Genomic DNA, 144,179 nt, shown 5'->3' on the forward strand with positions numbered 1-144,179 from the left:
AAAATTGAACACCTGAAGGTAGGCTCTAGTACCCTGTTGTACCGCCTCTAGCTTGGATACAAGATGTGATACAGGCAGGCATGGAGGCTCTAGTAGCTTGTTGTACTGCCTCTAGCTTGGATACTAGATGTGATACAGGCAGGCATGGAGACTCTAGTACCCTGTTGTACTGCCACTAGCTTGGATACAAGATGTGATATGGGTGGGCATGGAGACTCTAGTACCCTGTTGGGCTGCCTCTAGCTTGGAAACAAGATGTAATACAGGTGGGCATGGAGTCATACAGGTTCCATATGGTATCCTGCAGCAGATCGGTCCATATTTGCTGTAACTGAGTCTGTAGATCATGCAAACTTGTAGGCTGTTGAAGTTGGCATATCAGATGGTCCAATACATGTTCCATTAGTGATAAATCAAGTGACCGGGCAGGCTATGGAAGTGGGGTAATGTTGTGAAGTCATTCCTATGACACTCTTGCTGTGTGCGGCTGTCATTATCCTGATGGAAAATGCCTCTTGGAAATCTGTACTTTGGTATGATGAGTCAAAATTTGAGATTTTTGGTTCCAATCAGCATGTCTTTGTGAGGCACAGAAAAGGTGAGCAGATGGTTTATACATTTGTAGTTCCCACCATGAAGAATGGAGGTGGAGGTGTGATGGTGGGGGAGTGCTTTGCTGATGATGCTGTTATTGATTTAACCAAAATTCAAGGCTCACTTAAAGGGTTTGTCTGGTGGTAAACTACTGATAGCCTATTCACAAGATAGGTCATCTATAGTAGATCTGCAGTGGTCTGCCCCATGGGACAACGACCAATCAGCTGTTCACCAGGCCGATGGACAGACATACTGAGCTGATTTCTGCAAGAAGCAGACAGCTCTGTTCCTACTGCAATGCCCAGGCTTGGTATTGCAGGCTGTGTCCCCATGCACTCCAGTAAGCATTTTGCCCGTAATATCAAGGCTGGCCATTGCAGTAGGAATGAAGCTGTCTGCTTCCTGCAGAAATCAGCTCAGTGCATGAGCACAATGGCCTGGCAAACAGCTGAATGGTTGGATCCTGGTCAGAAAACCCTTGCTAATCTACTATTGATGATCTATCATGCACATAGACCATCAATAGTTTACAACTGGCCAACCCCTTTAACCAGCATGGCTATAAGAAGCATTCTGCAGCAACATGCCAGCCCTTCTGGTTTGCACTTAGCAATACCATCATTTGTTTTTCAAAAGGGAATGCCAAGAGTATGAAAAGCTGACATCAAAGCAAAAGAATCTAGATATAGAACAATCTAAATTATAAGATATTATTCTGTCTCAACACTTTTCTGCTTACTACTTATGTGTTTCTTGATAGTTTTCATGTCTTAAGTATAAGTCTACAATGTAAAAAAAAAACAAATCAAAAAACCACAAGAAAAAGTATGGAATGAAAAGATTTGTCCAAACTTTTGACTAGTACTGTAAATGGTTATAAAAAGGGATAAAATGATCTTCTTGCTTTATTTGCATATCTCAATAACAGATAACTAATAAATGATTGGATTTACTGTTATATCCATGCAGGCCGTGGGAACAATAATCTACACAAACGTAATGAATTTTATGACTGGAGAGAAGAAAGGGGAGTTGAGACATGCATACACAATTGGACACCAACATCATTAAAGCACAAACTAGATGTGCATGCAGACACCCACAGGGAAAACAGGGACATTGGACGGCCTCATGCTTACAAATGCACTAAAAAAACAGACAGTTTGGCCAAAATACAAACCAATCCTTGCACTTATAGATATTTCAAACACGTAAGCTTACAGGTCCACGTCAAGGGTCCTTGTTGTCTTATAAGTCCCTAAACTAACAAGACAACTATAACAAAGGAAAGGGAGACAGTTCCCACAAGCAGGTCAATTATCCTAATAGGGTTGGTCCCACGCTGGAACCTAGGGGCCAATTGTCTCACTCTAGATGGTAATAAGCAGGAGTACCAGATAAAAGAAATACAACATAGTACACATGGAGCAGGACAGTTCACACCTAGTGTTATCAACACCTACAGACATACACAGAACACAACCCTTTTCACACCAAGTGTAGTTAACATCTTCAGACATACACTGAATAGGACTTTGTTTATGACAAGTGTAGTCTACACCTTCAGACATACACTGAACAGGACCTTGTTCACACCCAAAGCCTGCTCATCTCACAGGCAGAAGGAAACCCCACTCACTCAGAACCTCATCCATGTATAGATAAACAGGAGCTAGTTGAAGTAAGTGTCCACATACCGAGAAAGGGACAAGAGCGTCAGACATCGTCCATCTGATGGCAGCAGGGAACATGCTGTCAAACACCCACCCACTGACAACAGCCGAGAACATGTTGGAAGACATAGCAAACTTTCTTGTGACAGCATGTATGGATGTGCCATCCTATTGAAGCAGGACTACCTGTGCAACCTGATTGGGCTGCAGGTACCACCTCATGCTTCCAGCAGTGACAAGAACAATAGCAAAATGCAAAAGTAGAGAAGAATCAGGAAGGATAAAAAGAGAATAATGGTCAGTGGCTACCACCTGCAAAACAATTCTCTTTTTGGGAATTGTTTTGCTGTGGCCTCTCCAGTGCACCTGTTGTCACTTTAATTTGCTCCAAAGCAAATTCTTTTCAGCCATCCGTCAGTTTACCGGACGAAAAATTATTCCTGAATGACATTTTTGTCCGGCCTTTTATGTCAGATCTGTGATGGAATCTCTGAATCGAGGCTCCTAACGCAGATGTGAATATAGCCTTCGAGAAATTATTAGAAATTATGTAAATATTTTAAATATACTAATTTATAGACTAAATTGTGTCCTTTCATAGGTTCTGATTAGAGATGAGCGAGTATACTCACTAAGGACAATTGCTCGATCAAGCATTGTCCTTAGCGAGTATCTCCCCGCTTGGCAGAGAAGGTTCGGCTGCCGGCGCGGGTGACAGGTGAGTTGCGGCAGTCAGCAGGGGGGAGCAGGGGGGGGAGAGAGGGAGAGAGAGATCTCCCCTTTGTTCCTCCCCGCTCTCTCCCACAGCTCCCCGCCCGCCGCCGGCAGCCGAATCTTGCTCCCAAGCGGGCAGGTACTCACTAAGGGCAATGCTCATTCGAGCAATTGCCCTTACCAAGTATACTCGCTCATCTCTATTTCTGATGCTTTCTAATGCTTACTGGTCAGACTGGCAGATGAGACAACTTAATAACTGGTAACATTAACAGGTTTGTCAGCGATTTAAAGGTTGCTAGTCCTTTTAAGCGCTTAGCAGTGAGAACATTTCCATTCTTGGTTTTCTAAAATTACCGCCTGAAACTTTCTATTAAGAAAATCTCGTCAGGGTACATAATTATAAATAGCTCCATAGTTCTGTGGTACAGTAAGTATAGTCTTTTAGATTTGCAGATTTTATCACCGTTACACTATCTAATGATCCATGCAATAGTATTTTCTTTATTATGTTTTGATGTGTTTCTAGACATATATACTCTTTCTAATTTTATGTTTACTTGTTTTCTATAATGTTGTTGTGTCATTCTGGTCAAATACAGTATCCTTAAAAAAAAACTATTGTATTGTGTAGAATTATAGCGACCTTCAAATTCTTGATTCTTGGCAGAGCTCCTAGACATTGAGAACATCTTTGAATGTTTTTATTTTTTAGCCACAAATTCACTATATATTTTGTTTAATTAAAGTATAATGTTGGCCAAATTTCCAGACATGGGCACTTACTCATTATTTGCAAAAGCTGTCAAAAGAATTTGACATGTCTATAAGCATAATTTTCAGAAACCCCTATGTATTATTTCTAATTTATAAGACAGGTGTTTCTATAATTATTCATATACTCCCTATTTCTAAATCTTGTATACATTATTTTCGTTAACCCTTTGCCTGACTCCGTCGTCAGGCATGCGTTCAGGAGAAAAAATGTAAATTTGTCTCTGACGCATGCCATGCGAGGCACGAGAGCGGCTCGGGCCCTATTGAAATCAATGGGCGATGATTGTTATCCGCTGCCACTGCTGTAACAGGAGTGACAGAGGAATACTTCACCCCCGCAGGGAGTCCCCTCAACACTGAACACTGTGACCGATTTCACTGCCTACTTTTAGTATAACCTTACAAACTGCAAATCCACACTACACAAACAGCAGGAACATTTATTCATTCACACTCAGACTAGTAAATGTATCTTGTGAAGTAGAGACTGGGATTGTACTTACACAGGACTGCTGACAGTGAATGAAACACATAGCTAAAAACTCTTACTGCGGTTTGACATGGTTTCATTCAATATCAGTCATCCAAGGACGATCCTCAGAGGACAACGCATGCGTCTTATAGCCATCACGTCACTTCATCTGAAACTCTCTTCAACTATTCGCCATTTCACCTCTTAAGATTCAAAAAGCTCTCTGCACACATAGCTCGCTTCAATCTTCCCTGACACCATTTTACTGCTCCTTTGCTCTCTCTGTCTCTTTCTTTCACTATTTGTCTAGTTATTTTTTGGCATTACCCCTCCCCACCCAACACTTACCTGTGAGTTCCCCATACAATCCACCTCAGGTTTATCCTGCAACTCATGATACAAGTACTTTTTCTTGTTGTAATCGGGAAAGACTTCAAGTGCCTTTTCCTGCAACTCATGACACAAATAACTTATAAAGGGAGAATCTACAAATGCCTTCCCCAGCAACTCATGACACGCCACAGTTCTATTTCACCCTGTTTATCTGTTGTAATCAGGAAAGACTCCAAGTGCTGACACACTTCTACACTGCACCCTTAGCAGTGCTTATATATGTATATATGTGTCTATGGAAAGTGGGTTGTAGGGTGTCCCTTTCACTAGTCAGTAACAATCTTTCACATAACCCCTATCACAAGGATAACAAACAAACTTCCAAGTGCAATCAACAAAATTATCTCTAGTTCAGATCACAGGATCCTCAGTCAGAACAATAACTATCATCATCCAAACCAAGCATACCCAGGCAGTAAGGGTTAGCAGATGGAAATTATGGCTTCCTCTCAAAGACAAGGTAACACTACACACAAAGTAATTCACTTAATTACTCTGTCATCACCAATCTCCACAACTAGCAGTCAGCTCTTACATTTACTGGTCAGTGAGAGCCGTTCAAACAACATCACCTTATTTCCCCTTTCTGTCACTATCACACTGCAAACACAACAGTAACACTACTAAACTTACATTTACACAAATAATAGCAAGATTATACCTATGTCTGGTTCTTTGGACAAGGCACAAACATGACAGTAATGTTCTTTCCTGCCCACCAGGCTACCGTCACTGACTTATCATAGGGAGGGACAGATATAAGAGTAGGAATAAACATCTTACCTGTGGATCCAATTGATCTGTCAGTCCCAATGCAGGAGCACGGTTTAAGTGTCTGGTGGATAAAAAGGTTATTCTTCCTGGTGCCAGATTTCTGCACTGAGTTTTGTTAGCGCAATGGAGCGCTACAGGTATATTTCTGTGTCCTAAATCAGGGTTAGGGTACTGGTTAGAGATGAGCGAACGTACTCGGATAAGCACTACTCGTCCGAGTAATGTGCTTTATCCGAGTACCTCCCCGCTCGTCCTGAAAGATTCGGGACGCGCTGCGGAGCGGGGAGCTGCAGGGGAGAGCGGGGAGGAACAGAGGGGAGATCTTTCTCTCCTTCTCTCCCGCCCGCTCTGCCCCGCTCCCCGCCGCAACTCACCTGTCAGCAGCGGCGCTCCCCGAATCTTTCAGGACGAGCGGCGAGATACTCGGATAAAGCACATTACTCAGACGAGTAGTGCTTATCCGAGTACGTTCGCTCATCTCTAGTACTGGTGTATCTTGTCTCCACCACAAGTATGGTGGAAACCTACTGATGGCCTGTATCCACCCATGTTATGCCCAAGCAAGTGATTGGCTGACTGAAGCAAAGTCCTAGCAACGTGGGGACTGGGCTTTGCCTTGGATGGAGGGTTAGAGTTAGTTTAAGTGTTAGGCTTACATTATTAGCTGTTTACAGCGCTTAATGTAACCCTAAAACTTAAACTACCCCTAACCCTCCATCCAAGGCAAAGTTTAGTCACTATGCTGTTAGGACCTTACTCAAGGGGACAGTGACCAGGTAGTGTCCCATCTGCAGAGAAAGCACAGGAGCTATGAAGGGACAATGGAGAGTGGTAGGTGACTTAGAGGAGGTGCCCCTGTGAAGCTCTGCTAAAAACTGAGCTGGGGAAAGTGGCAGCGCAGGAGTGGCCACGACAGAAGCCAGAGCAGCGGGGTGAGTGAGAGGAGGCGCCCTTGTAAAGCGGTGCTGAAGAAGGGCAGGAGCAAGGAAAGTGCCAGCACAGGAGCGTCGACAGCATGGTGGGGATAGTATGGTGGGGATGGGGGGGATTTTACAGCAGTCGGGAAGTGTCAGTGCTCCCCTGTTCCCCGCCACACTATAATGGATGTGGCAGCCGTCCATCTCCCGCCACCGTGTTGGCCACTGCCATGTTAATTAATTCCACAGCCGGACAATGTAGCCAATCGGAAGCTAGGGGTGTGACAGGGTAGTTCACAACACCTAAGAGCTGTCAACACCCCTACCTTCCAGAGTCGATAAGCTAAAACTGTACCCAGGGTTAGTATGAGCTGCTCAGAGAATTGCAGGTCACACACTGCATTTGTGTAAATTGCAAATGATTCCATTTATTTGTTAACCAACCCAAAAATTTATAGTCCTTTTAAGACAAACACATTTAAAGATCAACTGACTTAGCATATGCATAACTTGTTATGCCTCTTTATTTGTAATTTGTAAACTTAGCATGTTGCAGTGATGCCGGTCTCTTGGTCACGCGTTGTTTGCCCACTCTCTGAGGTAATTAATTGGTAATCTATAAGCATTTCTGAGCTTAGTTAAGATTTACATAGGTTAATATATGTGTAGAATATCAAATAAAATAAAATAGATGATAAAGAGTTCTTGTCTGCTAAGTAGAATACATTTCTAAATCAAAGTCCACATTTAGCCAGCTGTCTAGCCACACATTTGTGTGAGCGAAGGTCAATCGCAGCTTTCTTCTTTTAGACCTTGTAAACTTCTGATTGTCCTGTTCATATACATAAATGTCAAGTAATTTATAGAAAATGGGACGGTCCATAGCCATAGTCAAACAGTGAGCTTATGGGAATAGTTTAGGCTGCTACTAATATCTGATACCAACCTATGTCTTCCTGAACATACATGGAGAGATTGCATAACATATATGGGGCAACCAGGACAGATTTAGATAATGTAGCTATTGCAGCTGCAGGAATTACTAGTGCTTATGCTGTACAACATGTTGCTCACCTGAATAATATTGATGCTCCAGCTGAAGGAGCACTGCACAAAACACTGGGCTCTGTAGCCCAGTGGTTATTACATTGTATGGTATACTGTGAAGATGGTTGAATCTTCAGCCAATGTGGAGAAATGACACAAACATAATGAGAGTACTCGGGCATATTATTTTGTGCTGGTGGAAGAAATGGAGAAACAGATTATGAAAACAGCCTTCCTGAATAGTCTACAGGAAGATTTCAGGACCAAATTGTATAAAAGTAGGCCAGAAGCAGGGACTTTGTTTATGCAGGCACTCCTTTCAATTTTGCATGCATTAGAACACCAAGAGAAGAGGAGAAGAAAAAGGGACAGAGACAAAGACCACTCACTATTGACCTTGCCCAGAGTGATATCCAATCCCAGACACCCACACGTAATAGGGAAAGTCAGAATAATTGTATAAGTGGGGAGGAAGCCAGGAAGAAAGGTCTATGTGTTTCATATGGTATGAAGGACCATATCAAGAAAAATTGTTGCAACATAAGTCAGCCAGTGGTCACATCTGTGAAAGTGGCCCAGATTGGCGACCAATAGGGCTCAGGCAATCTAGCATCCACCCCATCACCACTGATCAATAAGGCTGGTACTCAAACATTTGTAAATTTAAAAAAGAAGGAAGCCAGAAGGGCCCTCAGAAGCCTATCTGTGAGCTCCACAAAATGTTTAGACTTAATACTTGAGACCCTTAGGGTTAAAACTTTCTACGTGCTTTCAAAGCTACACAAAGCTGGCAACCCAGGGAGGCCAATTATCTCAGGATGGGTAGAAGGTGCCCTCAAACCACTGGTGAGAAACTCAACCAGCTACTTGCAAGACACCACGGACCTACTGAACAAACTATCAACCATAGGTCACCTCCCCGATGGCACCATCCTGGCCACCATGGATGTGGAATCCTTATATTACAACATTCCACATGAAGATGGACTGCCCACCTGCTAGGCACGCCCTGAGGCCAATGAGGTCGCCACTGAATCTGTGTTACAACTCACACATAATTATTTCTCCTTTGGCAAAGAGATATTCCTGCAACTCACCGGGACCGCCATGGGCAGTAAAATGGCACTGCAATATGCCAACCTTTTCATGGGAAATCTGGAAAGTGACTTTCTGGCCTCCTGCTCCAGCAAACCACTGGCCTACTTCTGCAACAATGACATCATAATCATTTGGACGAACACCGAACAAGAACTAATAAAATACTGTGAGAGATTCAATGCTTTCCACTCCATCATAAACCTGACATTAAGCTACTCATATACCAAAATCAACTTTTTGGACATCACCATAAAAATTTCAAACAGCTCAATATAGACATCCCTATACCGGAAACCAATTGATTGGCCCACATACCTCAGATGGGACTGCTTTCACCCTAAACACATCAAAAGGATGTGCTTTCACCCTAAACACATCAAAAAGTCGATCATTTATAGCCAGGATATCAGATACAAACAGATCTGCTCCAACCCAACACAAAAAGGGAACATTTATACTATCTTAAAAGGACATTTTTAAATCAGGGTAACATCCCACCTCAATTGATGACCAAATCACTAGAGCCACCAGGATATCCAGAAATCAACTACTCCGATACACATAGAAGGAAGAAAACAATCGTGTACCTCTAGTAGTGACCTACAATCCGCAGCTAGAGGTGCTGAGGAAAACCGCAAAGAAACTCCATCATACCCTACACAAGGAAGACCATCTGAAAATCATATTCCCGGACCCTTCCCTTCTATGTTACAGGCAACCTCCAAGTCTGAGGAACTTTATAGTCAGGAGTGCACTGCCCTCTGACACACAAAAAAGAACTTATCTCTGTAATGTAAGAAGCTGCAAGACCTGCTCAGATGTACGGATCGTGGACAGAATAGAAATCCCCAACACACAACAGGACTACAGTATAAGATCCCAGGGACATTCACATGTTCCACTTCTAATGTTGTGTACCTGATCCTGTGTAGTAAATGTCCTGTTGGGGCCCTTTATGTTGGAGAAACAGGACAAAAACTTAAAGTGAGGATGAGGTCTCATCGTCACACAATTAAATAGAGAAAGACAGAATTACCTGCAGCAGAGCACTTTTTTTAGTTGTGGACACAACATAGAAGATATGAAAGTTATGATACTGAAGAGTGGTTTCAAGTCACCAAGCCATAGAAGACTTTGGGAGTATAAATTTATAACCATTTTTGACACTTTCAATAGAGGGCTAAATTCTTCGTGAGGATTCATGCGTGAGTTGGAAGTATGAGAAATCTATAGCACAGATAACACTGCTGGCCTAGTGACCCCCCGCACCCAACAGTAATTTAGGGACCATAACCTTCACTCCCTTATCAGCTTCTATTAAAAAATGTTTGCGTTTTCTGTTGCATTATTCTTTTAAGTGCAAATCAATCACACCATGTCTATGCCTTCTCATAAGTATGTGTGTAAAAATATGCATGCCTCTTCAGATCTATTTAATTGAAGCTTGAAGAAGAGCCCTACGGACTCTCGCTGTTAGGTTGTGCTGCTGGGACCTGTAGTACTATGGTTTCTAGCAGCACAAGCCAACAGGTGTGGAATAATTTTAAGCTGGCTGTGTGTGGTGATCTCCTGCTAGCCAATCCCCTGGGTCTTTTCTCACATATAAACCCAGCTCCTGTCAGTGTCTGTTTGGTGTCCAGAGTGAGCAGTCATGTATCCTTGTCTGTTGCAGCTTGCTGTGAGTTTGTTGGTTCATGTCCGTTTGTACATTTATTTTATGTCAGTTTTGTGTCAGTTTGCTCTACTGAGTTTGTTTGTTATTTCTGTGCTAGAGTGGCCTTTAGAGTCCTCTAGTAGATGTGTCTTGCTAGTGTATGGACTGCAAGACACGAGGAGCCTTGTCGTGGCTTTGCGGCTTAAGTTCATTGGCCAATGTATGAACCAATACTTCGTACTTTTATAACTATATCATCTGCTTATGTGTACTGGTATGCATGGTGAGTGTCTGCCATCAGTTGGTTCCTGTTTGTGCCTTTTGCCAGTACGTCCAGTCTGAGTCCGTTTCCTGACACTGTTCTGGATTCCATGTCAGTTCCTCGTATTGGCTATATCCTCGTCTTTGGGCACGTTCATGTGGGCCTGGTGCTTATTTTCTCACATGAATGTAACACTCGCATTAACATCATTTTTGTTAGCCATTAAAAGGTATCATATCTACAAGATTACTTGGTTTCTCTTGCTGGGAACAATTACATTTTGCTCTACTGGCTAACAAGGTACCAAACCTTTTTTTTTTCAATTTACAGATGAATGACTGACCAGTTCAATGTCTAGTAGACACTGGGGCAGTTTTGAGGAAAAAGGACATCCCGGGGATGGAGATGACAGCGAAACCAGTTCCCCTACAAGAAACAAAACCAGTTTCCATAATTGTGGACAAATATCCACCAGTAATAGCATAAGTACTAATATCATAATACTAATGTACTATGATATTAGTACTAATAAAAATAGACTTGTCCAACTAACCTACTAGAAGCAGATTTGCTGTCAGCACTAAAGGCCAAAATCAACTTTGACAATGGGACTGTGGTGCTGTAACAAAACCCTTCACTGACTCAACATATAGCATATGATACCTTTATGTGGGTTAGCAGTACAGAGTGTGTCAAACCTCATCTTAATGCACAGCCCGATTTTGAGGAAGATGACCCAACATATGACAGAGAAATTCTTCTCAAGCAGGCAAAAGATAAAATGGATGTGGGAAAATGACACGTTCCTACTGTAGAGATAAAATGCAAGCCAGGGGTCACTCCAATAAAAATTAAACAATATCCACTCAGTGCAGAGCAAAGTCAAGCCATCACACAGCAAATACGACAGTACACAGCAATAGGGGTCCTACGGGAGCGTAGATAACCCTGGAACATCGCCTGTTCCTAGTTACCAAAAAAAATGTAATAGGTAAGCTACAGACTTACTGGATGTTTTATGATCTATGGGAGGTAAACATAAGGATAAGAATTGACACATCAATTGCTCTTAATCCGCTAAATCAGATACCATAAACTGCAGAATGGTTTACAGTGGTGGATTTTGCAAATGCTTTCTTTTCCATGCCCATTCATGAGAATAGTCAAGACATTTTGGCTTTTTCACACCAAGGAAAGCAGCATTTCAGGACAGCTCTACTGCAGGGAAGAGCCACATCCCAATCTGAACTTTCTGAAGCATTGCGCCTGGTGCTTCAGGGGTGGTGTTTGTACCAACACCAAGCAGGATTGCCTTGAGGAGACTATCTCCTTATTGATTTTGCTTGCACAAGCTGGATGCAAGGTTTCAAAGGACAAGCTTCAGTTAGCCTGAACATGAGTCACATTATTAGGGCATTGCTTCAGCAAAAAAGCTAAGCACCTTACTGCAGAAATGAGCGAAGCTATAAAACAGGTTCCAATGCATACTACCCCTGAACAGCTCAGGGCCTTTTTACATCTTATGTTGTTTCTGCTGGGTCCAGAAGAGGGGAGTGATTAATTGGAAAAATAAATGGATGAGAAAAGAGAGGTATATGACAAAGCTTTAGAACAAGCAGAAAGAGAGAACGAGGGAGTCTAGCTGTGGAAAAGGGAGTGATGGGTAGCAGAAGCCCATAAATGACAATCATTTTTTTTCCTTTTTCAGAAAATACTGAAGATTATCATGACTGTATGTAATTAACAAAACTTAAAATGAAAGAATTGGAGAATGTGGCCAAAATCCCACTTAATAACCCAGACTTCGAAATGTTTGTAGATGGTTCAGGCTATGCATTAATGATAGGAACCACTGTCTATTCCACTCTCATGCTCAGCACAGGAAATGGAGTTAAAGGCACTTTCTGGGGCTTGTACTATTGCTGAGGGCAAAACAGCAAATATTTACACAGATTTCAGGTATGCATACGGAGTGGAGCATGATTTTGCACCAATTTGGAGAAATAGAGATTTTGTGGAACCCATAAAGAATGCTGCAACCATAAGAGAGTTGTTCAGAGCCCTACAGCTCCCCCAGCCATAGGAAAAATCCTAGCACTAAGGAAGCACAAAAAAATTCTATACTGTTGCAGTGAAGGCACTCAAACCCCTCCCTGTCATGATCATGTTCTCCTCAAGAACAGATGTACCCATAGATTTTGACATGTTCTTGAAATTGCAAGACCAGACTACTCAGGATGAGAGGGAGAAGTGGATAAAGAAGGGAGCAATATGTATGTGTGTGAAGTGTAGAAAGTGGATAAGGGGTGTTGGCTCACTCGTGCCTTGTTTCTAAGAATAATGCAGGTAATTCATGGGCCCACTTATAACTGAAAAGTGACAATGGTAGAGAAACATTGGCTAGCTCAAGGGTTGCCACTTCATTTATAGCTGGCTGCACTATGTGCATAGCATAATCCAGGAAAGCCAATTAAAACCCTGCAGGAGACATTCCCATGGCCATTTTACCCGTTACAGCAATTGTAGATCGATTTTATTCAAATGTATCCCTTGTGGTAGTTATCATTATGCATTGGTGTGTGTGTACTTGTTCTTCAGTTGGCCAGAAGCTTGGCCTAGTGCGAAAGCGACAGCAAAAACTGTAGCCAAGAAGCTACTTTCAGAGGTTGTGTGCAGACATGAAGTTCCAAAGGTTATACATAGAAAGTGATAGGGGAATTCATTTCACAGCAGCAGTATTAGATTATATGCTGGAAGACGCAGGGATACTGCAGGCTCTACACAAACCTTACCATCCTAAGAGCAGTGGGAAGGTAGAGAGACTTAATGGGACTCTTGAACTGAAAATGCAAAAGATGATGGAAATAGACAAAACCTGGCTAGGTGTTGTTTGGTGGGCCAGCAAAGACAAGGTGCTACTTTCCCCAGCACTTACAGGACAATCGTGGGGATCTTACAAGTTAAATGATCCAATTACAGCAAAAACTAACTCTTGTTCACCACATGTATTCTCTTCCACATCCAAATGACTTTCCCAGCACACATGAACTAGAGCCAGGAGAGTGTATGGTAAGAAACACCTGAGGAGAGGACTGGAGCCTCAATTTGAGGTACCTTGTCAGATCTATCTTACCATGCCTACCTCTGCACAGAAAGAACCACTGGATCCGCACATCACATTGCAAGTGGATCAAGGTAAGGAGTATTGTGATAACTCTAGAAACTGATACTAATATTAAAATTGGGTCAGAGTTAAGGTATTGACAGAATTCTCAAAGAGGAATGGCATAAAAATAGTATCCAACAATTGTATGGGAGCTCAATTTAGCTGATTGTTGGATATGTGCTCAGTTCTCATTCCATGCCTTAGCTAGCACTCGCAGTCACTGAAGATGGGTTAACTGATAGATATAACCCGACAGCAGTCCCACTTCTTGTAGCTGGGTGGATTAGGATGCCATGGTGGCAGGCTTATCTTGCTAGGGGTGCAGGAAGGACATGGTTATGGGTTAAGGTTAATGGAGTATGGAAAAAAAAGTGATAAAGGTATGAATGTAGGGACCATACCCAATAGAAAGTTACAAATCAGTTTACCACACTAAAGCAGAAAATGGAATATTTTGTAGGTATCACATGTATCCTTCATGTACACACAGAACCATACACATCTTGGGATAAGGCTTCTATATTCCCTTCTAGAGATGTGGAGAATGCAGAAAAAAGGGTATATATATGTGGGAAGACATTACATATTTCCGCCTTATGGTTATTATAAGTTCACTGAAAAGTGACAATGGTAGGGATGGTAGAAAACTTGTCCATGCTGCATATACTATGATGAGAAAGGCAGGGGTCTATTCTCTTCCACCAGGAGTTTTTATAGTATGTGGGACAAATGCATATAGGTGAATACCTGCAGGATCTAGATGCACTTGTACTCTGGCTAGGTTGGTATCCGCTACATTTGTTGCACAACACAACCTTATTTACAGATCCCTAAACCTACCTTGTTCGAAAGTGCAGAAGATGGTAGACCTCGACCAAATGGTAAACCTCATCTTTTTCAAGCAGAAACCTAGGAAAAGATGTAGAAAACATTTTTCCTTTACCCAATGATAATAACAACCTGGGATAAACTAATTGAATTAGGAGATTGTTTGATGACAATGCTGATGATATATTTGGACTGATTAATTGCAGGATGGTTTTCTGGAATTGTACAGATATTAGTTCAAATATTGATTATTAAATTGCTTATCAGATATATAGTGAAAATATTTACACACTGTTTTACTCTCGATAGAATGAGACCAGTAAATTAGGTCAACCTGATGCTCGTAAGTTCTACTCTCACTTGCCAGAGAGTATAAGTAGCTCGAAGAATGTCTGTCTAAGGATTAACCCTTTCCAAACCAAATTGTATTCTGGTTTTCCTAGGGGGCTTACTCTTTTTCTGCCGTTATACAATGGCGCTATCTGCTGGCTAAAGCCGATACTGCATGAGGTGACACGTTGGATAGGCTCCGACAGCAGAGAGGCTGGAAATATACAATAAGAGAACCCTGATGGATGTCTTTCAACATCGGAGCTGTACAGCCTTAAATCATAATGTCTTCAGAGGTCAGACAGTGGATTGGAAAGGATTAAAGCATTTATAGAATTATAAAAAGAGGAACTGTTAAAATAATGTGTTTCTAGACATACTCTTTCTAATTTTATCAATGCTTGTATTCTGTAACTATATGCCATTCTGATCAAAATTCTGTAACTTTAAAAAAAGCTATTGTATTATGTAGAATTCAAGTTACTTTCAAATTCTTGACTCTTGGCAGAGCTCCTAGATGTTAAGAGCATCTGTTGAATGTTTATTTTTTAGACACATATTCAATATATATTTTGTCTTTTTTTATTAAAATATAATGTTGGCCAAAATCCTACTTACAAAAGCTGTCAAATGAATTCAATATATGTCTATAAGAGTGTTTTTCAGAAATTCTTGTACATTATTTATCATTTATAAAACAAGTGTTTTTGTAACTTTGCATATAATCCCTATTTTTTGTATATTATTTATTTTGTTAATTAATTCTCCTGGCTTTGAGCCATATCTGCTATTTTCACAGAATTATGTAAATTATTACGTAGGCCCACACAGATATTTTAGAAAACATAGATGTTATGTCTTTAAAAGTTCTAATTAACTACTTATTGTTTATTTCTGACCTTTTAACCACAACGCTAACTATAACTTGCAGATGTGAATCATGTAGTATGGGAAATTTCAATATTATGCTAAATCTTACTTTGTGCGAAAAATCTATAAGTCATTTAGTGATAAGGAAGAGGACTATAAATATACTATGATAACTGTCAATATACCAGAGCATACTTCAATCCACCCAGTGTTTGTGTGAGGTTATTCTGTATGCTCTCCAGCTAGCTGATAAAAGTGAAGTTCCAGTGGGAGTCTGAGTAGATTGTCCTCTAACTGCTTTGACTTTAGGACTTGAACCCCAATAATATGTTAAAATTTGCCTATTAGAGATATGCCTAATAGATATTTTTTCTTAGTTTTCTTCCTTCACAGCTCTGTGATACAAAATGTGCTACTTTTCAGATATTTCTTGAAGAGATTGCCCACTATGTAACTTTAAGGTCTAACAAATCTCCTGAATAATTAAACATGGACAACTGACAGCAGAGAAAGACCACATGCTCCATCTGGTCTGCCCTTTTGTTGTTTCCTTTTTTCTGTATTCTATTATGATAGATACATATTTATCTCAGGCATCTATAAATTCACTCACTGTTGATTTTCCTTCCATATCTGCTGGGAATTTGTTCCAAACATCTACTATTCTTTCTGTAAGGCTCCCTGTCCACAGGCGATGCAAAGTCCCGCGGGAGCCGCCGCCGATTCTCCACCGGTCAGCCCTATCTGATAGATAGGCTCGCCGTGCAGAATCGGGGCAATTCGCAGCATACTGCGAATTGCCCGCCGCGAGGGCAGAATCGCAATGATTCTCCGCTCGTTGACAGGTGCCGGCTCAATTCGCTGGTGGTTTACCGCCGGCGAAATCATGCCCGTGGACAGGCACCCTAAAATAGTATTCTTTTACATCACTTCTGATCTTTCTCCCAACTAATTTCAGATTGTGCCTCTTCGATCTTATGACTTATGACTCATGGCTTCCTATGATCCTTCTGATTTATTGTAATTTACACCATGACTAAACTATAACAAGGGAGCATCCTTGACATCTCAAGGACAGAAGGCTTCTACAAGAATATGGTAGGGGATTCTTTACTGTAAGTTAGACTATGAAAGCGAATTCACTAAAAGTGTTCAACAAGGTGCTAAATTTCGTACTTCGTACTACGGATTTCGTACTTCGACAGATGCTGTACTGAGGTGAATTTCTGATGAAGGCTAATGATAGGTAATTGCCATGTGGAATATGCTTGGAAAATGGATGTAGGGTTAATGATCGCTGCAGTCAGGACACTTATAGTTCTTGTATTTTTTATTTAAAGTTTAAACAAAAGAAATTTTTTAAGTCTCTTAGAAATCAACACACACACACATTTGTTTCACAGGGATATTTTTAAAAATCCTGTTTGCCCTTTGTTTGCTTTGAAAGCAATATACATATCACATATATTTACTTGCTTTAGATAAGAATCGGTACCTTTAATAAAATGTTGTAAAGTGAACCTCCTTTTTAGAACAACTTTTTGCTCAAAATCAAGGACACAAATGGAATTTATTGTGTAATGTGTAGTTATACTTTTCGGACAGTCTCTTTTGGATCAAGAACAACCGACAGCAAACATGCTGGTATATAGGTGTATACGGTTAACAATAACTTGCTATGGGTTCATCATCAGCGGGAGTCATTTTGACTTTTCCTGTAACTGCAGTTGACTAAACATAGGGGATACTTAAAGAAGAATCTTATGAAGCTACTATGAAGATTGTGTTCACTTTTAAACATCATTTTATACACAATTTTAATTAACTTTGGAAATGCGTTGTCTAATTTATGTTGTGCTGGTCCTAAGGGCCCTTTCACACAAACTGATCATGGTACAGATTTTTGCTGTATTGTGAGAATCTTAACTATAATCCCTCAGTGTAAACGCTGCCAGCAACTGAGCGACGAATGATAGTTTGTTTGATTATCGTTTGTTGTTCAGTTTGTGCAGGCATTAAAATCAAACAGCGATTGTCCCATGTAAACAGGCAGATGTTTATCTATGAGTGATTGCCTATTTACTGTGAATAGAAGTGGGCAGGCAGAAGCAATCTCCGGGCCGCTCCACCGCCATTCACTGAGCAATAATCACTGGAACGACTGTTGGGGGCTTAAGTGTTCCCGTGTAAAAGGACCCTAAGTAACAGTCTGTGTTTGTTCACACAAGGTGGATATGCTGTATATTTTCTGATGTGGGTGTGGAACAAACACAGCATATCACAATAGCATCAAAGTGGATGGAATCTCTAGAATTCTCATCCATACACTGCGTAAAAAGTCTGCAACATAAATTGACCCGCATTGCAGATTTCAAATCCACAGGATGTCAATTTATGCTGCAGACTGCTCATGGATTTGTTGGGGATTTTGACTTCTCTATTAAACTCTATGGGATAAGTCCACAAAAACTTCAATTGGCTGCAGATTTTGCTATGGATTGCATGCATATCCACAGCAATATTTGCAGAAAGGGATACATAAAATAAAATAAATAAACATGTAAAATAAAAAAAAAATTACTCAATCTCCCTCTGCTTCTCCGTAGAGTCTTGTCTGCTCCCTGCCAGTCTCTGGATCCTGGCTGCGATTGATGATGTGTAATGCAGACACATGGCCATTGCAGACAACCATAGACTGCTGTGGTCACATGGGTTTAGACATAATTACTGAAGCCTGGAGACCGGTAAGGGAGCTGGTAGGACTCTAAAAAAGGAGCAGAGAGAAGTTGGGAACATTGTCATTTATTTAAACTGTTCCACAGTGGCAAATCTGAAAGCAAAGTGGTACAGACTTGGCACTGTGAAATCCCTGCAGATGTGTTGTGGAAAGTCTGGACGGAGTTTCCGCAGCGAGTCCACCCGGGGTGAACATACCCTTAGGCCTCATGCACACAGCTATGTTACAGCTCAATTCAATATGTTGAACTGAGAAGTAATACAGCACTGGTAGACTTCTATGGGTTTTAGTATGGATTCAACTTCAATACATTCCAACCCAAGGGAGAATAAACCTGTAATACAACACCGCATGGAGAACCATATACAGATTGACTACAATATTTGTAGTGTGGCGTATGGGACTCTGTGTGCAACTGCACAGTTTACTGCATGTGGCTCTGACGTGAAGCCTTACACCGGACCTGCATTCAAGTATTTGCTAGTTGTTTTTGGAAACAGTTGACAAGTTTGTTGACAGGTACATCCCTAATAGCTTGGATCATATAATGCACAGCTCTGCATTCTGGAAGCTCTGTACGGATGCTTAAAGGGAACCTGCCACCAGGTTCATGCTGCCCATACCACTAGCAGTATGAACCCAGTAAGGATATGCACCGTGCCCCGTGTATGTGTTATTCTGTACTGTGTCCATATTAGTACATACTCAGAAAAAAACATCCCATTAATGAACGTTTTACACCTGACTGACACTGACTCTGACAAGGACTCTGACTACACTGACACTGACTCTGACAAGGACTCTGACTACACTGACAATGACTCTGACAATGACTCTGACCACACTGACAATGACTCTGAAAATGACTCTGACTACACTGACAATGACTCTGACAATGGTGTGTAAAATGCTGTTCTAAGCAAATAAGACCCGATGCATGTGCTTACTAGCTACCTAACAAACTCAATTCATGTATGACTGTCATTTCTGAATTTCTTCAGTGGGTTAGCTTCAGATCTGTTGCATGTACTTGCTGGCTAGGTTTGATATTATAAGCTCAAATCTGTGTGACTTTCATTTCGGACTTTCTTCACTAATCAAAGTCATTGGAGGTAATCACACTGTTCAGATGCTTACAGAGGCAGGTGACTATGACTTTGATTAGTGAAGTCAGAAATGAAAGTTAGACAGATTTGAGCTTGTATTATGAAATCTAGTGAGCAAGCACATCCAATGAGGCTTATTTACTAATACTGTCTAAAAGTGAGACCGTGCATTTTTAGTCTAGACAGTCCTATAATGTGCCAGATTTATCATTGAATAATAATTATGTAGAATCTTAAGACTGTTTCATCTAAGTTTAGACTATCTATTAGTTGGCTTAGTTTACACCAAAAATTGCACACAATTTGGCCCAATTTTTAGCGCAATTTAAGCCACACATCTTTTTTGGACAAGACGGAAAAACTTTCCGAAAGTGCCTAAAATCACATGATAAATATGGTGCAAGACAATTTTTTGGGAGTAATTTGCACCAGAAAACTGTTGTATTTTGAATAGTAAATAAGCCGAAATGTATCTGATGCTAATCCACTGAAGAAAGTCAGAACTAACAGTCACACATGAGTTACATTTGTGAGGCAGCTAGGAGGCACATGCATTGGGGCTTATTTAATTACAACAGCATTTGACATGCCATTGTGAAGTTGTCAGTGTTGTCAGTGTCATCAGTGTCAGAGTCTTTGCTGGTGTCAGAGTCAGGAGTAAAACGTTATTGTGGTGTTTGACCCCTGCGGCTTTTCAGAATGAACACACTTTGTAGTCTGCCAGTTTGACTCAGAGCATTCAGGTCAAAGTAGCAGGTCGTGCCAAGCTTTCCCCACCTGCAGCATGTTGACCAATAGATCTCTCCCTACATCTAAGCAGGGAGAGGAGCAAGCTGTCAGTCAACATGCTGCGGGTGGGGAAAAGCCAGCGCGGCCCGCCTCTCTGACTCAAGGGCTCAGTTCCCAAGTCAAGTAGACAGACTTCAAAGTATGTTTACCATTAAAAACTGCAGTGTTTCAGAATAAAACTTGGGAGTACTTAGGTTCATCCTCCCTGTGGTTTGGGCAGCATTAACTCAGTGACTGGTTCCCTTTAATGTTTTTATGTAGGCGTCATCTGTATGGTTACAAATAGAGATGAGCGAACACGCTCGTTTAAGGCTGATGCTCGATCGAGCATCGGTCTTGCCGAGTAACTGATCACTCGATCGAGCACCATGCGGGAGGGGGGAGGAGTGAGAGAGATCTCTCTCTCTCTACCCCCACCGCCCCCCCGCATGGTACTCGGTTGAGTAATCAGTTACTCGGCAAGACCGATGCTCGATCGAGCATCAGCCTTAAACAAGCGTGTTCACTCATCTCTATGTACAAAAAAAAAAAAACATTATTCAAAGGAGAATCTAAGCTTCACATGTGGATCACTTCATAGGAAAACATATTAGCAATTCAGTCAATACTATGTTTAATATATAATGGCATCTTCGGTTCAACTGCTGAATTTTTAAGACTGAAACATCTGATTTGAGCATCCAAATTTTAATTTCTCGTTGTATTGGTTAGGCAGCATAGATTGCTCTATTACATTAATTGTCCCATTCTTAATTTCTTAATAAATTCCCTGGAACTGCATTCAAACAAAGTGATTCTTTAGAAATGCAAACAGCACCGCATACATAGGCTTAACTGATAGCAAAGTCATTAACTGAGCATCTGTTTTTACTTCTGTTTGGCCACAGGCACTATGAAACAGTGATGGCAAATGCCTTTTGAGTTCATTCAAATAAATAAATTGTAGAAAATGTTTATACACATTCAAAAATGTGCATAATAAATAATCACTGCAAGAATTGTTTTAGCTTTGTCGTCCCCATGCATTATCCTCGAAGCTAAAAAGTAGCTTTAAAATCCCTTGTTTTCCTCTTCTCATTCTTGATTGTCCATTCAGTCCTACTTAGGAGGAATAACTATTACCGGTTGTCCTCTTTTCGGCCTCCACATTAGCACCTGTGCATCGTTAGCATTAGGCTTTACCAGTGCGTTCGGTGGGATTGGCTCCATGCGGCTTAAAATTCTTGGCTGCTCCTGCTGAGTCCTACCCACCAATCTGGCCCGTTTACCCAGCATTTGAGTGGGATCCACTTCAATATCTACCCTCATCCTCCATTTTATGGTTTGTAGAATGATTTTCTCCTTGGTGTTTGCATTCATAGCTACCAGCCAAGTCGTGAAACTTTGGTCTCTCTTAATTCTGGTGAGCATGGGCACATTGCTTTCACTCACAGGCACTGCCCAAGTCACACTGGGGTAGAAGTTGTCATTCATGCTGACAGAGAACCTGGAAATTTTGTTCGTGGGACCCATCAAGGTCACAGTTTCAGTGGTGTTTCCATACCAAGGGTAGCTTACTCCGTCTGAGTCACTAATGGCTTTTACCCGTCCTTCTCTTAAGTCAGGGAGCTCCCAGCTTGACCTAAGTGGAAATAGAAAACACATATTGTCAGGTAAGGAAAATAGCATTCATTCTTGATAGAATATATTAACCATGCTGCCATGATATTCAATTTTAAATCAGTATTTGGCTGTTAGTCCTATATCTTGGCTTATATATATGCATGACAAGAGCGGTGAAGAAGTTCATAATAACATCCCTGGTGGTCTAGGATTGTGTAAAGGTTCACAGTAACAACTTATTAACATGGCTGGTGAAGGGGTTAATGGTAATATATTGGATGTTCAGATTTGTCCCTGCAGCCTACAACAGGCAACTAAATGTGATATGTTCAGCTTACTTTTCCTTTTTTGCACTCGTAGAGATCATTACAAGATAGAAAATAGAGGTACAGCGTTCCTGTTACGTTCGCTAGGCGTGCCCTGCTTCAGCACGAATGCACCAGTTCCAAAACTGGAAATAGTGCGCAAATGCACACACAAAACACAAAGGGGAGAACTGCGTACTGGGGGGACTGGACTCACGGACAGCCATAACATAGACTGAACTGGTGACCAAAACACTCACCAAGCATACCTGCGCACATAACTAGATGGAATAGTTATAAATGTACGAGGTATTAGTTAGTGGATTGGCCAAGAAACTTAAGCCCGTGAGCCTACTTCAAGGGTCCTCATTGTCTCGTGGGTCCCAAATCTAATGAGGCAAGCCCTGATGCTAGAACCTATGGACCTAACTGCCACGGTGGAAAATGAACCAAAGCAGGGCAGGACGCAGTTCACATCAACACACTAGGGATAGCATGCAGCAAAAAACAGGACTGCTCATACATAATGTCTAGCCACCTGCGCAGACCCACTGAACACATCACTGTTCCCACACCTATACACTGAAAATGCCTGTTCACACCTGATGTCCGGCCACCTGCACAGACACTGAACATGACACTGTTCACACCTATACACAAAAGAAATAACAGGCATGCAAGAAAACCCAACCCTACAGTGAAAACCTACCAGATTCCTCTTGCAGGGGGCTGGTATATATGAGAAGCAGACCAGCGGGGATTGGCTGGCTGGAGAAATCCACACCCACCAGCACAACTACAGGTCCCAGGAGCACAACATAACAGTTCCATGATGGAGAGCTTATCCCTTTCATGACCAATAGTCATTGATGCTCCTGTGTCCAGGTTACATTCTGTGGTTTCAGTAATCCCATTTTCAAAAAATCCTTACTTTTTTTTATATATCTACAATATGTATTATTTTTTGCGTAACGAGTTCTATAGTTCAATGGTATCATTTACCTTCCCATATAATGTGTAAGAAGACTTTTAAAAATTTCTAAGTGGGGTGAAGCAGGTCAAAAAACAACAATTGCACCATTTTGGAGGGGATTTATTTTTACGGCATTCAAAAAGTTTTTTTTAACTTTTAATATCTCTTCATTTTTTTATAATAATTAAAAAACTTTAACTTATTTTTAATTTCCTTTTAAGTCCCCATAGGGTACTTGAACTCACGATTATATGACTGCTTATACAACATGCTTATGCAGTATATTGTATCTCTGCAGGCATTCTATTAAGCCTTGCCACAGGCACGTCTTATCTTTCAAAGATATTTATTGAATTATAAAACATAAACACTTTATCACACATTTGCCGCGGACGCACCACGCAGGGGGATATGGAACTATAAATTAGAACCAAAATTCTTATAACCGTATAAGAACGGTTAGGAACGATAAAGACAACATCATGAATAGATATAAATAATCTATTTTTCCACACTATGAGGTAGAGGTCAAAGGGTTTGGCTCACATGAGTGGGTCGGATTCCGCATGCGGGAGGCCCACATTGGATTCCAGCTGTGAGCCCGATGACCCTGCGCTCAGCGAGGACTCGGCCCCTGCAGCCCATATGCAATATTAATAGCGTACGGGCTGCGGGTCAGATGCCTCCCTTCACAACAATGGAGGCCGTCTGCATGGATTACGCAGTAAAATAATGTGTGCTGCGACTTTTCTTCCTCTCGCGGAGTATGCAATTCGTACCCAACTCTTTCAGGCCATCTTAATGCCGCTCTCAGATTTGATAGCGGAATCTAAATGCTTAACAGTAGTGATTGGACTTATCTCGGATTGTGGCTGTTGTGGGAAGGTGTTGGCTGTCTTTGACCACCCACTGTGTACGGAGCAGGCTCAGCTCCCAAGACCACTCCATATAAACCTTGCAGTCGCAGGACATACATGTATGCCCTTTAGGGTTAGGGGTTAATAGCCTGTCCTCAGGATAGGTTATAATATCAGACTGGTATGAGTCCAACTCCCAGCACCCCTACTAAGCAGCCTCTTCACTGATCACCATGCACAGCTCTGCCACGTTTGAAGTGGCTGTGTATGGTGGACAATGAAAAGGCTGCAGCGATTGCACAAGCACAGCGGTGATCAGTGGCGGAGCCGGGAGTCCGACCCCAACCAATCGGATAATGATGGCTTATGCTAGGTTATTAATAGAGATGAGCGAGTATACTCACTAAGGCACATTACTCGAGCGAGTAGTGCCTTAGCCAAGTATCTCCCCGCTCGTCTCTAAAGATTTGGGGAGCGGCGGGGGGGGGGGGGGGGGGGGAGCAACGGAGGGGAGATCTCTCTCCCCCTGCTCCCCGCCGCAACTCACCTGTCACCGGCGCCGGCCCCCGAATCTTTAGAGACGAGCGGGGAGATACGTGGCTAAGGCACTACTTGCTCGAGTAATGTGCCTTAGCGAGTATACTAGCCCATCTCTATTTATAAATATTAGAGTCTCAAAAAAAACTTAAATTAAGCCAAAAACAGCCAGACAAGAACAATATTACAGAGGAAAAAATACACCATAGAGAAAATCGTGATAAAGTTTTCCATGAAGACATTTTGTAGAATCACTCTTTAGAGATGTGGAAAGCAATAATCATACGTACTAATAACATGCATTCCCTCACCAATGCGGCACCAGTTCTACCAGTGGAGTCAATAATTTACTAACACGGCTGATGGTGAATCATATATATTATATTTAGTCAATTCCCTCGTACTAAAAAGTACGGCCCAACAGATATGGAATGTGACAGGCTGCAGCTATATTGTGTCGTGGCTATGCATATAAAATAATGAAATACTAGTTTTCATATTGGCCACTAGGTGTCAGAGCGGAAGGATGAACTTAGCTGGGTAAAGCAAGGCATCTCGCGCTATACCTTCCAAACACATTAAATAATATAAGTGCAATATAATAATATGTCTATCACTAGTAGGGAGAGGGTGAAGGGGGTTATTGGGTGGCATTAAAAAAAATGTAATTTATGAGATCCAATGAATATTCCATGTGAAAAAGTTGTATATTTTACTACTTCCATTCCCCGTTCTTACAGCCGTTGCTTGGTATTGAAAGACTACAAATCCCAGAATGCTCCATTTTCCCGCTACACCCTTTACCACCACCCTTCCGGCCCCATGGCTCTCACTTATGATGGTGTTGGGGTGTCAGCTGGAGGCTGGAAATCTAGATTTGCTCAAGCTCCTTGAGGTCAAGTGATCAGTGTGGAGTCAACATGAAAGGGAGGGGAGAATTCCCCCTCCCCCAGTCACATGGTACTGCGTTGATACATAATATCTCAGCAAGACGCTACAGAATTTCCTGTACCTTGTGGCCGGGGGTCAGTACTGGGTATCAGCGCATCTTTAACGGCTGGCATGAGTTATTATCTGCCTTCACTATGTGTAATAAAACCAATGTTGAATCATTTTTGCTTCCCAGATAACCCCTTAATGAGAGCAAAATAACTATTGTTCTGAATCAGCAAAGATCAGGAGGTTTTATATTGACAATTGTAAATGGGGGAGTACCAAGAGACGTACCAAAATGATCTGTAATGAAGGAAATGTACTCCATCTCAAGTATTGGAATTGTCTCACACAACCAGATTTAAATTGCGGATTCCACAAACGTGTGATTCTCAGTAATACGCGAATCAATCAAATGCACTGAATTACGGAGTTCTAATCGCATTAGCTGGTCGCAATTGCGTAATTTGCTCATGTGAAATAAAACACAGCATGTTCTATTTTACCGCAGAAAAAAAGGTGCATGACCATCCGCATGAGTGCACGGTCCGGCGCAGGACAATTTACGCAGTACGCAGGGTCACGGCCGGGTTCACAGCTGGAATCCACTTACAGCCATGTGAGCCCGGCTTTATAATGTTAGTGATTACATGACCATGGCTATGATCTGCTTGGAAATATAGGTGCTGCGAGAATGCATACATTATTTGTAGCTATGGGAAGGATTCCTAACATACTGTATGTTGTCATTTGCTTCACTTAAAGGAAGCTGGTCAGAACAATGTCCCCCATATACAATACCTACGCTAACCAGATATGGGGGACCACAAGTGTAATGAGACTATTCTTTTACATTCATACTGCTCTCTGGACCCTGAAATTGGCGCTTCCGTGGTATGCCAATGAGGTGTGAATGGTTCAATGCTCGGTTCACATGCCAATAGTAATCCGGGCTCATTCCTCCTCATTCAGCATAAACCTGGCCCTTTAACTAGTGACTGATATCTTCAGCTCCCCTCGAACATACATGTCCAGAGATGTCAACCGCTAGCGGGGGTTCAGGCTGGATGATGGTAGAGAGCCCGGACTAAAAGTAACAATTCTTTTCCCAATATGAAGGACACTGATGATCAAAGATAATAATGACCTATCCTCGGTTGGGGTCTGCCGCTCAGGACCATAGCGGATCGGCAGGGATCTGTTGTTCAGGACCCCAGTCGATCAGCTGATCAGGTAATCCTGAGGATAGATCATTAATAAGTATTTTCCTGGAAAACCCCCTTAAGCTTCATGTGTAAGATCAGATATGCCCCAACCACCCTGTTCTCTTATGTGGATCCAAATAAAGAACTTTTCACCTCTAGGTGAGTACTGGACACAAACGTTAAGGCCTCATGTCCACGGGCGCATCGGATCCCGCATTTGCGGGAGCTTGAGTCATAATCCGAGCCTGCCCGTGGCCGAGGACACTGCGGGTCTTCTGCTTACCCGTCCAGATCTTCATTTTCTCCACTGCAGATGTGTGCGGTCCAAAAGGTTCGCAAAACAAATCCGCATGCTTTAATTTAGCTGCTGACACACGTTTCTCTATTGGCGCCTTGAACTGCGGATCGTCCGCGTGGGGCACCAGCAATTCAAGTCTGCCAGCGGACATTGACAAAGACCCCAGAAGGGGTTGAAACATTGTATGTCTTTTCTCTGGAGCAAATAAAGGAGCATCAAGGCGGATGCAATTACTGTGAATTCCTGCGTGGCTATGCTGCTCATTTTCTGCTACTAGTGGACATTGGGCCTAACCTCATGTCCACGGCACACGCAAATTTCCGCAGCGGAAGTTCTGCATGTCAGTGAGGAAATTATTTTTAAATGCTTGCCGGCGATCGCGATGCGATTATTTTTTTTTTTTCACAGTGGAAAAAAACGCAAGCCCAAAGTGCCTGCCTTCCTCCGCCTCCCTGCTTGGTCTACAAATCTGCAATGCATCCGCAATTGAATTGCAGATGCATTGCAGATCGCTCGCTTCCATAAATATCTGTGCAGCCCGTCTGCGCGGAATCTACAGTAAAAGGGAACATTCTGCGTTTTTATTTTCATGTGTGGCATCAGCAAATCTAATCCGCAAGTGTTAATTGAATACGGACGCCCCATGCTTCCCTACGAGCGCCTTCAACAGTGGATTCCGCAATTCAAATCCGCCTGTGGACATTGGGCCTAAAGGCGTTTAAAACAAAAACAAAAAGTAGCAGCAAATACTATAAATTGTTTATAAAGTTATTCAGGCTCGCGCCTCGCCGCTGATGAAGCACTTGGTGACGTCTCTTTAGACGCGGTGGCGTGCGCCTTCTCCCCCTGCCAGGCTCCTTGACTACTGGAATGCAAGCTTGCGTTCCACAATAAGCGCATTAAGGATCGCGTTGCACCGTCTTCCTGCACTTGGGTCTAATAAACATCTCATCTGTACCTGGCATTTCATGGACCCTCTAACGCACCTTTAGGAGGGGGCATATGTTAATACCATACCCCCTCCTCCCAAGTAAGTGAAATTACGCTATTCCTGTTGTCCCTCTTATGAGTGCAAAAGGGTTTTCTTCATACATATTGTCTTTCCCGGAATGTAAATGTTTGTCTGGTTAGGAGCATTCATTTTCAAATACCCCATTCAGGACTGAGTTAATAGCGGGGTGTCCTCCATAGCAGAGAATAGCTGCAGAGAACAGAGAGCATTGTCTGCTGAAGGAACAATTCATTGCTCCCAGTAGGAACTGTGTAATGCTTCATTTCTCCTGTGGTGGCGCTGCTGGGAAATTCAGTTGCAGCCTCCCTTCTGACCTCCTAAGTCTTCTCTCCGCAGTGAGGACCGGCACTTCCGCCCAATGCACATCTTTCTAGGAAACAGTCTCTAAGCAACAACCCCACTGCATGGTTGTGGCGAGTCTTTTTTTTCCCATCAGCGACCACAGCTTACGGCCCTTTTAACTGTCTCCGCTAACAGCGCCAATGTGTAAAGGAATAATAGAGGATGACACATCATTCACCCGCAGTACAAGAGGGGGGAGTAAAACTGAACTGAAGGGGTAGAGAAAAAGCCATCTTCTCAATGTAACAACGTGGAGCTCTTATTTCCCCGTGACACAACTATGATACAATGTATGGCGGCAGATATTGAGGAAACCCCCGAGCAGCTAAAAAGATCACGCTGTAAATGGCATCTAGTGATTACTGTAAGGCGGTTTAACCTTCTCACCTACACAAGCGCTGATATGTTAATGGTTCCCCTGTCTCCAGATTAATGTCTGTGCTGTCATATCTGTTCCTCTGTGTAGCCAGTAAACAGGACCCCCCTCCTTGCTGTCTAATCAAGTGTTGGATCAACTCCGTGTTCTCCACCGCTATTTATACACGCCAGCATATCCACCTGCACATAATCTTACTCAATTAGCACAGCAAGGATTTCATATCACAGCATGGAAACGCATAGCATATTTTAGCAATTCAGTCTTCAAGTCTGGAACTATGCAACAATTTGTTACAGTTTGCAGTGGTAAGTGCATGTAGGCACAGAGGCTCTATGGTTCCTTTAATATGAAGCCATATAAGATCTGTGCACTGCCATACAACGCTGCCATACTCCGAGTAATTTTCCTCTAGCAATACGGGATTAAACCATTTTACATATAGTGTTTGTGGAATGTGTCATGATTTACTGTCTGTTAAATTCGTAAGGAATATGACCTGACAAGCCCGTGTGCTCGGTATGAAGGCAGAAGCATATATCATAGAATGTAGAGTTGGAAGGGACCTCCAGGGTCATCGGGTCCAACCCCCTGATCAATGTAGGATTCACTAAATCATGCCAGACAAATATTTGTCCAGCTTTTGTTTGAACACTTCCATTGAAGGAGAACTCACCACCTCTTGTGGTAACCTGTTCCACTCACTGATCACCCTCACTGTCTAATATCTAATCTGTGTCTCCTACTTTCAGTTTCATCCCATTGCTTCTAGTCTTTCCTTGTACAAATGAGAATAGGTCTGATCCCTCTGCACTGTGACAACCCTTCAGATATTTGTAGACCGCTATTAAGTCTCCTCTCAGCCTTCTTATTTGCAAGCTAAACACTCCCAGATCCTTTAACCGTTCCTCATAGGACATGATTTGCAGACCGCTCACCATCTTGGTTGCTCTGCTCTGAACTTGCTCCAGTTTGCCTATGTCTTTTTTGAGAGGTACAGTAGAGGACTCATGCACCTTTACGGAAGTCCTATAAGGGATCCACGCAAAACAGCCGCAGTCAGAAGGGATAATTGCTGTCCGAACACTCACTGAAGGTGCGTGCACTATTTTGCACTTTGCTACTCTGAAAGGATAGAGATGTAGAGGATGTAAATGCTGAACTGGCAGCAGCCAGGAGCGATATGCTCTCAAATCTATGTCAGAAGTATTTGGTCCTCTTGATCAGCTGGGCAATAAAAATCGCCCTGATTTTTGCAAAATTGAGTAGGGAAACTCCATATCAATTTTTGTCAATAATGGTCAAAATGTAGCCAATCACCAGCCAGGGCACCTTGCTGATGTCACCAAATGTGTCCTCCATCTTCCATATGGGCAGCAGTTTCATTGGATTCCTGCATCACATGACGTAGTTATATATAACATAGGCACAGTGTAACCAGTGGCCATTTTACAGATGAGCTAGGACAGAGAAGCTGCAGCATGTTTATAGGCCTATATAATATGCAGTCTGTTGTTAGGGCCAGATATTCTACAGGGGATATATTTTTGCTGGAATGAAAGCTTGTATACCGGGGTTATATTGGAGGGGACAGAGAAAAAAGCTGCATAACGTTCAGAGTCCCCAGTCCGGCCACTATGGATTAAAGGGGTTGTCCCGCGGCAGCAAGTGGGTCTATACACTTCTGTATGGCCATATTAATGCACTTTGTAATGTACATTGTGCATTAATTATGAGCCATACAGAAGTTATAAAAAGTTTTTCACTTACCTGCTCCGTTGCTGGCGTCCTCGTCTCCATGGTTGCCGTCTAATTTTCGCCGTCTAATGGCCAAATTAGACGCGCTTGCGCAGTCCGGGTCTTCTTATCTTCTCAATGGGGCTCCGTGTAGCTCCGCTCCGTCACGTGCCGATTCCAGCCAATCAGGAGGCTGGAATCGGCAATGGACCGCACAGAAGCCCTGCGGTCCACGGAGGGAGAAGATGCCGGCGGCCATCTTCACCGGGTAAGTAAGAAGTCACCGGAGCGCGGGGATTCAGGCAAGCGCTGTCCGGTGATCTTTTTTAACCCCTGCATCGGGGTTGTCTCGCGCCGAACGGGGGGGGGGGGGGGGGGTTGGAAAAAAAAAAAACCCGTTTCGGCGCGGGACAACCCCTTTAATTGCAGGCCTTATGCAGCTAGCCATGGGGTTTGGGGAATTCAACTATGCTACGTCGAACAGGGACAGTTCACAAAGATAGAAGCTGTACTGTATGGCCTTCTGTTCTCACATCTTGTGATTCCCAGGGATTATGGGTTATTTAGTTGGCATGCTATTTTTGTTAATATAACACAGAGAAACCCCAACAGTACAACAGCAAATAGACATAGTGCATATCGGCGGCCCCAGATTGTTCAATGTCACCAGTCCGTCTACTTCAAAGTATCTGAAGGCCTTACGAAGCAGCGTGCCATAGCCAGAATGGGGGGCATTGCTGATGGCAGTTTTTACAGAGGGCAATGCAAAAGGTAGTCTCAGGGCCAGACGCTACCATCCTCGCTATATCCCTAAAAACAGGTAAAACAATATAACTCCCTTTTAGGGCGCCCACCCACTGGCGTTTGCGTTTTCCGCGGGGAAAAAACGCAGCGTTTTCGCCGCGTTTCCCGCGATTTTTCCGCGCGTTTTTCGCGGCTTTTCCGTGAATTTCCATTGACATTCATGGGTGCATTAGGAGAAAAATAAGGACACATATGCAACTGACAGTTCCTATGTTAAAAACGCAAACGCAACGCAAAAAAAACGCCAGTGGACAGGAACACATGTTATCTCTATGCCTGTGCAGGAAAAACGCAAAACGCAGGTAAAAAAACGCCAGTGGGTGGGCGCCCTTAGTCTCAATTTTTCATGTAGGCAGTTGGCATGCAGTATATCCTTTCTGGGAGTTTGATGATTGGAGAAGTTCGTCTTTCTTTCTTCAATAAATAGTTTTTAAAATTATTTTATTTATCTATCTTCCCTTTTCTTATGTCTTCCCTTTCTTAATAAAATCTTGCCACATCTTCCATCTTTAAACTGCTTTCTATATCTTTCTTGCTATTTTAATATCTATGTTATTAAGCTACACCTTTTCCTTTTCATAGCACCATCTTCTTCTCTCTCTCCTGCTCTTACTCGATCCTCTCTCTTTGACTGCTAACTCCCAACTGACTGACCAACTGCCGACCTGTGCGGAACTTTTCCTTTTTTTTCCACCCAATCACCGGCCTCCTCTCACTGTCACCCTTCTGACTGCCAACCAATGGGGAAAGGGAGCTGCTGTCAGGGAGATTATGATTAACCTCTACTTCTCCAATCACCAAAATCCTTATTATTATAAATCCGCATTTAAAGACACTTACACACATAAAACCACATCAAATTCTACAACCAAAACCACAACCCATTCTAACAGGCTGGACTAGATGGACATTGTCTGCATTCGGCCTTACATACTATGTTACTATGTAAATACGTAGTGCCCTCTCCGGGCCACTATACATATACAGCTAGCAGTGGTGTGCTGCAAACTATAAAGTTAGCTGATAAGGTACATAAAATTGCACTAAAAAGTAAACAAAAGTAATAAAAAGGAATCATGAACAAAGCAAAGGGTAGAGGACAGGTTGGTGTTAGAGGATGAGCCAAGTTGGCACTTCTATGGACTGGCAACTTCAGTAGGAGCTGCTTGAAGTGGTTCTGCCCATGTGTTACATCCGCAGCACAGGGTATAGAGTAGATGATACAGTATGTCTCAAGTACCACCACCTCCTTTTTCTCCCAGTCATAGACACACTGCAGTCTGCACCAGTCGGCCATGAGCAACCCCCTCTATTTCTCTTTGTGCCAAATCCCCCACACCCTCCGATGCAGTCCACATGGATCAAGCTGATCTTTTTGATGATTAGTGTTACAGATGTCAACCAGGCAATCCCAAGAACCAGAGGGAGAAGACCAAGACATTGAATGCACCGATGCCTAACGATGTTTTTTCCTGCGAAAAGAAAGATGAGGGTGGGTCAGCCCTCCACAGGCAACAAGGAGTTGTGGAAACAGAGATGTCAGGTCCCGATGCTCATGTGACAGAGATCTCTCCGGACGAGTAGGACGATGAAGAGGAAATGGAAGGGGATCAAATACTGAATCTAACATGGAGAGACAAAGAGAGTCATCAAAAGGAGCTCGCTGGGAGGAGGTAGAAGAGGTGGACGTGCAGGGCAGCACCCTACCAAGGCAGCGAGTAGGGTGTTGCAGAAAAACCCTCAGGTACTACTAGTCACAGTAGCAGCAACATCAGGCCCACAACTAGGTCTACTCAGGACTTGTACATCTTGATAATTCTTTGAAACCACAGGTGATGATAGAACGGTCATCTGTAAGACCTGTGGTGTTTCAAACAAGGCAAGAATGTAAATAATCTTAATACAACGTTTATGAACAGTCACATGAACTCCTACAGCTTGCTGGCTTGGAAAGTCCACTTGGGCCACAGTACCAGATGCTCAGCCGCTATTTCTTTGCCCAGAAAGAAGTTCTTGCCCTGCACCGCCATGTGAGTAATAATGTGTCCCCAGCATTAAAGAGCGATGTCAGTGGCAGGGTGCATCTGACCATGGACAGGTGTTCCAGCAAACACAGCCATAACATTACATATCCTTAACAGCACACTGGCTCAATGCCCTGCCAGTGGGGCATGAAGCCAAAAGTGGTGATCCACATTTCATGGTACCCCCAAGAGTTGTGGGACACTCATTCTTGTCTGTCCTCTCCTTATCCCCCTCCTCCTCTACATTTTCATACCACCTTTAAACACTCTCAACATCAGCACAGATATCTGTATGTGACAAAGTCCAATCTCAAATCCAACCCCCGTACAACGGTGCACATGGTAAATGCCAAAATGATTTCCTAAAACTCATATGTCTAGGGGAGTGCAGCCACATGGCCAAAGAGCTATTGATGGCTTTTCAGGTCCAGGCTGACACCACACAATCTAAAGCCAGGCAAGGTCGTGAGTGACAATGGGGCCAACCTGATAGCAGAAAATATGGAGCTCCAGCTCTCATGCTTCCACAAACAGCACACTCTGCCCTCAGATTGCTGTTGCTGCTGGTGATGGTGGAACTGTTGCTGCTTTCTGTGTCCTGCTTTTGCCAGGTTTCCTCTGACTTCTTCCAAATACAACATTTTCTAAAGCATAAGAAACATCTACTGCCTTAAAGCTGTTCCTTGAAGAAGGCCCGTGCTTGGCTGTTCTGTTGGTTAGTTGTTGAAGCGAGGTGTGTTGGGGCGTGCTACACCATGCAGGGTGTCATTTGGGGTTCCATCTTGCATGGGTGCAGGATCTGGGGAGCCAGAACTAAGTCAACACTGCAGGTCTGCCCCTTGGTGTTGACGTCACAGGTTGGTGACTGTCGAACCTGTAAACTGCCGTCCAATTTGTGACAATTGGTGGCAGTGGTGGGATGGGCTTAGTATGTGATCTGGGGGAACAACCTACTAGACCCATTCTAAAAGGGAAGGTGTGATCTAATGTCAACATGCCACCATTCGGGCTTTGAGAAAGCTGGGTTGAACCTCTCAATATTCATTCCTCCTACCTCATATCTGCAGAGGTCTTTAACCCCCTTTTTTTCCATTTTCGTTTCTTTTCTCCCCCCTTTTAAAAAAATCGTAACTCCTTTATTTATCCATCGACGTGGCTGTATGAGGGCTTGTTTTTTGCAGGAAAAGTTGTATTTTCCAATGGTGCTATTTAATGTACCATATATTGTACTGAAAAACTTTTAAACCTGGAGTAAAATGAAAAAATAAACGTCATTCCGCCATCTATCGTTGCGTCTTGTTTCTACAGCACACAAATTGCAACAAAAATGACATGATAAACTTTATTCTATGGGTCAGTACGATTACTACGATACCAAACTTGTGTCGTTTTTATTTTTTGCTGTACTACTTCTATTTTTTTTCAAAGACATTTCATTTTTTCTTTATTATTTTCTGCCGCCATCTTCTGCACGTAATAACTTTTTTATTTTTATGTCGACGTAGTTGTGCGAGGGCTCATTTTCTGTGGTACATCCTGTAGTTTACGTTGGTACCATTTCAGAATACATATGACTTTTTGATCACTTCTTATTGCATTTTTTTCTGGGAGACAGGGTGACCGAAAAAGTGTATTTCTGGCGTTCTTTATTTTTTTTCCAGAAGACGTTCACCGCGTGGGGTAAATAATGCGCTACTTTGATATATCGGACTTTTACGGACGCGGCGATACCAAATATGCATTTTTGTTTTAGAATTTTGATTTTTTTATTATAGCTATGGCAAAAGCTATGATAATAAACAGCTGACAACCGCGCCGTATGAAGAGAGGTCGCCCTCCGATCTCTCTTCATGCATAGACCGCCGATACAGGTTGTCAAAAGGCGTATTGGCTGTCATTAAGGGGTTAATGTACATTTGTTTCTGCGACTAACAAGGAAACTCTTTCCTCTGATGTTAACGAAGCATGCTCAGCTTAGCCAGCAGCAATTAGCAAGGCTACCTGCAATGACTACAGGAATCATGGAGTCAAATGCTATCCACAGATCTTTACAGTATTTGCTCAGTGTGAAGCACAGACTCTGGAATACCACGCTGTAATGTGTTACAGAAAAACCAATCCAAAGAAAATTACAAAAGCCACGCAAATTCTAACTATATATCTAAAACTGTGAGGGATCCTCCAGCTGGTGGTAAGGTGCAGTTGAGGCAGTAGTGAATATATGCTGCACAGGCCTTGCTCTTTGGTTATGGGCTCCTGCCCACGGACGGATATATGCCGCGGAAGCCGCGCCGCACTGCAGATCTGCAGCAAATAGCACCCATAGGCCGTGTGAGGGCGGTCTATATGAATCTTAGTTAGCAACATAATTGACTATTTTTTTAATGTCATATACTAGTTCAGGAGAAAGAAAAACAGATTATTTTTGATTTCCGGTGGCACAAACTTCGAGCACCGGTGACATCCTGGATGTTCCCACTGCTGGGACCCCAGTAGAACCACCTGGAGGAGCCTTGATCCAAAATTTGTGTCCCATGTACAGACTATCCAGTATTATGAATTGTGGTCTTGCATGGCACATGATGTTTGAAACCAACCATTTCCCCTACATCCTGGCATTAGTCTTTGATTATTTTCCCTCCAATGGCTGTACTGTTAATGACAAGATATTTGATACTAGTATATATACAGCATACGCTGTTGCTTTCATTCAGACATGGAAATAAGAGTCCAGTATATACACTAAATGATCGCTGCATTAGGAACAGCTGGCATGTGACATCTTGTGATCAGTAACGTGATCTGACGTGATGGCCACACCACAATCTGCTCTCAGATAATGTGCTGACCTCTCCTCTGTGCATTAGAAGGCAACATATGGCAGTCATGAGTAAACATGGTGACTTGAGTGACTTTGACTGCGGGCAGATGGTTGGTGCCAGGAAGTCTGGTGCCAGTATTTTTGATATAGCCGCACTTGTTGGCTGTTCCTGAAGCATGGTATCAAGAGTGTACCAAGACTGGTTGAACCATGGGTAGACGTCTGACAGAAGATCACAAAGTGACAGGTTACGTGCGGTTGATCCTAGAGGCGAGTACCAAGTGGCATATCTGGTATCATAGCCAAAGTGTGCCACAGGAGTTGAACTAATATCGGCAGTACAACAATGGGAAAGTGTAGATAAATTTATGCAGTCAGCATGCAGCGTACCTTGTGTCAACCTGGTTTAACAGCCAAAGGCCAACAAGGGTACTCCTAATAACTTCATGTCATCGCCAACAACATCTCACATGGGTGCAGGAAAGATGTCAATGGACCTTGGAACCTGGTAGAAGGTCCTCTGAAGTGACAAGTCAAGTTTCCTGCTGAACCACATAGATGGCTGGGTTTACATCTAGCATAAAAGGCATGAAGCCATATCCTGTGGGTGCACCGTTGGGTTTTAACAGGCCAGTGATAGCAGCGTCATGGTCTAGGAAGCATTTTCCTAGCTAGGCTTAGGATCATTGGTCATTGTACCACAATCCTTGAATGATTTTCTACAGGGACCTATTAGTTGACTATATGGACCCATATCTTCAGGAAGTCTTGCCTGACTACAGTACCATCTTTCAACAAGACAACGCTCCGTGTCATTGAGGGCGGATCACTAGGAAATGGTTAGAGGAATGCAACAATGAACTATCAACACCGCCTTGGCCCCCAAACTCACCGGACTGTAAATTCATTGAACATGTTTGGAAAAGCTGGAAAGAGATGTGCTATCTGCTTCCACTTATTTGCAACATATACACCAACTAACGGAGCTGCTGCAGCGCACATGGGTGGAGTTTAGAATGGAGAATGTTCTCCGCCTTGAGGAATCTGTTCCGACATCTGAAAGCTGTGATCGTCCAAAAAGATGGACCAACCCATTATAGAGTAGGTGTTCCTAGTGTAGCGATCGTTAAGTGTAATAAGTGGACAAAATAACCATTTATTTTAGAACTTTTAACCCTTTTCAATCCACTGTCTGATGTCTGAAGACATTATGATTTAAGGCTGTACAGCTCTAATGTTGGAAGACGTCCGTCCGGGTTCTCTTACTGTATATTGCCAGTCTCTCTGCTGTCGGAGCCTATCCAACGTGTCACCTCATGCAGTACTGGCTTTAGCCAGCATATAGCGCTATTGTATAATGGCAGAAAAAGAGTAAGCCCCCTAGGAAAACCAGGATACAAATTGGATTGGAAAGGGTTAAAGACCTTCCTTGATGCCCATATAGAAGATGTTACGCTTTAGGAGAACCTATATTGTCTTTGTGCAAAATAGATTGATTATAGGTTAGCAATATGTTTAATACTCTTTATAAAGTACGCAGTTGAGATAAATCATCTAATGTAACCTTAAAAATCCCGATCCTTCTACAGTCTCTCTAAATGTACTTTGAAATGTTGAGGATCATTTTTTTTTAATAAAGCAGCAATTGACCCATTTTAAAAGGCATGGATTCAGGTCTCCAGTAAATCTTGGCTCCATAGTAAAGAATTGGATTCCAGCTGACCCTTTTCTCAATAATCGGATGTTAGAGTATAGAACATTGGAACAGAAAAAGCACACAAGAATTAGTTTAGATTTGAAACGTAATCATCCATTATATGGAGCGATCTATAAATCTGATAATAAAGGGATAAAAGATGAAGGCTATTACTATGTAACCCAAGTAAGTAGACTGCAGTACTGCATAGTGCTTTAGTTATGCAACTGTATCAGCTGTGTGTCAGTGTCATCAGGGGTTCTATGAGGTTAGAAGAACATGGATGCTTTCTTCCAGAAACACTCTTCTCCACGGTTGTGTCTGGTATCCTATTCACTTTCATTGTGCGGCAATATCAGACACAACCTTTAAATAGAAGTGGGATGAGCGAGTATACTCGCTAAAGCACTACTCGTCCGAGTAATGTGCTTTAGACGAGTATCTTCCTGCTCGTCCCTGAAGATTCAGGAGCCGCTGCAGCTGACAGGTGAGTTGCGGCGGGGAGCAGGGAAGAGCGGGCGGGAGAGAGGGAGAGAGAGATCTCCCCTCTGTTCCTCCCCACTCTCCCCGCCGGCCCCCGAATCTTCAGGGACGAGCAGGGAGATACTCGTCTAAAGCACATTAATTGGACGAGTAGTGCCTTAGCGAGTATACTCGCTCATCCCTAAGAAGTACCATTTTTTCTGGAAGAAAGCAACACATTTTTAACCTTGTACAACAATTTTAAAATAAAGCTTCGGTTTTAAAGAGTATTCTTTGCTGGCCATTTTTTTTTTCACGTAACTGCATGTATTCAGGGCTGAGAATCATTTTTGCAGCAGGCTTTCTGTAAAAATGTTGCACCGTTTGACTTCTGCAGCTTCTAGTTATCCCAGTATATAGACACTGCAGTTTAGGTCTCCATAGGAGATCTGTCAGTGAAGCTGGCAGTTTGGTTTCCCTCTGCTCTCTCCTCTCCTGAACATTCCTATCAGATAATGTATGACCAAAACAAAAGTTTATCTATGTTGTGGTCATAAATTAGCAGATAAAAAGTGCAGAAGACATATTCAGCTGATCATTGGATCGTGCAAAACCAAAGGATAATAATTCAGTGTAAACACGGCCAACGATCGAATGGTGAATGATAATTTATACAATTATCGTTTGTTTTATACACACAGAAAAATTGAACAATAATCGTCCCGTGTGCACAGGCAGACATTCACCCACGAACGACTGCCTGTTTACGGTCAATGGGGACGGGTGGCTTGAAGAGATCTCTGGCATGCTCTGCCTCCCTTTGAATGAGCGATTATACTTGTGTGTGTTAGCACTAGAGATGAGCGAATATACTCGTTTCGAGTAATTACTCGATCGAGCACCGCGATTTTCGAGTACTCCCGTACTCGGGTGAAAAGATTCGGGGGGCGCCAGGGGGCGGGGGGAGGCGTGGCGGAGCGGGGGGTTGCAGTGGGGAACGCATATTTGTAGTTTACGCTTAGGTTAAGCAGCGCTGCTGATTAGAGCCACCTGATTGGCTCTTCGGCACCACGTGACTACACAGCGTGCACGCGCATTGCCTTCAGCAGCCGTGCACTACACACTACAGTTAAGCAGACGTGCGCTACACACTACACTTAAGCAGCACAGGGTTAGGTTTAGGGTTCTGTTTACGGTTAGGTTTAGGGTTAGGATTACCTAAACCTAACCCCAACCCTAACCCTAAACACTAACCGTAAACACTAAAAGTAACCCTACACCTAACCCTAAACCCTAAACCTAACCCTAAACCTAACCCTAAACCCTAACCCCGTGCTGCTTAAGTGTAGTGTGTAGCGCACGTCTGCTTAACTGTAGTGTGTAGTGCACGGCTGCTGAAGGCAATCCGCGTGCACGCTGTGTAGTCACGTGGTGCCGAAGAGCCAATCAGGTGGCTCTAATCAGCAGCGCTGCTTAACCTAAGCGTAAACTACAAATATGCGGGTAACAGGGGGGAGCCCTCTCTCTCTCCCCCCCACTCCCCGCTGCAACCCGCCACTCACCCACGGCGCCCCCCGAATCTTTTCGCCCGAGTACGGAAGTACTCGAAAATCGCGGCACTCGGGCGAAAAAGGGGCATGGCCGAGTAGGTTCGCTCATCTCTAGTTAGCACACAAGTAACAATCACTGGAATGAAGTGCCCGACAGTAAGGGGACCCTAAGCAGTCAGTCTAGCTGCAATGACAGATCTCTTACCAAAACATTAAAGGCAATGTTTCTGTCCAGGTTTCCATTTCAACGGTTTTCATCATGCGAAATGAAGACTCAAGAAGGAATGGAAAACGCATAATAATAGCCTTAATGTTCCTAAGCCAAGTAGCCCCTACTCAAATAGATGACATGAAAGTATCCCAAAAAATAAACAGTGTGCTACTATGTTTCCCCCAAAATAAGACCCTGTCTTATATTAGTTTTTGCCACAAAAAAGGCACTAGGTCTTATTACACTTACCTATCAGGCTCGGTTCGGGTCCCTCCCGCTGATTTCCGGCGCACTTGCTGCAGTCCTCGGCCGCCCACAGAAGATCGCTTCCTGGTTATAGGATTCATAAATCCCGCCTCCAGGTAGTGATGGGTGTGATTGGTTCATCAAGTGCTGCATTGATTGGCTGAGCAGTGCTCAAGAAACAATCACAGCCATCGCATTGGTTCAAGCGGGAACAGATGTTGAGAGCAACTGTACTGCATAATCCCTACTACTGCATACTGTATACATGGGTTTTTATAGAAAGCTACAGTTTGACCTCTTATCCCGTACTACTCCGTTAGAACGGCTCTTCTTCTGCCACTAGTATATGTGAGCTATGCTAAACCTCGTTTTCCACTAACGTTATATGAATCTAGTCTCCATTCTCTATTCTTGCTTCCATCTTTGTTTAAGAAGCCTAGCCTAGAAAGAAGGAAGATGAAATACCTTTAAAGAGGCCACTAGCCAAAGAGTGGCACCCCGACGGCCGTCCGTGTGCCGTGTAACAACCAAAGCAGATGGGACTGGATGGCTTACATCATTCATTTCTTTAATGAACTTGCGCTCCAACTTCTATTCTGCGCTCTATTTCATAAATAAAGCTCCTATTTACATATTCTCCTCTGACAGCATTATGCTTTAATTCATCTAAATTAAAAGCCACTGATAATCTGGTATGTAGTAACTATTTTCTAAGGTTACACTGCTGACCTTGTAATAAACGAATCGAACGTTCAGTCAGCAATCCGTTTTTGATAGTAATATGAGCTGACTAGGCAGTGATGGATGAGTTTATTAAATATGTGCTATATAAAGCTTGTGGTTCACTGACTATTATCCTTTAGAGTAGCAATTTCCATTTTTTTCCCCCACTATTTACCTTGATGAAGCATGAAATTTCTGGTTGCAAGCTATTTTGCACGGCGCATTTTTTGCCTGTTTATTTCAGAACCAGCAATAAAATATCTGACACGGTAATTACTACAGTTCAACACGATTGTCACCTATCACCTCATTTTGCCAGTCTATCTAGAGAGATTCCTTTCTCCAGCAGTCATAGAGAACAATAAGAAGACACGATTACAAAGAGCTGCGTTTCCGTACAGAAAAGGTAAGTGCTTCTAGTGAGAATACTTGTTTTGATACTTTGCATTTTACATGATAGCTGTATTATGTGTATTAATGTTCTTTACACAGAATGTATGCCAACAAGGACCCTAATGGATAGGAGCTATTTGTTGTAGCGCACTAACCACAACCAGCAAGTGGGGGATGTCTGCGCTCTGTCGTTGGGGTGTACAAGTCGGCACCTGGCACATCTCCTTGTAGTGTTTGGAATGAAGGGAAGTTAAAAGGCACGGACTAAAGGCATAACACTTATAATACAGAGAAAATGTTGCAATGAGTTATTAACCCGGTTCTTCTTTATTAGAGGATTATAAAATAGCCACTATTACCGTTTTTCGGGGATGCAGCCTCTTCTTCAGAAACGGCTGTGAGAAAGTACGGAGTCTGTAACAAGAGAGGTTTCCTGCTGCACTACAGAGAAGAACAGCTGATGGGCTGATTAGTCAGCAGGAAGGCGTTTCCTCTAGCTGACCAATCAGCCATAGTGAAAATGTATATATTCTGGCCCTGCCTCTTCTTGGGCGCCGGTTATTGTCCTGCCTGAGATCTCTGGTGGGGCAGCGGTCGCCTACCAATTAGGTACTATTGGTTTATTATGATTTAGTGCGGGGATTATTCTCCACTGCCTAATTCTGCTACACTGGATACAAAACAAATCTACACACCCTTGTTAAAATGTCAGGTTTTGGTCATGTTAAAAAAAAAATCAAACAAAGATGAATCATTTCAGCTTTATTTTCCCAGAGGACAATAGTAATGACTTCCTCTGTAATTTTTGTTGTCAATAGCAACCAAACACAGCGCAGCTTTCATTTCTTATACTGCTGAGGTAAAATAAAAGCTGCGCTGTGATTGGTTGCTATGGCCGACATAGAATTTCCTTTAAACAGCTTTCATAAGAATGCGGTGCTGGGCTCAATTTCGTGGCCCACTTTGTATATTCCAGGACTGCTGTTCATAAACTCGCCACAGAACGCATGGTTATATCACCTAGTAGATAATAAAACGCAATCTTCCATCTGAAAGTGTTTTAAGCAAAAAAGACAGCGCTGTATATTTTTAATTCCATTAAAGAACAGGAACATTCCTTTTTTTCGTGCTTTGATCATTTTGTTCCAGACTTTACTTGTCATTCGTGTTTTACATAAGAGACTTGCATGCCGTAGTTTTTAAGTATGTTTTCCAGAGTCTGCAGACCCTCCCACTTATGTTACATTTTGTCATGTTGAAGCCTTGTGCAAATGTAAAAATGTCACATTTTCCCCCTCATTCTGCACTCAATACCTCAGAATGACGAAGTGAAGACAGAATGTTAGAAACCTCTGTACATTTTTTATAAATGAAAAGCTAACATTTCGGGTTGATGTAAGTAATCCAATCTTGTGCTCAGTACTTTGTTGCAGCCCCTTTGGCAAGATCCAGTTGTCTTAGAAATTTTCTGCCATTTTTCTCTGCAGATCCTCTCAAGCTCTGTCCAGTTGGATGAGGGCCGTCTGTGGACAACCATTATCAGGTCTCTCTCGATGTTCGATTGGGTTCAAGTCAGCGCTCTGGCCGGGCCACTCAAGGACATTCACAGGGGTGTCCCTAAGCCCCTCCTGTGCGGTCTTGGCTGTGTGCTTAGGGTCATTGTGTTGTTGGAAGGTCAATCTTCTGCTTAGTCTGAGGTCCCTCACGCTCTGGATCAAGTTTTTAGTAGGAATATCTCTCTACTTTGCTCAGTTCAGCTTTCCGTCAACCCTGACCGGTCTCCCTGTCCCAGCCTCTGGAAACCATCCCCACAGCACAATGCTGCCACCAGCAGGCTTCACTGTAGGGATGGTAATGGGCGGGTGATGAGCGGCACCTGGTTTCTTCCAGACAGAACACTTAGAATTAAGGCCAAAAAGTTCCATCAGTGTTTCATTAGACCAGAGTATCTTGTTTCTCAGTTTGAGCGTCGTTTAGGTGCTTTTTTTGGCAAACTTCAGGTGGCTTTCATGTGTCTTGTGCCTCCTTCACACGAGCATATACGTTTTTACAGCATCGCCGAAAAAAAAAAAAAAAAAATCGCATGAAAAGAAAAAAGCAGCGATCAAGTCCCAATCTAAATAAGCGTTTTCTCTTCCATTCACGTGGCGTATGAGTGAAAAAATACACTGCAGCACGGAAATTCCTCGGCCGGCATAAATCCTCGGAATGACTTCTAATTGATAAATAGAGGCAGCTATAATCTTTTCCAGCACTGGACGCAGCTAAACTCCCTCCCCCTCCCTTTCTTTCAGCTCCTATAGAAGCCTGTGGGAGCCTCCAGCACAGTTCATCAAAAGATGTGCGATGCAATGCAACACAAAGGAAGGCTCCAGAGGGAAACATGGGCTACAAGAGATAGCAAATCGCAGCACTGTTGCGTCGCGAGAAAATTGCACGATTTTGTCACCCATGTGAAACCAGCCTACAGCTCAGGTTAGTGGAGTGCTGCAGTAATGGTTGACCTAGATGTTTCCCGAAGGTACGCAAATGATCTTTGAGGCTCAGTCAGAGTGTAATTGGGTTCTTCGTCTACTACCGAATAAATGCATAAAATTGCAGCACTTCCTTAAACATATAGCTTTTGTTTCCATGGTGTGTATACCATCACTCCTACGCATCTCTAGTGTTACCGCTCTTTGTCAATCTCAACCAATCAGAATCCAGAAAAACAATTATATGACATTACTACCATATTAGCACCCGGCAGTTCTCATTCCCCATTATATATATATATATATATATATATATATATATATATATATATATATATATTCATCCCCTCAAAGGTTTAATAACCCTTTCAGTGCCATAGTCTCCAAACAAGGTCATATTACGATTCTGTGCATTCAAAAAGTATTTTGCTGCATGAAGGGCCATATGAAAGACCATTAGTCCTTACCACCCTCATAAAAATACAGGATTGTTTTCGACGGTCCCATTACAAAAAAAATAAAATAAAAAAAACGAAGCAAATAAAACATAGCCCCTGTTGTCCATTGGCTGTGGCATTGCAGCTTTGCCTCAAATGACTAGAATGGATATGAATTCTCATACAGCCCATAGATAAGAGTGGAGCTGTAATCCCAAACAGCCCCTTTAAGGTACAGGAGGTGCCAATAGTCCATTTACATGGATGACAGTCGAAATCCTGCAGGTTTTACCCATTCGTGGGAGACCCGACGGAACGTTTCTCTAGACATCCCCATCTGATGGGAGAACCGTGATATTATAAAATTCTAAGTCGCAGAACACAATATCAGTCATGAGGACTAGAAGAGTCATTTTTAATCAGTGTTTCATTTGCTTCCAGATGCATGTGGGCTCTGACAGTGAAGGGATCCAAAATATGACTCGAATAAGCTGTAAAATGTAGCCTCCACTAATCCTGGCAAGAGCTTCTGAGTGCATTTCAGTAGGACTCCCCTTCACCGCGGGCAGCTTCATATCTTCATGATGATGAACACGGGATTGTGCCGGCCAGTCAACGTAGACTTCCCTTTTAATATGACCTGGCTGCCCAGAGGGAACACGGCAATGACTGGGGAAGCACAGGCCGTCAGCATGATAATTAAACGGAGGGCAGCTGAGGACATGATGAGGATGCTTAAAGTTTGAACGGATTTAAACAATGTATCACAATGAGCACTTCCACAGTCTTCTAATTTTATGGTTTCCTGTTGCTTTTCCGCTTTCTCTCCTTGTTTGTTCTCTGACAGACCATGATTTATTAGCATTGCTAAGAGGAAACTGTAGCAATTTGCTAGATTATCTTTCTTCTATTTGTCAGCTAAAATCTCCTCTGATGTCTTCTGAAATGGATCAGTGTGTCACTATCATGCAAGTCTTCAGTCTCACTATGGGACAATTACTGGAATTGGACATGAGGACATATCTCAAGTCACCCATACATATTCATGCCTATTTGACTACTACGTTCATATTATTATTTGTGCCTTGTAGTCTGCAGTGGTATCTGTAGTTTTATATTGCCACCCCAGGATACTATTGTATATCATTTCATCCTCCATAATCTACCTTGCCTTAAGGGGTTAAAGACAAACCTATTAAAGCTGTGAAAAATCCATGTGTAATGCCCACCTAATCATTTACAGTTCAGATCAAACTAGGTGTTGCTCCAGCCGAAACCGACAGTTCACGGTTTCCTAGTATATGCTATGCTTATTGAGTAGAGCCCAGAGCTTAAAGAGGATAGGTCATCAATAGTTGATCAGCTGGGGTCCGTCACTGGGGACCCCCACCGATCAGCTGAGTGGGTGCATACCTGCCTGGTAACTGAAGGCTAGTTACCTGAGAGACACCTGAGTGTAATATGCATCCATGGTGACACAAGGGTGTATCTGGTAGCTCTTGCTACCATAGAGACCATGGCTGAAACTGTATCCTATGGAGTAGTTGTAGTTAAGAATTTCTATGCATTGTATGATAGGGGTGTGTGATTTTCCTCTGTTCTGGGACTTGTGGCATAGAGCAATGTCTCTGGCTAAAGAGACTGGGGAAACCTCTAGTGACAATCTGCCCCCGCCTGACAGCAGTGTAGATGTAAACATTGAAGCAAGATGTACTAATTTTCCTTCGTAGGTCTTGACAAGGGAAGAGGAGGAGGATACTTCTCCATGGCAGGGGGTGACAGATTTGGAGGCCTCACATGAAAACTTTGGTACCGCACAGTTGAGGGATCCCACTGTCACAAATGCGCAAGAGAATGTGGTAGTCATAAATGGCATCCTGCAGGTCTTGATGCTGACCAAAACTTCCCCCATTTTCCACGAGTAAATCTGTTATATAGAATAACTAGAAGTAATGGGGAAACTGTTGAACAGCTGGTCGTCCCTGAACCATAAGGTTCGGGACATGGCACATAATCATACTCTTGGGGGCCATTTGGGGACTGACAGGATACAAGACCGAGGCCTGCAGAAGTTCTTCTGGCTGGGCATTTAAAGTGAAATACAAAAATACTGTGAATCTTGTCCTACATGTCAGATGTCCGCTCCTGTATCATACTAGTGCCTCTCCCTATTATTGAGAAACCCTTTGAAAGGACTGGGACGGATCTAGTGGGTTACATAGTCAAGTCCGCAGCAGACCATCAGTATATCCTAGTTGTACTAGATTATGTTACGCGTTATCTGGAAGCTGTTCCTTTAAAAACTATAGCCACCTAAAGTAAGTTTGTCTCTTATGTTTTCCAGGACTGGGATTCTTAAAGAAATCCTAACTGACCAGGGGACAACGTTTATGTCCGAGATAATGAAAAACCTGTGCCACCTCTTACAAATAAAGTACATACGCACCTGTGTGTACTACCCTCAGACAGATGAATTAGTGGAGAGGTTTATTAAAACCCTAAAACAAATGTTAAAAAAGGTGGTAGAAAAAGATGGGCGTAACTGGGACCGTCTAATGGAAAACATCAGATATGGTAATAGAGAGATGCCACACGAATTGGTCTATGGTCGTCACCCAAGTCGGCTGCTGGACATATCCAAGAAAACATGGGAAACCGAGTCGACTCCCTAAAAGATTATTATTGAGAACGTGGAACAATTGCAGAATCGCATTGCTTTAGTAATGCCTATTGTTAGAGAAACCCTGCAGGTGGCACAAGAGGCCCAGAGTCGGGTGTTTAATTGGTATGCCAAGGTTAGAGAATTTTACCCTTGGAACCGTGTCCTGATCTTGGTGCTCACAGTCGAAAGTAAATTTCTTGCTAACTGGCAAGGCCCTTAAGAAGTCATAGAGAATGTCGGGGTGGTAAATTGTAAAGTATACAAGGCGGGAAAAAGAAAGCCATACCAGAATTACCATGTCAATTGAATTAAAACCCTGGAAAGATCTTTCAAATCTTAAGGGGCCTTGAGGGCTAGGAAGGTAAAGCCACAGTCACTTGGTCCTGTGGTCAGAATAGGCGATACGCTCTTGGTACACCAACAGCAAGAGGCTAAGGAATTTCTACAAAGACACCAAAGCAAGTTTTCTGACCTGCCAGATTGCACCCATATCATAAAGAATGACATTATAACCGAACCTGGGGTAAAAGTAAATCTCAAACCATACAGGATACCGGAAGCATGGACAGACGCACTTACTACCAAGGTTAAACGCATAAGGGAGCTCAGGGTGTCAAAAAGTGAGTGGTCAAGGCCAATTGTATTGATTCCTAAACGAAATGGGAGTTGGAGATTCTGTAACGACTTCAGAAGGTTAAACGAAATCTCCAAGTTCGATGCTTACCCCATGCCAACGGTCGATAAGCTGATTGCGAGACAGGGTAGTGCCAGATGCATTACCACTCTCGATCTCACAAAAGGATATTGGTAAATATCTTTAACTGACAGAGCAAAAGAGAATACCGCTTTCTCTACCCCCAGAGGGATTGCTTCAATACAAAAAGATTTGCTTTACACGGGGCTTCGGATTACATTTAAAGGATGATGGGCCAAATTCTGAGGCCCCATTGTGGCTACTCCGCAGCATACCTGGATGCTGCGGTTATTTACAGCTTAGATTGGGAAAGTCACTTTGTAAAGGTACAGGCTGTCGTGGATACCATAAGGGATGTGGGCCTAACTATAAACTCAGAGAAGTGTGCAGTAGGCTTGGAGGAAGCTAAGTACCTTGGCTATGTTATTGGCAGAGGGGTAATCAAGCCTTAAGTTAATTAGGTGGAGGCCATAAACAGTTGGCCTAAACCTTTAACCAAGAAGTAAATCAGGACGTTCCTGGGCATCACAGGGTACTACCATATATTTGAGCCAGCTGCCGCCATGTCGGCATTTATGATATGCATTTCTGTGTCCAACATCCTATCCTGCCACTCACTAGGCCAAAATTATGTTGTGGTAGGAACAGAAGGCACATATACTAGGGCACGATGCAGACACCAGGCTTACAAAAAAATAAACATACACACACTACTGGTCAAAAGTTTTGAATACCTACATTTTTCTTGTAATTTTTGACATTACCACAGTTCAAGTCCAGCAATTAATGTGAAATGGCTCAAAGGTTCAAAAGTAAGTTAAAAACATTTCACCTAAAAACCAACAATAGTCTGAATTTATGAAAAGGGGTTTTATTCAGGGAACACATTTAGGAAGCATATTACGGCTAGAAACTGGGTGCAAACTATTTCTACAGGTGTCTCAACCTGTGTTAATTCTCTTATTCTACATCACCAGTGTTGGAACGGACTTCATCACAACACCTTGTAGGGCTGGATTTGAACAGCCTTGCTCTTCAGGCAAATTAAGACACACAGACAATGATAACCATTAGAAATGTAGGTCTGTCCTTCAGAGAAATTGTCAAAAAGCCTAGGTGGCAATCAGTACAGTTTCCTATACCATTAAAAGGCACTTAGAAACTGGGGGAAACTGGCAGGAAAAGGCCACTACAGAAAGGAGATGACAAGTTTTTGAGAGTCAACCGTTTGGTGATCGGCGCCTCACAGCACAAAATCTTCAAGCACAGCTCAATGCAGCAAAAAGCACACAAAATTCCATTTCAACTGTAAAGAGAAGTCTTCTATCTGCAGGTCTTACAAGTAGAGTATCAGTAAGAAAGCCAATGCTCAGATTGCAAAATTAAAAAGAAAGACTTGCCTGGGCCAAGCAGAACCTACAGTAGACTACTGAAGAGTGGAAGAAGGTCTGATGGACTAATGAATCAACATTTGACATCTTTAGTACATCACACAGGGTTTTTGTACAGCATTAATCAGTTCAAGGGATAGTTGCTAAGTGTGTGACACCAACTATCAAACTTGGAGGTGGAAGCCTGATGGTCTGGGTCTCTTTGGCTGGATCCAAAGTTGGCAACTTGTACAGGGTGACTGGCACACTGGACAAAAAGGGCTACCACAGCATTTTGATATACCATCCAATCCCCTCTGATCTACATCTAGTTGGTCAGGGGTTCATATTACAGTAAGACAATGATTGAAAACATACTTTTAGGTTATGTCAAAACTACATAAGAAGACAAGAAGCTGTAGTAGGCTTCAAATAATAGATTGCCCTGCAAAGAGTGCATATTGTCAGACCGGGTGGATCAAGTGTACATTTCTCAAAGGTTTATCTAAGACAGCCCTGGTTTTGGCATGTTGAATAAGGGTCAGGTGTGTTGGCTCTTTAAAAAAAGCCTTTTTCAAAGAGGATTAAATATTTTAATCCATGGTTTCTTGATTTCTATCACACAATATTCTATCCCATGCCATGCTCTTTGCCCTACTTTCTTGTATGCATTATACACTGGCTATAGGAGATGCAGAAGGGAATTTGGGGCACTGTTTCGCAGATGCAGTAACACAGTTATGGTTAAGGTATTTTATAGTATCTATATCTAAAAAGGGTTCTATCATCATGAGCTTCCCTTTAATTGGGTAATTTATGTATGCATCCAGTCTGTCTCCGATCACTTGTATTTCAAGAGCTCAAGGAGGAATGTGCACTGAGCCCAGGGCAGAGAATATGCAAAGGTCCTTATTCATCACGACTTTTTTAAAGCCATTTTAATTATGTTTTCGTAAAATTAAGCAGGTTGTCCCATTAGGCTACTCCTGTTTAACAGGTTCCTCAGTTGATAGCCAGAGATTTGGCTTTAGTAGACTCCAGTGATCAACTGCTGACATACTGGATCGGACAGAACAAACGTGGCTCCTTGAAGCAGCTCTCTACTCTTGCTAGTAGAAAGGGGATTCCAAGAAGACAATCCACCATAGGCCAGCCCCTTTAAGTTATTCATGCATTAACAAGAACATGCTTATAGTTTAAAAGGGACCGAAGAATGAGGGTTCCTGTGCTTGACTGGGGGGCCACAAAAGAGATGAATATACTTTAATTTTCTAATTTCAACATTTCCCTGCCCAAACATTTTTTCCCTTCCAAACACCCCTTCAATATACAGTGATTAAACTTATATAGTCTGCAATGTTTGATATTGCAGCATCATGGCACAATTTTTTTTAGCTGCATCTCTCATTCTCTGTCCACAGAAATTGTCCTGCAGCAACTTTAAAAACTGGTTCCCTTGGCAGCACTACCCGTCCCATTATACCAATCAATACTGAAGTCATTAATGTCTCCTAACATTAGAACACTGCCCTTTTGTGCAACTTGTCCTATTTTTGATAGCTGAGCCTCAACTTCATCATATATGCAAAAGTGGTGCTAAAATTACTGAACTACTAGTTTTAGTATGAAATCCCAACAATCTAAAACCTTTTCCATCAACATCATCATCTTTCACTCCGACTTTTAAATTCTTTGGAACATGAAACGTTACCATTGTACACACCCAGCTTTCTCTCAAGCTGGCCATAAACAAAAGAGGAAAATAATCTGAATCTGCCGAATTTGGTGGGATCAGTCAATTATATTACTTGTACAGGGTCCATCCAACTCTTTCCTTACAGCAGATACTGGGAAGACAAAGGAATCAGATAGGATGGGATGCCACATGCCAAACCCCTTGTTCTTGCAGGAGACCATTTACCAGCTTGTTCTCCTTCCCGCATTGAAATAAACATGCACAGCCAGCCACGTATTAGAGATCCACTGAAATGTGTACTGTATTATTAGTTAGAATTAGGATTTCAATAGTAAACAAATTGCACCCTACAATGCCCTAAATTCTAATATCTAGATGAGCAAGTGGAGTAACTGCCCTGAAAAGGGTAACCCCGATATGCCTCTCCCTATATACCCCTAACTAAAAAAAATAGGGAGAATATAATAGGGGGAAGTAGTAGATACCAAGCTCAGGAAAAAAAGGAAACCTGATCCAAAAAATGGAAATAATTCCAAAAAATAACAGCAAAAACACCACCACCAAAATGTTAAAATACAGACAGAAAAATACAAACAAAATATGTATTTAACATAAAATACTCAAAATTATACAGATTACTTTTCTACTCCAACGCGTTTCATCCCTATATTCAAAACGCTCATCGGGGATCATCCCTCAGTAACTAATGTCACAAACAGATGTCATTTATAGTGTATAGCCAGATATTATATATCTTCAAATACAACAATATCAGAAAACAACAAATAATAATGGATCAAATCTCAATTTGCACATAATTTCTACCTCACCACTTCAAATACCAATAAACGATGAAGAGAACCAAATGGACTCATATAAGCTATGTATGTAATACTGCAAACATTCCTATCATGTGAGCCACATAGCAGCCTTGAAAGAGAAAGATGGCATATTTCCTGGAAATAACATTTTTTACATGGCATTTGTAATGTTCTAATATTAGTATCACACCGCCATATCATATCCCATGTTATAATAATAAACAAAGAGGGTATTATTTACAAACATTATACCATGCAGTATTCCAATAGCAAGCTTGTAGCAAACGTGAATTTCACCGTGCCACTTCACATTCCTGACGTTCTGACGGTCAGCCAAGTATGCATGCTCATGGTAGAGTCGAGGCTAATAATAATCTGTCCAATGGAGTATCTGATAGAACGCTGCAGTATTCCAGCTTTAGTTGTATGCACGGCTATAACTGCATTGTGCTCCTAATGTGCCAACAACCTGAATTTCCTAATCTATTAGCCCCATTTCTAGTATGATTGAACATAAATCTCAATTTACTACAAGAATCCCGTTTTATGTGTTGCCTAAAGTTGCTATTTTCTAGCTACAACTGTAACAGAAGAATCCCCTCTCAGCTGCTATCATGTCCTCTCCACTTCTCATACTCCTAACCTATGTTCTCCGGCTGACTTGTTTAGCTCAGTACTTTCTATATTAACTCTTTCCAATCCACTGTCTGATGTCTGAAGACATTATGATTTAAGGCTGTACAGCTCTGATGTTGGAAGACGTCCGTCGGAGTTCTCTTACTGTATATGACAGCCTCTCTACTGTCGGAGCCTATCCAACGTGTCACCTCATGCAGTACTGGCTTGAGCCAGCAGATAGCGCCAGGGGCGCAACTATAGGGAATGCAGGGGATGCGCTTGCACCCGGGCCGACAAGCCTTAGGGGGCCCATAAGGCTTCTCTTTTCCATACAGGAAGCCCAGTACTATGACTAAAGCATTATAGTTGGGGGCTCCGTTACAGATTTTGCATCGGGGCCCAGGAGCTTCAAGTTACGCCTCTGGATAGCACTATTGTATAACAGCAGAAAAAGAGTAAGCCCCTTAGAAAAACCAGGATACAAATTGGATTGGAAAGGGTTAAACCTTTGACTAATCATCCAAATGTGCAGATATTGACTCAATATCTCAACTCAGTATTGACCAAGCAGAATGCCATCACCAATTCTCTCTTTTTAAACCAGCAGTATCTCAGCAATGTTATGCCAATAGACACCTAGAGGAATCTAATCCTATCCCCAGGCTTTTAAACGCAAGCAGCATTCTATATAACACTGCAGTCGTGACTGCCACCCCTACAAGTATGGCATTACAACCTGGTCAGCTGAGGGCACAAAAGCAGGAAATAACATGAGCCAGTTGACTTTGCCATATCAGTATATTGCTATAAGTGTAATGAAAGCGCTTCCGCTAAAATCTTAATTATTTCTATGGCTCTTACAGTCTCTTCATAACTACAAAAACAAATCTAGAATTGCCATCAAAGGTGCCAAGGAGGTTTACCATCAAAACTGTGTTGCTAATATGGAGTTTCTAAATACAGAGAATGAGAGGAAAGGAAGAAATATACCAATCTGCCTAATGATTTCATTCATCTAATTATGCTTAAGGAACCAAGTTATATTGTCATTGTTACATCAGCAAGACTAGCCCGTCTGGTCTTTGTGTCATGCACCCTCTACTGTAAGGCCGGCTGCGCACAGACAAATTTAGACTGCGAAATCCAGAGTGGGCGTCCGCCTCTAGATTCCGCAGCAAATACCGCCCATAGCATGCTACGGAAAAGCAGTTTTCCCTGTCCACAAGCGGAAATCAATTGCAATTTCCGCTTGCGAAGGAAAAATCGCAGCACGCTCTAGTTCAGTGCGGATTCCGCACAGACGGCTTCCATTGAAGTCAATGGAAGCTGTCTGACCCATGGCCCTTCTGCAATGACACTGTGGAAAGGTCGAAGGTACCCGTGTCCTCGCCTAGCGACAATGCGGGAAAAGCAGGGATTTAAAAACCACATGCACATGTCTGCCAGCTCGCCGTACCGAAAAGAAGAAGAATGTCAGGCGTGCGTGGATGTCGGCTGGACGCAGGGTCGGATTCCGCTGCAGGTTCCCGCATGCGGAATCCGACCCGGTCATGTGCAGCCGGCCTAATGAATAGAATTTGTTTTAATGATAGTCAACACAGGAGTTGGAAATTCAAGGAAATGGAGAAAAAACGCAAGGTGAATATTCCCAAGACTGCTTCTCCACATATTAAGATGCATTTTTTATTTTGTATTTTACTCATTTATATAGTGTTTCCATATTCTGTAGCGCTATACATCCCTTGATATGGGGTTTTTGTCCCCATTGGGGATCACAATCTAAATTCACCTATCAGTATGTATATATTTTTTCAAATAGTAAACATTCCCCTTTATATGGTAAGAAAGTAACCGAAACCCAAAAAAGGACCTCAAAGTATAACGGTCTTGACAAATGATGTTTACAGCCAACCTTCTCCGCCTGGATATACAATATTGGTCTGAAGTCCAGAGGAAAAGAAATACGAACTCTCCCCAGCAACAGACACCTTCCTACTAACAGGCGCTCCATAAGTGGCAATGATGTGCACTAAGGAAGAGCTCAAATGCCCTGTTACAAATCTCTACACAAACGAAATGTTGCTTCAAGGAGACTTTAATCTCAGTTACTCTTTTGCAGGTTAAAAGAAATTCATAATGAAAGTAAAGCTAAAAATTCATTTAATAAAAGGATCCAAAGCACAAGTGTAAAACAATTGCTGCGAATATCAGCAATTCATCTTTATGAAAGTATTTTACTTTAGTTCTTCTTTTATAGCGTCAACATTTCTGACTTCTTAAACATCATTGTTTGAGAATATATTAAACTCTACCTCAAAATAAGCCCTAACTACACAACATAAAAAAACATTACCTAGCAGGCGCGGTCCAGGTCCCTCACGCTGCACTCTGGAGATACTCTGTTCCCGCAGTCCTAGCTGCTCGTACATCATCATGATGGCTGTTGATTTGATCTTCAAATGCCACGGCTGGGCCAATCAATACAGCGCTGAATGAACTAATGCGATGGCTGTGATTGGTTCATCAAGCGCTGCATTGATTGGCTGAACACGATGTTGAAGAACCAATTACAGCCATCGCTACCTGGAGGTGGGATTTATGAATCCATTAGCCAGGAAGTGATGATGTATGAGTGGCTAGGACTGAACAACACTGCGGACCTCCGGAGAGCGGCGTGATGGACCTGTACTGAGCTTGCTGGGTAAGTAAAATAAGACCTGCTTGAAAATAAGACCTAGTGCCTCTTTTGGGGCAAAAATTAATATAAGACAGGGTCTTAGTTTTGGGAAAACACGGTAGTAATGTAAAAAACCCAATATATTTACAATAGTACTAAACAAATGTTCAGCGAATCTATCACCCCTCCCAACATGATTGCTTAAGGAAATACTTGCAATCCCTATGATACAACAATTTTGGAGCCTTCTTACTCCTCTGTTATTCCTTCTAGAAAAGTAGGCTTAAGTTGACAGGCGGGTGTTAGAAGTTGGGGGTTTGTCAGCACAATCAATGCTAACGATGTAAGGACGCACCTGTCAGAGCGGTAGCACGGTTGTCAATTTTCATCCTAAATTTCTAGGAGGAGTAAAGCAGAAAAGATGTCATAGAGTTGTCATTTTAGGGGAAATTAAAGTATTTAGTCAAACAGACATGTGGGGAGGGCAGACAGGGGCTCTTTAAGAATCCACTGCAGGAATGAGCAGTCGCTGATAACGCTGTCCTGTCAGCTTTAATTTACTTGTAGAATTTGCTTTTATTAGAAAAAAAAAAGTTTGAAAATAATAAAGCCGTAATGCAGAAAGTGACAGGCAGCCCAGCTAATGAGCAAAAATAACAGATTTCCTGCCTGCTGTATGCCGAGGAAGGAAAGAGTTACAATGTATCTGTGCTTGTTCTCCCTCCTCCCCCCTGGCAGAGTCAGCTGGTGGCTCAGGCACAGGAGCTGGCCAAATGCTGAAAATGCTTTGAATTCTTGCTGCTGTCCAATATCCCCGCTGTAAGCTCCTTAATATCTGAGAGAGAAGATGAGTCCTTGGATGTCACTGATGGAGGTGGGAAGCAGCAGAGGGAGGGCTGCAGAAAGACGCAGGACATGTGCTAGATCTGCTGCTGCTGCCAAGTGCATTTGGAGATTGGGAGCTGTCAAAATCATCTGCTTGCTTTGCTTTTCACATCATCACTATTCTGGGGCACATCTATAAGTGCTTCTGTGCTATAATGGGTCAATAGATGGTTGGATGATTCTAGAAATCATTGGATGGCCTTTTGTCGGGGGCTCAGCAGGACATTTCTGAACTGTCCCTTAGAATAAAACGCTTCTATTTCTTTTAATGGTCCGCTTTACTCCTATATGCTGAAGCTTCTGCTGTTTGCAAGCTTTAACTTGAAATTAGCCCTAGTGTATCTGACATATGGAAATAAGTCTTAACCCCCCTCCTTTCCATAATAGATCCTTTTGCCATAAAGTAAAAGCCTTCAAGTGCTACAAATAAGTTTCTGGTTCATAGTTGATATCTAGGTATGTGACGCACTGCATTAACCCGGCAATCATTATTATTCAACAACACATTGTATGTTCAAAATATTTGTACAGAAATTGTATTCGAACGCAACAAATATGTCAACTTTCTGTTATTCTTTGTTTATTATAAAACCCAATACAAATTACTGGAAAGGGAATGATATTGTCAGCCCCATAAAGGATGGGGGAGGATGTGATAGATTATAGTGTGTGTGCAGTGCTTCAGCATAGGTCATCGCTACATAAGACTAAATAGATATACTTTGTAATGTGAAATCAAAAATGTACTTTGTTTGTTAGGGTCATAGATAGAGATGAGCGAGCCTACTCGGCCACTCCCCTTTTTCGCCCAGGCGCCGCGATTTTCGAGTACTTTCACGAAAAAATTCGGGGGGCGCCGTGGGTGAGTGGGGGGTTGCAGCAGGGAGTGGGGGGGAGAGGGAGAGAGAGAGGGCTGCCCCCTGTTCCCCGCTGCTACCCCCCACTCCGCCATGCCTCCCCCCGCCCCTCGGCGCCCCCTGAATCTTTTCACCCGAGTACGGAAGTACTCGAAAATCGCGGTGCTCGATCAAGTAATTACTCGAAACGAGTAGGTTCGCTCATCTCTAGTCATAGACAAAATAAGTCCGGCTAAAGTAAACTTCAGTGAATTCTATGAATGACAGACAAGAATGGATTTCTTCTGCCCAGGGTGCCTATAGACATTCCTACTGCAGCGTAGGAGTTTGTCCCTTTTGTCTTAGCCCGAGCAGGCACGATATGAGAGTAAGGGCGGATTTGAATGATGTCATTGCGTATTACGCATGCAATGTATGCATGAATAATATGCAGAGAATGGAGTCAGTGGAAGTACATTGATTTTCATTGATCCATTTGCACTTGTGTATAATACGTGCGAAAAAAAAAAGAATGCAGCGTGTTCAATTTCACCTTGCATTACCCGCGAAAAAGCCTGATTGTGGGTGCGCAATAAACGCCACACATATACAATTACATTGCATTAGTGCGGCATTTATAGGCAACTTCGCTAAGTGGTAGAGCGGGAAATAAAGAAAAAAATGGAACCAGGAAGCAACACTGTCATGTTCAGTCCAAAATCACTGCCATACATGGCGATACGCTGCTCACACAGCGGTAGGAAGCTCCGTTATGTATGCAGCGTTTTACCACATACTCATGTGAGCCTGGGCTAAGGCTACGGGCGCACGGCCGAATATCGCCTTGCCAACGTGCATTTCACGCGCAGGCATTTTTCATTCAAAAACCCCTAGCATCACTTCTGTGAAATCGCTACCTTCAGGCACGTGTTTCCCGTACGCCAGAGGATCGCACGTGTTGTTCATTGTTTTCAATGTGAAACATCACATCGCGCAGCAGAAGAAGTGCCCTGCAATGTCTTTAAAGGTCCCATTGAAAACAATGGATGATGCATTTCAAGAGAACGCAAAAAATAGGACGCAGCGGTTCTTAACTTCGCAACATCGCTGTGAGGGGAAGAGACGTTCATGTGAATAACTCCATTCAAAAGAATGGCGTTCATATTCTCGGTACACACAAGATTCGCGCTTGAGTGCATGTAGCACATTTCTTCCATCTCTGTTTACTGCATTTTTCACGTGTGCAAGAAAAAAAAAAACCTGCAAGAAGGCCCAATTGTTATCCCTTTTCTCCGCACTAATTCCTGGCAACATGCATGAAAAAACGTGAATACGCATGCAACTGCATATTTGCTGTGTTCTTACGCAATCCCATTGATTTAAGTCCACAAATACAGACAATTATAGGACGCGCTGCGTTTTTTGTAACGTGTATAAAGTTCACACATGACAAGCCAACGTCTGAATACATCAATGCAAATCAAAGGTGCCGCATGCTGCCCGCATTACATCCGTAAAAGCCACAGACATAATGCGCACAGATCGTAAGCCCCTGTGAAGTGGCCCTTACGGACATAGTACTGACGGCATACGACGCCATTGCTGTATTCAGATGTACAGTTTTTGCGAATGTATTTTACAGATGTGAAAAAAATGTGCAGCATGTCCTATTTTGTTGAAGTTCAGCCACTAATGGGATTACATAGAACCACAGCAAATATGCAGTTGCATGTGTATTCACTGGGCTTGCAAACATCAGACAGGAGACAGTGGGGAAAAAATTGACATCAACTCGGCATTCTTGCATTTTTTAATGTATGCATGAAAATCTGCGAATCCGGATGAAATGCAGATGTAAAAAAGGGCACATACATCACAAACACATGCGATACGCAGTGATAACGGTGTGTTTTTCACAGACCAAAATTACACATGCCCATGTGGATGAGCACTAAAGGCCCATTTACACGTAACGATTATCGCTCGAAATTCGTGCAAACGACAGAAATGAGCGATTATCGTTACATGAAATCTGCCATTGTGTACTTTATATCTGGTGAACTTAAAATCCATTGATCAGCTGCGGAGAGATCTCTCAAGTATCTCTCAACAGACGGCATGCCATGTTCTCCGCAGGTGTCGTGAGATTACTTTGTATTCTGCTGACAGCTCCTAAGAGAACAATGCAGCTGTGTGCACAGCTGGGCTTGTGATTAGTCACATGCTGTGCTCTGCAAACTGCTCCTGGAGGTCCATTTACATGCAAATGAAGATGATAAAGTGTTAATGGCAATAAGTGGCCATTAACACTTGATTCAAAAAGATCACTAAAACTTTCAATCTTCTTTGTGTGTAAATTGGCCTAGCATTCTCACAGCAGTTTTTACTGCACTGTGGGATTCCATCAGGGGGTTCATCACAGCTGCCGTAAGTAGCATTGTAATGGAACCCTCAAATGGGAAGCAACAGAGCCATTCACTGTCATTAGTGTACCGCTTTGGGGTCTGCTTTACAAGTGTTCCATAGTATAGTCATCTAATTCACACTAATGCTATGGGTCCCGTTTCTCTACTCTGTTATGGCAGCAGGAAAACAGCGCCAGCTGGCCAAACAGAACCATTGTAAGATGGAAAAAAACAGAACATACCCTATTGACTCTAGATGGGTCTGCCTGGTGTCCATCTGACATTCTACAGTGCCTATAGAGCTACTTCGTCATGTACTTTAGCAGAATTCATCAACGGAAGTTCCAAATGGAACCTCGAACACTGATGTGAGCAAGTCCTAACAAATGCAGGGACAAATTAGGCTCCTTTCACACTCCGTTGTCTTCTATAGGCCCAAGGTCTCCATCTGATAGAAACCTCAGTCATATATGCTTAGTGGATGCCACTTACTGGCATTGTCCCTATGTGCTGCCAGTGTAAAACATACCACATGGTCTACTTTCTGTACTGGATGCCTCTGTATGGATTAGTACTGTTTCCTGAGCAGTAAAACATGGAAACCATTATAGAAAAGGCCCAAATGGAGGCAGAACCGGGCACCTTTGGGTGACTGGGGTCTATGGATCCGCTGGGAGCTTTCTCAGTGCAATAGTAAGCATACCAGGGCAGGTTTACTATTGAAAATTCAATTACAATTGCTTTTGGTACAAACTGTGCCAGAGAATATGTTTCGGGTATGCTGGAAGGGGCTGTGGGATCTGCTCCCACTTATCCTCAAAAGATGCGCCAACTGACGGAGATGCTTCAGCGGGCATGGGTCGAGTTGAGTATGGGGGGATTTCCGCCACCTTGTCGAATCTGTTCCCCAACATCTCAAAGCTGTGATCACCCAAAAAGGTGTACGAACACCCCATTGTCTATTGCAGTAGCAGGGGATTGGATATGGGCAGCTTCATTGCTCTCCCAAGCCAAGAGAGACGTATGCTGTCCTGAAGGCGGTTCTAAGCTCTCACCATGACAAAAAGCACAAGAGAATGTCGTCTGGGTATTAACCCTTTGTATAGAAGGCTTTTTCCAGGGGGTTGGGCAACTTTCTGATGTAATCACCTGCTTGCCATAAATCACGTGCATGGAAAAACCATTGCATCTGCAATCGTCCGCAAACACTCGCAATTCGTTTCCGCGCTGAATCGCAGGGCTTCCACTGCGGAATCCAACCTGTTCGTGTGCAGGCGGCCTTATTGAATAGATTCTCCCAGTGTGGTTCAGTGTAAGCTCCAAACATGACATGAACAGATTCCTACAGAAGCAAGACGTTAAACGTTTCGTGCCGTTCCCCGGAGTCATACGAGTGCTGAATGTCGTACCCAGAATAATGAGCCTGGTATGGTTTGAAAACGAAGGTTCTGAGCCTTAAAATGACACAAAGTCCTTATATTCTGCCCATGGCAAGTGTTTAACGTTGGGACATATTACCTACATCCTTAAAAGGGTTAAAAGGCATGCAGATATACTGTACAGGACGGGGAAATAATTGCTTGCAACGCATATGGGGCGTTTACAAGATCTCACTGATAAAGATAATGAAAAGTGGAAGCAATGTCTATAGTAAACGCCCAGCTTCCATAATTCTAGTGCACGCAGGAAAATGCGAATTGTACATTGGCGGTGGCTCGGCGCCCAGTCCCCCTAACTCTAATGTCACTGCAGAATAGAGCGCAGCATCTCTTCGCTACTAAAAATGTATATGCTGTGCTAGGAGAAAATCTACGGCATTACATCTGTCACTACACAAAGAGTACCGTATCATACACGGACATCAAAAACACTACGCAAACGCCGCACTGCGCTGCGAGCCTCCATTGTTGCTTCCCTAATACAGAATATAGCGCTGCTCTCACCATCAAAAATTGTGGAAACCTTCAAAGGAACTCATCAGACCCCATTAAAACACAGTGAGGCCCAACTGTCACTTTTTAGAGCAGTGATACAATGTATCCATTCCATTGTAAACTGTAGCCATAACACCAGTGTGCTGAGACATAAGATCACTTACTCGGGACACGTTACAAGCCTTCATCTCCACTACAAAACCCTTGAAGTGGAATCTAAATGCTGAATGATTAAGCAGTAGGAAAATAAGGGTATAAGGACAGGAAACCTCCCTCTTCCTAATCTGCAGCTATAATGATAGTGTAGACAGGCAGCTGCTCAGGGGTGGCCATGGAAGCCAGCTAAATGTCATGCAGCCATTGTGGTGTGCTGCAAGCTGAGGGCTTCTAACCCTATATTCTTCTGTCCTCAGCATACTACAGGTTATTGTGGAGACATTCCATATATTCCGGAGCTAACGGCTCTGGAATCAATAGCAGCAGAAAGTGATCTAGGTTACATCATCTTCTGAAGGCAGGACACACATGAAATATACATGCTCTGCGCCTACATGGCAGTCTGCCAGCACGCAATCTGTCCAAGGAGATTCTGCAAACGGCAGTAATTCCTATGTGGAGAGAGGAGCGATAATTAACTCTGCAGCGGATATGTAATGTATTGTCACATTCAGGGCATCCAGCACATCTTTCATGTGGCTTAAGTTTAAAGGCAAGTAAAACCTTTGATATGTTACATAGGATTAGGTCTGAGTAATCAAAGGGGAACTAGAAACACCATCGATTTGATCAAATCTGTTCCAAATAACAATAAAATACATTAAGTAGCATTTGTATGTTACATATGTTTATGCAATAAGGTAGTTCTTATGGGAGCAGAGTTTTTTTTCTCCTTTGCCGCTCTTAAGAGGCAATAAATGAATTATATGGCATATATGCCAGATAAGATGAAAATCATTTAAAAGTATAGGTGATATATAGGGGCTCTGCAGATCTCGGACCCTGAGAGTCACATTCCATACTGTTGGTAATCTAAAGAAATGCAATGTATTTCCGTCAGCAGTATTTGCAAATGAAAATGTGATTTGTAAAATAAACCATTATTGTCTCATGTCATGTCTGCTAGTGTACCACCACCCAAACCAGCATTATATATATATATGTAGAAGTGTATATATATATATATATATATATATATATATATATATATATATATATATATATATATATATATATATATTTAGATTTATAAATCTTGTTATTTGTATAGCGCCAACTTATTCCACAGCGCTTTCAGGTAATTTATTTATGATGAAGGCCCAGAGGGGGACCAAAACGTAAACTTATTTTGCCTAGTGTGAACTAAAAAAGAATGAAATACTTTGTATGCCCACCATTCCAATGTGTGCAGATGTATCGCACAGTCAGCCAGCATGTAATACTACATTGCTGCTGTAAAGAAAATATCTGGCCTGCTGCTTCCTCATGACAGCTCCCTTTAAAAAGGGGTTGGTTTAATGATGCAACCACTGAAAAGGAAAAGCAATCTATGATAGCGGAGTATTGCCCTTACAGGATAAGATGTAGTGATAGAGATAGATAGATAGATATGAGATAGATAGATAGATAGATAGATAGATAGATAGATAGATATGAGATAGATAGATAGATAGATAGATAGATAGATAGATAGATAGATAGATAGATATGAGATAGATAGATAGATAGATAGATAGATAGATATGAGATAGATAGATAGATAGATAGATAGATAGATAGATAGATAGATATGAGATAGATAGATAGATAGATAGATAGATATGGGATAGATAGATAGATATGAGATAGATAGATATGAGATAGATAGATAGATATAAGATAGATAGATAAATAGATAGATAGATAGATAGATATTAGATAGATAGATATGAGATAGATAGATAGATAGATATGAGATAGATAGATATGAGATAGATAGATAGATAGATAGATAGATATGAGATAGATAGATAGATAGATATGAGATAGATAGATAGATATGAGATAGATATGAGATAGATAGATAGATATTAGATAGATAGATATGAGATAGATAGATAGATATGAGATAGATAGATAGATATGAGATAGATAGATAGATAGATAGATATGAGATAGATAGATAGATAGATAGATATAAGATAGATAGATAGATATGAGATAGATAGATAGATAGATAGATATGAGATAGATAGATAGATATGAGAGAGATGGATAGATATGAGTGAGATAGATAGATATGAGTGAGATAGATAGATATGAGAGAGATACGGTAGATAGATATGAGAGAGATAGATATGAGATAGATAAATATGAGGATAGATAAATATGAGGATAGATAAATATGAAAACCCCGTTGAAAACATACAGAGATCGCACTGTCACAGTATTCAGCGATGAGGGGACTCCTTGCGGGGATGAAGGAATCCCCTGCCACAACTGTGGCAGAGGAGCGCAATCTTCTCCTTATGGTTTCTATGGGGCAGGCGCTGCTGCCACCGGCCCCATTGACAACAAGATGAAACCCCTGGATTTGACAGCATCCAGAGGTTTCACATCCAAGGAATTCCCTGCTGCAGCTGTCACAGCCGCAGCAGTGGATAGCGATGGGACCGCCTTTTTTTATATGCGAATTTTCCATTGCGTGACCGTACAGGTGTGAATTTAAAAACACATCTACCGCTTCAGTCACACAATTTTTTTTACATGCGTTTTTTTTCACGCACCTAAATGCTTGAAAAAAAAAACGCTCGTCTGACTGAGCCCTTAGGGATAACAATAACTACTGTCCAAGTAGTAAATAAAATACCTTCTAATGGCAAAACCTGTTTCCTCCAATGATGGCTGGTATAACAAAATGCTTGGACAGACCTTGGATATATTTATACACTGTAATGAGATCAATCCTAAAGTGGCTTTTATGTAATCCAATAACCCCAAGTTCTCTGGCCACTCTTGATAACGCAGACCACTCACGGAATTGATTAATAAGGCTCCTGCCTCCTAACTCTCTCCAGATCTTCACAACTGACTCCAAAACTTTTACAAACATTCTGTGCGTTCAGCTTGATCAGAATACAAGAAGTCAATTTGCTAGAGATCACAACTTATAGAAGAGGCTTAATCCCCATTTAGACGGGACGAATGTTGGGCAAACTATGCCTGACACTCATCCCCGCACATACACTGGCTCACAGCGGGGTGGTAGCAGCAGATTTCCGTTCTCGCTCCACTCCACCCCTCTCCATTCAGTTAACATAGTGGCCGTTCAGTACTGAACAGCTGCTATTTACACTGCACTGTCATAGTTAAACTCATCCTCCATCGTTTATATTTACTGACTTGATTATGGATATTTACTGTTTGATTGTTGTGACTGCATTACTTATCAGGTTGTCAACTGAAAGAGAAGAGTCCTTATGACTGTGTCACCCACTCTGGTCTCTTACTATTACTAGCACCGGTTTTCAAGGAAATCTAATCTATTCTTAATGAGAAGGTAAACAGAAACTTTACCAGAAGCGGGGCCGTGGATATAGTATATCTAGACAAGCAAGTACTGAGGGCTAAAAAGCTACTAAAATGATATAGCCGATGGGAGTTAACACTAGGATAACAGATAATGTGGCTGTATTACTAAATCATAGACTAACTAGCAGTAAGAAATGCCAATCTCCTGCTTTTACAAAACTGGATATTTGTATTACAAGAAGAAGAAACTCCAGTGGCATGGGCATAATCTTACCCATGCAAGCATAAAGCTAGGGCCACTTGGTAACTTTGTTGCATGTCAAAGCTTGGAAGATCACCCTGCCTGCATTGCAAGCAGTGTTCAGTCAGTGTGACCCTATTGTGACTTGCATATATCTGCTGAACTGGATGTCTTTTTTCGACCTAACATACTATGTCACTATGATGCAAGCAGAGCAAGACTATGATCTTTGACTAGGCCACATGTATCACACCCAAAGTCACCATGTAGTCATGGCCTTCATGAGGACTCACCTCAAATATACAATTCAGTTATGGGTACTAGTTCATAGATACCAAACCAGAATCAAGCATACTGCATGAATACAATAGCGGAACTAAGCTTACTACATAGATACAGTGCCAGAACTGAGCTTACTACATACATATATGGCACCAAAACCAACCTTACTACAAATATACGGTATCACAACCAACCTTACTACATATACAGCACAAGAACGAACCTTAGTAGATAGATATGGTACCAGAATCTATCTACCTTACTACATAGATATGGTACCAGAGCCAAGCTTTATTCATAAATGCAGAAATGCAGTACTAGAAATAAGCTTACACGTGACTCTGTGAATTCATGAATGGGTGTGAGTGAGAGCTTCCTCTGATTGGTCAGGCTGTGACCAATCAGAGGCAGCTCATTCAGCAGGCGGGGATTTTAATTCCCCGGCTGCTGAATACTACGGAGAGCAGTTCAGAGAACTGCCGGCCGGCCGTGCTGAACTCCGTCTGCCGGGACAAGGTGGGTATATATATATTTTTTTTTTTTACACATTTCTGGATAAATTGCATGGAAGGGCTTATATTTTTAAGCCCTTCCCGACAATTCATCGTGAGATCGCCGGCAGCCCATTGCTTTCAATGGAGCCGCTGTATTGCCGGCTCCACTGAATTCAATGCGCTGGACAGCTCCGGCCTGTTTCTATTGAAACGCGGCTAGGAGCAGTTTTTTTGGGTGATTTTTCGGCCCCGGTCACGCGATTTGCGGATGCGCATCCATAAAAACGCCCGTGTGACTAAGGCCTCAGTCACAATGTGTGTGTGTATAGGACTTTCTGGCACAATATCATCTCTGTTCTGTTTCTTTTTTTTCCCCATTGTTCTCTATGGGTTTCAGTAAAACTGATTGCTGTCCATCTGCGCTGTAGGTGGGGTCGATTTCTGCTGCAGAGATTTTCCACAGTGTGTGAATGAGTTTTATTGAAATCTCATTCACATTGTTAAAGGGGTTGTCTCGCGGCAGCAAGTGGGGTTATACACTTCTGTATGGCCATATTAATGCACTTTGTAATGTACATCGTGCATTAAATATGGGCCATACAGAAGTTATTCACTGCTCCGTTGCTAGCGTCCCCGTCGCCATGGATCCGTCTAATTCTGATGTCTTCTTGCTTTTTTAGACGCGCTTGCGCTGTGCGGTCTTCTTCCTGGTGAATGGGGCCGCTCGTGCCGGAGAGCTGGTCCTCGTAGCTCCGCCCCGTCACGTGTGCCGATTCCAGCCAATCAGGAGGCTGGAATCGGCAATGGACCGCACAGAGCCCACGGTGCACCATGGGAGAAGACCCGCGGTGCATCGTGGGTGAAGATCCCGGCGGCCATCTTGGTGAAGGAAGAAGAAGGAAGACGTCGCAGAGCGGGGATTCGGGTAAGTAATAAAATTTTTTTTTTTTAACACATCCTTTGGGGTTGTCCTGCGCCGAACGCGGGGGGCCTATGGAAAAAAAAACCCCGTTTCGGCGCGAGACAACCCCTTTAAGCTGTAATAATGCTGCAGATTTTCATGCTCAAATCCATAAGAGAAAATACACTGCATATACTGTAGACACCGTAAGTGGCTGAAAAATCTGTGGAGTTTGATAGCACCAGTAACGTGGGTGAGATTTCAAGAAATATCATCCACTGTCTGCAGCAAATGACCTGAACTGTAGATTCGAAATCCACAGCATGTCAAGTTGTTCTGTCGGTCGCAGATTTATTTTAGATTTGGTTTGATGCAAATTTGTTTCGCATTTTCCCCATTGACATCAATGGGGGTATCAAAATCCACAAATCCAAATTGTTAATCCACAGAGTGAGTGAGAGCTGCCCCTGATTGGTCCCTGCGCTGAGCCAATCAGAGGCAGCTCTCACTCACACCCATTAATGAATTCATGAATGGGTGTGATTGAGAGCTGCCTCTGATTGGTCAGGCTGTGACCAATCAGAGGCAGCTCATTCAGCAGGCGGGGATTTTAATTCCCCGACAGCTGAATACTATAGAGAGCAGTTCAGAGAACTGCCGGCCGGCCGCGCTGAACTCCGTCTGCCAGGACAAGGTGAGTATATATATATATTTTTTTTTTACACATTTCTGGATGAATTGCAGGGAAGGGCTGTATTGCCGGCTCCATTGAATTCAATGGGCAAACATCGTTCTTCTCTGCCACAGCTGTTACAGCTGTGGCAGAGAAGAATGATTTGTCTAGTATATGCTCTCAATGGGGTCGGCGCTGCTGCCGCCGGCCCCATTGAGCACATATAGAGAAGAGAACAGGAATCGCAGATCGCAGATAGGTGCGATCTGCGATTTCTGTTCTATAATTTATCGGACGAGCGCATAAAAAGCGTTCATGTGTCCGATACCATTGCAAAGCAATGATTTTATAAAATCACCGGACGCATGCGCAAATCGTGCGAAAAAACGCCCGTCTGACTGAGGCCTGAAGGAGCATTCAGGCTTGGAGAAATGCCTCGAGAAGAGAGGAGCCAATGTTACAAGAAACATCCGTCCCTCCCTGAAGTTTCAATTACCGGAAGCTTCTGAGCAGTTTTGGGGGTCCAAACAGTCAATTTCGGCATTGCAGTCTGTCAGCAGTTCCTAGGTGGCGCACCCCCATGCCATACAGGCTGGAGCAGAGAAAAGGGGGAGGATCAATGTAAAGTACGCAGCAATAAGCTGCAGCACTCCCGCTTCCTTGTCCACTGCCGCAAGTGCCTCCCACTATGATTTTCAGAAACCACAATCCTCAAACTCTATCTTCTGAGAATTAGCAGCCGCAGCTGAATAGTATTGGGATTTTTTTTCCCCTTGTATATACTTGAGTATAGCTCGGCTTATACTCCAATCAAAAAGTTTTAACCAGTTTTTTGTGGTAAAACTTATTGACTCGGCTTATACTCGGGTCGGCTAATACTCGAGTGTATACGGTAAACAATGATTGCCGATCACAAAAAAATAGAGCCAATTTTACATTTTGACTGTCATATTTGTGTTGAGCACATACAAATTGATAAGAAATGACTAATTTTATTTCAGTAACATGACTTTTAGTCAGTAGTAAAGGTAGAGACCGGAAAGACTCCTTAACAAAAAGAGTAAAATTAAACTATATAGAATAGTCAAAAGATTAAAACGCAAAGCATTGGCCTTTTAAAAAAATAATTAGGGAAGAATTATGGAAGGTGAGAAGAAGAAAGCAAAGCTGTTAAATACTTTTTTCGCCAAAAAGTGAAATATCAGGTGAAATGCAGAGTGATAAAGTAAACTCTGCATTAAATCTCACTAGTCTAAGGAAGAAGTGCAAGCCACCATAAAAAGAATAAGGGCTCCTGCACACTGGCGATTGCGATATCGCTGTTTTTTTTTAACGCAAATGTCAATAGGAGTTTCTAATGTTAAAAACGCATCACACAAAAATCGCACAGTACAAACTTGTGATTTTTGTGCAATGCATTTTTAACATTAGAAAATCCTATTAACATTTGCGTTAAAAAATGCAGCGATATCGCAATCGCCAGTGTGCAGGAGCCCTAAGAGAGACAACATCTCCATTGCACATGAGCATTCAGAAGCATTAGGAAGTTTTAATTTTTGGCTTTATGTACACCCTTTGCTAAAAACAAAAATCAAACATCTAGAAGGAAATGTTGTTTTGCTGCAAAACTCGGCATGCAGTTACATCTCAGGCAGATATGCAAATGAATTCTGCATGGCAATTTCACCCGCGATTCTTAATCCCGGGATTAGCCAGCAAAGTGGACGAGATTTTGCAAAAATCTCATCCACACTCTGCGGCCAAGCTGCGCGGAAACGGACATGCGGCACAGAATTCAAAACTGTGGCATGTCAATTCTTTTCCTTTTTCCGCAGCGGCCTTTCTCCCTTCTATGGGGAGAGACAGCAGCAGGGGAATGCCAACGGCGAAGCCGCTCCAAGACCCGCGGCAAAAAGCCGTGGGTTTTGAAGCTACGCTTATCCAGTGGAAATCTCACGGTTTTTTTCAGTGCGATCATTCTGCGAGATTTCCGCAGGATTTTGGTCTTGTGTGCCCCCAGCCTAAGAGAAACCAAGTAATCTTGTAGATTTGATACCTTTTAATGGCTTACAAAAATACATTATGTTAATGCGAGGTTTTGGACCTCACAGGGTCCTTCATCAAGGCATAATGAAGTGGATCCAAAGAGGCATGCATATATATATATATATATATACACACACACACACACACATACTTATGACAAGGCACAGACATGGTGGGATTAATTTGCACTTAAAATAATACTACAACAGAAATACAAACATAGATGTGAAGGTTTTATGGTCCCTGAATTAGTGTTAAGAGATCACCAGGTCAGCAGTGTTATCTGTGCTATAGATGTCTCATACTTGCCACTCTTGCACGAATCCTTTTGAAGAATTGAACCCTCTGTTAAAAGTGTCGGAATTTGTTATAAATTTGTATCCCCAAATTCTTTTGTGCCATTGTGATTTGAAATTGCCTTTCAATATAATAACTTTCAAGTCTTCCAAGTTATACCCAAGAGGACACTTACTGCACAGGATCAGGTGCAGGTACACAACCTGTGCAGTAAATGTCCAGTTGGGGCCCTCTACGTTGGAGAAATAGGAGAAAAACTTAAAGCGAGGATAAGGTCTCACCACCACACAATTGAACAGAGAAAGACAGAATTCCCTGTGGCCGAGCACTTTTCTAGTTACGGACACTATTTTTTAATCTCTCTAGTATTTGTTGGCTAAACGTCCACCCAGTCGGGTATGACATTACTTGGGGTTGGCTGCATCTACCATATGTAAGAAATCTCTCCCCTTCATTCAAAAACTTAAATCCATTATTCTCTAATCGCAGCATGTGCTGTTATCCCCAGACATTGGAAGACTCCACAAATACCACTACCCGTGAGTGGATACAGACATTGAATGAGATCATGTCAATGGAGGAGATGCTGTCTGAGGATTCAGACCTCCCAAATTTACTCTGTTGGTATGTATCTGAGAAACTCCCCCCATTCCCCACCCCTTCCTTCCTTCCTCCCACCTCCCTCCCACCTCCCTCCCTTCCTTCCTTCCTTCCTTCCTTCCTCCCTTCCGCAACATTTTCTCTTCTCTCTTAAATTCCTTTCTACTAAGCTATCTATATTAAATCTATAGAGAGTTCAGTTTGGCTGTAACTAATATATTGCCTCCTTTTAGTTTGACAACAGGGACATATAGTTATCTATTTAGTTGTAATAACCTTAGTAACCCGGAGCCATAGATTAGGCAATGTATAAGCTTGAGTTGTTGATCTCATAAGCCCTAGGGGATTTATCCCCTTCCTATAGCAATACCATGTGAAAGGAGACTAATCAGAAAATCAAAAGGAGAAACGCAGAAACTAAACTGGGTTTGGAAACTACAGAAGAAAATCTTCTGGTTAAGTGGTTCATACAATTGATACGGTCCTACGATACTTACTTGCTACTGTTTATTTTTTTTTAATATATGCACAAACTTTAATAAAAGTGATTAAACATAAATCCGTTATTCTCCAAAAAAAAAGGGGACACGGTCCTCAATTCCCTTTACTACATTTTTCGTTGAGGTTGCTCCCCCATTCTTTTTCTAAACTGTTCACCTCAATATACACTGAATGGCAACTTTACTAGAGAGACCTGCCTTTTCCTGATTGGAGCCTCCTAATATGGAATTTACAGGCATGACCCCAGAGTGCAGCGTAAAAGCAACCAAGCCATTTTCTGGGGGTTTGTTTCAGTGTGAATCCATATTAGAATGGGAAAATTGAGCGATCTGAATGACTTTAAAAGTGGCCTGGTCATTGATGCTAGATCAGTCAGACCCAGTATTTAAAAAAACTGCCAAACTTGTGGGGTATTCTTGTGCAACAGTGTAGGAGGTATACCAAGAATGGTGTGATCAAAAGGAAAACCATCCAGAGAAAGGGAATCCGGGGTACGTAAACAACAAGTTAACAAAAAGGGGCAGAGGAGGATGTCGAGAATTGATCAAATGAACACCATGCTGGTGCTTTAAAATGTCCGAATGCCCAACTCATCGTTCCTTAGCACAGATAGGCCACAACAGCAGATGACCAGTTTGAGTATCAAACGGAAAGATAAGACTCTAGTGTGCGAAAAAGCACAAGAATCGGATCACTGAGCAGAGGTAACTCATGCCTGGTCAAATGAATCCAAATTTCTGTTCCACCACGCTTGATGGGAAGGTCAGAATTTTTTGCAAAAGCAGCATGAATTGTTGTCAGTACCTTCATCCAATTTGTGGCAACAGCAAGAAGCTATCCTGGCCTCATAAGCCCATTATCTTGGTAATCAATTTCAACACCTAATGGAATCTATATACCCTGAATCCCAAAGGAGGTCCAACGTTCCACTAGATTGTGACTCTAATTCAGGGGCCATTCAGTGTAACTGGATTCATTGGATGCATCAAAAGGGGTCTAGATGCACGTGATACTAAACTAACTTGCCTTTATATAAATCACTAGTCAGACCACATACAAAATATTATGTTAAGTTTTGGAAACCTGTCAATAAGCCAAGCATTGTTATGTATTCAACCAGATACTCTAGAAATCACATTTTCCGCGGACGTCACGCGGGCATAAGAGCAGATCCCAGTAATTACAAACTACTACTGTCAGAAAAGGAGGCATACACCGCAGTAAGGGGATTATTGACTTATTACTTCTACTCATCTGGTATTTCCCCAGGTAACCTAGTAATTGCAGAATGCAGGTAAGTACATGCTACACCTCCTACAAAGCTCTGTGACTTGTTAAATTTTCATTGAGAGAAAGCCTGTGTAACACAACTCTGGGCCGGGGTGGAAGCGAAACCTTTATCTCTGACAGTACACGAGATCAACACAAGTGATTAGGATGAGATACAATGTATACAATCCTAGTACATTTGGTGAGATGAAACTCTGTCCCCATCAAATGTACGGACTCCATTTACTGTATGTGCCCAGTAGTGTGCATTACATAGATGCCTGTGACGGATGAAATACAGAGGCATCTATAGGCCTTATTTACATAACCGTATTAAAGCAGCTATTTAGCTGCGTCCAAAAAGCAGGCAAAAATGGCGACCATCTGAAGCATTGGATTTCAGTGTATCCATTCGGATGAGCGTTTTTTAGCTGCGTTAAAAAAAATCACGCCGGCAAAAATAGAACATTGGCAGCTGTTTTCGGGTCGCCAATTTTATACGCTGCGTCCAAAGATAGGTCTTGCCCTATCTTTGGCCAAGATATGGTGGAAGCTCCTATAGACTCCTATGGAAAGTGAAAAAAAAGTGAGCTGGAGGGAGCTTAACAGATTGCCCAAAAATAGGACATCCTGCTTTTTTTTCCCCTCGCAGCACTACAAAAGCAAAGAAAAAAAACACATATAAAAGGACCAATTAAAAACAATGGGTTCTTTTCCCGTGCGTCTCGCAACGCACAGAAATAGTGCAGGAAAAAAACTAAAGAAAAACGCCTGCGTAAATGCACACTAAGGCCAATTCCACATGGCCGAGCGTGGTATCGGGTTGTGAAACTTGGCCCGCTATAGTGCTCATGCGATGTCCCACCAAATGTGAAGCGTTTGTGTAAAAAACGCATGCCATCACTCCAGTCCAGTTGCGATCCTCCAGAGCGGCTGACCGTCAAGTGTTATCTGTTGTTTTCAATGGGAAACCTTGCATCGCCATGCAATGTGTTTTCCAGTCCCATTAAAAACAACAGCAGGGGCATTCCAAGGGAACGCCCAAAGATAGGACATGCCACGATTCTTTCCCATGCCGCAATTTTTTCTCGCCGTGGGGTAAAAAAAAAAAAAATCACATAAATCTCGCATAATTTTCTTGGGCATGTGGCAGCAGCCTAAGCCATATGCATTTTCTGGTGGATTTGTTTACGTTACATTTTTACGCCATCTGTGAATTCACCCTTAGGCCGCTTTCACACAGGCGACAGTGCTACAAATCACATGTATGTGAAGTTTATGCTTTCCAATGGGTGCCTTCTAGAGAGGAGCGAGCATACTCGGTAAGGCGATATACTCGAGAGAGCATCCATCGCCTTATTTGAGTACCCGCTCTTTCGCCCCTGAAGATTCGGGGGGGGGGGGGGGGGATCGGAAGGGAGACCCCCGCAGCCCCCCCCCCGATTCTTCAGGGACGAACCAGCAGGTACTCGAAAAAGGCAATGCTCTCTCGAGTATATCGCCCTACCGAGTATGCTTGCTCATCTCTAGTGCCTACCCATTAACGATGTTTTGTAGGCTGCTACATTGCAAGAAAAAAAATCTCGGCATGCTGCATTTGCGATGTTTTGGAGCCCATGTTTCCCTATAGACTGTTCCTTTGTGTGGGATCGCATCACATAAAATCATCATGGTTTTCGTGCGGAACGATGCAACTTGAACAGTGGGAAATCCTACTGTTTCCCCTAAAATAAGCCCTGGTTGCATTTAAACAAAAAACAATATATTACCTAACAGGCACTACCCGCTCTGCCACACTTCTCTGCCCGAAGCTCCGGCACACTTGTCTACAGTCTTCAGCCACCGCTTCCTGGTTAGGGTATTCATAAATCCCGCCTCCAAGAAGTGCTGGCTCGGATTGGTTCTCGAGCACCGCGGTTCAACCAATCAATACAGTGCTCGATTAACCAACCGCAGCCTTCTTAAAAACGCAATATCATAGCGAGAAAACGCAGTGATATCACACAGAAATCGCGGGAAGACAGCTGCAATATCGCTGCAATTTTCTCGCTGCGATTTCGCTGTCGCCCGTGTGAAAGCAGCCATAGACTCTAAGTTGAGAGAGATTGCATGTACCTTGTAAATCTACCGGATCCATAAGCTCTCTTGGTTTCTAACTGGATTCAGAAAAATGGTCATTTTAATAACAGGCAGAAAAATGTTCGAAAAGCCACTTTGACATGGATTTTCAAAGTAAGTACACCAGTCTCCTCAGGTCTGAGAGGGCTGATCAATTATGTATGCAGTTTGTATTCTGAAATCAGGTGACGGATCCTCTTTAAACAGCAATCGGCTATATAAGGAATTCTCGTAAACCCATGTCTGATGCTGCATTACTACAGGAATGGGAAATCAATTTGTAGACTGAGTAATTGATAGGAGATTACTGCAAGCCGCACAGCTTGTCATCCATTTATTGGAGACTAATATAGGTCAGCAGATAAATATATATTATCAAATGCAAACCTACATGGGTCAAGGTTATATGCATCATTTCCTAGTCCACCATAGATTCAAGTTAGGCTTGGTTCACATTGCACATTTTGTTTACATTTTGTCAAAATCTCATCCACTTTCCTGCTACTGGAACACCTTATAGATTTTCTATATCTAATTCCATAGTGGAAAATCTACAGCGTATCCGTTCCATGTGAACATATCCTTTAACACACAGCGTATGGTAGATTTCTTTCATTGAGTTTCAAGAGAAGTTCAAAAATGCCTGGTAAACCACTGAAATAAAAAGTTACAATTTTAGACATGCCGATAAAGAAACAAGGTCCTACATCCGGGCAAGAAAAATGAAATAAACACATACAGAATGAGAGGAATTGAGCTAAGCAGCAGCACATGTGAAAAAGACGGGTATGCTAATAGATCACAGACTGAACATGAGTCAACAGTGTGAAGCAGCAGCAAAAAAATGCAAACATAACTCTGGGATGTATTAAGAGAAGCACAGAGTCTAGATCACGTGTTCCTGGAACAGCTGTTGGGTGCTTATGCAGAGTTTCTCGGCCCGATATCGTGCTCGCCCGTGTGCAGTAAGCCTTAGGGTATACATTTCGGATAAAATCTGTACCAAAATCCGGGTGTGATTTTGGTGTGGGTTTCACTGCAGAATCCCATCACAATCCGTAGCATTTCCACAACAAATAGAACATGCTGTGGATTTAACAATCCGCCACATAGCTCCCTTCTGCAGCAGTTTGTTTCTGCTGTAAGTGACTGGGGTTTGTTACATTGCACTGTACATTACTGCAGAGTTTCAGGGTGAAGTCGACAGACCAAATTCTGCGACAAATCCACAATGTGTGCACTTGCCCTTACAGGCTGGGCTCCCTCAATCTGAATTGGTGCCTCTTGTAGCCATTTGCTCATTTGCATGCACTATTGTTCCCCATCACAATTTCACATGTTCACTGCTCTGGGTGCTTACACACTGACAGTTCTGAGAGATCACTTTGCATATGTAGTAATGGGCTAATCAGCCCTTTAGTACTTCATTTGCATGTATTTAGAGAACAGCGGGCGGTCTCTTCTCTAAATACATGGCTAATGTTCTCCAGCGGGACAGCTGCTGTTAACAGCTGTCAAAGAATGTTATCAGCGCTGCCCACGGAGAACACAGCGTGCGGTCCGTCTTATCTTATTGTCCTGAGGGAGGAGGATTTCATCCGGATCTGAAGTCAGAGATGGACGAAAAGTGCATGGTAAGTGTGCGATGGGAGCACCTTTACACATAACTAGATGGCTTTTGAGCTAATTGTGAGCAATAATCATTGTGTGTAAAAGGGCCTTAATACTCTATATAATAATTCTCCATTTTATAGGACAATGTATATACCCATGGATAAGGTTAATCTGATTCTGAAACTCTGCTAGGTCTGGTTCGACTAGCGCCTATACTACAGTATGTTTTCATCACGTGCATCTAGACTCCTTTTTGTGCATCCCCGTAATCCTATTTGCTTTGACAGCAGCTGCTTGATGCTGGTTGCCACAATTCAATTAAGAGTTTAATGTGTTAATTTTCTTAATCCTTTTCCCGTCTTTATTGCATCCAGCTATATCCCTCTTTGTGTGGATGCAGCACATGTGTAACCATTTACCATCATGAAATAAATCTGGGCCCAAACATCCAATTTTTCTGAACTTCCCCAGAATGTATTATTTTTATTTGCCTGCATTATACTACTTTGTTTATTATCTTCTAAAACATGGATACCGCCCTCATGTCCATTATCAAGCCACACGTACAGTGTATGAAGAGTTCATGTTTTCTTACATATCCCATGTCTTACAACATTACCCTGTCCAGCAGTAATTAAGGAGCCTGCAGTTCCCCATTATATTCTCAGGCTATGTTCACATGTTGTGAAATCTTATGATAGTCAGTGTGGTCTTCTAAATGGGTGCAGCTAAAAGCAGTGTGAATGTAGAGGACTGTGTGGTATTGTGGGTGTTATCGGCAATCGGCAGAATGTTAGCAGATGTGGTCATTTCAATGCAGAATCCGTGCCCAAATCCTCAGGAATTCCTGAACGTGGGTTCACAAACCTCTACAGTCAATGAAATGCATGCCATAGTCAGGACGGTGTCACATGTGTCTAAACAATTCACCAAAACAGGGTGATCTATCGAATTATACGATGATAGAGCGAGCAGGATAAAGAAATGAGGCGATGCGCTCAGATATCAAGGACAGATTTGACTTGAGTTTGCAGCCCTTGTTATCTTCCCCACTCACCTCTCTTATATATTAGTGATATCTTCTAATCAACTAAAGTAATAAATGGAATGGGTGGACTACAATACCCAGAGAGGTTATCGACATTGGGGTTATTTAGTTTAGAAAAAAAGAGGTCTGAGGCGCGACCTAATAACTATGTAGAAATATATCAGGGAACAATACAATCATCTGTTTATACCCAGGACTGTGACTGTAACAAGGGGGCGCCCTCTACATCTAGAGGAAAGAAGGTTTCTACACCGATATAGAAGAGGGTTCTTTACTGTAAGAGCAGTGAGACTGTGGAGCTCTCTGCCTGAGGACATGGTGATTGTTGAGGGATATAATATTACATGTTATCCTATAAATGGGAAAGGAATTCTGTCTGTCTGTTTTTCCGTTTGTTACCATATCAAGGCTAAACCGCTGAAGTGATTTTGATGAAATTTGGCCTGGAGATAGTTTGCATCTTGAGGAAATACGTAAGCTATGTTTTATCCCAAAACTGTATAGCGTACACTAGGGGACGCGACAAGACATATTTATTTCGTGCGATGGAGAGGGAGGGGAAGGGGGTCACATCATAAGCTAGGCCTACACAAATGGGCAGACACATGGGGGCCGATGTCGCTGGCACATGTATGTGAGTATTATGTGCGAGGGAGTGGAGGGGAATGCGGGTACACATCATAAGCTAGGCCTACACAAACTGGCAGACACGTGAGAGCAGACGTCGTTGCCGCATGTATGCGATTAATACGTGTGACGCAGTGGAGGGGAAAAAGGTGCACATATGCCTACACTACTGGGCAGACATGTGAGGGCAGTGGAGATAAGCGAGCGTACTCGCTAAGGGCAAATACTCGAGCGAGTAGTGCCTTTTGCGAGTACCTGCCTGCTCGTCTCAAAAGATTTGTGTGCCGATGAAGGGCGGGGAGGAATGGGGGGGGGAGATCTCTCTCTCTCGCCCCCCCTTCCCCCCGCTCCCCCTGCTCACTCCCGCAACTCACCGCTCACCGCCGCCGACACCCGAATCTTTTGAGAGGAGCGGGCAGGTACTCGCAAAAGGCAATACTTGCTTGAGTATTTGCCCATAGCGAGTATACTCACTCATCTCTGGAGGGCAGACATCGTTGCTGCACATATCCGATTATTAAGCTAGCAGGGGTACCCGGCGTTACCCGGGATTAAAACTTGAACGAAAGACACATTAACATGGATTGGGATTTTTAAGAAAATCTGTGTTGCCCATAGCAACCAATCACATATTCTAGCAAAAGATGACAAGACCAAAAACGTAGTGTACAGTAGTGCGCTGACAGCAGATTGCAGTTACATTCCTTTCAGTAGTTCAACTTTTTGCTTTTCAATATACATCAAAACACAGATTAGTTTAAAAAAATACAAATTTCACACAGACTAAGTCGCTGGTAACAAGCTATTAGTCACTAATTACTCTAGAAGGGTCGGTGATCCGGGGATTATTCTGATTGCCAGATTGGAGTCGGAAAGACATATTTTTCTCTTAAATTAGAAAAATTGGCTTCTACCTCATTGGGTTTTTTTGCCTTTCTCTGGATCAACATTGGGGATTAATAGGCTGAACTGGATGGGCACATGCCTTTTTTCGACCTAACACACTATGTTACTATGTGACACTAGTAGCTTCTCACGCATGTAAGGCTTGAGGGACAGTTAGGAGGGAAAGCCTCATGGGATCTGGGAGCTTTATGTACATGATGGGTGGATGGATGAATGGATGGATGGATGGATGATATGGCACCCTCTATGGAGCCTCATGGGATCTGGGAGCTTTAGGTACATGATGGATGGATGATATGTCACCCTCTATGGAGCCTCATGGGAACTGGGAGCTTTATGTACACGATGGATGGATGATATGGCACCCTCTATGGAGCCTCATGGGATCTGGGAGTTTTAGGTACATGATGGATGGATGATATGTCACCTTCTATGGAGCCTCATGGGATCTGGGAGCTTTATGTACATGATGGATGGATGATATGTCACCCTCTATGGAGCCTCATGGGATCTGGGAGCTTTATGTACATGATGGATGGATGATATGTCACCCTCTATGGAGCCTCATGGGATCTGGGAGCTTTATGTACATGATGGATGGATGATATGTCACCCTCTATGGAGCCTCATGGGATCTGGGAGCTTTAGGTACATGATGGATGGATGATATGTCACCTTCTATGGAGGAGGTTTTCTGGTTAGCCAAGATATGTTATAACAGTCATTACTGGGTCAGATGAGATGGCAGAGAATGAGTTCTGCCCAGTGATGGAGTGGTTGGCAGCAGCAGATGACTGGCTGAAGAAAAATGGCGGAAACATGCCCATGGTTGTCAGGCAGAATCTGGTGGCCTGACAGTGGCTGATTGGTCCAGAGGAACAAGCTGGGAGGAGCAGCAGTGAGATACGGAGGTGCAGAGATGTGGGCCATCATCATCTGGAAAGAAGCATCCCACCCTCCCTCCCTTAGGTTTGTCGCGGTCTAGTTAATGGGGGATTGTCGCCTCCATTAGGCGGTGGGCAGGTAAACTTGGGGAGAGTTTGGTGGTGGTAAACAGAGTTTACAGGAAGTGTTATGGGTATTGTTGGTTACATTTCTCCCCAAATGTTTGTCACCCCGGTAATAAACACCGCGGCCTTCTTTATCCAATATTGGTGTCTGTTATGTATAAGAGTTTGGGAAGGTTTTATTAAAGCGTGAGATTCCATGCATCTTGTAGCTCTGATATACTGTATCCTGTGAATTAGGCTGAACTGCCATCGTGTTTGGCCGGCTCGCACTGCTGCCTTGCCATATCTGTGTGGAGTCTATCTGTCCTCCCTGCATTTATATGGGTATCCTCCAGGTAGCCCCGTCTCCCCTCACATTCCAAAAACATACTAACGGGAATTTAGGCTGTGAGCCCCAATGTGGACATCAAGTGATGTACAGCGCTGCGGAATAAGTATGCGCTAAATAAGGGTGGTTTTCTGTGGGTGAGAAAACCGTGCGATTTTTCGCCTGATGCGATAGACAGTAAAAAAGCAGATTGTGAAACCAATGATTTACAATGGTCTCCTTCCCATCTGCGATGTTTTCACTGATGCCATGTCGAAAGAACAAAATATTGTGGCATTGTCTTTCTTTCTGCGATGCGCAGTTTTTTTTATTTCCCGTTTTTCCTTATGGAGGCTTTTTTTTAAAAATCACATCGCAAAGCAACAAATGTGCATTGCGATGCTATTTTAACATTAGTAAATCCTATTGACTTTTGCGATAAAAAATCAAGCGATTTTATCGCGGGTGGTAGCGATACAGCGCAAGTTTATTTTTTTAAAAAGGCATTGCTAACGCAGGAACAAAGATGCAATTTGTGGCAAAATTGTGATCGCCTGTGTAGAACTAGCCTAAATGCGCAAAATAAATAAATGTCAAAAACGGCATTCAGACGAAACCTTGGACAGCTCCGCAGCCGGTCATTACTGAAACAGAGGCAAACGCTGCAGCTTCAGTCTCCTCTTGGCCACTTCAGACAAGCTTAGTTGAGCTCCTTTTTGGTACATGTTTTACAATGACCTGGGTAAGATGGGCTCCTACCTTTGTAGCAGACACCTCTCTCTGGGCCGAAGCCTACAAATAAAACCGCGGAAAGTAAATGTGTATGGTCTAATTAAAGGGACAAGAGGCAGAGGAGGGGGGAGGGGGAGCACTGACAGGTCTCCGAGATGAACCTATCCAATAGATAGGCTCACCGTGGAGAATCGCTGCGCTGTGATTGGTTGCTATGGGCAGCAAGAATCGTCTTACGGTTAGATTTGATTCATGGAGGCCCAAAAAGTTTTATTTTGCCTAATTGTTAGGAGAATGTGAGACAGAATGGCTGCCAAGACAGACAGGAGACCGTTTTGTTTCCTTGGTTTTCACATCTCCCATTCTGTTATTAGTGTGCAAGCTCCACCCAGCGGGCGCACATTTCGGAAGTAGTACTGTAAGCAAAAATCATCCGTCCGGCCACCAGTAAGCATGGAAACAGCGGAGCGTGTCCGAGCAAGTGTCACATAAAGTTCTCAGAAATCCACCGTCAGAGCAAACAGAGAATTTGATGTCCCGCCGCCGACTGTGGGAGATTCTGCGCAAACATTTGTGACATTATCCCTACCGACTACAATTGTTACCGGCCCTGAACCCGGACAACAAAGCGAGGCGACGTTCTGTCAGAATATGCATACTCTAATGGAAATCGATACTTTCATGGAATCTTTAGTGTTTAGTGATGAAGCCGCTTTCCAACTTTTGGGGACAGTTAAACATAATGTCAGAATCTGGGGGAAGGAAAACCCACATGTCTACATGGAGCCTATTTGCGACTCCCCCAAAATAAATGTGTTTTGCGCTATAACTTGTAGGAAAGCGTACGGCTCATGTGGATTTTGTACCTGGACGCTACAGATATGGCTTCTGCCGCAGTTGGAACGTGAAATCCAAGGTTTCATATTCCAACAGGACAAGGCAGCATAAGTTGTAATAACCACGTATTGTTGCGACAACCCCTTTCATTTTTAGTTTCCTCACCCCCTTCCATACTGAACCTCTCCTGCAAGAGGTCCATCTTGTGCAATAACCCACGTCTTTTTTGCATACTGTCTGAAGGTTTGCTAGAAGGACACATTATGGCATATGCCAAGCGAATGTAAGCCTTGGTTGCAACTGGTGCATGGGCCAGGAGAAGTTTTGGTGCCTACAATGAATGCAGGCCTAAAACATGATGTGAGCATAACCAAAGATAGGCAGACGGTGGGGTTAAAAAATAAATGTAGCATTCAATTTGCAACTGTCTACTTATAATACACGGAAATGTATTTTCTTTATATAGCTTTATTTTATTGAGAAGCAGTTGTCAAGTAGAGTTGGAGACTACGTGACCCGACATACCGCAGCCAAAGAGATGCCTAAAGGACACCATTTTACATACACTTGCCAATTAAAGTCTTGGGACCTCCGGGAGTCTCAGTGGTTGTCCGTATAGAGCTTTGAGGTACTGAATGTGAGATGGGTTACTAATACTATGCTGATAACCCTGGGGATACAAGCAGTGTGCCGCCTGTCCCAGGGGGAATGTATACTGAAATGTATCCTGGAACAATGTGAGCGCACGCTGCTGTAAAGCTCATTATACACACCCATCCGTGGACTCCGGAAGAGCTCTCGTTCTCTGTCCTGCTCAATATACAATTAAGAAAAAACATAAAACGAGAGACCTGCTGCTGAAAGATTAGTAATAAGCCTACTACCTCCTCCACCATAGCAACAAGTAAACATAGTAACAAGAGACCGTAACAGCATAGCAACATCATGCCCTAGTAATACAGTAACACCCTTTTATTGTCTTCTCCTTTTTACCATGTAACATAGTATGTAAGGCCAAAAAAAGCCACGTCCTTCCAGTTCAGCCTATTAAACCCAAATGTTGATCCAGAGCAAGGCAAAAAAAAAACAAAAAACAGTGAGGTAGAAGCCAATTCTCCCCAATAAAAAGAAAAAAATTCTTCCTGACACCAATCTGGCAATTGGAAGAATCCCTGGATCACCAACCCTTTTGTAGTAATCAGTGACTATAACATATTATTGTATCACTCAAGAAAGACGTCTCACTTAAAGGGGTTTTGTCTTTCCAACAACAGACCATCCACGGGCTTGCCGGGCCTAAAGTAAAAAATGAGAGCATACTCGCCTGTCCTGGAGCCCCGGGAAGCAGCTTAGAGCTGCCTGCGGAGACTTCCAGGTAGACAGCCTGGTGGAAGTCAGATGTCATCAGCGCCTTTACCAGGAGCATGTATGGTGACGTATGTACAGTTACGCTGCGGCCTCTGATTGGCCCCAGACTACACCTGACTTCTCCCGGGCCTGTCAATCAGGAAGTCGCCAGCGGCTTTCAGCTGCATCCTGGGGCTTCAGGACAGGCGAGCATGCCCTGTTTTTTTATTTTAGGTCAGGCCAAGCAGGTGGCAGGGTTTTTTAGTAATAACAAAACCCCTTTAAGCTCTTTTATCGAATTCACCATCACCACGTTCTCAGGCAGAGAGTTCCGTAGCCTCCCTGCTCTTACAGTAAAGAACCCCCTTCTATGTCGGTGTAGAAACCTTCTTTCCTCTAGCCCTAGTAATTAGTGTCTATAACTGCAACAACTAAATGCCCCGTGTCTTTCGCGGCTGGGCAGGAAAAAAATTAATCTCTACCTCTGTCCTACCTTACATTCTTATACACTCTACAGACAATTCCAAGTGAAATCCCTTCCCACTTTTTTTTGCTAAACTTCATCAAATCTTTCCTAGTTTTATATGGAACAAACAAAACAAAGACCTTGCTTGGCCTTCTCATACTTCACTCAAAAAAAGGCGCAAGGGTGCTTTAACATTCCGAATATTTCACTCTACTACAAAGCCATACACTTAGCCAGCTGGTTATCATTGTCCAGTTCGGTCCAAAACCCACCTGACCCACCTCGAAAAATCAATTCTATAATCAACAGGTCGGTTTCTCCTTTGGTCTGACTGCCCCTCCCCCCCTCCTGCGTGCAACCTCCAAGAGCTTAGCCTGACCACAAGGGGTGCGATCAGGGTAGTTCACTCAATACGTTCAATCACATCTATACAAGCAAAACCCACTCCAATGACCCCAGCTTCACTAATCCTGCCCATATTAGCTAAAAAGACCACTGGAGATTAGGGGAGCTTGGATGCATCTTGGCTCCATGACCATATTTGATATCTTGAAGAGCAACCAATTCTCCAGCCTGCCTCAAATCAAAACTCTACTGCTAGATAACTCACTTAATTTTCTTGAGACCATGGACATATTTAACTCAATTAAGAAATTTCAGACATCATATCGCAACAATTTGAGGGACCCTTTTAGTTTAAGACATACTTATCTCTCGCTGCCCTTCCAAAGAAAAACATGACCCAATTATACAAAGCCTTGTTACTTAACCAGGTCCCTGAATAACCCTGGTACATAAGAGAATGTGAAAGGGAACTAGAAATGACCTTAAGTGAGATAGAGGTTCATAAGGTTTTAAGAAATTCACATGGCTTCTCCAGATGCGTTAGAATCCAAGAGAACTCTTTGAAAAGCAAATCGGGTGTTTTGTGCCACCTAGGGAGAATTTTAAAAGCCAAACTTTCTAAGACCAACAACTGTTGGAGATGTAACTACGATTTAGGCTCTTTAATGCACATATGGTGGAACTGTCCTGATATAAAGCCCTTCTGGTAGCAAATTATCGCACAAATAAACAAAATATGCAAAACTGAGTATGCCTTCTCCCCAGCCGAGGTACTTTTATGGAGACCCTCTCCCTCATTTATCCCATCTAAGAAACACCTCCCGACAAACTTATTATTCCCCTATTATGGAGAGATAGAGCAACACCTACATTAGGTCAATGGAGGGATAGAGTGTCAAACATTTAGATTCGAGGAACTGGCAGCATGGGAGTCGGGGACCAGGAAGAATTTTCTCGCTATCTGGAACCCATGGATCCAATACACAGGTTCTCCATAATAACAATCTATGTTCCCGATTTTTCTCTCAGGATTCCCCAATCTAATTCACTTGTCTAATTCATAGGTGGCTTATTTTTCTCAGTCTCACAGAGTGCCAAATCGTCATCGTAGTCCTTAGTTGGTTAATGTGTTATCTATGTTACACATCCTCATTATATGGCCTTTTTGATATTCACCTGGATACACTCTGGGCCACAACACAACATTCGAGGTTCTATACCTACCGAGTCTAAATTAAGAGCTATTAAAATACAGTAGTGCCTTGGCTTAAAAGTTTAATTCGTTCCGTGATGGAGCTTTTAACCCAAGACACTGCTATCTCAAATCAATTTTTCCCATTTAAATGAATTGAAACGCCATTATTCCGTTAAGGACCTCCCCAAAAATAAGCCCTAACTACACTACATGTAAAAAAACCAAACATCAATACTCACCTATCGTCTGCATTCCAGTCCTCGCGTGGGCTGATGCTGCTGCATCCCCGTTCTCCTCCTCCTGCTGCTGCTCCTGCTGCCTCATTTTCCTACTGCTGCTGCTGCTCCTGCTGCCTCCTCCTGCTGAAGCGTCCTCGTTCTGCTGCATCCTCGTTTTCATCGTCCTCCTCCTGCCTCCGGCTGCTGCGTCCTCGTCCTCTTCTTGCTGCTGCTGCTCCTACTGCCTCTTCCTGCTGCGTCAGCAAATGAAAGCTGGTGCTGAATTAACCAATCACAGCCATTAATTGATGTCATCGAATGGCTGTGATTGGTTAACCCAGCGCCGGCTTTTATTGATTTATCAAGCGCCGCATCAGCCAATCAGAGGATTAGCTTGCTGGAGGCGGGGTATTCAAGCCCCGCTTCCAGAAAAAAATGCTCTGTCAGTGTGGAGGAGGATGTGGCAGCCTGCAGCAGCGCCGCAGACCATTGGGAGGAGCAGGATACCGGCGGTAGGTGAGTATTAGACACCCCCCCCCGCCTCAGCTTGTGAGATTCTTGACTTAAATCAGAGCAAAAATTCGGGAGAGAGTGTGCTTGCAAGTAAAGATCGCAAGCCAAGGTACCACTGTACGTAACACTGTTTTGTAACTAATGGCCGTGTTCATGCACACCATGTACCATGTTCTCTGTTATGATTTAATATTATTTGAGTTCTGCGTGACTCACCAGTCTAACTTTTTGCCTACAAAAAGATGTATTGTTACCCTTCTAACTTGAAATGAATAAAAGAGATTGTTCAAAAATATATATACAGCACATGACTGACCACCGCCTTCTTCTGCGTAACGAGCAGCGGGCATTGGGACTGCAGCATTGGACAGGAATCCCTATGCAGTAGGCAAATATGTCATTTTGTCTTTATTTTACAGAATTTTAAGGCTGTAAAGATCGTTTAAAGTCCTGGAATACTCCTTTAAGTAAATGCGCAGTTTGCTTTTTTTTTTTTTATAAAGCCAGTCAAGTAAATGCTGCTAGAATAGCACCTACAGAAAACGACATCTCAGGCATGTAATACTTTCATATGAACATAAAAAGTGAAAATATTCAAAATCCACAATCTGAATAGACTGAGATCGCTCTAGAACTCATTGACATACAATTAACATAACAGGAAAATGAAGCTAGAAACACCAAGTGTGAACCCTGCCAAATAATGCTGGCTCCCATGGATAATGGCATAGCTGCCACAAGCTGCTTGCCGCTTTTCAAATGTCAGAATCCTGTCGTTCCAGGCTTAAGCTGAAGTCCTGTGTGAGTCGAGGCAGACGGTTTACTACGATACCCATCAACTGCAGCAGTCTATATGTACTAAACTGAGGAATGGGGGAGGGGAGGCCTGGGGCTACTTACATATAGGGAGCGCCATGTCGGGCCGAGAAACTCGGCCCAATATCGCGCCTGTCAATGTGCATTTTAGCCGCGGATACAAGGCGTTTTTCATCACTTCTGTGAAACTCCGATCCTCACGTGTGATAGAGGATCGCAAGTGTTTCCCATTGATTTCAATCAGAAATATCACACTTGCATCCACATCGCATGGCATGCAATGTCTTTAAGGTCCCATTGAAAGCAATGGATGATGTGTTGCAAGGAACTAGAGATGAGCGAACATACTCACTAAGAGCAATTGCTCGAGCGAGCATTGCCCTTAGCGAGTACCTGCCCGCTCGAGACAAAAGGTTCGGGTGCCGGCACGGGGGAGCGGTGATTAGCAGCAGTCAGCAGGGGGGGGGGGGGAGGGAGAGAGAGATCTTCCCTCCGTTTCTCCACGCTCTCCCCGACGCTCCCTACCCGCCGCCGGCACCCGAACCTTTTGTCTTGAGCGGGCAGGTACTCGCTAAGGGCAATGGTCGCTCGAGCAATTGCCCTTAGCGAGTATACTCGCTCATCACTACAAGGAAAGCAAAAAAATACGGCATGTAGCGAATTGTTACCTCGCAGCATCGCTCATGTACATGACTCTATTCAAAAGAATGGAGTTCATCCTCGCGCAAGATTTGTATAAAATGTATGAATTTGCCAAAAACTGTAGCTTTCTCTGAAAACAGGACTTATGGCACTTCCTCATCAAAATATGGCCGACAGTTACAGACGACTCAGATCTGACATGTCTGTTAGACCAAATAATTGATATTCCCTATAAAACAATTCGGAAGCACTTTTTGTTGTGCTGTTCTTCTGTTAGCCTCCGGGAAATGTCCAAACTCAAAGCAAACATTCAGCTCATTGCAAGTGAACCACATATTGCTGGCATGTTCATTGCTCTATCTTATGGCCACTGGTCTTGACAAGTGGCTTCCCACACTTCCTCCTACCACCGGGCGTAGCCAGTGACATGTCAGACAACACAAATCCAATCAGTTTCCTGGTCCCTATGGTGCACACACTTGTTCTGTCTGACTCTTAAATGGCCACTATGCACCCAGCTTTAAAGCCCCCAATGAATCCTGACAGGCCCTGGGCTATTTAGGGCTACTCTGCCCATCAGCAGGTGCCTGAACAATCACCTTCTATACTGTCTGCAAGTTTGTTTCTGTCCGAACTCCTGGTATTTAATCCATAGCTGCACAACCCAGCTTTTCTGACCTCTCCAATCCTGACCTTGGCTCATTATTTGACTCCGCTTTCCTAGTCTGCTGCCTGACCTGGCCCTTGGTCCAATTTATGTTGTGGAAGTATTCTACCTGCTCTGACTCCAGCTCTGCTCCACAACTACATCCCTGTCTACACCCTCCGTTGCCGCATTATTGAAAACCTGATTAAGTGCGTCAGCTTCCTCTTAACTTTTTGTAGGGTAATGGTCTGAGGGTCCCGTCAGTTAAGACCAAACACTGATTAGTGGGGTAAAAAGGGTGAAAACCTGGAAAACCTAGGTGCTGTGTCTGAATCAATCCCCAACCAAATACATTGCTGTGACAATCTATATTTTCAGGTGACAAGACAAATCTTTTAAAGGAAATGGGTCATCAGAAAATGGCCTATTATAAAATCACATTTTTATGCTAAACATGTTTTTAAAATGTTTTAGTTGATCTTGGTTTAATTTTTGATGTCAAGTTCTGTGTTTAAAAGAAATCTTAAAATCTGCTGATTTCACACTGATGACCAAGCCTAAAACTAGTCTGTCGCTTCTTATTATGTAGAGAAAACTTTTCAGCAGTTATCTTATCATCACAGGCAGGATTACAATGAAAGGGGACACCTACATATAGATTACACAGGATCCACCACTGACAATAGCTGATGACTACAGAAACCCCCTCCCTGCACATGTCACAGAGCATACCTAGACCACTACAGAAGTCAATGAGTCAAGTAATATCCATTGTGTGAATGGCCCATTATGTAACACATCTTTAAATGCCATTAACTGCAGCTTAGGCAACAAGGCCGCTTCCATCAAAGTGCTGATGTCAACTTGTCCGTGAGTCTGTGTGTGACTGTGTGAGTTACATGCTCCGCCCCTGATCACATGACAGTGACATTATTGCAGGTCCTAAAGCATAAAATATACAGAGCCTGACAGCAGCCGAAGTCACTGTCACTGTCATGTAATCAGTTACTGGTTTTAAGTGCTGCCCCTGGTTCTGCTTCACTTTATTAAAAACCTGCAGAGCCGGACAGCAGCCGTGTGCTGACAGGACCTGTGATGATGTCACTGTCATGTAATCACTCACCTGCTCTTAGCACTGCCCCTTTGATGATGTCAACATCTTGTGAACACTCACTGGCTCTTTTCTCTGCCCCTTATTACATGACGGTGACCTCATCACAGATCCTAAGGCTGCCTGTCTACGGGTGTTATTGAATTGCGTTCCCCACAGCGATAATCCGGCCGCGGGGAAAGCACTGCACGCATTCAATAGCGTTGCTATAGAAAGCACAGCCCCCCCCCACCTGTCCACGAGCGGAGAAGCATTGCGATTCTCCACTCGCAGACGGCAATTCGTAGCATGCTGCGAATTGCCGCGATTCTCCGTGGTCAGCCTATCTGTCAGATAGGCTGACAGCGGAGATCCGTCTGCTGGCCCCTGCTCCCGGGCGGCGGCTCCCACGGCGGTTCTCCGCCGTGGGATTTTGCAACACCCGTAGACAGGCAGCCTAAAGCAGCAGAGGCAGATGACAAATGCACGTAGCAGAGCTGCGTATGGTGTGCGTGTCACACGTGCATGTAGCACAGCTATGTGTGGTGTGTGTGACATGCATGTAGCAGAGCTGTGTGTGATGCACATGTAGCACAGCTGTGTGTCTGGTGTGTGTGTGACACACATATAGCAGAGCTATGTGTGGTGTGTGTGTGTGTCACATCCGTATGTAGCAGAACTGTGTGTGTGTGTGACACGCATTCAGCAGAGCTGTATGTGGTGTGTGTGACGCACATGTAGCAGAGCTGTGTGTGGTGTATGTCACACGCATATAGCAGAGCTGTGTGGTAAGTGGCGCATTGTGCCACCAGAAAGACTGCTACTATAATTTCCTAATAATTACTAGTAGGCATGTACAGACGACAGAATAAAAAAGAAATCTCATCAGAATGTAAAAACATAATGGAATAGCTTCACTATCCGGTTTCAATTAGTAAGAAAGCGCAGGTGACATTCCATTTAAGGATGAAATCTTAGCTGGTCAATTTATGGCGATGGACTAGTTTTGTCATTCAGCAGATCATGCGAGTGGAGATGAAATTTGATCTTCTCGAATTCCATTTGCTTCCTGTTTCTTAATGTGTTAATACTGGGGGAATATTAGGAAACCAGAATGACTGAGTGCTACAATACATTTATAGAACAGTCCTGTCAACTACACCACTGAAGATACTATAGTCCTAAATTACCACCTGTCAGAGGCAATAGAGAAGTAAGAAATAGTGTATGTGCGGGTGCCAGTTATAGCGCTGCCTATAATAACCTCCCGTGCTGACAAGAAGGATGCCCTAAATACCTTCATTTAACCGCACAGCTCCGAGCCATCGCAGTGCCAGGGATTCTGTAGTACTACTGATTTCACCTTCCATTAAACCTGCTTATTGCACTCAGAAAGTTCACTGAGCTCTGCTAAATATTTAATCTGCGGCATGCTTTGTCAATTGTATCCAAGTCATCCATCAAGGAGACTAATAGAACGATCAGTAAGAACACAAGTTATCATTTAAATAATAAAAATGCATTATTTTCTGTCCTTCCGGTGATTTATCCAGCAACCTGTTCACACCCATATACGCAGGCAGCTATACTGTACAATAGACACCCACAAATCTCCACCCACCGCTGTACGTCACGAAGTGTTAACACTGCTACAGACAGGGAATGCTATGTCAGATGTAAGCTAAGGCCTCCTGTCAACGGGCGATTCTGAATTGCGTTATCCGCGGCGATAATCCATGCGCAGGTAACACAATGAACGCTTTCCATAGGCTAACTATGGAAAGCGCAGCCCTATGTACACGAGCGGTCAGGCGGCCTTAAGCGAATCGTTCATTCTGTTTTTACTTATCTCCCAATTCTCCATATACTTACAGCTGCAAGAAAAATTAAGTGAAGCCTTTGAAATGACTTGGATTTCTAGATTGATTACTAATAAAATGGTTTCTGGTTGTTATCTGCATTACAATCATAGACAAACACAATGTAACTAAACGAATAGCACAAATACAAGGGGTAGACAAATATATGGAAACACCGAACAAAATAAATGCTTTAAAATCGGTTTCTAAATGTCTTATTGAAATATGATTTATAATCCCATGTAATTTAAGTGAAGGTAATATGACAGAGATGCTGCCTGAGCAACAAAGTTCCATCGGTCAGGGGTTTGAGTCATCAGCTGCTGTTACCAGTTGGCTCCCAAACGATCCAGAGTAGGGCAAGAGGCGAAGTAAACACAAATTTGGCAGGAAAGCTCTTAGCCAAGCATAGGTCAAAAGGCAGCTCAGTGCTAATGGTTAAAATCCCATGCATTTTGAAAGGTGTTTCCATATTTTAGTCTACCCCCTGTAGGTGTACAGCCCATCAGACAGCTCGCCACTAATTAGCATACGGCATAGGAAGCTTTTCTGGGACTATATCTTGATTGAGAGTCTGCGTTGCATAAAATAAAAGCTTCAGTTTTATTCCTCATCCAGTCGCACATCTGACAGCATATTGCATTTATATGGCAAAAATGACCTGACAGACGTCCTTTAAGGTCACTCCAAGATCACCAAGTACAATCCTGTAAGCGGTGAGAAAAAGCCCAAGAAAAACACCAGGAACCCTACAAACTCTACAAGACTCTACAAATTGCAAAAACTTCTGATCATGTGTCCATTAGAAGAACTGTGAGTAAGGATAGCTATAATGGAAGGACAGCACAAAAGAAGCTGCGGATATCCAATAGAAAGCATTGCAGCCAATTTCTGGATGCATTTGGGAAAATGCTCTATGGACAGATGGACCTTTTTAGCAAAAATGCACAATGCTATGTTTGGAGGAAAAAAAAGAACAGTGCGCACCAACATTAAAACCTCATCTCAACTGTGAAACATGGTGGTGGGTGATGTATTAAGACAACGGCCCAAAGCGCATAAGTAAATAAGTAAACCAACTAAAAAATGATTGAAAAAGAAGAGGATTTGCATTTTGGAAAGCCCAAATAAGAGTCATGACCTTAACCCTACTGGGATTTTCTGGGATGAGCTGAACAGGGCTGTACATAAAAAGCATCCCAGAAATAATGATGAACTGAAACACGTTTCAGATAGAAATGGTCCATTGTGCAAATCTTATTTGTAGCTACAGGAAATATAAGAGGTGGGGCTTAACAGTTTAAGATATACTGACATAATAAATTAAGTATTGCAGCAAATTACAGAAAATGATCAAAAAAACTACAAGTACAATTCTCTGTATATTATACCACTAAAATGCAACTCATCCAATAAAAAAACAAGCCTCCATATGGCCATCGACAGAAACAGGAAAAACCTGCGGAGGTGGAGATGAAAACATGACAATGCAAAAAAAATCCTAAACTAGCTGAGTCAGGATACTCAATGCCCATGTGTCTCTACAGTCACCCACTCATATCTATAACATGTATAACGGGTATGCTGGCAGCACAAGCAGGGCCGGATCTCCACTCCACCCACCCAATATAAAGCATTAGAGCCACATTGTTCAAATGCTCCCATAAAAAGAACAAACCTCCAAAAGGCATATTTTAGACTGCATTTCACAGAATTGAAATTTCTAATCCTCCAACCAAAAGGCAATTATAAAATTACTCCATTATCACAGCTACTTAAATAGCAGAGTAGAAAATAAGAGGAGCGTCGGCTAGTTGGCATCGGCAATCCGTATGACTGCAGCTAAAGATGGTAAGCATGTGAGCTGGATGCCAAGCGCCTGGCCTTGCAACGCCGGCTAACCCATAGACACGGATTGAGGATCTCGGAATAAACACAAAGTTCCTTGTGGACTGTTATAAGTAATCTTCGAACTACACCTCACACCAGCAATTATAGGGGAAGGCTGAAAGAGTCAGGGAAATGTTCCACAACTGCGCTGCAGGTTAATGATATGCAACAGAATATTAGATTAATATTTTATTCATAAAGTCTGAAAGTACGACTGACACTATAGGACTAGAATAACTAATTCATTCAATGACACATCAGCTTTCAGACTGTAACCCTGGAGACGAGTCCAAATAAACTACATTGCTGGTGGTTACAGGTAGGGTCATATTCCGATCTGTATTCTAACATTTGGGTTGGGGTTCGTTGAGGCTTCATACATTATAAAAACAGGGCAGAACGCAATTTCTTGCCAAATCCCCGCTCCGCCGGCCCCCGAATCTTTAGAGATGAGCGGGGAAATACTCGGATAAGGCACTACTCGCTTGAGTAATGTGCCTTAGCGAGTATACTCGCTCATCTCTAATAGCGACCATGGGATACAGTTTTAATTCATCATATAAAGGATCCGGAACAGCCTTCTGGCAGAGCATTACGACTGCCATGTACTCAGTGGCCCATCATAAGACATTTGCATAATGCTTCTAAAGAGTTAAAATAAAGGTCCACCTCTGAATAACACTAAAGGGTTTTTTTCATTCTAAATATGTTCGAAATGTAGCATTGATTAGTTTCTTAACCCTTTGCAATCCAATTTTGGATTCAGGGTTTCCTAGGGGACTTTCTCTTTCTGCCATTATACAATGGCGCTGTCTGCTGGCTAGAGCCAGTACTGTGGTATGGGACATGCCGGTGAGGCCCCCCAACAACAGAGGAGCAGCCAGTAATATACAGTAAGAATACCCTGCCGGACGTCTTACGACATCGGCGCTGTACAGCCTTCAATCAGAATGTCTTCAGACGTCAGACAGTGGATTGGAAAGGGTTAAAACATCTTTCATAGTGGTGAGAGATGGATTCTTTTCCAATAGAGCTCCAAGTCAGCTGCATTGACTCAAGATTCAATATTGCGCAACATAACGTCTCAGGAAGGTGGACCAATCAAAACAAATTTGTGGCGCCTGGTTTAGAGATGCGGTTTTGTGGTTAAAAAGAAGCCAAATTGCGGACAGATCACAGGCAAGTTGCCGTCGGGCGCGACTTGCATGGCGGTCCATGATGGCAAAGTCCTGTGCAACTTGTGACCAAAAATCCAGTAGTTTGACTCGGGCTACACAGCAACTGTATTTGCGCAATATCTTCTCCAAAAATTAGCACGACCAAAAAAAGGAGTGCGACTTGCTGCTGCTGCAAAGCTGTTTTAGAGCTGCACATACTTCAAATAGTAATGGGGACCAATAGAGGGAAGCTCCTTTGCTTCTGTAAGTGGCAAGTGTTTTAAAAAAAATTCTGACTTTAGAGTCAACAAATTCATCTTAAACCATTATAAAAATAAGTTAAAAACTTAATCAGCACATAAAAAGGACATAAAGGTGGACATTCTCATTAAACCAGTGGTCTCTTCATAATTGTTGCGTTGTCATGGCCAATAAAGATGTTAGCTGTGTCTTAACATTCCTAGTGCCCCGTACACAAACAAATTACATTATTGTAGCCTGAAAGCTATGGATCATACTCTGTGCTGCCATTAAAGCACAGTTTGGGGCAGTGTAGGTACCTCCTATAGATGGGGGGTGAAACCCCTGGGATACATGTACCAAAGGTTGAGAATCCAGATTGTAGAGGGCAGTGATGGGCGTCTCCGCCACAACAGGTTGAGAATCCAGATTGTAGAGGGCAGTCATGGGCATCTCCGCCACAACAGGTTGAGAATCCAGATTGTAGAGGGCAGTGATGGGCATCTCCGCCACAACAGGTTAAGAATCCAGATTGTAGAGGGCAGTGATGGGCATCTCCGCCACAACAGGTTGAGAATCAAGATTGTAGAGGGCAGTGATTGGCATCTCCGCCACAACAGGTTGAGAATTCAGATTGTAGAGGGCAGTCATGGGCATCTCCGCCACAACAGGTTGAGAATCCAGATTGTAGAGGGCAGTGATGGGCATCTCTGCCACAACAGGTTGAGCATCCAGATTGTAGAGGGCAGTGATGGGCATCTCCATCACAACAGGTTGAGAATCCAGATTGTAGAGGGCAGTCATGGGCATCTCCGCCACAACAGGTTGAGAATCCAGATTGTAGAGGGCAGTGATGGGCATCTCCGCCACAACAGGTTGAAGATTCAGATTGTAGAGAGCAGTGATGGGCATCTCCACCACAACAGGTTGAGAATCCAGATTGTAGAGGGCAGTGATGGGCATCTCCGCCACAACAGGTTGAGAATCCAGATTGTAGAGGGCAGTGATGGGCATCTCCGCCACAACAGGTTGAGAATCCAGATTGTAGAGGGCAGTGATGGGCATCTCCGCCACAACAGGTTGAGAATCCAGATTGTAGAGGGCAGTGATGGGCATCTCCGCCACAACAGGTTGAGAATCCAGATTGTAGAGGGCAGTGATGGGCATCTCCGCCACAACAGGTTGAGAATCCAGATTGGGCGTCTCCACCACAACAGGTTGAGAATTCAGATTGTAGAGGGCAGTGATGGGCATCTCTGCCATAACAAGTTGGGAAACCAGATTGTAGAGGGCAGTGATGGGCATCTCCGCCACAACAGGTTGACAATCCAGATTGTAGAGGGCAGTGATGGGTATCTCCGCCACAACAGGTTGAGAATCCAGATTGTAGAGGGCAGTGATGGGCATCTCCGCCACAACAGGTTGAGAATCCAGATTGGGCATCTCCACCACAACAGGTTGAGAATTCAGATTGTAGAGGGCAGTGATGGGCATCTCTGCCATAACAAGTTGGGAAACCAGATTGTAAAGGGCAGTGATGGGCATCTCTGCCACAACAAGTTGGGAATCCAGATTGTGCCTAGTGAATAAATGGCACTCTTAGACCATTTTCACTTAGCCAAGAAAATTTGTGCTTTGCGAGTTGCACAAAAAAAATTGTATAGCGCCAACTTATTCTGCAGCACTTTAAGGTCATTTATTTATTACCCCCAACCAAGCTGGGTACTCATTTTACCGACCTTGGAAGGCTGAGTCACTCCTGAGCCGGCTACCGGAGATTGAACCCACAATCTTCAGGTCGTGAGCTAGAGACTGCATTCTGTTGCCCTAACTCTCTGCGCCACACGAGGCACAAATATAAACACCTTTTTTTTTTAATGGTGTCATACACATGAGCGATTTTATCCTGCATCGTGGCAAACTCGCAATTCTGTTTAGGCGCTTTTTGAGCGTCAGCGATGCTTTTTCTTGAGAATAATCTCGCATTGCTGCTGCGCAAAATGGAATCTCGCAATTTTTTAGTGCAAAGTCAATAGGAGTTTCTAATGTTGAAAAACCGCATTGCATGAAAATCGCAAGTTCGTGCTTTGTGATTCAATAAAAAGGAGGTTCCATAGGGAAACCTGGGCGATAAAAAAAATTAAAATCGCAAAACACAAAGATTTTTTATTGAAACTCTGCATGAGTGAAAACATCCCAAATGCGAATGAAATAATTGGTTTCATAATTCTGCCTTTTCACTCATTCTCACATTGTGATTTTATCATGTGAAGGCACCCTAAGGGTGCTTTTACACGGGCGAGAAAAACTGCGCAATTTTTGCCTGATGTGAGACACAGTAAAAAAGCAGATTATGAAACCAATGATTTTCAATGGTTTCCTTCCCATCTGCGATGCTAAGAGAACAAAAAAATCGTGACATGCTCTATCTTTCTGCGTTGCGATGTGAGTTTAAAATTATAAATTAAAAAATCGTCCATTTTTATCGCGGGCGGCAGCAAAGCAATGCAAGATTATTCCAAAAAAAAAGCATTGCTGATACCGAAAAAAAAAATTGCAGGAACAAAGACGCGCTTTTGTCGTGATTTTCGCCAAAATCGTGATCGCCCGTCTGAAACTAGCTTAAGTCTTAATCCTTAATGTTATGTTTCTTGCTATGTAGCTGTGCAATACTAGAAATCAATCAGCCGCAGTGTAACGGTATTGACATTTTTACTACAGAGCATTAAATCCGATCTCCCCTATTTTAGTAACATTGTCGCTATGTCACAAGGCGGATTGCGGCCTCTGCTGCATACCGAGCGTTTCATTGATAGAGAAATCACCTCCTTGTCTAATTGGTAGAAAAACATTCTAGCCGTGCGGCACATTCCAAGCCCATTCTGCGCATTCCGACACCACCATAAGGAATGCAGCGTTCACACCTGCCATCCCGCTGGTCCAGGGCGGCCGGGCTGCAAGCGTGTGCCTTCCAATGAAACGTGGAAGAGTTGTAGAGTTGTTCAGTGCAAGTAATACTACTGTCACAGGCTGATCCTGGAGTCCGGCCATCAGCATAGAGAGTCTGTGGATGCTACAGTGTTAATTAGCTCTCAGAACATCTTTGCTGCCAGAACAATTGCATGCAATCATTTATGGAAAATGTATACAAAATATTGAAACATTTTGATTACCGGTAAATACTGCATAGGGAGATAATTCAATGGGAGGACCGCGGGACATTCTGATTGCAGATATTAACAATACAAACTGTTTACGCATGTAGAAAAGCTTTGTTTATGGAAACTGGGTCCTGGTGAAATAATGTGGTCATCGGAAAAAGCTTAAGTGCAGTGTGGCGGTGGTTAAACTAAGTCATAGGTGGCCCTGAGTGCACAGGACCACACAGATGGTGATCGTCTGCTGACTTAGGGCTACTGGCGATAGACTTTCCTGCGATGCGAGATTGAGTGAAAATGCATGATTATGAAACCAATGATTTTCAATGGCTTCATTCCCATTTGCGATGTCGTCACTCAAGACTCACAGTGCTAAGAAAAATCTGCGCTATCGTCCATTGTTCTCAATGGGGCCGGCGGCAGCAGCATTGCAGACATAGGGAGTACATCCTGCTCCCCTGCCAAGCTGTCACAGCTATGGCAGAGGTCCACGATGCTATCCTATTGCTTTCAATGAGGCCGTTGCTAGTTGAAATATAAGCCCTACCTTGAAAATCATCACTAGCTGTAAAAAAAAAAAAAGTAAAAAAACTAAAAATTAACTCATCTAGAAGAGCAGTCCCGCTCTTCTCTCCGTTCCCGGCAGTCTTCATCCGTCTTCTGGTGGCCAGGCTTTGAAAAATCCCCACCTACAGAAAGTGCTGCCTCTGATTGGCCCAGCACTGTGACCAATCAGAGGCAGTGCTCAGCCATCATTGAATGACAGCTGAGTGTTGTGACCAATCACAGGCATGGCTCAGCAGTTCATTGTATTTAGGGGATAACTTCATCCCATTGCTTTCAATGGGGTGGCAGTAGCGCTGGCTCCATTGAAAGCAATGGGATAGCATCGCGGACCTCTGTCACAGCTGTGACAGGGAATCCCCTGCCATAGCTGTCACAGCAGTGTCAGGGGAGCGCGATGTACTCCCTATGTTTTCAATGGGGCCGACACTGCTGCCGCCAGCCCCATTGAAAACAATGGTCGATAGTGCAGATTTTTCTTTGTGCTGCGAGCCTTGAGTAAAGACATCAGAAATCGGAATGAAACCATTGAAAATCATTGATTTCGTAATCATGCGTTTTCACTCAATCTTGCATTGCAGGAAAGTCTATTGCCAGTAGGTAGGGGCCCTTACAGTACAAGCTTTGCTAAGAGAAATAAGTTTAGGTTTTCTTAAAGGTGAGTGTCACAGTGCCGCTGATGCCGATGGGGTCCAGACACATGCGCGGGTCCAGTGTCACATCATGACATCAGTGCCCGAACATGTGATGTGGCTGTTGATGCACATGCAGCATTATTCAGCAATAGAAACCTCTCCTTGCTGTTATAGTGCTGATAGGCTGGCTGAGCTGCAGGTCATCCCAATCTGCCTATCAATGACTTGCTTGAGGTATTTATTCCGGCTCCTTAGCAGAAGATGCCAGTAATAGTTTTGTATACAGGTCCTGCTCAGTAGTAAGTTGTTTTTTTGCATTGGTACATCTAAGTACTACTTTTGTGCTTTTCAAGGACTGGACTTTGAACTGAAATTTATCAGGGTTCTCTTTTGTTTCGCTATTGACACTCTTGTACTTTGACCTTAGTTTACTTGCCTATACTATCCCACTCTGTTCTCTAATACTTCCTCTTCTTCCATATTTCACATAGGGATGTTTAGGGAATCATTTTGGTTCCAGCCGGGGGTCACCCCGACAGGGGTGAGTGCTCCACTTTATCAGGTCCTCGAGGTCTGTTTTAGGAAAAGACTTTAGGATTCACCCCTGTTTCTTCCACCGTCAGTTCTACTATCTCACATGTCTAGCTTTCCTGAATTTCCTTGTGTTTTACGTCATTCAGCCTATCCTCTGTCTCTGAAATCAGTTCGCCGGTTGCTCCAGCAGGACCGAATGGATGTGACACCTATCCTCAGGATAGGTCATTAATACCAGATTGGTGGGGGTCCACCACTTGGAACCCTCTCCGATCAATTATCTTAAGTAGCCCCAATGCTCAGGTGAGCGCTGCAGCCACTTCACTGAACACCAGGCAAAGTAGTGTAAATTTTATAACGGCTGTGCCTGGTATAACAGCTCAATCCCATTCACTTAACGCTTTCCAATCCAAGTTGTATCCTGGTTTTCCTAGGGGGCTTACTCTTTCTGCTGTTATATAATGGCGCTATCTGCTGGCCAAAGCCAGTACTGCATGAGGTGACACGCTGGATAGGCTCCGACAGCAGAGAGGCTGGCAATATACAATAAGAGAACCCCGACGGACGTCTTCCAACATCGGAGCTGTACAGCCTTAAATCATAATGTCTTCAGACGTCAGACAGTGGATTGGAAAGGGTTAAATGGGACTGAGCTGCTCTTAGGCCATGTAACCAATGAACGTGATCTTACAGGTATAAGCTCACCTGAGCACTATGGCCACTTCAATCAGTTAATAGGTGGGGTTCTGAGCAGAAGACCCCCAGAAATTGGATATGCATGATCTATCTTGAGGATAGGCAAATATTTTAGTCCCAGAAAACCCCTTTAAAAGGAGAATATATAGGCTATCGCAGTTAATTTTATGGCAGGGCAAATAGCGAGGTACACTGCATTGAGGAAAGGTGCCATCTATCGTCTTAGGGGGCTTATATATGAAACCAATTATCGTTCAGTATAAATTCATGCACCAACTAAATAACGAATGAGAAGAAGTTCCGTGTAAACAGGCAGTCGCTTACTTATGAAGGACTTCCTGTTTACTGTGAATAGATGCTGGTGGGCCGAAACAATCCCCAACCAACTCCCCCTCCATTAAGTCAGTGATGCTCGTTTCTGTGTAAAAGCACAGGAATGAGATCACTGGGACATCCTGCTGGGCAACATTTTCCTTTGCTAACTGATAGCTCACTTTGTCCTTCCAGCCCTGGTCATCGGCCAGCGACTACTCCACTGATGCATCCTGGTGGGATCGCCCTTTTCCGGTCAGGTGCTCTGCTGTCTGGTGAAATAGTTAATGCCATAACATATAGTAGACAATGCCGTACACAAAGGCAGAGTTACACGATCTGCTAATAATTTATGGCAAATGTGGATAAAATGTCTAAATGGCACAACAAGTTTTTGGAGAAAAGTACCTGAATTGGCCAACAATATTATCAATGGTTATTAACCAACTTATCTGAAGACTCAGCCTGTTAGGACAAGTTGTTTCACACCATGCCAGAAAGACAGACAAGACAAGGACGCCCAAGACAGCGACGGCACCAATGTGGCTATACAGTTGTAGGGTCACAATTTTGACTTTCCCAAGTCCAGGATTCAGGCATCAGTAAGACACACCAGTTTTCCAAAATCCACAGTGCATCAGATTCTGAGGTGGAACAATCTTTATCTGTATCCATGAAACCCCTCAGCAGCGTTGGATGATTTACACTGAAGGACTGTTAAAGCGGAATAGGATCCGAATTTTACAGCCTTTATCATATGAGGCCAAATACAATCGAGATGGGATATTCAACATGTTTGGGCAAGATGTCACCCACAGGCTATTAGGGCATGCCACAACCAACAAGACTTGAGCATTACCATCTGGCTCAGCATGTTTGGACAGCAGCTAATCCGGTCCTTTATAAGGAAGACCTCAACGGAGGACAATATCTACAGCTCATTCAGCATCACTCCTTTACTGAAGAATTACCCCACGCACGGTTTCCTAAGACATCACTTCAGCATGACGGTGATCCTAGCTCACAACCTGCAACCCATTTGAGACTGGCTAAATAACATTTTTACGGGCTACGTCATTGCACAGCATGGGGGCGATACTGTGCGGCCGGTTCGTTCACCAGCTGAGTTCACCCATTCAATAGAAGGGGTGATAGAATCTGCTGCAGATCTACAGTAAGGCTACATACACACGATTGAGTGCGATATCAAGCCCAGTTTCTCGGCCCGATATCACGCTCACCAAAGTGCGATGCAAGGCATTTTGGAGGCAAAAACGCACCCCAACACTTCTGTGAAGTAGCAATCCTCCAGTGCGTTTTTCAGCCGCATCGGGGGGATCAGCATGTGTTTCCCATTGTTTCTAAGGAACGCGAAAAAACAGGACATGCCGCGATTTTTTTCCTGCACCACGATGCGTTGTGAAAAAACATTGCTCATGTATATGACTCCATTAAAAGGAATGGGGTTCGGATTTGTGCATCTCGCAAATTTCACACGAGTTTCCTGCCGTGTGAAACCGGCCTAATGGCGTGGATTTTGTTGCGGTTTTTGATGGTGATTTTGGTGAACATTTTCCACGCTGAAACTCTACACCCCTTGTTCTCCGTGTGAACGGACCCTAAAGAGGTTCTTCTACCCTGTATCAACAAGAGTTGTAATAGAAAGCAACACTGTAATATACGTGCTTTACCAAAAGGGTCCAAATCATGTGACTCCGCATACCTCTACTGATGTGCCGTACATTGCTACCAGAATCCCCTGCACTAGACTCAGGGTCTGAATGCAGGGAACATCATTGACCAGGAACTAGAATTGCTTGCCCATCTACTGTGCATGCCCCATGCCTGCTCACTCCCTCTCATGCAGTGTGCCTGTGTGATATTCCCTCCTGATATGTGATTACTTTCATATCTATTAAACATTATATTGCAACTTCTTCTGCTGCTCCCACTTTATCCATTAGTCTTCCGCATTACAAATGGGTTCCTGTGTTCCATGAAAGATGAAGATCCCCTAGCAAATAAAATAGTAAAAAATGTTCTAGTTTTGGATGGAGTTTTCCATAAAGCCGGCTGTCCACGGGCGATATTCCATTGTGTTATCCGCGATGATAATCCGCATGCGGGTAATGCAATGAACGCTTTCCATAGGTTAACTATGGAAAGCGCGGCCCGATGTACACGAGAGGAAAATCGCCGCAATTTTCCGCTCACGTATATCATTAGATAGGTTCATCATGTAAAAAAAAACAAATCGCACCATGCTCTATTTTGAGCCGTATTCCATGCGGATGGCTTCCATTGAAGTGAATGGAAGCCCTCTGTCCCATGGCCCTTCCGCAATCATCATTGTTGAAAGGTGTCAGGATCCATGTCATCGCCTAGCGATGGCACGGTGACATCTGTACTGTGCATGTGGGCCGGCACACCATTCAGACAGGTACGCAGAGCTCACCGGCCAGCCTTTAAAGTTCCCACAATAGCTGTGTGCCGCATAGCTGTCCTAGACTGGCCAATGGCCAATCTTCTAATTATCGTGAGGTATGGAAAGGAAGAGTGGGCTGAGATTCGTCTCCCAGGAGGCTCTAGAAAAGCCGAATGAAATTCCAGAATTCCATTTTAAAGGGAACCGGTCACCTTTTAAAGTGGTTTTCCAGGCAATTTTTTTATGACCTGTCCTCAGAAGAGCTTATATGTATAGTTGATCAGCTGGAATCCGCTGATCAGGACCCCAACTGATCAGCTGTTCGGGCATCCACTGTCACCGGCAGAACACACAGGGTACAAAGCAGAGGCAGATCACTCCGATCCTGCGTAGTGGCCAAAGTTGGTAATTGCAGGTGCAGCTCTCACTGATTATGGAAGTCGTGCCTGCAATTACCAGTATCAGCCACTACATGGGTTGGCGCTAGCTGCCTCTTTTCCGTACTCTGTGTTTTGTCGATGACAGCAGACGCCTGAACAGCTAAACAGTCGAGGTCCTGAGTGGCGGACCAATCAGCTAATGAGATGAGCTTTCCAGAGGATAGGTCATCAATGAAAATAGCCTGGAAAACCCCTTTAACCCTATAAACTGTTCCCACCACACTGTAGGACATGAAGACATTTCTAAACTTAGAGATTGGTCCCTTATTAGCCCTGAAGCGTCCATTGGATGTATCCAAAGGTTCCAAGTGTCCGGCTGAATCGTTGTCCTATCAATTGATGTGTATGAAACACCCAACAGCATACACTGGCAACTCGAGCAGAGAACCAGCGTGCGTGCTGAGGAATCATAGTCATTCAGTGCCTGCACCAGTCCCCATACCACTTCCGGGGTCATTAGCATTCTGATTGGTGGGGATCAGAGAATGCTCGGAATGATGACGATTCCTCTCCCTGCAAAAGGGAGAACACACTGTGCATGCGCTGGTTCTCTGCCTCATCCACAGCCATTCATAGAAGCACTGACTTAACAACACTTCAATAGGACACTTGGAAGGTCTGGATATGCCCAGCAGACACTTCAGGATTAATTAGCATAAGGTATACTAACTAAGGTACAGCTCTACTGAGATAGATAATCAACTTTTCATAGCATAGTGGGAATGGTTTACTGGGGTAAGTCCTGGTGACAAGTTCCCTTTAAACAGTAATGCATGATTATTCTTTTTAACATATTTACTAATGTCCTGGTAGAAGGATTGTGCAGTAAAATAGTAATATGTGTAGATGACACAAAACTATGTAAGGGCTCCTGCACACTGGCGAGGGCGATGTGATTCACGGCCTGATATCGCTCTCGCAAACCTTCTAAAACCCCTGGATTTGAGGCATTTTCATGTGAAAACAACCTTGCATCACTGCGGGGAATCCTTTCATCCCATTGAAAGCAATGGGAGAGGATCGCTATCCCCTGCTGCGACTGTGACAGCTGCAGCAGGGAATTCCTTGGATGTGAAACCCCTGGATGCTGTCACATCCAGGGCTTTAACTTTATTCTCTATGGGGAAAACATAGGGAGAACATCAAAATTCTCTGCCGCTACTGTAACAGAAGTGGCAGGGGATTACTTCATCCCCACTGGTAGTCCCCTCATCACTTAACACTGTGACAGCAGCAGCAGGGGATTCTTTCATCCCTGCGGGGAGTCCCCTTATCAATGAACACCCTGCCGCTGCTATCACAGTGTTCAGTGATGAGGGGACTCCCCCTGGGGATGAAGGAATTCCCTAAGGCTGCTGTCACAGCTGCAGCAGAAGATCGCAATCTTCTCCCAATGCTTTCACTTGGGAAGGCGCTGCTGCCACCAGTCCTATTGGAAACAATGGGCGAGATCTTGCAAATAATGGACATGCTGCGATTTTGTTTTCACCCTGCATCATAAGCGTTAAAACATCGCACATGTGAAGTGAGCCATTGGAAACCATTGGCTTCATAAGTTTGCAATTTAACACAGCCTTACAACTCTGGGAAATCATGCAATTTTATCGCCAGTGTGAAGGCGCCCTAAAGATATTAACACAAGAGAGGACAGAATGCAAATAAATCTGGGTGAATTGGGGGCAGAAAAGTGGCAAATGAGGTTTAACATTGATAACTGTAAGGTTCTGCACATGGGCAGAGGAAATACATGTCACCATTACACACTAAATGGGGAACCACTGGGGAACACCGACATGGAAAAGGACTTGGGGATTTTAGTTAACTGTAAACTTAGTTTTAGTGACCAGTGTCAGGCAGCTGCTGCCAAGGCAGATAGGATGATGGGGTGCATCAAAAGAGGTCTAGGGGCATATAATGAGAACATTGTTCTTCCTCTTTACAAGTCACTGGTCAGACCACACATGGAATACTGTGGACAGTTTGGGGCACCGGTACTCAAAAGGACATATCAAAGCTTGAGCGGGTACAAAGGCGGGCAACTAAAGTAATAAATGGACTACAATACCCAGAGAGATTATCAAAATTGGGATTATTTAGTTTAGAAAAAAGACGGCTGAGGGACGACCTAATAACTATGTATAAATGTATCTCCCATCATCTATTTATACCCAGGACTGTGACTGTAACAAGGGGGCGCCTCTACGTCTAGAGGAAAGAAGGTTTCTACACTGACATAGAAGGGGGTTCTTTGCTGTAAGAGCAGTGAGACTATGGAACTCTCTGCCTGAGGACGTGGTGATGGTGAACTCACTGAAAGAGTACAAGAAGAACCTGGCAGTCTTTCTTGAGCGTTACAATATTACATGTTATAGTCACTGATTACTACAGGAGGGTCGGTCTTCTGAGGATTAGGATTAGGATTGCCAGATTGGAGTCAGGAAGGAATTGTTTCCCTTAAATAGAGAAAAGTGGCTTCTACCTCAATGAGGTTTTTTTTTGCCTTCCTCTGGATCAACATTGGAGTTTAATAGGCTGAACTGGATGGACATTTGTCTTTTTTCGGCCTTAGATACTATATTACTATGATTGTTACCAAGCTAAAGGGATAAAAGCAGCTAAAAAGACTTTTTTTTTTACAATGTATCATGATTGTACAATTAATCTCCATTTAAAGGTGATTTATTTCCATTTTAGGGGAAATGCCCTTATTCTCTGTAGCACCACTATCATTTCAAATCAAGGCTGCCAGGAAGAGGAAAATGTAGGCCTCCAAGCACTAGATCATGGAATCGGGGGGGAGTATTTAGGCATCTAATTGTAACATGCTCCTTAAGGGCTCCTGTCCACGGGCGAATTTTCACTGCGTTCCTCTTGGCGATAATCCGGCCACGGGGAACGCAGTGAATGCTTTCCATAGTGTTGCTATGGAAAGCTCAACCCCCCTGTCCATGGGCGAAGAATCATAGCAATTCTCCGCACGTGGCGGCAAATCGCAGCATGCTGCGAATTGCCGCGATTCTCTGCGGTGACCTTATCTGTCAGATAGGCTCACCGTGGAGATCCGTCAGCTGGCTCCTGCTCCGCGGCGGCGTCTCCCGCAGCAGAGATCCGCCGCTGGATATCCCAACGCCCATGGACAGGCAGTCTAACTCGTACATGTAAAGTGCTCTTGCCTCCACTAGGGGAGCAATCTGTGCCTAGTGGTACATGATTCCTAATGACCTAAATAGGAGCTAAAAACAGATCTGCCCCTTTGTGGCAGCAAGAAGGTGTCAAGTAGACATGGGGAGCAGGAGAACAGTTCTCTGTACTAAAGAAATGGCGCACAGTAGACTTATCGAGTCCGGAAAATGCTTCAGATAATGTATGCTGCCGGCTTCTAAGATCAGACTGTACATAATGAGAATATGCGGAACACGTTTGCCCTATTATTATTATGCAAGCTACAGAAATAATACTAAATACACATTATACAGCGAGCAATGAACAAGGAGTGGTGCTGTTTACATGCAGATGTGAAATGTACATAATAGATAATAAATGTACATAATAGAACATACAGAAATCCTCTAAAGCTATACAAATCATTATACAAGTTTCAGAATGGATGCCTTGAGGAATATGGCTGTGCGGATACAAATCTCCTGCACCGTATGCAGAATACAGGCTTCCAGAAACAGCTGATGTCTCATGAAGACAACTCTCTTAGTAATATGGCCACCATAACATGGCAGGATAGGGGTCCCCCTTTTAGGAGTCAGAGCATAGGCGCTCTCTAAGGCTAACGTCTCACGGGTGAGTCTGAGATTGGGCCATGAAACTCTGCCCGATATCGCTCTCCTGCAATGCCCATGCAGATGGGAGGCGCTTTTGTGTTAAAGACGCCTCTCATCGCTTCTGAGAAGGTCGATCCTCCGGCAGAGCTGAAAGGATCAGCATGTGTTACCCATTGTTTTCAATGGGAAACCTCATATTGCACGCCATGCAATGTGTTTTCCAGCCCCATTGAGAACAATGGGTGATGCGTTCCGTGGGAACGCCCAAAGATAGGACACGCCAGAATTTTTTCCCGCACCGCAGGAAAAGAGAGAGAAAAGGAAAAATCTCTCATAATGCACAAATCTCGCGCAATTTTCTCAGCCATGTAAAAGCGCCCCAAGGGCAATATTCCCACGCGAGTCCCGTCCAATTGGGTTACAGACAGAACTCGTATGGGAAAGAACCCATTCGTTAAATGGGTTCATGCACATGAGTGATCTTTTTATTTGGATGGATGGCTCAAGTTCGAAAAATTGGCGCATGTCCTATTCTGGTGCGAGTCTCGCATAACAACAGGACATGTAATATGCGGTGTCCCACACATCTGACAGCCAATGGGTAGTGTCCGTCCATATGTTGTGTACTGCAAGTCGCACATGAGAATCTCAGGTGCTACTTGTATCGAGGGACAGCAGCTCTAGTGGACCAGGTCCATCCATTACATTTCTTGTGAATGGCCCGCACTATATGCTACAAGGCTTCTCCTGCGATAACTGCTGAGCACTGTGCGGTTAAAGAAGTGGGGCCCTTTAAGGATTTGTAAGGCATTGGTAAGGAATCCGATTTCCATGCCGATACTCTGCTATGGGATTGTACAAAGCATAGACTTCCCCGTCATACAGCAGGTAGAATCCCCAACGGGGCCCGGGAGCTCCAGGGAATATCTGTTCTGAAGCATTGCCTTGCAGGTGGCATTGGCACAACACAGGCACTGGCACTGCACATCATTAACCTGCTAAGTGCTGCAGATGACCAGAAGTTGTGTATTCTGTCAATCAATGTAACATATTGTACAGGCAGCTTGTAAATGGAGGGATTCTCCTAGTAACATTGCATGAGGGAACATAATGGGTACTTGGAGCTGTTCTTGGTTTTAGGATGTGGTCACTAACATTTAGCTGGCATATGTTCTCTCTGCAGAGGAGCCATTGTATAGAGGGGGATCTGGATCAATGACAACGCATGCACCTGCCTGCTGCCATCCTACTACTGTTCTGCCATGTGGGCATTGAGACATTCCGATATTAGTTAAGCGCCAGCTTGGTTCTAGCATTGTAACCCCGCTTCATGCGTCCTTGACACCAGGGACATCCGCTGATGACTCCAGCTTTGTAGAAGAAGGAGACATAGCATCCCGTTACCCTACTGACAAGGCAATGCCAGACGTATGGCCCAGTATTTGGGCGTGGGTGCAGGCAGTAATGACTGGTACAACCACAATAGGCAAGTGACAGCTGATTCTTAAAGGCGGACTCCAATGTGATAAAAACATCTTGGCCCGTGACTGAGGCACAAGAGAGCGAATGAGAACTAAGGGTGTATTCACACAGGCAAACTCAGGCCGACATTGCACTTGTAAACTTGCAATTTACCCGGCCATTGTGATGCATTTTTATAGAAAAATCGCATCACCGCACATGTGATTTTCGCGCGCATTAAAAACCTCATGTCATTCATTTCAATGGGAAAAACTAAAAATTGTATTGCACGAAAATCGCATCTGCCTGCTAGCAAAGAATGGGTGATATTGCACAAAAAAAAACAGAACATGCTGCAAGAAATTTTTTTAAAAAATCACACATATCAGTACACCCATTGCAAATAAAGGGTTTCATTTTTTGGGCAAGAAAACCCATATCTCCATAAGCTGTGTGAATGCAGCCTTATGGAGATATCCAATAAGAGAGCAATACCCAATGCCATCATCTAGGTACAGCGGGGGTCTCTGCTCTCAGACCCCAATCACCCAGTAATGAACCCCTTGGAGTTTACCTTAGAACTTTGGATTTCTAAAGGAGAGTTGCACTAAAAATGCCAATCATGTCCTGCCAAGCTATAAAGGGCACATGAGGATGTTGGCAGGGTTTATGCCCCAGTGAGCAGAGCTGCAATGTCACCTAACCTTGGAGAAGAGCATTAGCCATCGTCCCAGCACTCACTCCCCTGGCATATGCCAAGGCTGACTTACATGCCCAGGTCGCTGTAGATGTTGAAGAACTCCATTTGGTTGCAGGCTTGGATCCATCCCACCACCCAGGTCTCATTCCTGGGCAGCGGCGGCATGACCACCCGGGCCGAGGCTTTGAAGTAGGGGGTCTTGTACCTTAAGACAATGGGCGAGTTCTCCTCTATGGAGGTCGGGCACTGGTCTATGGTGGCACACACGTCGTACACCGTGATGTTCTCCCTCCGGATGCGGGACTTACAGGTGAGGCTCTGCAGACAGCCCATGATCGCCGCTTCGCTCGGGGGCAGGAGGGCAGAGGCATCAATTCCACGGAACAGGGCGATCGCCGCGGTGGAAACCAATGGAGCGAGCGGTGTGAGGTCCCCCCGCCGTGCCCGGTGTCATGTGCGGCGGCACGGACATGCGGCGGTGAGGAGCGGTCCTGGCAGGGCGGATGGTAACCGTATACAGCCTGATGGATGGATGCCCCCCTGCCCGCCCCTCCTCCTCACTACCATGCTGTTCTCCGGTGCCACCTGCCTCTTCTCCCCAACCTGTGCCCCCCGCCCCAGGCTGCTGCTAGCCTGCGCCTCGGTGCCTGTCTGCGGTGGCCACGACTTGTCATGTCCCAGGTGGCTGCAGGAGCTGCCGGGGAGGAGAAGCGGCTCTCGGGGAGATGCTCCCACCCACCGCGCTGTCAGAGCATCGTAAGGAGCGGAGAGCCGTGAGCCGGCTGTGGGCTGTGCGATCCGCCGTCTGCGGGGGGAGGAGGGGGAGCTCGTCACGGCGGCGCTGCCTCTGCACGGGCTCACCTCAGCGGGCTCGTCGTGTCATTCACGGGCTCTTCTGCTCCCCCTCTCGGCTGCACCACCCCCTCTGCTGATGGACGGACCCCCAGGCAGTAGTCCCGACCCTGTCACTAGCAGCACCGCTGTCTGTAGGGGGCTCCACTGATGGCAGCCGCTCCTGGGAGGGGAAGTCGCAGGCTGTAACCCCCGCACTGCTGCACAGGTGACCGGTGTCCTCCTGAAGATGCGGGCAGTGAGGGGTTTAAGGGATATTCAATGTACACATTCCACTGAACCATGGAGCAGGTATAGCACATATAGGGGGCACATATATATATACACTGAGCCCTGGGGTAGGTATAGCACATATAGGGGGCACACATATATACACTGAGCCCTGGAGCAGGTATAGCACATATAGGGGGCACATATATATGCACTGAGCCCTGGGGTAGGTATAGCACATATAGGGGGCACATGTATATACACTGAGCCCTGGGGTAGGTATGGCACATATAGGGGGCACACATATATACACTGAGCCCTGGGGTAGGTATAGCACATATAGGGGGCACACATATATACACTGAGCCCTGGGGTAGGTGTAGCACATATAGGGGGCACACATATATACACTGAGCCCTGGGGTAGGTGTAGCACATATAGGGGGCACACATATATACACTGAGCCCTGGGGTAGGTATAGCACATATAGGGGGCACATATATATACACTGAGCCCTGGGGTAGGTATGGCACATATAGGGGGCACATATATATGCACTGAGCCTTGGGGTAGGTATAGCACATATAGGGGGCACATATATATACACTGAGCCTTGGGGTAGGTGTAGCACATATAGGGGGCACACATATATACACTGAGCCCTGGGGTAGGTATAGCACATATAGGGGGCACACATATATACACTGAGCCCTGGGGTAGGTATGGCACATATAGGGCGGTACATTATACAATGAGCCCTGGAGCAGGTAAAGCACATATAGGGGGATACATTATAGACTGAGCCCTGGGGTAGGTATAGCACATATAAGGGGCACATATATATGCACTAAGCCCTGGGGTAGGTATAGCACATATAGGGGGGCACATTATATTCTGAGCCCTGGAGCAGGTATGTCACATATAGGGGTATGGGTACATACTATACACTGAGCCCTGTAGCAGATATAGTACATATAGGGGGTAGTGGGTCACATTACACACTGGGCCCTGGATCACGTATAGTACATAAATGTGTGGCAGGCACTTTACACACTGAGTCCTGGAGCAGGTATAGCATATATACAGGGAGGGTACATTATATACTGAGCAGGTACAGCACATATAGGGGGAGGGGGCACATTACACTGAGCGCTGGAGCATGTTTAGCACATATAAGGACATACATTATGCACTCAGCCCTGAAGCAGGTATAGCACATATAGGGGGATACATTATAAACGGAACTCTGGAGCAGGTATAGCACATATAGGGGGATACATTATAGGCTGAGCCCTGGGGTAGCACATATACGGGGGTATATTATATTCTGAGCCCTGGAGCAGGTATATCACATATAGTGGGAGGCACATATATACACTGAGACCTAGAGAAGTGATAGCACATATAGAGGGGTATATTATAGACTGAGCCGTGGGGTAGGTATAGCACATATAGGGGGTTACATTATATTTTGAGCCCTGATGCAGGTATATCACATACAGTGGGAGCCCTGGAGCAGGTATAACACATAAATGTGTATGTGTGAGGGGCACATTACACACAGAGTCTTGGAGCAGGTATATCATATACACTGAGCCCTGGAGCGGGTATAGCACATATAGCGGGTACATTATAGACTGAGCCTTGGAGCAGGTATAGCACATATAGGGGTGGGTGTACATTACACACTGAGCCCTGAAGCAGGTTTAGCACATATAGTGTGGGGGTGGGGGTGGGGGGCATTATACACTGAGCCTTGGAGCAGGTTTAGCACATATAGGAGGTGTGGGGGGGGGGGCACATTACACATGGAGCCCTGGATCACATAAAGCACATATAGTGTTGGGGGGGAGGCATTACACACTGAGCCCTGTAGCAGGTCTAGCACATATAAGTGGGCACATTACACACTGAGCCCTGTAGCAGATATAGCACATTTAGGCGGTAGTGGGGCACATTACACACGGAGCCCTGGATCACGTATAGCACATAAATGTGAGGGGGGGACACATTACACACTGACTCTTTGAGCAGGTATAGCACATATAGATAGTATGAGGGGCATATTACACACGGAGCCCTGGAGCAGGTATAGCAAATATAGGAGAGGGGGGCATGTTACATTGAGTCCTGGAGCAGGTATAGCACATATAGGGGGGAGGGCATATTATACACTGAGCCCTGGGGCAGGTATAGCACATATAGGAGGGAGGGCACCTTACACACAGCCCTGAAGCAGGTATAGCACATACACATATAGGGGGAGGTGACACATTAGGAGTAGGTAAAGCACATATACTGGGGAGGGGCAGCCCATTTAACACTGAGCCTTGGAGCAGGTATAGCACATATAGGGGGGGGCACATTTCACACTGAGACCAGAAGCAGGTGTAACACAAATAGGGGGACACATACACTGAACCCTGTAGCAGGTAATGCACATAAGGGAAATGGAGGCACATTGTACAATAAACCTTGTAACACGTAGAGCACAAATAGCAGGATGGGGGGGGGGGGACATTACACAATGAGCCCTGGAGCTATTGACAGGAACCCTCATAAGCCCACGCTGACATGAGCTGCCCAGCTATTTTCATTGAGGTACTCCCGGATAGCATCATTTAGAACCCCTCAAACATTTCACCCACAATAGAAGTTAGATTTAACGACCTATATTTTCCAGGTTAATTTTTTGACCCCTTTTTGAATATTCGCAACACATTTTCTACACACCATTCCAGTGGCACAGACCCCACCGCTATAGAGTCCTTAAATATAAGAAGCAATGGTCTGTCTGTCACATTACTTAATTCCCTTAGAACCCGGGGGTGTATGCCATTGAAGCCCTGTGATTTGTCTATTTTAATCTGTTTATAGCGGCTCTGCACTTCCTCCTGGGTTATGCTCCATTTACACGGGACGACTGTCAGCTAAACGATCTGCCCGAGCGGGTGACGTCACCACTAGCTGTTCGCGCTCATGCAGAACATTTAGAGAGACAGGTCTTTGCTGAAAATCACTCACTCCTCGCTAAATTCTTGCTAAGTGTTTCACTTTCTATGTGAATCACTGAGTGGCGAGACGCAATGATTTTTATGCTGGTTGAAAGTGAATGACTAACGAAAAGTAAACATGATGCTTTTACATTTAGATGTGACGACTACAGCGCATTTTCATCCGTTTGATTAAATTTTGCACGATAATCGTCCCGTGTAAATGGGTCGTTAGACTGGTGGCATTTATTGGAAAGTTTACTTTAGAACTCTACATTTCATCTTCCTTCCAGTACACTGGAGAAAAAAAACTATTTAATAGATTTGCTTTCTTCTCATCACCCTCTACAGTTTTTCCTACATTATTTATTAAAGGGCCAACACTTTCAGTTTTAATCTTTTTACTATTTATATAGTTGAAGTACAGTTTAGGGTCCGTTTTACACTCCTTTGCAATGAGTCCCTCTGTCTCCACCTTTGCTGCTTTTATCTGCTTTTTACATGATTTATTTTTTTCCTTATAGGTTTTTCGTGCTTCTTCACCGGCTTCTTGTTTTAGTAGTTTAAACATTTTCTTTTTGTTGTTTATTGCTCCCTTTACATCTTTTTTTAGCCATATTGGTTTTGTCCTATTCCTAACCCTTTTCTTCCTTATAATATCCAGAATAAAGTGTGTCACTTGTCATCTTTCTCAGTATCTAGTAGAGATGAGCGAACGTACTCGTAACGAGTACTTACACACCCGAGTACCGCCATTTTCGAGTACTTCAGTACTCGGGCGTAAAGATTCGGGGGGCGCCGGGGGGCGGGGAGAGGCGCGGCGGTGCGGGGGGGGAGCAGCGGGGAACAGGGGGGAGCCCTCTCTCTCTCCCTCTCCCCCCCACTCCCCACTGCTACCCCCCGTGCCGCTACGGCGCCCCCCGAATCTTTACGCCCGAGTACTGAGATACTCGAAAATGGCGGTACTCGGGTGCGTAAGTACTCGTTACGAGTACGTTCGCTCATCTCTAGTATCTAGATATAATGCTTCAGAAATACCTTCATATTTGAAAGACACCTCTAACTCTGATTACTCAAGAGATGTGTGCTTGCAACTAGAGATGAGCAAGCACGCTCGTTTAAGGCTGATGCTCGAGCGACTATTGGTCTTTTCAAGTAACTGCTTACTCGTCTGAGCACCATGCGGGGGGGGGGGGGGGCGGCGGGGGGAGAGAGAGAGCTCTCTCTCTCTTCCCCCCCCCCCCCCGCTCCTCGCCATCCCCCTGCATGGTGCTCGGACGAGTAAGCAGTTACTCGAAAAGACCAATACTCGCTGGAGCATCAGCCTTAAACGAGCATGCTCGCTCATCTCTACTTGCAACCTTCATACAGATGGGCTACTCTTGATATTGCCTCGTTATATTCAAACACACCGCCCACCTATGGAATTTCTGTTGTATCATCCTTTTTGGAGAGAGATGTAACTATCCCCTGAAAACAAAACGATTTTACGCCGAAAAGCAATAAGTTTATTCTTAAAAAGAAAGTGTTTTTTGTTTTAATTTCCAGCTGCATCATCAGATATTTGGGACTGCAATGGGGACTAGATTCACACCTGGTTTTGCTAATCTTTATGTAAGAGCATTTGAATCCCAGTATATCACATCAAACCATCCGTGAACGAAGAATATTGTCTTTTACAAACGGTACATTGATGACCTACTATTCATTTGGGACGGTATGAAAGAAGACTTTGAAGCATTTACAAGATATATCAATAATAACGAGTGGAAACTAAATTTTTCACAAAAGACTTCTGACTCTGCGATTGAACATTTAGATTTGCTACTTGGTGACAAAATGAAAAGCTGATCACCAAAACATTCTTCAAAACTGTAGATAGTAAAAGCGTCTTAAGTTACAATAGGGCTCATTACAAAAATAGCCAAATAACTTCCCATATACTCCGTTTTAACGTATTCCATGGAACTGCACAAATGATATTTTGTTTCATAAAGTAAGATAAGAAAAGGCTGGGAGAGAAAGGGTTCCCCCAAGCCTTTAACCCTTTCCAATCCACTGTCTGACGTCTGAAGACATTCTGATTGTAGGCTGTACAGCTCCGATGTTGGAAGATGTCCGGCAGGGTATTCTCACTGTATATTACTGGCCGCTCTGTTGTCGGGGGCCTCTCCAGCATGTCCCATACAGCAGTACTGACTCTAGCCAGCAGATGGTGCCATTGTATAATGGCAGAAAGAGTAAGCCTCCTAGAAAACCCTGAATCCAAAATTGGATTGCAAAGGGTTAATAAGGACTGCCTACCAGAAGGCAAGAACAAGACTTCAAATATCTGATGAAAAGAAAGATAGCCAAGAAGGCTGTTTTCATCACTCACTCAACTTTATTACCATCTACAAACATGCTCTTCAAATAATCATAATACATTGCAGTACAGAAGTAGTGCAATGTAATAATTATGGAGATCATAGGTTCAAGTCTCCTACAGGAACTAAGAAATGTAAAGAACATTTTTAACAGATTCCCCTAGACCTAGGGTAATTTAGAGAAAAGCCAGCACCCTAGAAAATGTATCAGCACAGAGCAAACTAAAAGACAGTCGAAGAAAAACAAAAACTTTTGAAAAAATATCTACGATCTGCCTTCCGGTCATAGTTTACGCCTCAGTTATGTTCACCATAAACACTATGGGAATATGAAAGATTTACTTTCTATCTAATGTTTCTGTCCAGCTGTCTGATGAATAGGTTGGCATACAACAAAGTCTATTCTGTTTCCGCTTTAGCATGGCACTTTATATTCCTTTCTAACATGGTTGCCATGTTGTGCCAGACCTCTAATGTTTTTCTTCTCCACCATACATCAGTGACAACACATTATTCTGCATCTGGAGATGGCAGAGAGAACAAGCAGAAAAGCGGCAGGTTACATAGGATGGTTCTGCTGGGAACGGAATATTGTATTGAATTAAGACACTCACCAACAACTCCCTTAAGGCCCATTTACACATACAGATATCTTTCAAAAAGATTGCAAGATCAGCGATCGTTTAGCATAAAGTATTAATAGGCACTAATTGCTATTAGTAGTTTATTTGCATGCAAATGAGCTTCTGGGAGCTGTTACAGAACTCAGTAGGAGGTCTGAGCTCTGTAATTAGCTCCATTATTCAGCTACGGGCTCCCCGTGGAGATTTCAGCACCATGGACAGCAGACACAGCATGCAGTCCTGCTTTAAGCTGTTCTGCTGGCAAGGCTGAGAACTGAGAACAGCTTTAACAATGTTATCAGCTGTAATCAGCTCTCCCCGGGCAGAACACAGCATGCGGCCCTGCTTATCCGCTGTTCCGCTGGATGATGGTTTTTAAGCAGAACTGAAAACCGTCGTTCGGCTGAACAGTGAAAGATGGGCACATTTAAGTCCCATTTAGACGCAACAGTTATCACTCAAAATTAGCTCAAAAAACGTCTTTTGAGCGATAATCGTGTCTAAAGGTGCCCATGTTTCACTGTTTGGTTGAACGACAGTTTTCAGTTCATCAGAACAGCTGATAAGCAGGACCACACGCTGTGTTCTGCCTGTGGAGAGCTGATTACAGCTGATAACATTGTTACAGTGGTTCTCAGTTCCCTAAGCAGGAATGCACTCTGTGTCTGCTGTCCAAGGTGCTGAATTCTCCACTGGAAGCCCCTGATTGAACAATGGAGCTAATTACAGAGCTCAGACCTCTAGCTGAATTCTGTAACAGCTCCCAGAAGCTCATTTGCATGCAAATGAAGCTAATAAAGTACTAATAGCAATTAGTGCCTACTAGTAGATTATGCAAAATGATCGCTGATCTTTCCATCTTTTGAAAGATACCTGTGTGTAAATGGGCCTTTAGACACGATTATCGCTCAAAAGCCATCTTTTGAGCGGTAATCGTTGTGTCTAAATGGGCCTTTAACCTCTTAGTGACATTACCTATTTTGGGTCTAAGGACACAATTTTTTGGCACATTTTTATCTCCAGTTTTCAAAAGTCATAGTTTTTTTACTTTTCTATCAACATGGCTTGTTTGTTGCGTGACAAAGCTGTAGTTTTTATTAGTACCATTTTTGGGGTAAATACAATGTATTGCATAATTTTTTATCAATTTTTCTGTATGGAGAAAAATCATCAATTCTGCCACTGTTTTGGGACGATTTTCTACAGCATTAATCATGCAGCAGAAATAACATGATCATTTTTTCTGCCGGTTGGTACAATTATGACAGGAGGTGGTGAGTTCTCCTTCAAAGGAAGTGTTCAAACAGAGGCTGGACGGACAGCTGTCTGGGATGATTTAGCACTGAGCAGGGGATTGGACCCGATGACCCTGGACGTCCCTTCCAACTCTTCCATTCTATGATTCTATATATACATAATGTTTTAGTTTTTTCCACTCTTGTTCCATAAAAGTCCTTTTCTTTTAGAAAATATTTCTTTTTGCCATTGTTGCATTAAAAGTCCCATAACGTTATTATTTTTCCATCAACAGAGCTCTGTGAGGGATTGTTTTTTCTGTGTGACAAGCTATAGTTTTTATTGGTACCCTTTTGGGATGCATATGGGTTTTTTTGTTAATTTTTATTGCGTTTTTTGGGGGGAGGCAAAATGAACTAAAAAGCATCTTGGCTCAGTTTTTTTTTTAATTGCATTTGCAGTATAGGATAAAAAGTGTGTCCAATTTATTGTACGTAAGTAAAATAGTGTGACCACACTCCAAGGAGGAGATATATCTATATATATAGATATATATATAGATATATATATGTGGTATAATTAGTGAATAAATAATGTGTCGGTGAAATAAGTGACAAGAATGGACTCATCTGGTATGGAGCCTGTCAGATGATAGGACTCCACACCTAGGGTCCCAGTTGGTATGAAATATCCTCTTAGGTTATCTAGCTTTGGTGGAGCAAGCCAGGAGAGCAGCATAGGAAAAGGAACCGCACAGTCAGCCTTGGTAATAAACAATGCAGTAGTGGTCACTTCAGTGAACCTCAAAAATAATCCTTGCGCTACTTATAATAGAAGAGGAGAAATGGACGAACTTGCTTCACTGGGGGGACTTGGATAATATCCACCTCCCCCCTAAATCCAGGTCAGCCAGATGCAAGTTAGGCAGGTAGTGTAAGAAATTCTTCATCTAGGTCTTTATTGACAATACAATAATGTATCACATTCAAATCCAGAGATGCAACGTGTTTTGGGTTACTCTGGACTCCTTTATCAAGTCTAATACAGATACATACATGACTTACTTAAATACACGGTCATTCTTGTGTCCTTCTGCTGCATCCTGATGACACTACAGAGGTCTGTGGCGCCGGTGGAGGCCGTGGGACGCAACACGTCTGGCTGACAAGGATTTCGGGTGTTTTGGATTTTATCCCCCCCCCCCCCCCCCCCAGTGAAGTAAGTTCCTCCATTTCTCCTCCCCTATTATAAGTAGCACAAGGATTATTTTTGAGGTTCACTAAAGTGACCACTATTATACAATTTATTGTACAGGTTGTAATGGATGCAACAATACCAAACGTGTGTTTTTAATTATTTTTTGTTAAATTGAGAAGGGAACGTGCACAAAAAAGTTTTTTTCTATTAAGATTTTTTCATGTGAGCTTTTTTTTAATCGTCGCTACTTTTTTTTTTTATACTTCTTACGTCCCTGTAGGAGACTTGAACCTGTAAAGCTATGATCTCCATGATAATACATTGCACTACTTCTGTACTGCAATGTATTATCGCTAATAATAGTGATCTTAGGCAGGTTCAAGCTCCAGTATTTGGCATCTGGTTGACTTGGTAACCCATCGGTCCTCCAGGATTACATAGCAGGGGGAAGAGAATGTCACAGAGGGAGAGCCCTCCCTCTGTGAACACTTTACATGTCACAATCCACATTGATTCGGTGTATTAGTTAACAGCAGAAATCAATGTTCTCACCAATCCCTGCTGTTGCAGCAGGAGACCAGCTCCTCACTCACATCTGGCTCCCCCTGCGGAGCTTCTTGAGTCTGCGCCATCCATAGGACATATGTTTATGGCCATTTACAGGTATCCTCTGTGATAGCAGCAGAAGGGGATTCCTTTATTCCCTCAGGGAATCCCTTCACCCCCGTAATAGCTTAAGGTATTTCCCCGCCACGTCTGAATCAATTCCTCGCGGGGATGAAGGAATCCCCTGCCGCTGCTGTCACGGAGAATCGCAGAGTTCTCCCATTGCTTTCTATGGGGCCGACGCTGCTGCTGGCTGGCCCCATTGGGAATAACGGGCGATATTGCAGAAAGATATAACATGCTGCGATGTGTTTCTCGCCTTGCATCATGGTGCCATGTGGGAAAACATCGCTTATGTGTATGACTCCATTCAAATGAATGGTCTGTATATTTGTTCGAGGTTTATGCATCTCACAGCGCACAAATCTCATACCATTTTATCGCCCGCGTGAAGCCGTGTGAAAAATGCATGTTGACAAACGCGGTATCGGGCCACGTTTTTAAGCCTGACATTGCGCCCGCCCGTGTGAATTTAGCCTTAATATATCTTTCCCTACAATGTCTGCGCTCGCTCCGGACGTATCGCAGGTTTTTATCCTCTCTTGCAACTTCTGACTTGCAGTTGATGTAATAAACCAGGACATATAAGCTTCCATAGACTGCACTGCCCCGCGGGGAAGACCCACATGACCCTACAAATAACTGACTGCTGTCTTCTTTCTGTCACTGCAGAAGGCCCCTTAGCTGTCGTCTGCTGGAAATCCCTGAGAGGGCTTCATGTGTAATATACCACCCCCTGCAAGGCCCTGCTATATGTGCTATATCTGCTGCAGGGCTCAGTGCAGTAGTTACATTAAATCTCCTAATTGTCTTCACTGCAGTGTGAGGAGCACAGGTCACCCCTCCAGCAGTGAAAGGGTTACAGCCGGCAACTTCCAGGAGGGATTTCAAGCTCTCATACAGGGTCTGACTCCTAGATCCAGCTTGTTCTGTAATGACCCATCACTACTATGTGTAGGAGACAATGACTGCAGCACATCCCCATCAGCATCCATGCACACCCTCGATGCTGGTCATGTCAGGTCAGCCGCACCGCGATTACTTGGGTCACCAGGAGATTGTCCCTTCGGGGCTGCGGTAAGATTACAAGGTGTAAATCCCTTGCTGCTGTCACATGGAGGTGGTGTGTGAGAGGACGACGTGGGTGTATACACGGTGACACATGACGTGGCCATTAGAGGACAGTGACACATGACGTGGCCATTAGGGGATGTCTGCTGCCGGTCATCACTGCTCACCTCGGTGCTGGACAGTGAAAGAGAAGAGGACAGCTACAGAGTTCTCTTAGGCCTCATGCACATGGGCGGATTTTTGCCGCCTCCGGGTTCCGCTTCAATAACCCTCCATAGCATGCTGTGAAAAAATAACTTCATGCACACGATTCATGCTGCGATTTTTCATCTGCGAGTGGAAACCGCCACGGACAGCTTCCATTGAACATTGCGGACGGTTTGCGAATTCCGCGGGCAAAGCAGGAGTTAAAAAAAAAATCTGCACTGCACATGTCCAACACGAGCCGTGCAGACCATCAGCAGTACCGAAAAGCCGGAAGAAGACACCGGCAGAGAAGATAACAGATACACAGGGTCACCCAACACAGTCAGGGCCAGATTCCGTGTGGGATTCCGCAGCCGGAATCCGGACCTGCCATGTGCATGAGGCCTTACTGATCTGGCAGAGCACGATTATCTGCTGTCAGGAATCAAACTGGGGACCTCCTGCTCTCCAGTCGGTGGCTCTCACTACTGAGCCATCCAGTCTGTGGACAGTACCCTTGCCGTACTATCAACCCTGTTCCATGATCCCGGTTATTTAGTTCTTGTCTCCTGGTCCTGACCCTGCCTCTGTCCCTGATTAGGCTCATTATAAAAGCCTGACCCTGCCACTGCACCAACCTGTGATTATTCTGCTCCACAGCACTGTTTGATGAAGATCCATGTTGCCTGCTCCTCCACTATTTCTGCAAGATCTCCTGATCCTGACTTCTGGCTTCCTCTCTGACTATGCTACCCACCTCATCTATTTGTACTGCAAACCGAGATCTCCCATTGCTGACTTCTGGCTTCCTCTTTGACTAAGCTACCCGCCCCATCCATTTGTACTGCAAACTGAAACCCCCCCATTGCTGACTTCTGGCTTATCTTTGACTACTCTCCGGACCTGCGGCCATTACACCTGAGACTACAGCCTCATGCCCAAAACTTTTATATCAGCTCTCTTCATAATCAAGAAAGAAGTGGTCAGGGGGGTCTGGCACTGCTGGAACCTCCTGACTTTGGACTATAGGATGCACACATTTTTTAGCAAGATTATTTTTTCTTAAAAAGTGCATCCTCTAGTCCAAACAATACGGTAAATGCAACATTGCATCATGAGATAATAGTATAATAATAATCTGTATTTGTATAGCGCCAACTTATTCCGCAGTGCTTTCAGGCATGGATAAATGCAAAACAATACAACAATTGCAACAAATACAATGTGAGGTACCTTGGGTTAGACACAAATGGGTTGAGGGTGGTACAGGAGGTGCAGGGGTTGGGGAACACAGGCAATAGGAAATTTTATGTACAGATCATTTATCGGAAGGCAAACAGGGTGGGGCACCATAGGGAGGGGCGAGGGACTAGGTCAGGAGATTTGGTATGCTTCCCTGAAGTGGTGCGTTTTTAAGGCACGTCTAAAATTTCGTGCATCGGGAATTGTCCGGATGCCTTGGGGTAGAGCATTCCAGAGGATGGGTGCTGCTCTGGTGAAGTCCTGTAGACGAGCATGTGAGGTTCATATTACAGGGGTGTTTGGTCTGAGGGTGTTAGCCGATCGGAGTGAGCGCGCTGGGTGGTGTACTGACAGTAGGGAGGCGATGTATGGTGGCGCAGCGCCATGCAGAGCTTTGTGAGTGAGGTAGAGGAGTTTAAATTTAGTTCTGCAGTGGATGGGCAGCCAATGCAGCGACTGGCATAAAGCAGAGGCGTCTGAATAACGACTGGATAGAAAAATGAGTCTAGCTGCTGGATTGGAGTGGAGCGAGTCTAGTGCGGGGGAGGCCGATGAGTAGCGAGTTGCAGTAGTCAAGGCGGGAGTCGATTAGGGCAACCATGAGCGTCTTTAGCGTGTCCGTGGTTAGGAACAGACGTATTTTAGCAATATTTCTGAGGTGCATGTGGCATGTTTGGGCCAGAGATTGGATATGGGGGGCAAAGGAGAGGTCAGAGTCCAGTGTGACCCCAAGGCATCGGGCATGCCGTTTGGGGGTTATGATGGTGCCAGACACTGGAATGGAGATGTTGAGGGGAGGTCGGTTAGAAGGTGGAAAGACAAGGAGGTCAGTTTTAGAGAGGTTTAGTTTGAGAAAAAGGGAGGACATAGTGTTAGAGACAGCGGACAGACAGTCGGTGATATTTTGGAGGAATGGTCCAGAGCTCTCACGAGAGGAGGTGTATAGTTGGGTGACGTCAGCGTAGAGATGGTATTGGAGGCCAAATTTGTGGATGGTTTGTCCAATTGGGGCAGTATAGATAGAGAAGAGGAGGGGACCAAGGACCGAGCCCTGGGGTACCCCCACAGCGAGAGGAAGTGGAGCAGAGATAGAACCAGCAAAGGAAACACTGAAAGAGCGGTCAGAGAGGTAGCCTAGTGTGCACCAAGCCTAGAAGGACGTCTGTTACATTGGTATCTTTAATATTTTGAATAGCTGCTGCCATCTAGAGATATGACTGTTGATACGCTTCCTGCATGGAATTCTAATGATGGGTGGGTTGTCCAATGTGCAGCTCACCTACCGCATTGGTCTGGGCCTTTCCCACCTCCTTCCTCTAAACATGCCCCCTGGAGTCTTGATTGACATCTCAAGCTCTGATCGTATTTCATGCCTGCACCACACTGAAAGATTGGGCGTATGACTTATTACTGGCTGGCTTCTCATGAATGACGTCACACACATGGACCTGATGCATCAGTGCAGAGCAGGCGTGAATACTTGGAATACAAGATATCTCCAGTGGCCAGAGCTGAAGACATCAATCAAAACTCCAGGGAGTGCTCTTATAGGAAGAAGGTGCAAGAGAGACCGGACTGGAACCGGAGGTGAAAACCCCATCGGATGATTCACCTATAATTAGCGCACCACATGGCAGGCACACCAACAGTCATGTCTGGATTGCAGCATCTTCTCAAGATAATAAAGATACCATTATCAACAAGTCCCACATCTTACAATATAATTAGTTCGCACTGCTTACATGAGGTGACAGACTTCTTTTAAAGGAAGTTTTGCACCCTTTTTTTTAATCAGTGTGTTTTTGGAAATGAAGACTTGTAATTGGTTTTCATTAAAAATGTGGTTTCTAAGCTCGTGTTGTTTTCCAAGGCCTTGCAGATGGGAGGACTGAAGGCTCAGAGAATTTTGTCAGAGTAAGGTGACAGTTTTTGTTTCTCAGCTCTTCACCTAGCCTGCTTCCCTGTTGTAAATCACTATAACAGAGGGCTCTATGATATTGCTGGAGGCATGAGGCTAGGCATCTGGCTGTGCAGTCATGAAGAATCTTGGCTCCTCGCCTTACCATTGCTTTCAGTAACATCCACCTGTTTGAAAGTCCAGTTTCACCAGTAACGGGCATATTCCATCTGGCTGTCTGCTCCTGTACATGTTGAGGGGTTTATCCGCTCGACATCCCATCCACAGTCGACAATAATATCATAGCTGTGGCTACTACCTGAAGAGTGTGGCACACTATGTGTCATCTGCCCAGGTGATCTTTGAGGTCAAACCTGCTCAAGGTCAATGCTGAAGTTTCAGCCTAGCTTCTGCTGCCATCTTTGCCGACACACTGTTTGTCTCCATGAATTGTACGCCAATCATCCCCACTAAGCATAAATGAAGCAGAAACATGACCAGGAATCAGACTGCTTGTGTGTCCGTATGCCAAAACCTGTCTGCCATCTCAGATTATGGCGGTTCTCCATTCTGCAAGAAGAAAGGATATCTCTGCAGGGGTATAGCACCAACACACCAGGTTAAGCAGTGCCTCCTCGAGGAAACTGGCAATGGGGAGATACCCTAAGTGGAAGGTGAGATAAATGCTGCTGGAACCGACTAGCCAGCACTTGCTCACCAGCTTGACCTGAGAGACGTAGTCTGTTTCAGGGGCTAATGCCATTCTGAGCCACCAGTAACCCAGCTGAAGACAGCTGTGCATTGCTACACCAGAAAGATGTGAGTAAATGTACTGCACAAAAATGCAGGATGACATCCTCTAATCAAACATAAGACTGCTTCATGCTGGGATACAGATTGAGCAGGCTTTGTAACTAAATCGATCCTTTGATCTATTAATAGCTGTGTAGTATTGTGTGAACGTGATTTTGCTACACAGCCTCTGAAAAACGAGAGGGCAGGGGAAGATGAGCTTGCGTGCCTTCATGACAGATACCAACTAATCAGTGTTGAGAACTCCCCTGAGCCAGAACCTGGAATGTAGGAAAGCCTGCAAGCCAACTGTCAGGTCTGGCGGCTCTGGGGGTCTCCTTGCCCGATCTACCGGTCCTATTACCTGAGCTGCGGGGGTGTGGCGCACAGGAGCCCCGGTCTTGGTGAGCTCTCCTGGCCACCGTGATCCGGTACGCCGTTTCCGGGCACGTGCTCCCGTGCGCAGGGAGCGTGCGCCTAGTTTGCCGGGTTGCTGGGGATGCGGCGGGTTACCGACCTGCGCAGCATCTCTGTTGCCATGACACCCATCCGCGTTCCTTCTGTCGCTGCCTGTCTTTAGCAAGCGTTGGGGGCTGTTCACTCCTGGCATCCTGTGAATTGGTCCTGCTGCTGTCAGCTGCTGGGGCTGGAGTTCTGACAGCATTTAAACTGCTCAGTTTTCTCCAGACCTTGCCAGGGTATGTTTGGTCTCCAGCTGCACCTGTGTTACCTGTATTTGATTCCCTGTTTTTCAATTGCTTGCTTCAGACCTGATTTTGCCTTCACCTGACCCCTTGGACCTCGTTCTCTCCTGTTGCTGACCTGGATCGCCTGACCTGCCTTTGTGCTTGTGTATTTACCTGTATTTGTCTGTGTGTCTAACTTCTGTCCCGCATCCCTAGCGAACTTAGGAACTGTCACCCAGTTGTTGCCCTAGGGCCTGGCCTAGGGGGGCAAGTAGGTAGGGACAGGGGTTGCCGGTAGTTTCAGGGACTTCCAGTTACCCAGACCCCAGCTCCCTGACACCAAGTACGAGGCTTTCTAAATGCATAAATAGGAAACTTCAATGCAAAAACAGGTAAGTCCATCATTTTTTTCTGCAGGGAATTTGTAAGATGAGTTTATTGATTTTTCATGTACAAAAGTTTCCATAGCCTTTAAGTCACTGAGAGCAGTATAATCTAAAGTTCAATAACCTACCTTTAGGAGTTGCTTTAGGTAGACATAATGCCATAATTGCATAGCCTATTCCCACCTTACTAAGTTCTGACACATTATTAGGATAATGGCAGAGCTTGCATAACTCTTGGTGCACAGTGACACAGTAAAACAAATCATGTCTTCTGAGGTTCCTTATCTGGTTACACAGAAGTTGCTTTCCAACAGGTTTCCATTGCCCTTGACAGACATTAGGTTAACAGGATCCATTACGGAATGTGTGTTATAAGACATTGTATGTGTTGTGGATGCCATAAAAAGACAACGTTATGATGAAATATGAGGGTAAATCCACTTGGGACAGAAAAGCTGGGGATTACACCTGTTGAGTTCTGCAGGTAAAATCTGGAGCATATTGCAATAACAGAGAACTGGCGGATAAGATTTTTTCAAATGTCATAGAATCATAGAATGGTAGAGTTGGAAGGGACCTCCAGGGTCATCGGGTCCAACGCCCTGCTCAGTGCAGGATTCACTAAATCATACCAGACAGATGTCTGTCCAGCCTTTGTTTGAAGACTTCCATTGAAGGAGAACTCACCACCTCCCGTGGTAACCTGTTCCACTCATTGATCACCCTCAATGTCACAAAGTTTTTTCTAATATCTAATCTGTGTCTTCCTTGTACAAATGAGAATAGGGCTTATGCCTCTGCACTGTGACAGCCCTTCAGATATTTGTTGACCGCTATTACATCTCCTCTCAGATTTCTTTTTTGCAAGCTGAACATTCCCAGATACTTTAACAATTCCTCATAGGACATGATTTGCAGACCGCTCACCATCCTAGTAACTCTTTTCTGAGCTTGCTCCAGTTTGTCTGTCTTTTTTAAATTGGGGTGCCCAAAACTGGACACAGTATTCCAGATGAGGTCTGACTAAGGAAGAGTTGAGGGGGATAATTACCTTACGGGATCTAGACTCTATGCTTCTCTTTATACATCCCAGAATTGTGTTTGCCTTTTTTGCTGCTGCATTACATTGTTGACTCATGTTCAGTCTATTAGTATACCCAAGTCTTTTTCACATGTGCTGCTGCTTAGCCCAATTCCTCGTATTCTGTATGTACTTTTTTCATTTTTCTTGCCCAGATGTAGGACTTTGCATTTCTCCTTGTTAAATCCCATTCTGTTAGTCACCGGCCACTTTTTAAACTTGTCTAGATCTTTTTGAATACTCTCTCTCTTCTCTAAAGTTAGCTATCCTCCCTAGCTTTACCGTATGTTGTTGGCAAATTTGATCAATTTCCTCTCAATTCCCTCATCTAGATCATTTATAAAAACATTGAAGAATACTGGACCAAGGACAGAGCCTCGTAGTACTGCAATTGATACATTCTTCCACTTGGATGTGCAGCCATTTATGACCCCTCTGAGTATGATCACTCAGCCAGTTGTGAATCCACCTAAGGGCTTCTGCACACTGGCGGGGGTGATATCGGGCCGTGATTCACGGACCGATATCGGCCTTGCAGTTCTTATGAAAACCCCTGGATGTGAGGCGTTTGCAAAAGGAAACAGCCTCACATTCCTGCGAGGAGAGAGAGGGAGGCAGAGCTACAGGGGATCTCCTAGAGATATCCCCATATTTGGAGAGAGATCCACCATCTAGCCCCATGCCCTCTCTTGGCTAGAGAGGAATCACTATGAGAACTCTCTCTAGCCCAACCCCCTGTCTTGGGGAAGCCCACTAGCCCCGCCCACTATCTCCCCAAATATTGGGAGATTTCTAGGAGATCCCCTGTGGCTCCGCCCCCCTCTCTCTGAAGGATTTCTTCAACCCCACAGAGATACGAGGCTTCTCCCATTGAAAACAATATAGACACCACTGGATTGGGGACAAAGATATCTTTACATACAAACCAGGATGTGGGGTGCCAGTGGGATATCTCTTGCTGGGGTTAACCCACTGAGCGACGGGTGAGTAACCACCTCACTGTTTGTTTCTGATTTTCTATATTCACAAGGCGCATCCTCATTCTGTATTTTTTCCATTGAAAACAATGAGCGATACTGCTGAAAGAAAGAACATGCTGCAATTTTCTTTCTGCATCGCAACGCAGTGCGATGCAGAAACATATCGCTAATGTGAATGACCCCATTCAAAAGAATAGGTTTCATATTTGTGTGTTTCGGAGCGCACAAATCTCACACCTTTTTCTCGCCAGTGTGAAGGAGCCCTAACAGTTGTCTTGTCAATCCCATATTTGGTAATTTTTTCAATAAGGATGGTATGAGATACTTTGTCAAATGCTTAACTAAAGTCAATATCTATTGTATCTACTGCATTTACTTGATCAACCCAGTCTATGTGATGCTACAGACATTTTCCACTTAGAAAATTGACAAGTAGAGTGGATTTTACTATCTGCAGCATATCAATTATGTTGCGGATCTATTGCACAATTTAACCATGTATTTCACTCCTGTAGCAGGTTTTAAATCCGGTTTAACCAGTAGAAAATCCCATATGTAAAAAAAATGCAGACTTTACTTTGGAGTTGTTGTGGAGTTGTGGCAAAATCCACTGCAGACTGTATGTGTGGACTTCTTACCTTCAGGCGGCTCACTTTTGCGTTTGGAGAAGATGAAAATTGAAGAGAATGAGATCTTCAGTTCTGAAGTGAAGGGTATTATGTTTTCTGTGTGAGGACTTTAGGATCGTTTGGGGATCACACTACCCATTTAAATAAATTAGGATCAGAGCAGAATGTGACCCTAATGTGTCTGTGATGCCACCAGTGGGACCAGTGGCATTGGTCTGAGTTGGCCATTTACCCCACAGATGGCTGGCTAGGATAAGATTGTTCTTGTCTTTGTCTCCATTGCTCAGTGTAAAATAAAACCGTCCTCTTCTCTATAATTGAGATGTCTTTCATTTGCTGTCTGCACGTTACAGTCATGGTGATAATAGTGAGCGGCAGGCAAAGATTTCTAAGTAGGTCAGATCAGTTTTCTGTCACTTGAGAAAGATTTCAATCCGACCCACAAAAAATTCAGGCCGACCATACTTAAGATAAAGATTTGAGACTTATACAGCAAGCAGTTTAATTGATGTTATTTGTTACTATCACTAGATTGACGCGATGTTAGCTAAACAAACATAAAATGCTTCAAAAGTGGTGGTTGTGAACTTCTAAATCTGCTGGTTAGGTGATTATTTAGAGCGTCACTTTGTATTTGGACCAGATATCTAATATAAAATAACCTACAGGTCTCTATCTGTTTGGGCTCCTGCACACTCGTGTTTTTCTTGCACATTTTTTTAACACAATATTGCTGCGTTTTGTTAACGCGATTGTCAATTGGACTTTCTAATGTTAAAACGCATTGCACAAAAATTACAAAGCACAAAGTTGTGATACGTTTTTAACATTAGAAAGTCCCATTGAAAAAGTCGCGTGAAAAAAAGCATAGTGATATCGCAAAAAAAAACGCAAGTGTGCAGGAGCCCTTTGTCTGCCCCCCTCCATCTCTGTCTGCCTCCCTCCCTCTCTGTCTGCCTCCCTCCCTCCCTATCTGCCTCCCTCCATCCCTGTCTGCCTCCCTCCATCCCTGCCTCCCTCCCTCCCTGTCCCTTTCATTGTCTGTCTCTCTGCCCGTTTCTGTCTGTCTATCTCTGTCTCTCTTTTGTCTCAGTATTGCTCTATCTCTGTCTCTTTCGTTCTGTCTATCTTTCGCTCTATGTCTCTCTATCACTTTTTCTGGGTCTCTATCGCTCTCTCTTTCTATTGTTCTCTCATTCTGTCTCTATCGCTCTCTGTCTATCGCTCTGTCTCTCTACGCTCTCTCTTGCTTTGTTTCTCTGTCTCTCTATCACTCTCTAATTGTCTGTTTCTCTCTGTTTCTCTATCTCTATATTGCCCTCTGTTTCTCTATCACTCTCCCTCTGTCTGTTTCTCTATTGCTCTGTCTCTTTGTGTCTCACTATCTCTCTCTGTCTTTCGCTCTCTCTGTGTGTCTATCGCTTTTCTCTTGCTCTTTCTTTCACTATCTCTCTCTCTATCGCTCTCACCGTGTCTCTATCATTGTCTCTCTATCGCTGTCTCTCTATTGCTGTCTCTCTATCGCTCTCACTGTCTCTATTGCTCTCTCTCTATTGCTCTTTTTCTCACTGTCTCTCTAGCGATCTCTATCTCTTTCTATCGCTGTCTCTCACTGTCTCTCTCTCTCTGTTGCGCTCTCTGTCTCTATCACTCTGTCTCTCTGTTGCTCTCTGTCTCTCTATCCTTGTCTCTCTATCGCTGTCTCTCTCTGTCTCAATTGCTTTTCTCTGTGTTTCTATTGCTCACTCTCACTGTCTCTATCGCTCTCTCATTGTGTCTCTTTATCATTGTCTCTCTCTCTTGCTGTTTCTCTATTGCTCTCTCACTTGTCTCTATCGCTCTTTCTGTCTCTATTGCTCTCTCTGTCTATCTCTTTCTCACTGTCTCTCTCTCGCTCTCTCTGTCTCTATCATTGTCACTCTATCGCTGTCTCTCTCTATCGCTCTCACTCTGTCTCTCTATTGCTCTCTCTTTCTGTTTCTCTATCGCTCTTGGTTGGGCAGTATATGGTGCAGTTTAGCAGTGTATGCTGTGTTGCTTAGCAACGCTTCACTCATCCCAGCGCATGCCTGAAGCAGAGCAGTGCCGCCCATAGACTTAACATTGTAACTTTCAACCCACCTGACAGTCCCTGAATGTATTACACTCACATTTGATGATTTTTCGGCACCGGTGAGCATGTGTGTCATCTAATGACACCAGCATCATACACCAAAGGTACAGCAAAGGGGTCAAAGTCTGGTGCAAGAAAAAGCATGTAGGCTTATTTATATTAGATGCGCTTGTAAATAACACAAAGATATGTTTTCTGCAACAGGAGCGATTTATAATAGAATATCACTATATTGTGTGAAATATTGTGCACCTGCATCACTCCGCATATTTCAATGTCAAGTTAATATTTGCTGCATCTGTAGATCTGACAGGCAGTCTATCAAGCAACGCCACAGCCATGGCTTCATGGGCAATCTGCGTTGGCAGCCCTGTGAAGCCTTTAGAAGGTCCCCAACTGCCATAGTAACCAAATGGGTCCCTGCGATCTCATCGCGGTGAAGGAAGAGGCATTCAGGATCCCCGAACTCCAATTGGGGTATTTAAATACCATTGTCAGAATTGACGGGGGCGTTTAAAGGAGTAACAACCGTTACTAGCTCCATACAAACCCGAGCCTACATGAAGTAACTGTGTGTCAGAGCGTTAACGATTTGCAATCCAATTTTGGATTCAGGGTTTCCTAGGGGTTTTTCTCTTTCTACCATTATACAATGGTGCCATCTGCTGGCTAGAGCCAGTACTGCGGTATGTGACATGCTGGAGAGGCCCCTGTCAACAGAGCGGCCAGTAATATACAGTAAAAATACCCTGCTGGATGTCTTCTGACATTGGAGCTGTACAGTCTTCAATCAGAATGTCTTTAGATGTCAGACAATGGATTGGAAAGGGTTAAGGAGTTAACATAATCTAGGTTCACGCATATTAGATTTTCCGCAGTGGAGATGCACGGACTTTGGTGTGAATTTGCCATGGATTTCAGCCTTTTGAAGAGGTGAAATTATAGCAAGCACAGAGAATGAAGAATCAGTTTGGGTAGTATCATGGTAGCTAAGGACTCTCACTCACAACTTAATTTGTGCTACAAATTAAGGTTATAACAAATGGAGTTTGTGATGCCAATTTGTAGTATGCCAGAGTGGGGGGCAGCTTTGTACTCTGATTCTTACTCGGTTATACTACAAATAAAGTAATGGTGCTTCTTGTTCGTGACGCCAGTGTTCCCCAGCATGCAGACACCCTGGTAGATATGATGTTAGGTGACTGAGGTGTTCAGTGCAGGACAAACAAGGCAGAGGGCTGACAATAATCCTGTAGTCTTCAGGTGCCATACGCTGCATCAGTGGAGTAGGAACAGATAAATCACTTCACACTCTGCTCCTACTCCAAACACCTTCTACTCTCTCTGTCTGACTATCTCTTTGACTGCCTAACTGTCTGACTGACTCCAACAGGAGGTGCAGGGCCTAATATAACCTTCCTTTCCAGAAGTTTGTAGCATCTTCCAGCTCAACCCCTCCTCAGCCAATCAGGGCTAAAGTACCACAGAGTGACTGACCAATAGTAAGAGATCTTCCCAGTTGCTAAGGCCAGACAGACACAGAAGATATAGACACATGATCAAATACAATACAATAAATGCATATGGTGACACAGTCTACCTGAGATATCAATATTATTCAGTAGTGCCAGTACTGGATCACTACAAATCCACAGCATAAATTGACAAGCTGCAGATTTAAAATCCACAGTCACAGGGTAATTAATGCTGTGGCTTTATTCTGCCTCTTGTGCATGGAATTCTTGACATCCCATAGACATTACTCATACTGTAAAGTGCTGCATATGTCATGAATGTGAGATAAGTGGGGACCTCTGTGATCCTGGCCCATTACTAGAACAAAAGCTTCAGCACTCAGAAAGGCCCATAACACTCTGTCACAATTCTGCATATTTTGGTTGGATCATTGTGTAGGTCACATCTTGTAATGCCTTAATAGACCTCAAACCAATGGTACAATTAGTCTGTATATAAATGAGGTTTTATTAACGAGTGCTGCTTGGCTTGCTTATTGCTTTGGCAGAGAACCTGCTGCTTGTCAGTATGTCACATTTATGATACACTTAGGACATTGCTTTTATGCTGTCGACTGCAAGGTCCCGAAAGCTTTACTGATTAATTGGGATATTTGCAGAGATTTTCTTTCTCAGAGGCCTCTCACGTGGGACGGAATAGGCCACAGGACGCACTGCAAGGCGCGGTAAATTCCGTACCAAAATCCGTGGCGACCTGCAGATTTTGATATAGAATAGAAAACGACTTAAAACCTGCCCCCAATTCTGTATCAAAATCCGCAGTTACACCTGCAGATTTTGATGTAGAATTCAGCAGCTGCGGATTTGGCTGCGTCCTGCAGAGCAATTCTGTCCCATGTGAAAGGTCCCTCATACAGTGGAGATGCAGATAACTGGAATGAAAAAGTCTGCAAGTCATGGTGGAATCTTCCCAGCGCCTTCTGACAGATTATAAATAGGCGAGGAATGTGCCCCGCTATATCTGATATCTCCAACAGGTTCTGCTCTGAAATGTCTCATGATGAATGTGTTTACTGGACTGCAGATATTTCTGCATAGAACACAAGAATAAAATAGATTTCACATGCGCGTGCTCCTAAAACGAGTCCTTACACCAAATTTATAAACATCTGTACAAATTTGAGAGTTTGGTGCATATCTAATAAAGTTAGCACCATTTTCAAAAACACAAAACTTCTGCCAAACTCCTGTGTTATCTATGCTGCCCTTTTTTAGACCTCATGCCGACGGGCATATCGGACTCCGCCAGCAGAATATCACAGCGGAGTCCGACATGACGCCCAAACACCCCATACTCACCTCTCCAGATCGAGCGAGCATTGTCCTTAGCGAGTACCTGCCCGCTCAGAAGAAAAGGTTCGGGTGCCGGCGGGGGGCAGGGAGCGGCGGGGGAGAATGGAGGGGAGATCTCTCTCTCCCTCTTTCCCCCTCCCGCCCCCCCCCCCCCGCTCCCCCTCGCAACTCACCGCTCACCCGCGCCGGCACCCGAATTCTGAGCGGGCAGGTACTCGCTAAGGACAATGCTCAGACAGGGTATGGTAGTAAAAGTTATTAATATATTAATATAAGTTGGTACTCTTCAGTACTGCTGTTACAGTGGCAAGAAGGAACTCAGGAGACAAAGAGTTAAACGGTAAACCACAATAACAATTTATTTCTTTTGACAACAGTCTTCAATATATTGACATTTCATTTAATTTCCCGAGGTAAATCATCTGTTATATAAGGAGTCGCATCTGTACACAACACTTTTCTTTCCGTTTCCCTCTTTCTGGGCTTTGAATCTCCTCTTTTAGGCTATTCATTCTCTTACTGTCAATTTCTCTTTTCTTCTATATCTGACTTTCTAGATCAATTATCTCTTCTAATTCCTTGCTCCTTCTCCTCCTTTTCTCAGTACTCACACCGCTGCCTCCTTGCTGCACTATATGTCTTTCTCTCCTGCTCTGGTCTTTGCTTCCTCTCTCTTCTCCGATCTCTCTCTAAAAGGTACATTTACACGAAAAGATGATTGCTCAAAAGCCATCTTTTGAGCGATAATCATTGTTTGTAAATGTGTGCCTATCGTGCACTTACCGTGCACTTTTCGTCCATCGTTGACTTCAGGTCAGCATGAAATCCATTGTCTCTGATAAGACGGACCGCATGCTGAGTTCTCCATGGGCAGCGCTGGTAACATTCTTTCAGCAGCTGTCCCATTGGAGAACAATAGCAATGTATTTAGAGAACAGACCACCCGCTGTTCTCTAAATACATGCAAATGAAGCTACTTAGCTTCTAATGGGCTGATTAACCCATTAGTAGCTAATGCAAAATGATCGCTTAAAGCTGTCAGTTTCTGACGAATTTCGAGCGATCATCTGTGTGTGTAAATAGACCTTAACTCTCCGGTCTTTCTCTAACTGCCCAACTGCCTGTTATGCACACTTGAAATTATCTTCCCATGCAGGCTCTGGCGCTGCTAAGCAACCAACACATCAATCACAGGTCTGCTATCTCCTGACTATCCTGTCCTCCAATCAATAAGCTGTTGCGGGGTGTTACTCAGGCCAATGGGAATCTGGGAATGGGCAGCCAATGAGGAATGTCGTAGGTTGTCAGGCAGATTATGTAGTGAGTAACAAACATGCAATGAACATTTTAAAGGCATATACACACACATTTAAATAAAAGCAATCACATTTTTATTGTAGTGCCCAACTCTGGGCCACTACACAGGGCTTCAGACTCACGTAATTGGATCAAAGTATTTGTATGATATGGGTAGTAACCAATATCTTGATTTCTAAGGCTCTTTTTACTTACTGCAAATCTGTTAAATAGATGCCTGTGACAGATGGCATACAATGGCATCCGTCAACCATAGGCACCCTGTTAAAAAAAAGTCTGGTGGGCTACTCCACACTAAAAAAGAAAGAACGCCATAAAACGTTTAGGCCTCCTTCAGATGATCGTATGCGTTTTTACTTTCACCCGTACGCACCATATTATCGCATGAATGAATAATTGCCACAATCAAGTCTCGAACTTTAGTCCCGTTTTTTGTGCCATTCACACGGTCCCATGCTGCGTATGGGCAAAAAGATAAATAGTGATGAAAACCATCGATCGCTGTTAAATGCTTGGAATGACCAATAATGGTTAAATTGGGCCAACTGTGTACTTTTCTCAGCATATTTTTTTTACGTGGTTAAATACCTGCGTTTATATGGTCATGTGTATAAGGCCTTATAGTGTACCTTGCATATGTCACTCTTGAAAGGGGTTGTCTTATGACAGTGTCACGTACACCCAGGATGTGCTGGAACCGTAACCAGCAGATCTCGCACATAAAACACACAAACTGCGTCAAAACAATAAACTAAAACATGGAAACTCTTTCCCTATCTAAAAAACCTCAGGGACGGGGACCTGCCTACAAGCAGGCAATTCAACCCTGACAAGGGCGTACCTGACCTTGTACCTCGGTCCTTAGTTAACCCTACGTGGGACTTGGGAATAACATAAGAAAAGAAACTTAGCTTTAACCCTTTGCAATCCAATTTTGGATTCAGGGTTTCTTAGGGGGCATTCTCTTTCTGCCATTATACAATGGTGCCATCTGCTGGCTAGAGCCAGTACTGCGGTGTGGGAGATGATGGAGAGGCTCCCGACAACAGAGCGGCCAGTAATCAACAGTAAGAATACCCTGCTGGACATCTTCTGACATTGGAGCTGTACGTCCTTCAATCAGAATGTCTTTAGACGTTAGCTAGTGGATTGCAAAGGGTTAAGATGGCAAATGATAGGTCCAGGACCAAGCTCTGACTAAGACCACAGTCAGTGCTAAATTGAAGATTCAATGGCAATTCAGTCCAGCATCAGCCAGACTAAATAGCCATGACAATTACCTACAGGTGCAGCTAAGCATGCATCACCTAATTCCACACCCACCAGGGCCAAAAGATGGAGAACAACCTGCAAAACCTGCACCAGACTATCAGCATGGCAGCAATCCCATAACCGCAGCAACAGACAGGTTTTACCTGTCATGCAGACACCATAGACATGGCTCAGTCTCGAAACATATGGCAGCAAGAGGCTGTGCTTATGCACCACCACTCCATTCATTTCAGTGGGAACTCCAGGAATAGCCGAGTCAACTAATTGTGGCCACCCACTGCCATTCACTTTGGGACTGAGCCACGGCTGTGGTGTCGGCATTGAGAACTGCTTGTTTCCAATCTCCATATGTCAACGCCTATGCTAGCTGTTTTTATAAAGAGTCCACATCAAAGCACCAGGAGACTGACATTGGAGCAGGGTGTGAGTCAACCAACTGTTTGTAAGGATCCGCAAGACATACAAGTGGCACCCATACAAACTGCAGCTGCAACAGAAGTTGTGTGAAGATAACCCTGACCGATGCTTGGTTACAAATACGTACGAACGATTCTCCAACACTGCTTGAAACACTGATTACCTCCCCCATTTCCATTGAAGTATCTTAGGCCGAATCCAAGATGGCTGACAGACACCGTCATAGTGCCAAAAAAGTTTTCCCCTACCTGTCTAAGTGTTCTATAGAGCTTCCTACTTGTATCTATTTTAATTCAAAAGTTAGTCCTGACCTGGAAATTGGTTTCTGTATTATAGAACTGAAGGATAGTTTAAAATACAAAATGTATTAAACTGCTTCAGGAAATCTCCAAAGGAAGTAGATAACAACATATGTAATGATATATTCTCCATTACGCAAGCAACACCTGCCTGTGCATTAAGCATTTTACTAGTTGAGAGTGTTCAATAATGCTAGATGCTTTTCTAGGGTAATACGAGCTCATAATATCTCATATTTTTAATTGAATTCAGCAGAGTAGATTCCAGAATGCATTCTTCATTAAAAGGAACATATGGCTGCATCGCCTCCCCTAAAAGTGAAAACTATTATGAATTTATATTTTTGATTCTGCAGTAAATTGTAGAAAGGGTAGAGATGCGCGGAGCCCCACTGACGTGGTCAGAAAGCATCTTGGCAGTTTTAAAAAGGATTGTTTACTGGCTACATGATTTTGCTGGAAAATAGCTGCCTTGCCCACAAACATGTACAGCTGATTGCAATTCGTACCATAAAACTATTATATTGTGTATACTCTATGGTGAGCGCCATAAAAAACTGCCAAAATAGCTGTTTTTGTTCATCCTACCACCCGAGAAATGGAATAAAAAGTGACCAAAAAGTACACCAATAAAAAGGACGTATCGTCCCTCATAAAATAAGCTATCACGTCCAGACAGACCTGTCGGTGAAACCAACACACAGATACTGAGACAGAGGACAGGGAACAGGCTAAAAAATGTGCAAAGCAAAAGGAACAATAGAGTACTAGGCAAGTGTAGTTATGTAAAAGGAAGTGAACTAAATGGAAACAAGTCCTGAGTTGTTTCCCTGGATCTGCTCTGATTGGAAATGATAGCAAAGTGGAGCACCTGCACTGAAAAGGGCGACCCCACAGGTGGACTAGATTCCCTAACTGAGGCTAGAGGTTATAAAAAGGCAAGGAAAAGAGCTAGGACAGGGCTAAACTAAAACAACTACAGAGAAGGAGCTAGGAAAGGTACAAAGACCAACTGACAGAAGCAAACCAGAGACTAACAATACACAAACAGAATGTGCAAGCTGAAAAGCAAAACCAGACCAAGTCACACCAAACAACACAGGAACAGTACACTAGAAGGCCATTAATAGATACAAGTGTATCGAAAAGTATTACTGGCATCCACTGTACAGCGAGGGCTAAGTACTAGAGATGAGCGAACGTGCTCGGCCACGCCCCTTTTTCGCCCGAATACCGCGATTTCCGAGTACTTCCGTACTCGGGCGAAAAAATTCGGGGGGCGCCGTGGCGGCACGGGGGGTAGCAGTGGGGAGTGAGAGGGAGAGAGAGAGGGCTCCCCCCTGTTCCCCGCTGCTACCCCCCGCACCGCCACGCCTCTCCCCGCCCCCCGGCGTCCCCCGAATCTTTTCACCCGAGTACTGAAGTACTCGAAAATGGCGGTACTCGGGTGCGTAAGTACTCGAAACGAGTACGTTCGCTCATCTCTACTAAGTACCTTAAGAAAGTTTCTGACCTCCTGGCTGGGCTGTATCGCAGCCAGACCATGCACTAGACAGCAGAGGGGAGATATTTCTCCCTTGAGTCCAGCACCGAATAAAACAGGCATGCGCTGGTAGGTGCATCACATGGAGCGGGGCTGATGTTGTCTGCGACAGGAATCTGGTGGTGCGGTGATACAAGCCCACACATAGCTCCAACAAGAAAAAAATAAAATAGTTATGGCCCTTATTATAACACAAAAAAACTGATTTATTTTTGATTTTAAAAAGTTATTTTATTCAGTTGTAAAACCTGTGAACGAAAAAAAAGTGCAACCAGATGTTGGCTTGAAGCCTAAATTGGCATTTAAAATGTGCTTTTTCTGTCATTTTTCTACACGGTTTGTGCTTTTTTAGTTCAGTGCTATTTTGTTCATACCATCAGCATGCTTTAGGGGTTTTATTTTTTTTTATTCATTTACTCAGAGTCATTGCTCTAAAACTGGAACAATGCATGAAAAAAATGAATGAATAAAAGAAAAAAAAAACACTAATCAAAAAGTGCATGAAAAAGTGCATACAATTTAGGGCTTATTTACACGAGCGTATATCGGCCGTCGTTTTCACAACCAGGTGATATACGCTTCCATCTGAGCTCCCCCCCCCCCCCCCTCCTTCACCAGCTCTCTGCTTCTCTCCTCCCCTCAGAGCGGTTTGCAATGGGAGTGGGTGGGGGCGGAGCTTAGCTCCCACCCCCTTTCCATAGCCAGCAATGGGAGTGGGCAGGACAGAGCTGAGCTTAGACACGCCCCCACCACGTCCCCTCCCATTGCAAACAACAGAGTGCAGGAGAGCGGCAGAGAGCCGGTGAGGGGGAGGGAAGGGGGAAACTGCTTAGATAGAAGCGTATATCGGCCGGCCGTGAAAACGCGGGCCGATATACGCTTGTATAAATAAGCCCTAATGGTGTATTTTACAACTGCAAAAAATTTCCTAGGATCCTTCTGTAAGAGGTCACAGATTATGGTGCATTACACAGTTGCACAGTAATTTGCTGCTTTTTTCCCCTTTTGTGCTTATCTTACCACTTTGCAGAAGTGATGAGAAAGGTTAAAGCGTTTAGCAAGAAGAAGCATGGCCTCGTACAGCCCATCTAATGTATTTACATCTTAGCCTGATGCTGTGCAGTTTGTTAGCAAAAGAACTCTGCCCTCATCTGTATGCATTATGTAACTACATGCTATGCTTAGGGTTGCCACCTCGCTGGTAATTAAGTCTAAAGGCCGATGTGAATATTTATTGTTTACTGAAGCGATGAATGGCCAGTAAAAAACAATTGTCAGCCGGGCAGCAACCGCACCCCATCAATCATGAATTTACCTTACTCCATCCGTAGCTCCAGTCCAGCGGCTGCTGCTGTATTCAGTTTGTGACCACTGACTTCTCCCCCTCAGTATCTGTGCTGCGTACAGGATGGCATCTGCATACAAGAATGCAGATGCCAGGCAAACAGGAGCTGCAGTTGGAGTGAGTTAAATGCATGATTGATGGTGTGAGGTTGCTGCCGGCCGAAGTTCCACTAACGGGTCACTATTACTACTGGGCCACTGTGGGGGTTATTTTTACTACTAGGGTCACTACTACTGCTTGGGCCACTAACAGGGTCACTTACTACTGGGGCCGCTAACAGAGTAACTATTACTTCTGGGGCCACTATTACTACTGAGGCACCTAACATGGGCACTATTAATATTGGGGCCACTTACTAATGGGGCCACTAAGGGGGGCACAATTACTAGTTGGGGACACTGATGATTTAACAACTTCCCAATCATAGTTCATACTTGAATATGTAATAACCAAGAGGAGCGCCGAGCTGCACAGGCAAATAGCTGACGCCTCTGCATTATAGCTATTATCACTGAATGGTTTTCCTGAGCCTGGATATTTATATCTATAGACTGCAGTCACCGTCCTGGGACGGCTTTCTACTAGTCTACTATAATTTACACCATACGTAATAGCGCAGAGCTGGCATAGATTTATAGCTCCTATGAGACCTAGATTTGCATTTTTGCTGCATGGACAATCAAAGATGCATTACACTTATTAAAAGGCAAGAGCCTCTTGGTAGATTTGGCACATCTTCCCCCATCTCGCTGCTGCTAAACATGGTGTAAAGTCAGGTCACTAGTGTGAAGTCTTTAGTAATTTCTCCCTTACATGTCAAGGCAGCTTCAGGCCTTATTCACATGAACGTATAATCACGGCTTTTTTGCCGCGATAAACGTTGGCCAAAAACTGCGGCCATACGCTTTTATACGTGGCTGGAAAATATAGGTCCCATCGTATCTTTTGGCTGCGATCAGCGGACAGCTCCCATTGAAGTCTATGGGAGCTGCCAGCAAGGGAAGGGAGAAGGAGGGGGAGAGTTTAGCACGACTAGTGCTGCTAAACTCCCTTACCCATTCTCTCCCTCCCTTTTCCAGCAGCTCCCATAGGCTTCTGGGCTGCAGCGTACATACAGCGCACCTGGCCGTCTGAATGGGCGATAAAACACAAGATTTAGCCGCGACTTAGTTGCAGCTTTCATGCGATTTTTGACCGCGATGCGGGTGGCTGAAAATTGCGACACTCGTGTGAATGAGCCCTTGTTTAGATCCCTGTCAGTACTGATTTGAATATTCTTTAATTCTTGCTGGATTTAATTAGACGAAAAATATTCAAAGCAATTAAATAAATGGGGCGCCATCACCTCTTCTGGTAAGGAATGCAATGGTTTGGATGCTCTGCGTCTGATGGTAGAATCATCTTTCATCCAGTCAGAGTGGATGTTCCCTTTTCAGCTGCAGAGAACTAAATAAGAAAAGCTCATTTGCCTAATCTGTCATCCAGTCCAATTTGTCTAGTCATTAAAATGTTACATTTCACATCTAAATCCCATATTCAATGTGAGCTGTCAAGTGAGACAATTATGTTTGCATCACATGTATCTCTTCTCGCTTCTCATTCTAGGAACAGAAGAGAATGACATCGTTATTTACAAAGAAAACTCAGCAGTAAATAAACAAACCTGTCATCCCAGCCGCTCTGCTATGACCCTTCCAAGACATAATGCTCACCTTTCCCGTCACGTTCCTGTATGTTTTTGTTGCAATTCCTTGGTTTTTAGGTCTTGCCATGTATGAGCATGAAATGATAGCCCGTAACAGATCTAGGAGATATGAGAAACTACATGGCTGCATTATGACTCTTAAGGACTTTTGAACCAGCGTCTTACAACTAGCTGTGTACCGTGTGGGCATCAGGGACACAAGCGGAGAGGTTTGCTTATTGATTAAATCCCACCAGCAGTCCATATGCGTAGGAATCATTAATTATAATGTCATACTTATGGAGTCATAATTTTAGAGAAAAGTTAAAGCGAATCTGTTACCATATTTATTCTACTCTATCTAGGGCCAACATAGACTAATGACAGAGCCTGAGTGCAGCGCCGGCTATAAACTGAACAAGTGACAACACTGTTCGACAAAAGCCGTGTAAGAACTATGTGATGTGAATTATAGGACATCAGCAACTGAATGCGGATGATTTTTTACGCGGGCGGAAAAGATAGGTCTTGCCCTATGTTTCGGCCGATATACACTGACAGCTTCCATATACTTCTATGGACGCTGAACAAAAACGGAGGGGGAGGGAGTTTAGCCATTAGAAGTCATTTCAAGGATTTATGTCAACTGATGGATTTCCGGGCTGCGGCGTATATCTTCGCTAATATGCCACAGCTGCCCATGTGAATGGGCAAGTAAACGCAAATTGTATCTGCGACTTGATCACAGCTTTTTCCTGTTCACATGCTCTCCCACTGCAAACAGCGGCAAGGGGTAGAGAGAAGAAGAGAAGGGGGAGGGAGTTTAGCAGTCACGCTGCTGTGACAGCTGTGGCAGGCGATTCCCTCCTCCCCACAGGGAGTCCCATCATCACTGAACACTGTGACAGCACTGTCACAGTGTTCATTGATGAGGGGAGAAGAGCGCAATGCTATCCCATTGCCTTCAATGGGGCCGGTGCTACTGCCGCTCCATTAAAAGCAATGGGAGCGGATTGGTATTCCCTGCTGTGGCTTTGACAGCTGCAGCAAGAGATTCCTTGGATGTGAAACCTCTGGATGCTGTCACATCCAGGGGTTTCATCCTGTTGTCAATAGAGTCGGTGGCAACAGCGCCGGCCTCATTGAAAACATATAGAGAAGATGGCGCTCCTCTGCCACAGCTGCAACAGCTATGGCAGAGGATTCCTTCATTCCTGTGGGGAACTGCGGGGATAAAGGAATCTCCTGCCACAGTTGTCACAGCTGTGGTAGAGGAACGCGATGCTATCCCATTGCTTTCAATGGAAACGGCGCTGCTGCTGCCTCATTGAAAGCAATGGAATGAAGGCAAGCAATGATTTTCGTAGCTTTAAATATAACCCCTTCCCTAAAAATCATCCCTAGTTGTAGTAAAAAGAGAAAAAAAAAGAAAGTTAACTCACTTAGAAGCTCTGTGCGGGTCTTCTCGCTGTCCCTGACAGTCTTCTTCTGTATTCTGCTGGCCGGGGACTGAAAAATCCCTGCCTCCAGAAGGCTCTGTCTCTGATTGGCTGAGCACTGTGACCAATCAGTGGCAGCGCTCAGGTGTCATTCAATGAATGGCTGAGCGCTGCCTCTAATTGGTCACAGTGCTCAGCCAATCAGAGGCAGTGCTCGGCCATTCATTGAATTCAATGCCAATCCCTCCCATTGCTGGCAGCCAACAAGGGGCAGAGAGGGGGCGGGACCTTAGCACATTAGCTCCCACCCCATCCCACTCCCTCCCCTTACTGAGAGCCGACAAGGGGACAGAAAGGGGGAGGCACTTTAGCAGAGCTATAATGTCCCCCCCCCCCCAACAGTATCCTGGGCTCGGTGCATACTCGCCGGACCCAGGCCCTCTGAACAAACTGAAGATGTAGCCGTGACTTGGTCATAGCTGCCTCTCGTTCACACGATTTTTGGTTGCACTGTGGCCCGTGACACAGCCGACCGAAAATAGTCTACGCTTGTGTGAAAGAGCCCCGAAGCAGCTAGTGGATTTTCCAAAAGGGACATCTACGTATTGTAAATGTGAAATGCTGTTTTGAATGAAATACCTTGATGACAATATAAGACATCATGCAGGATCTTGTGAGAAGCACTTTCGGCACTCCTAGTTCAGATGAGAATATTAGCGGCCCTTAGATCTCCCCAGTCAGAGCTGTCACAGGGGACACTGAATGGATCACAATCATGATGCACATCAATCTTCATATACTATCAGCCTCAATTAGTCAGCCACACCATGGACAATGATGTGCTCCTTTATTACTCATTATTTCTGTGAATGCAGATCTACAGATGACGCTGAGAATCCGAGAGCGATGTTTGCCAGCATCTTCTGGAGAACGCATACAGCGAGGAGTAAAAGGGTCCAATTCCCAGCTGGCAGACCAGGGATAATGTACTTAAAATCTATATAATTACATTTGGTTTCTATGGAAGGGGAGGGGGTAATGTCTCACTTTGAAGCTTTTAATAGTAAACACTTGACTGAGACAGAGAGAAATAATCTATTTTCACCACCTCCATCATGATGGAATGTTTCTGCTGGCTTGAAGAAATGTATTGAGCTTAACAGATGGGAACATTAGATCTAAAATGTAATAGCATCAGCTGTAAAGATACAACTAGGGTGAGGGACTTTAAAATGTAAAGGACTAGTGGAATTGTACAGTAATGACCAGGTTCTCATGATCTCTCTATTATCAGTTCTTATTGCAAATGTTAAATGACCTTTCAGTGCAATGTACACGCTGCATGTACTACAATACAGTTTAAGCAAAGTATAGGATATTATTTCTCGTCAATCAGACATGCAAAATACAATGAAGAAGTAGTCGGACCAAAAGAGCTCCTTACATCGCCACCTAGTGATCATATGTACTCATCACTTTGGAAGTTGAATTCAATGAATTGAAAGAGGGAAAATGCTAAATGTTTTATGTTAAAAATGCTTTCTGGGACTTAAAAAAAAATTAGGCTTAAAATTGTGTAAAATAAATAATAATTCTACCATGGCTACTGGAGCCTGTGATTGGCTGAGCAGTCACCTGCACGATGAACAGCTCATGACCGCTTGCCAACTTCTCCTGGGTTCCGAGCAGCGAGCACAAGACTCCAGGACAGGGAGCTGCTGGAGTAGGTAAGCATGCATTTTTTTCTTTATTTTAGACTATTTTAATCTACTTACTATTTTAGTAAATTTTAAGTCCTGGAAAACCCCTCAAAGCCCTAAACCTGTCCAGTGTGAATGTGCAGAGATGAACTGTGAAGGGAATGCAGCACTCCAACTACACAGATTTCTTTCACTACCAAGCAATGATCCATTTACTAAGTTCTTTGTTCTACTTAATGTCAAAATCCCATTTTATATGCACTGATTACAATTGCGTGTGATAAGGGATATCTGGATTTCCCTGGTACGGTGACTATTATCCATTAGAGATGTGTTGGACATAACCTGTAGTTTTGGGTTGTAGACACAATTTCTGACTTTATTTCATCCATATGTCTTGAAATACTTAAAGCGGTTTTCCAGGGAAATACTATTGATGAGCCATCATCAGGATAGGTCATTAATAGCTGATCGGCCAGGGTCCGTCGCTCGGGACCTCGACCGATCAGCTGAGTGTGCGCATGCTGTCAGCGCTACAAATACATAGAGGTCGGAGCTGAAGCCTCCGCGCCGACCTCCGTATAGTTGCCAACGCTTGTAACTGCAGGCTTCACACTCATTCACTTCAATGAGAGCTGTGCCTGCAGTAACAAGCGCCAGTCACTAAACAGAAGTCGGCGTGGAGGCTTCCACTCTGACCTCCGTGTAAATGAGGTGCTGAAAGCATGCGCCTGCTCTGCTGATCGGTCGGGGTCCAGAGTGATGGATCCCAGACGATCAACTATTGAGGACCTATCCTGAGGATAGGTCATCAATGGTATTTCCCTGGAAAACCGCTTTAAAGGGGTTGTCCCCCCGTTCGGCGCGAGACAAACCCGATGCAGGGACCTAAAAAAAAATCCACACAGCGCTTACCTGAATCCCCGCGCTCCGGTGACTTCTTACTAACCGGTTGAAGATGGCCGCCGGGATCTTCTCCCTCGGTGGACCGCAGCTCTTCTGTGCGGTCCATTGCCGATTCCAGCCTCCTGATTGGCTGGAATCGGCACGTGACGGGGCGGAGCTACACGGAGCCGCTCTCCTGCACGAGCGGCCCCATTCAGAAAAGAAGAAGACCCGGACTGCGCAAGCGCATCTAATCTGGAGATTAGACGCCGAAAATTAGACGGCACCA

General features: G+C 43.8%; 1 protein-coding gene across 1 annotated transcript; it reads right to left on the reverse strand.

The window, feature by feature from the left end:
• Positions 1–20,703: 20,703 nt before the first annotated feature.
• Positions 20,704–108,771, reverse strand: FAM78B (family with sequence similarity 78 member B). The gene is made up of 2 exons (XM_066594699.1): positions 108,026–108,771; positions 20,704–21,825 (listed from the first exon to the last, which is right to left on the reverse strand). The coding sequence occupies exons 1-2, from the start codon at positions 108,286–108,288 to the stop codon at positions 21,303–21,305; spliced, it is 786 nt and encodes a 261-aa protein (XP_066450796.1). The 5' UTR covers positions 108,289–108,771; the 3' UTR covers positions 20,704–21,302.
• Positions 108,772–144,179: the final 35,408 nt, after the last annotated feature.

Source organism: Eleutherodactylus coqui, chromosome 3 (genome assembly GCF_035609145.1).
Source record: "Eleutherodactylus coqui strain aEleCoq1 chromosome 3, aEleCoq1.hap1, whole genome shotgun sequence".
Taxonomy (NCBI): domain Eukaryota; kingdom Metazoa; phylum Chordata; class Amphibia; order Anura; family Eleutherodactylidae; genus Eleutherodactylus; species Eleutherodactylus coqui.

Excerpts from the sequence above, each read along its gene's own strand:
- FAM78B (XM_066594699.1), bottom strand. The coding sequence starts at position 108,288 with ATGGGCTGTCTGCAGAGCCTCACCTGTAAGTCCCGCATCCGGAGGGAG. Across the intron at positions 21,826-108,025 it reads ATCTACAGCGACCTGGGCAT|GTCAAGCTGGGAGCTCCCTG; the intron begins GTAAGTCAGCCT and ends ATTTCCACTTAG.